Genomic DNA, 101,396 nt, shown 5'->3' on the forward strand with positions numbered 1-101,396 from the left:
AGACTAACCTCCGTCCACCCTCCAGACAAACGTAGTAGTCCAATGTCATTAAAATTACCTTGACATTTTAAGCCTATAATATAGCATATGGCAGGACATCTGGGCTTTGTAATGGGAAAACAAATACAGGACAAAGCCCAGATGTCCTGCTAACAGAAATGTTTGTAGTTTAGAAAATAAATATGAAGTAAAGCAAAATACAGAGTTGAAAAAGATCCTTTTTATTAGATCCGTGCCACACACACACTAGTGAAAAATAATGCTCCTACAAAAAAATTCTACTTTTCCTCACAATATTCATAAATAAAATAACTTCAAGTACTCTGACTCAGGTACAAAACACTGCTCAAGATGCCACCAGTAGGCCAAACAGTGGTTATTACCAGGGTTGGGATCAATTCCATTTCAATTCCAGTCAATTTAGAAAGGAAACCAAATTCCAATTCCAAATTTTCTTTGTTGAAAAGCATTGAAGAGAATTGGAATTTCAGTGTACTTCCTGATATCGCATGGAATTGACCCCTACCCTGGTTATTACAAAATGTTCTCGTGTCCTTGGGTCTGTGGCAAGGCAAATAGAGATAAATGCTTTTATGAAAGGTACTGTGCATCACAATGCATTCTATACTGATGATAGGATGTCAGAATTCGAGGCCCACGAGGGTTAACATTTCGTATACTGGCGCACATACACACGCACACGCACACACACACACACACACACACACATACAAAACCAAAGGATTGAAATAATATCCTCCAGAAACTTTTGAGAGGGCAGGCACTACCAAGATTGAGGAGACCACAGTGTTTGCAGAGGATATACGGTACAGGCAACATACATGTATTTATCACTTTAAGACTGAAATGAAACACTACAATCATTCTAAGGCATAAACAATATCCGGTGTCTTGTAACAGTACTGTATGTACACATCATACATTTTACCATCAAGACTTAATATTAACATTAATGAACAGTATCTACAGATGTGCCATTGTTGCCTCACTGTCTAGGTTATGTTAGCGATGCAAACATACATTGAAACGCAGCATTACAGTATTACCGTCATGAATCTTGTGGCGTCCTGGAGGCACAGAGCAGTGTAAACAATTCTTTTTTTTTTTCTTCTTGGCTTTTGTTTTATGTTCGCAAAACATTCCGTAAGATTTTTTGTTGTTGTTTTAAAGCAGTTTTTCTTCCTTTTCTTAGAAAATGAAAAGCATTTCCACTGATAAATAATTGGCAAAATTAAATACATTCACTGTAATATTATATGTACAGTTAGTTGGAAAGCTTTTGTTCCCAGTTACAGCTCTGATGGTGGTGGATTCAGTGTGGCTTCTTCTAGGAAATGGTATTGCACTTTAAAAACACCCACCCCTTTTGTCTGAAACTCTTTGGGTGCATTTCCTTTCTCTTACACAACTATTATTGTACTGTACATCACGTAGCATTACAGTTGTAAATGAATGAAGATTCCCTGGTTGCTGACAGAGAGACTTGAACCTTAGGTCTTGAAGACAGTCTTCAGACCAATACTGTCACTCCTGCTTGTGAGTGTAAAGTGGTTACTGCTGGTCCCATACAGTATAGTGAGGAGAAAGTAGTTCAAACTAGCCTAGTTGGTTTGTTTTAACAGCTCAGTCCATCTCTTCTCAAAAAACCTCCTCATGTTGTGTCCTGCTCGCCCAATGTCCGAATTATCTTCATTAAACTTTTCACAGTTATCAAACACCAAGTTGACGTCGATGATAAACGTCTCCAGGTTCAAGTACCTGTAAATTGAGACGCATGGCATTTCAATTACGACATTTCTGAGATACAGTCCCGCAGGGGGAAAACAATGTGAACAAAAGCATGAAAAGGAAAGCCATAATCTTTGCAAATGGCCTAATGTTTACGTATAATACAGGTATCAGAATGAAATGAATAAGACAAATTGTTTTTCAAGCTAATGGTACGGTACATACTGGCTGTTAACGAGTTTCTCTCGGATAGTGGAGAAGTCCATGGGTTTCCTGATGACTTTCTTGTAGCCGGGGACAGATTTGGGGTTGACAGGGTTCAGGAAGGGCCAGGCATCCTGGTGAACCTCCAGCTCAGCCAGTAGCACCCTGTGGAGTCAACCAAGAGATGACCCTCACATTAACTACAGTATGCACGGGGATGCATCAGACACTGCAGCAGCTAGTGTATGTTACCGCGAGTGCCAGTCTGTTTGTGCTATCATGCCAACTCCCTGTCACCCATTGTCATGTTTCGCTTGACAATGACGGCAATGGAGTCGGCAAGAGCACAGACAGATGTGGGACCAGCGTAAGTGTCGCCCGTGTCACTTCCGGGGGTCAATAGTATTATAATAAGGCTGAACCCCCAGTCATAATGTACCTGCACAAGTTCAGATCCTTATCGTCGTCTCTGGCCGACGTCGCCGTCTTAGCCTTCTTCCCACAGACAGGACTAGTACTGTCCTGTTTGGACTGGTTTGTGGCTGGGCTCTCCTCTCCTAGGCTCTTCCTCTTTTTGGGCTCTTTGCTCCATTTCTTTGGAGTGCTGCTGCTGGTGCTGGCAGCATCGTCCTCGGAGACGTCTGCGCTGGCTACGGACGACAGTGTCCTGCTCCGTTTTACCTCGGTGCTTCTCTTCCCTCCTCCGGCGGCTCCCGCTCGGCTCTGCTGCTTCTTATTCTCGGGGGATTGACCGCTCGCCTGAATGACACAAAATATGCTGAGTGGAGGCGTCTTGCATTCGCCGAGGATCACACTTCTCGTTGTGAATTGGATGAATTGGACTTTTGATTTTGGTGTATTTTTATCCCATTTCGTTTAGGAGTTTTTGGGAGTAGGATAAACCCTTGTGATAAGACGTCGCATTTTGAAGGGGGCACCTCGTTTTGAAGTACTTAAACGCCTACGGTAAGATTTCTTACACTGGAAGCCTGAGGTTGGATAAATTCCTACATTAAGGAGACCCTCTATTTTCTCTGTTCTGTGAATTGTAAGTAGGGCTACCTGCAACTGAAGGCTAAAGTTACTGTACCTTCGATATGCAAGCAGGACAAAACCAGTCACCGTCAGGTATTGTGGTGATCTTGGGTTTATGGCAGTACGTGTGGCAGCCTTTGTCACAGCCATCACAGAGTAAGAGCAGTTCCTCATTATCCCCCTTTCGACACAACTGGCAGTACTGCAGAGTAACACACCAGCATGCACTGTCAAACCGGGTGCTCTCTGAGGAAATACTTCACATCTAGGGCAACATTTTCCCCTCGCAAAAAAACCCAACTGTCCTATGAACTAACACATTCTAAATAACACCAGGATTTCCTTAAATAAAAGGCATGTCAAGTTTGACAGAAATAAAGGACAGGCTGATGGTAGTACAGAGCTTCGTTACTGTAAATAGAGCTATTGCATTGTGTGTGGCATACCTCTTATGTATCGCACTAACTATACTGACCATAAATATAAACGCAACGTGTAAAGTGTTGGTCCCATGTTTCATGAGCTGAAATAAAAGGTCCCAGAAATGTTCTCATACCCTCAAAAAGTATATTTCTCTAAACTTTTGTGCACAAATTTGTTAACATTCGTGTTAGTGAGCATTTGAGCCTGTCAAGATAATCCATCCAACTGACCGGTGTGGCATAACAAGAAGCTGATAAAACAGCATGAACATTACACAGATGCACCTTGTGCTGGGGGACATTAAAAGGCGACTAAAATGTGCAGTTTTGTCACGCAACACAATGCCACAGATGTTTCAAGTTTTGAGGGAGCATTCAATTGGCGTGCTGATTGCAGGAATGTCCACCAGAGCTGTTGCCAGAGATTCAATGTTAATTTCTCTACCATAAGCCGCCTCCAACATCGTTTTAGAGAATTTGAATTTGGAGGGGAGTCTGAGGTGTATATCTGTCTGTAATGAAGCCCTTTTGCGGGGAAAAACAAATTCTGATTGGCTGGGCCTGGCTCCCCAGTGGGTGGGCCTATGCCCTCCCAGGCACACCCATGGCTGTGCCCCTGCACAGTCAGTTGAAATCCATAGATTAGGGCCAAATTAATTTATTTGAAATGACTGACTTCCTTATATGAACTGTAACTCAGCAAAATCTCTGAAATTGCTGCATGTTGCGTTTATATTTTTGTTCAGTATAAATCTCTGGTTAAACTTAAGTTCCTCCTGACAAAAAGTTTAAGAAAAATCTGATTATAATTTCATTTACAGTGCGTTAGTTTACAGTGCAGGTGGCCTTTTGCGAGAGGAAAATGTAGCTCAAAGCCTTTTAGAGAAGCTCTCGGAGACATTAATAACAGACAGACAGTCGTACCACTTTCATGATCGATCTCTCCCATGCGATGGACTTCTGGAGCTGCTGGATGCAGAGAGCCAGCTGGGCAGCGCTGCGGACCTCGCCCACGGCCTTGCGCCACACCTTCATGCCCGGGGCCAGCCCCTCTTCCCCCCTGAGACAGGAAACGGCACCATGGTCAGAACCAGCCACTCACATCATCACATAGAACAGTCAACGACAAGAATCAAGCTCACCAACCAACAGCAGTGCACAGAAAGCCAGACGAGTGCAAGAGTGTTTGGTTAGAGCAGCCCGTTGTAACAGATACTGCACAAGACTCCACCTGGTGACTGACATGCCTCATAGTTCCATTCAGGAGGCCTGTGTGCAAACTGCCGTAGTGAGACAATGAGCTAACATAGAACCACGATTGCCAGTGTTACGCACCATGCAGAGCCACAGTACAGACACTACTGTGAGAGACATCACAAAGGAACCAAAACCACGACGCACACAGTAGCAACGAGAGAAGAGGAAGAAACAGGCACCGAAGACACCGAAAATAACGAAATAGGCTCCAGTGAAGCAGAGGGAAGCACAAAGTAGTGTTCAAAATGGGAATCTGGATGGACCTACCCTTCACCATCAACATTATGGGATGGTGCGGGAGCAGGGACAGTGACCGTACCCAGCACATTATCCAGTTTGACCTGAACGGTGGTACTTAAGGGGCTCTTCAGGTACCTTCGCTCGATGTTCCTCTCCAGCTCGGCCAGCCGTGTTACAGCTATATCTAGCGGGTTGTTGACGTGCCGCACCAGGCTGTTGTCGCCACTGGCCCTCTCCTTCTCCCCTGCAGGCTGCTCCTCCCCGGCTGGAAGCAGCTTAGTGAAGGGCTTGTGTTCATGGTAGACCAGGTCCCCTCGCTCTGACTGGGGCTCCGCATACATCCAACTCTGGGAGGAGAAGAGGAGAAAAAACGACAGTGGTGAAATCAAAAGCTTTCGTTAACGTTGTATGTGGTATACAGTATACTCAGCATTGTCTTTTTTCATTGCCGACTGGATACAGTGCTATAGATGGATACGGAGTAGAAGAGCATTACTCTACCTTGACCTGGAGGCTGGCCGAGGTGACCTTCCTCTCCAGCTCCTCCACCTGCTGCAGCACAGCAATGTCCATCTCCATGGCCTGCTCCTCCACACACCAGCTCTCCACTGTCTCCTCGCTCACCCCGTTCTCCTCCAGCTCAGACTCATCAATCACCACCACTGGAGAGAGGGAGGAATCAACTCACATTTTTTCCCCCCCCTAAAACTAAGTTTACTACAATTATTGTATCTTAGTATGTACTGTGAAGTTTGGGAAGGATATTTTCTAATAGGGAGGTAGTGTTTCTCATTGTATTTGCCTAGCTCTGTAGAAGAACTAATAGCTAGAACTTAATGCATGCAGATGATCTTCAGTTTAGAACAGGGATGGGCAACTTTTATGGGGGTGGGGGCCACAAAAAATCTGAACTCATCATGAGGGGCCGTAGTGTGTACTCCCATCCATACCCACACATGCAGTCAGAGCCGGCCCTAGCTTTTTGGGGGCCCTAAGTAACATTCTGCGGCCCCCCTCAACAGCAGAGATAAATAAATGACATTTTACAATTCATTTCCTGCAATTCTACACATTTTGCCATGGGGTGTAGAGAAAATGTTGCAGTTAAAGCACTTTTGCTGCAGTTTGACACATTTTACCATGGGCGGAGAGAAGATTTTGCAATTTTATAACTTATTTACAACCACATTTCAAAAATTGCACCTTGTGCATTCTACTACTCTAACTCTCAACAGTAAGTTGAGACCCCGACTGAGTCCCCCCCCCAAAAAAAGGGGGGGTCGCGGGCCATGGCCCACCAGTTGCCCATCCCTGGTCAGAGCATAATTGGCATCAAAGCTACACAATGAATATTCAAAACTGTCAGACAGCATCATTCAACCACGCCAACATGGTGTAAATGATGGTAACCCAAAGGACTGGTGGTAAAGACCATGTTAACTCTGACTGACATGATGCATCTAAACAATCCACTCTCTCCCTGCAGTGGGTTGACATTTCCGTGTAACAAGGGGACATTTTAAGCAGAGGTCATGTTGCCTACCACATCAGTAAAGGTCAGATTTAAAGAGTCACAAGAGATATTGGATGTGTCTGTAGTGGCACCCTATTCCCTATATAGTGCACTACTTTTGACCAGAGCCCTATGGGCCAAGTTAATTAGGGACACCACACCGTTCACGATAATTGTTTGCTCCTACAGACGGTGTGGTCGTGGCTTGCTGTATAAAGCAGACAGGCATCGAGGCATTCAATTACTGTTCGATTGAACGTTAGAATGGGCAAAACGAGTGACCCAAGCGACTGAGCGTGGTATGATCGTCGGTGCCAGCCGGCCACCTGGGCTCTTCACGCACAACAGTGTCTAGGGTTTACCGAGAATGGTGCGACATCCAGTCAGCGGCAGTCCTGTCGGCGAAAACACCTAGATAGGAGAGGTCGAAGGAGTGGCAAGAATCGTGCAAGCTAACAGGCGGGCCACAAACAGGCAAATAATGGCGCAGTACAACAGTGGTGTGCAGAACTGCATCTTGGAAAGTACAACTCGTTGATCATTGTCATGGATGGGCTATTGCAGCAGACAACCACACCGGGTTCCACTCCTATCAGCTAAAAACAAGAAGCGGCTCCAGTGGGCAGCTATCATCAACACTGGACAGTTGAGGAGTGGAAAAGGATTTGGCGTAAGCAGCATGAGTCCATGGCCCCATCCTGCCTGGTGTCAATGGTACAGGCTGGTGGCGTAATGGTGTGGGGAATGTTTTCCTAGCACACGTTACGTCCCTTGATGACAATTCAGCAATGTTTTACTGTCCCAAAGAAATTCAGGCTGTTCTGGAGGCAAAGAGGGGTCTCACCCGGTACCAGATAAACTGGTCACTATAGGGAATAGAGTTCCATTTCGGAATGAAACGATGTCTTTATTATATTTTATCAAGCCTGCCGAGGAGATCTAGAGGACAAGGGGATCCACTCACCATCTCTGTTCTTGGCGCAGGCCTGGGCAATGTACTCCATGTGTTTCTGGATCTGTTTCTGCAGGGCTTTCTCTCTGATACCTCTGCTGTGCAAGGCCTTGACCAGGCTCCTCAACTCCTCCATGTCTGCCACTCTCCACCAGCCTGACAGCATCTCTACATGAACACACACAACAACATGTCAGTAAAGGACAAACCAGTACGTGCTGACTAACGGATAAAAGCAGTGGGTGGCCATCCTATCGGCCATCATTTTCTGTTCATTTCCAGGCAATTTTTTTCAATAAAAAACAGAGCTATATATATATATATATATATATATATATAATTATTACAGTGAGGGGAAAAAGTATTTGATCCCCCTGCTGATTTTGTACGTTTGCCCACTGACAAAGAAATGATCAGTCTATAATTTTAATGGTAGGTTTATTTGAACAATGAGAGACAGAATAACAACAAAAAACGCATGTCAAAAATGTTATAAAATGATTTGCATTTTAATGAGGGTAATAAGTATTTGACCCCTCTGCGAAACATGACTTAGTACTTGGTGGCAAAACCCTTGTTGGCAATCACAGAGGTCAGACGTTTCTTGTAGTTGGCCACCAGGTTGCACACATCTCAGGAGGGAGTTTGTCCCACTCCTCTTTGCAGTTCTTCTCCAAGTCATTAAGGTTTCGAGGCTGACGTTTGGCAACTCGAACCTTTAGCTCCCTCCACAGATTTTCTATGGGATTAAGGTCTGGAGACTGGCTAGGCCACTCCAGGACCTTAATGTGCTTCTTCTTGAGCCACTCCTTTGTTCCCTTGGCCGTGTGGAATACCCATCCACGACCCATTTTCAATGCCCTGGCTGAGGGAAGGAGGTTCTTACCCATGATTTGACGGTACATGGCCCCGTCCATCGTCCCTTTGATGCGGTGAAGTTGTCCTGTCCCCTTAGCAGAAAAACACCCCCAAAGCATAATGTTTCCACCTCCGTGTTTGACGGTGGGGATGGTGTTCTTGGGGTCATAGGCAGCGTTCCTCCTCCTCCTCCAAACACGGCGAGTTGAGTTGATGCCAAATAGCTCCATTTTGGTCTCATCTGACCACAACACTTTCACACAGTTTTCCTCTGAATCATTCAGATGTTCATTGGCAAACTTCAGACGGGCATGTATATGTGCTTTCTTGAGCAGGGGGACCTTGCGGGCGCTGCAGGATTTCAGTCCTTCACGGCGTAGTGTGTTACTAATTGTTTTCTTGGTGACTATGGTCCCAGCTGCCTTGAGATCATTGACAAGATCCCCCCGTATAGTTCTGGGCTGATTCCTCACCATTCTCATGATCATTGCAACTCCATGAGGTGAGATCTTGCATGGAGCCCCAGGCCGAGGGAGATTGACAGTTCTTTTGTGTTTCTTCTATTTGCGAATAATCGCACCAACTGTGGTCACCTTCTCACCAAGCTGCTTGGCATGGTCTTGTAGCCCATTCCAGCCTTGTGTAGGTCTACAATCTTGTCCCTGACATCCTTGGAGAGCTCTTTGGTCTTGGCCATGGTGGAGAGTTAGGAATCTGATTGATTGATTGCTTCTGTGGACAGGTGTCTTTTATACAGGTAACAAGCTGAGATTAGGAGCACTCCCTTTAAGAGTGTGCTCCTAATCTCAGCTCGTTACCTGTATAAAAGACACCTGGAACCAGAAATCTTTGATTGAGAGGGGGTCAAATACTTATTTCCCTCATTAAAATGCAAATCAATGTTTTCTGGATTTTTTGGTTGTTATTCTGTCTCTCACTGTTCAAATAAATCTACAATTAAAATTATAGATTGATCATTTCTTTGTCAGTGGGCAAACATACAAAATCAGCAGGGGATCAAATACTTTTTTCCCTCACTGTATGTATGTATGTATGTATGTATGTATGTATGTATGTATGTATGTATGTATGTATGTATGTATGTATGTATACATATACACACATACACATATACACACATACATATACACACACACACGTAATAAAATGTGGAAATTCATTGCAGCCACTTCAAATCCTCCTCAGAGCTTGAATGTGTTGTGTCATTCTAGTCTCCCCATCTTTCCTAGCAGCAGTGGGAAGTGTGCCATGCTCACCCTCTGGGATGGGTAGTGGGTCGGGGTAGTCTTGGGTCTTGGCCACCTCCACCACAGTGGGCGGGGCAGAGGGGGGCTTCTCTCCGGCGGGGACTGGCGACTTACTCTTGCTGCTGGAGAGGCTGGCTGCTGCCAGCAAGGGGTTGCCATTACCTTCCACATGGTGGTAGGCAGCGCTCAACATAGAGGGTGGAAGAAGACTGGCAGAGAAGGGCAGGGTGGGGCTCATCATGCCACCGGGCCAGCCACAGAATGGCAGACCCATCATATGGACCCCCGACTTCACCTGCTGGGAGGACGGAGGAGGTCATGAAGAAGAATACTCAGACAGTGGTGAGCAAGAATGTTATGCGGCAGAACTTAGTTCCCTGACAACTAGCACAAATGCGGTCTATAAACCTATAGTAAAGCATCAGAGACTCAGACTGAATTGGCAAAACGTCAAAAGACTACCTGACAGTAGCAAGATGTCTTGGTCGTATTCCACACCATGTTAACATTAATCCTAGATGATCAGCGATGGAGATAACATGCACCTACCTGGAGAGCTGATAAAGAGAAGTTATTGATCCCGGTGGTGGGGCTGGCTGAGGTGGTGGCTGGGGGATTAGGGGACAGGGAGGTGGGGGATTTGGGCCTGGTAGTGGAGGAGGACTGGGGGGAGAAGGCCGGAGGGGTGGTGGTGGAAGACTCGTCACAGGGGGAGCGGGGCAGCAGGCTGAACCAGTGGCCACTCTTCTCCGTCAGCACCCTTAACAGCTGGTCGTTGGGCTGGAGCTGCTGCTGCTGTTGGGAGCTGGAGGACATCTTCCCTGGGCTGCTGTTGCCGCTGAGGTAGGGCGGGCTGAAGAGAGCTGTGGAAGGCTCCGCTTTCACCTCCAGGCACAGCGGAGAGGGAGCTGCACAGGGGCTGCTGGGTAGTGTAGTCTGAGTGGTGGGGTGGATAGGGGAGGACACTGTGGTGGACACTTTGACAGGACTACAGCTCTGACTGTGGTTGTCCGAATCCGGGGACATCTTGGCCACCTCTAGGAGTTTGCTGAGTTTGGAGAAGGAGCCGGGCTTCTGGAGGAAGAGGTTGAGGGAGTGTTTGTCTGGCGTGGCCATGTCCCCGTCAGTGCTCCCCTCTAGGCTGGACACCCCTGGCCTCCCCTCCACCTCTGGCCTCCTTTCCACCTCCTCCTCCTTCACGTGGACCAGCTCTGTGCTCCTCAGTCTCTCCCTCTCAAGCTCCTCTGCTCCTGGTAAAGACACTTCTATCAATATCCACAGCATCACAGTAAACCAGATCCCTACATAGTGCATTTACATGGCCATGTGCTTCCTGACTAGACTTAAGCAATCTGAAGGCAGGTCACAGGAAAAAGAAGCTTAACTGTTAGCCTGAACTATAATGTCGCAACAGTGAGTAACAAGTGCGGTGCCCGTATCTTATGCCAGTGTTTTGAGTGTTACCTTTGCCAGTCTCCATGCCCTCCACAAAGATGCCCCCGCACTGTGGCAGCACCCAGTAACGGCGCTTGTAGCGGTCCTGGCCGAACATCATGGAGCGCAACGAGTGGGACGACTCAAACAGCTTCCGTCTGATCTGACTCTGTTGCTAGAGAGAGAAAGCACAAAGTATCAAAACACGGAGGCCTGTTCTGCCCGGAAACGGACCCTCGTAAAAAAAAAAAAAAAAACGGCCCTCTGATCCTATTGGTTATCAAAATCCCTTTACCTTGGTTAATTTGTCGATCTGTTTCTCCAGCTCCTCTACACTGGCTGTCTGGTCCCCGTCATCCTGGATGGAAAGATCACATTCAATCGACTCCAGAGGGGAGGCTGACATTTACAACACACAAACAGTGACTTACGCTGTGTCCCAAATGGCACCCTATTTTCCTACGTAGTGCACGACTATTTACCGGGGCCCATGGGGAACAGGGTACAATTTCGGACACAGCCATTGTCATTTGGGTCAGCAGATAGGTCCTGTGGAAAGGTGACGGAACCAACCTCCTCCTCGCAGGTTTCCACTTTCTTCCCCTTCTTCCCTCTCTCCTCCTCCTCCTCCTCCTCGTCTTCATCCCCCTGGTCCTCGCTATCCTCGTCATCATCCTCGTCCTCCTCGCTGTCCCCTCCTTTCCTCTTGCGCTTGCGCCCGGGGTTGGGTGTACCCAGGGACTGTGTCTCCTCTCCTCCCACACCGCTGTCCTTCTTCCCCGTCTTCTTGGCATGGATGGTCCTCAACCTGGAACAAGACAACAAGCAGGAGGGTGTGGGCGGCAAAATGTTTTCCTAAGCTACTATATAAAAAAAATGTGAAAAGCTTAAAGGACGGAACACATTCAAATCAACATAATACACTTTACAAAAAAACTAGTCTATTACAATTGCTTTTACTCTTCACTGTACACCATTGTATCCCATTAGTAAATACAGGTCCATTATTGCATGTAAACACAGCCCTCTGTCGAGTGCTCCTTGAGATGAGGCGGGCACTCACTTGCGAAGCGTGCCCTCGATGACCCACTTGTCCCTTCTCAGGTTGGTCATGTGATCGATGTTCTTGTCGATCTCGCTGTGAAGAAGCACCGATTTCAGTCAAGTCAGCCATGATTAAAATCATGCTAATATGAATAACTTTCCAAAGTGAGGAGAGGTGAGGTAAGGCTTTGGTTGCAGTTTTACTTGAGCAACAGGGCTGTATTTCAAAGCATTGCAACTTCTGTCACATGCGTTTAACTCCGATACAGGCAGTCACTTGAAAAGGGTTTCGGGTTTGACGCAACACAATGAAACGCTCCGTGACAAAACAGCTCTTTCTTTTGATATTGGTAGTAGAACATTAAAAATGTAAGTCCCAATGAATAAAACAGGACTACATACAGCAAAACCAGCAAAAATAAAATTTCAAAAGATCAATCAAAACATGCATCAATCCGTTTAATAAATCTGTGCTCAGAATAACTTAATCATTTTCGTGTGGACCCTGAACAACATAATCAACAAATGAGTTCCCCACATTGCAAGCCTAAAGCACTTGATTTAACTTGTCATTTCATCATTTGTCTAAATAACAGAACTGATCAGTGTCGTGATCTAGATAGCAGGCCAGACTGCTGTGACTAGCGTTCGGTGTACTCTCACCTGACCACACTCTTACTGCAGGACAGCTCGTTGACCAGGAAGGCCAGGACGGAGGCCTTCTGTGCGGGTGTGTGGGCTTGGAAGGCCTTGGTCTTCAGACTGGCGGTAACCTCCGCCAGCTCGGTCTGCAGCTCCGTCTCGCCACGGTGGGCCTCCATGTAGATCTGTAGCGCCTCCGACACGTTGTCCTGGTTAATACCCACGTTAGCCAGGTGGTCCCCCAGGGCTGTCTTGGTCTGGGGGGGGGGGACAGTGAAATATATTTTCTAAGGTATTTTCAAGTTTGATTGACAGGTTTAGGATAGATATGTAGATATCAGAGAGAGGGATACTGCAGAGATGGTGAGTGGCGGAACATGGGGATCGAACCGCTGTACTACCACTAGACCAGCCCCTGGCACAGTTAGAGGGTACTACATGCTTCTCTCTTCAGGGATACATTTTCCCTAAACGTCGACCGAGGCTCCATAATAGGCGACAGTCAGCTGGGTTCCTTGAAGAAATCATGGCAAGCCACATAAAAGCGTGACTAAGCCCTGTAGATTAGCAGAGAGAGAAATTGCTTTGGGAATGAATTCTACATTTGGGGGTTCTAACTGTGGAAGCTGTATTAAGAGCTTCAAAACACTGATACCCTCTGAAACAGATAAGCCCCTTCATTTAGCCTCACAGAGCCAGAGATATTGATAATGCCCCACTTGTGTGTTCTGATTAGAGTAGGGCTTCTCGTCTTTAGTTCTGCAGTGTTGTGAGCTCTCTGAGCTGTGGTTACTGAATACAGCACCGCGTATGAAGACAGATGTTAATATACTGTACAGCTGCTGCGTGGATGTGCCTTGCAGTGTGTCTGAATGTGCAATAAGAATGTGTGTGTATGTCTTATGCTGTGATTGCTCTCACCCGGTGTCCTGGGGGCAGTCCTGGGTCACACACCACAGCAGAGAGCATGCGCACCAGCAGGTCCTGGACCTGTCCCATGCTGTCTCCCAGGTTGAGCAGGCCCTCCTGCAGCACGCTCAGGTTGGGGACATGGGCGTTCACGTCGAAGCCCAGCACCTTCCCAAAGCTCCGCAGGAACTGCATCACCATCAGGCAGTCAGAGAAGCTGCTTCCCGGTAGAAACAGGCCGGGAATACGCGATAACTCCGGGAGAAGCTGGGAAAATATTAAAATGACACATACTTACATATAACTACGGTAGTGTGAAGTGCACCGGTCGTTATTTCAAAATGTCAAAAGTAGTGAAGAGTGCCATTTTACAGAAAATTCTTGAGACAAAACCAACTCTGTGACCTTGTGGTTAGAGGGATATTGGAGGGTTGGGAGTTCAATCCCTGGCCGAGTCATACCAAAGACTGTTAAAATGGGACCTGATGCGTCTCAGCATTAAGGAGATTGGGAGTAAGGCCCTGTGATGGACTAGTGTCCTGTCCAGGGGGTGTACTTGTTCATCAAGCTGCCTCACGCTACAGAAACAGGAGACGGTCTCCTAGAGCAGGAGATGTTCTGGCTCACACAAGCTAAGGCTTGTTCAAGGCTACTGACTTAAGAAAAAAATGGGGAAAAAGCTTTTAATGCTGCAAATTGCGCTCGACTCGTACGGCGTGAGGTTTAGTGAGAGCCCTATTGAGAGAGAGTGTTGACGTGATGTTTGATATACAGTAGAGTAGAAAATGGATCCTCCTGGAGTTGGTTATCCAGGGGGTTCAGTGCTCTGTCTGTCTGGTGGAAATCCGGAGGCAGCGCCACTCCGAAATCCTCTGGTCAGTGTCATGACACTAGCTGCCACTTGATGGCAGTATTCTAACCTGTCTGTGCTCACGTCACCTTCGTGTAATCCAATATGGATTATCCTGTAATGTCATCAGTAAAATGAGGCTTGTAGCAGAGATGTAGCCAGAGGCAATGCCATGCATACATGTATTTTATGCTTTAAAAGCACTGGTGTAATCCATAAGACGATCATCATACGTATTCAAATAACAGACAAATGTGTGATTAAATGTGGGCAACATGAGCAATTTCTGGGTATGATGTCAAAGTCTTAATACAAATTCGTCCCCAGATCTCGCTTTCAGCTGGGGAACTAAATTGTGATCGTCTATGTATAGTGAATACCTTGTGATCTGCTAAGCACATGTCTTCATTTGGCTTCTTCAGCTCCTTGGCAATTTCCAGTTCCAGTCTTCTAAGCTCCAATTTCCGCTCCTTGTTTAACCGTTTCTCATCCTTCTTCTCCTGCTTTAAGCGCTCCCGCTCCTAAGGTCCAAATTACAGACCAAGTTAACAGTGCATGCTATTGGCACCGCTGCAGACAATCGTGTTAGGGATTATGTCATTACAATTCAGCCCAACACTAGGCCTTCCCTTGCTTTATAAATTGCCGCACTTTCGCAGCAGATTTCTTGGGGCCCGATTCTCTCTTTTATTCACACTCCATATAGTTCAAAAGATGAGTTGAAGCAGGAAATGTGGAGAGGAGGCAGTAACCATAAGCCTGCTGTAACAACTTGACAGAGAAGTGGTCGAGTTGGGAATCACGCACCTCTGCTTTCTTACGGGCGTCCATGGTCTTCATCAGCATCATGTGCTGCCTCCGCCTCTCCCTCTCCTGACAGAACACACACACGCACGCACGCGCGCACACGCACGCACACACGCACACACACAGCCTCAACACAGAGGGACACTTCATATAGACATCAAACACAACAGTTTACCATGATGATATGTATATAGTAGGACACATAGACAACAGATATAAGTATGGCCATCGTTGTGAACATTACAGCAGCAGTTTAGAGGGCAATATAATGACAACCAAAAAGCTAAAAAGGGTAAAGCAAACGGGTATGAGGGCGGTATCAACAGAAAGCGTAAGCTTGAAGTTAAGAGTCGGCTTGAATGCGTTTGAGTATGCTGGCAATAAGAAAAGTGCTGGTAATTCAACCATCGCGTCTAAGAACGAAACAGGCAGCATTGTACTGTACTGTACTGTGTTATAAAGTTGCTATGGTTTGTCATTCTTTATTGACTGGTGAGAAGCTAAACAAAATACCTTCTTATATCAGAATGCAAATAAGATAATACCGAAAGCAAGTTACCCTCACAAATACAGTCATGGATTCAATTGGAGATTGAATTTATCTTAGGCCCGTACTGAGGGCCCTCCTGTTCAGTATGACATGGATTTAAAGCAATGCCATATTGCCTCTCTTTAGCCTACTGTAACCTATGACAAGTAGGTTTGTGTGCAAAGGCAGAACTGAAATCTCAAATATGGAACGACAAAACGATGAATGAAAATGGTTTCGTGAGGTTGGTGATTTAAACTGATGTCAACAAGCAGGAGAAAAGCCGGCGATGGACGGGTCTGTTTGGTCAGGTGGCAAAATGGAAAATTGCAACATACACTACATTGACTTTTACGACTGGATTTCAAGCGTTTCCATTTACTGGAAAACAAAAACACTGGATGTCAAGTCTTTAGGACAATGAGAGTGAGCGTGCATGGCTCCCCTTAATGTAAATCTGAAAGAGTCAAGAAAGTCTTGACTATTTGTGCAGATATCCGTTTTTTTTTCAGCCAACAGAGTAAGACATACGCAACGCACTTTGCTCAAAAGCCATGCAGAAGAATGCAGTATGACGGCAGCCGGCGCTACACTGTATGCATTGCTATGACAACCATATCACAACCAAATCACAACCAATATCACGATGCGGTGTTAGATGTACAAAAATAAACATACCCATACCATATCTAGTCTATGCCTCTCCAACTCCTGGGAGAAAGAGTTGGCAAAGTATTATGAAACAGAAATCACAGGCTCATATAAACCAAGTTAAACCAAGTTCCTATAAGAAGCCCATCTCCTCCTCCCCCCCAATCCAGGAAGAGTGACAAGCTAGGGTCATCAAAACTGAAATTAACAAAGCGATATGGAGAATTAAACAGGGAACTGTCAAGTAGTTATATGAAAAACAATGACCCTTTTCTAAAAAGATTCCAGTAGAATTGAAAGTGGAAATGGGCATCATGTGGTGCAGGAGAGCGATGCCTACCTGGTGCTTCAAAATGACTGCCTGCTGCCTTCTCATCTCCTTCTCCTTTAAAGGGGAAAAGATAAACAACATTGAAAATCCAAACATACCCCTCATTTCCATCATCAAAAAAAAAAGCAAAAAAAAAAGCAGCTGACAAACGGATGAGGTTTCTCTGATTTATTCGACAGGAAGTTCAAATCCCTCACTAATCTGATTGACAGACGGGCATAAAGAGCCCGGGCAGGTTGGATCTAATGTGAAATGGAAATGCCATAGCCATTTCTAGACACGCGCAGGAAGCAGAGACAGAATGCACTGTCCTTTATGACACTGATTAACATGGAAAAGGTCTGCTCTGGGTGTCAAGGAGATTTCCCTAAACCCGGAGAAGCAGTCCCTTGGAGGCAATGAGGTGCGAGGAGGAGATTGGGAATCGGGAGGAGAGAGGTTGTATGACTCGAGGCAAACAGTGGGAGGAGGAGTGGGCCACAAATTAATGGTTGATTCTTTTAACAGGACATCTAAACTAACCTTGTTTCGTTTCTCAGCCTCCATTATTTTGGCATTTGCCGCTTCTTCCGTCTTTTTCCTTTTAGTCTGTGCGTGCAAAACAGGTCTACAGGTCATGCAACAGAACAACCTTGACAGCTTCAACACTTCGTGCAACAGCACATGTGCTATACGTCGATAGGCAGTATATAAATACAGTAGGCAGACAGAAATACACAGATAAATCCTTTTGAGCTCGTGTATGATTAGGCTTAGCGCTTGTTCCTACTAGAAGCTAATTGTGATTTCCTGTCAGGTGGAAGGGCTATAGTGTTTCATTGTTTGATTAACTAAAATCAAGACAATTTTCACGAATAACAAACATGCAGGGATAGACATAAAATCTAGATTGTTTTGGTTCTACTAACTACTATAACTAACACTATCAAGGCAGTGAGGTAACTATATGTCCAACATAGATAGAAGGGGCTCAATTCACAGCAGAAAGAGGATGGTATATTTCCCATGTATCCTAAAATTCATCCAGAAATGATATTTTACATGTTTTTCGTATATTGAATAAAACTAGTCCCACTCACAGCATACACTTGCTGGCAATGTCAAGCATAAAATATTGTAATCTTGTGCATTGAGATAATTAATTCCTCCCATTAACACTAAAAAGACAAACTTGTTTTAGTGCTTATAAAATACCAGCAGCCAGTCGGAATAAATTAAGCCAAATTTCACTATGTAATTACAAGCAGAGAGGAATCCTGTTAAAAGAGACTTGCCAACCGTGTCAACTGAAATTTGATTTAGTAAAGCTAAAATACTTTGGTGCTTCTATTAGCGTCGTGCATGGAAAATAGCTGTTTCTCCTCCTCGTGCTAAACTGTTAGCGACTATTGTCTTATAGATGGTATTTTGTGTTGAATCCCATCACGGTCTGAGGAGATTTTATTATTCAATGGCACTTTGTGAAAATCCAATTAAGCATGTAATAGGAGACAACTGAAAAAGTGCAACCACATAATTTAGAAAAAGCCATTGGTTGATTTAGAAAAGTCCTACCAACAGCAAAAAGGGATTTTTCAGTAAAAACGATTTGGACCAACCTCTAGAATCTGCTGCGCTCGGAGCTCCTTCTCCATTTGAATTTGCTGAATGCGCTTGATCTTCTCCTGGTAAAAAGATGGGGGAGATCAAATGAATTAAATCTATAGTCATGCATGTTAGAACAGGGGGCCTGTATAAGTAGTTTTATGGAGATTAAGACAGTATAGCATCTTGAAGGTTAGCATCTTCCCTTTAAAGAAGATTTCAAAGCATTAAACTCTGCTTGGGATCTTTTCACCCTGGAAGAAAACACTCCTGAATGTCATGTGTGTTTGAAGTCTTCCAATCAAAAACACCTTGTGAACAGATGCATCCGAAAATTGAGCTTTTGTAAATGACATGACAATGGCAACTCCCTACCTGCTGCTTTAAAATCTTCACTCGCTCCTTCTGTTTCCGCTTCTCCTCAGCAGCCATGATTGCTGAGAGAGAGAGCGAGAGAGCACATTGAGATTAGGGTTGTACTGTGTGGGGTATAGTGTACTTGCTGTGTTATGGTAGAGAACAGGATGGCTTTGTCACAAGAGCAGCTTTCACAGAACAACAACATTAGTGTACTGTACCTTGTTGTTTCCTGGCTTCCTTGGCTGCTCGTGCCATGGCCTGCTGTTCAAGTTTCCTCATCATCTTGATCTGGGCTGCCTGCCGAGCCATCTCTGCAACAAAAGGAGAGATTTTTTGCATTCATAGTCGTATAGGTTACAGAAGCTTTACAGAAACCTCCGTGATTTTTGCAAGAACTGAACCCACCTTGAGCTTCCAGTTTGCGTAGAAGTTTGGCGTCAGTAGCGCCTGGGAAGTCGGCCTCGCCAACGTTGGGGCGCTGGCCCTTTCTGCGCCTGGAACGGGGGCTCTCGTCACCCGTCCTCTGGTGCTCAGGGTTGGGGGGACGCCCACGCCTCCCCTCCATGGCCAGGATCCGAGGAATCACCTCCTCCTCGGTCAACAAGCTCCACTGCAAACCCTTCGGCAAGAGAGGAGAGGAGAGAGGGAGAAGAGGGGGACAGCCAGTTAGAACCTTCGATATGACAATACTTGATATATATATACACACACACACACACACACACACACACACACACACACACACACACACACACACACACACACACACACACACACACACACACACACACACACACACACACACACACACACACACACACACACACACACACACACACACCTTCCCCTTGACTAAAGAAACCATTTTCAAGCTTCAATTCATACATCGTGGAGTTCTTCTTACTCAGTTGTGGTTACATGTGCTCTATCTTGCAAACTTGACTGCTGACAAGCAAAACATTTGGGGATTGTATCAACAGTGGACTAATGAACAGAATACTAAAAGATAGTGTCTGAGTGGACTATTCCTTTAACTAGCTATTACTTTGTGCACTTGGCCTTGATATGACAATAGAGCAATAGAACTTCCTGTGAATGTAACGTTGACACATGACATACAGTACTTTAGGCTACGGGTGACCCTGCTCTGTGGGTGCAGAGAAAACGGTCAATAGATAGATTAAACAGTCACCTGGGGTCCTTCTCTGGCTTCATAGAAGTCGCCAACCCTTATTTTTGCACTGAAGCTAAAATTATCGCGTGTGATGTCACTTATTCCATTTCTGGACAGATACTACAAAGAAGAACATAAATGAGGCCTTGGTGAGACAGACGTTCAGTTACAGCAACTTCAAATGGTTTTGGGTGTAAATTATGTTTCCTGATCAAAATCTGGAGACAATGAAAAGTGTAAAAAAAAAAAAAAAAAAGGAAACTACTCAATAATGAATATATTATTAAATAACAAATTGTATTTAATAAAATGCATATTTTAAATACTTCAAATTGTATTTGATATGTATTAAATGATACACCTATAAGGATGGATAGAAGAGAGAAAAGACCAGTATAGTAGGAAGGAAGTTCGTGACAGGCGAGGGAAGGTCTTACCTTCATGACATCAGGGTACTGCCGGATCTTCTTCCCACACGGAGCGTAGTACGCCACGTCTCCCTGCAGACGGCCCGTCACATTATGGATACGCGTCTCTCTCTGCCACCTAACATGGAGGGAGGTTTCAGTAGCCCATGTACCGGAACACACTCACATTCATTGGTCGGAGATGGCAATACAGTGCAGGACCCATAAATCATTGCAATCACGTACAACACCGTCAAGTTTTGTTAGGCAGTAAAAGACGAGAGACAAGTGCTGTATAAATTGGACTGTATTGTAGCTATGTATTGTATCTTTGAAAGGTCCATGTATGGAAACTTTAACAGTTATTTGTTTTGCGCTACCACCTTTCACAGTATATTTTAATTTTACATAATCCTCTGTCAGCCAGAGTTGTTAGACTCTCTTTTCCTTTCTGCCAATCCTTCAGCAGATACCTAGATGTTGTTGAGGTCAACTATCTAAACGCGCCCGCTTACAGCTGTGCCCTCTGTACAGCATGACCTGGCAGCCCCATGTGCCCTGTATGACTCCAAAGGTAATCAGACTCTACTGGATGGACATCTGCCAAGCAGAACACCACACTTCTCTCAGTGTCTCTGGTCAGATGCCATCTCCTAACAGAAAAGGCATGGGGAACACGTCCCAAATGGCACCCTACTCAGTGCACAGTGGAGGCTGCTGAGGGGATGCCATAATAATGGCTGGAACAGAACAAATGGAATGGCATCAAACCATGTGTTTGATACCATTCCACTTATGCCGCTCCAGCCATTACCATGAGTCCGTCCTCCCCAATTAAGGTGCCACCAACCTCCTGGGATAGGTCTCTGGTCAAAAGTAGTGGACTATGAACCCTGGTCAAAAGTAGTGTACTATATAGGGAATAGGGAGCCATCTGGGACACAGCCTGGGTCTTCTGCAGAGCAGGGGACTGATATATAGGGCTTGTCACTTCTCTTTCCCCTCAGAACCAGCTGATGAGAAACATCCGTGGGAAATGAAAGACACCCTGATCTGAATGGGGCAGTGCTGGGTTTAGGAGGGGATGGTAGGGCAGGGCTGGGTTTAGGAGGGGATGGTAGGGCAGGGCTGGGTTTAGGAGGGGATGGTAGGGCAGTGCTGGGTTTAGGAGGGGATGGTGGGGCAGTGCTGGGTTTAGGAGGGGATGGTAGGGCAGGGCTGGGTTTAGGAGGGGATGGTGGGGCAGTGCTGGGTTTAGGAGGGGATGGTAGGGCAGGGCTGGGTTTAGGAGGGGATGGTAGGGCAGGGCTGGGTTTAGGAGGGGATGGTGGGGCAGTGCTGGGTTTAGGAGGGGATGGTAGGGCAGTGCTGGGTTTAGGAGGGGATGGTAGGGCAGTGCTGGGTTTAGGAGGGGATGGTAGGGCAGTGCTGGGTTTAGGAGGGGATGGTAGGGCAGTGCTGGGTTTAGGAGGGGATGGTAGGGCAGTGCTGGGTTTAGGAGGGGATGGTAGGGCAGGGCTGGGTTTAGGAGGGGATGGTGGGGCAGTGCTGGGTTTAGGAGGGGATGGTAGGGCAGGGCTGGGTTTAGGAGGGGATGGTGGGGCAGTGCTGGGTTTAGGAGGGGATGGTAGGGCAGGGCTGGGTTTAGGAGGGGATGGTAGGGCAGGGCTGGGTTTAGGAGGGGATGGTAGGGCAGGGCTGGGTTTAGGAGGGGATGGTAGGGCAGGGCTGGGTTTAGGAGGGGATGGTGGGGCAGTGCTGGGTTTAGGAGGGGATGGTGGGGCAGTGCTGGGTTTAGGAGGGGATGGTGGGGCAGTGCTGGGTTTAGGAGGGGATGGTAGGGCAGTTCTGGGTTTAGGAGGGGATGGTAGGGCAGTTCTGGGTTTAGGAGGGGATGGTGGGGCAGGGCTGGGTTTAGGAGGGGATGGTAGGGCAGTGCTGGGTTTAGGAGGGGATGGTGGGGCAGTGCTGGGTTTAGGAGGGGATGGTAGGGCAGTTCTGGGTTTAGGAGGGGATGGTGGGGCAGTGCTGGGTTTAGGAGGGGATGGTAGGGCAGTGCTGGGTTTAGGAGGGGATGGTAGGGCAGGGCTGGGTTTAGGAGGGGATGGTGGGGCAGTGCTGGGTTTAGGAGGGGATGGTGGGGCAGTGCTGGGTTTAGGAGGGGGTGGTAGGGCAGTGCTGGGTTTAGGAGGGGATGGTGGGGCAGTGCTGGGTTTAGGAGGGGATGGTAGGGCAGGGCTGGGTTTAGGAGGGGATGGTGGGGCAGTGCTGGGTTTAGGAGGGGATGGTGGGGCAGTGCTGGGTTTAGGAGGGGGTGGTAGGGCAGTGCTGGGTTTAGGAGGGGGTGGTAGGGCAGTGCTGGGTTTAGGAGGGGATGGTGGGGCAGGGCTGGAGCTGCTAATGTTTCGCGTCTGTATTGAGACTGGATGTAGTTAACCCACGACTATCCCTGCCGCAGCTCCTCACTTCCTGGCAACTAACTGCCTACTATCAGGCCTTGGCTTTGGAGGGAGGGAGGATGTGGTGTGGTTTTCTATGCTCCCTCTAACCACCGTCTTGTTGACAATGTCTCATCACTGCTCTGGAAAAAGGAACCTCACTGATTGGGGATCCACTATGATTTGTCTCCTTTGAGATGAGTTTAGTTATCACCATCCATGTTGTTCGAGGGACAGAGGAAATCAGTACACTATCATATCGTACTAGGGTGGTGCCAAAACTACGCCACCTACTGTACAGTACATGGTACAAGTGACTGTCAGAGTAGTGTGGATTGTGTTATAGCTTACCCAAACTGTAGAGGTGTCCGCAGCTCCCTCTCATCTGTCACTCTTCTTCTCTTCCCTGATCCTGGGAGAGAGAAGGGAGTTATTAGAACGGACAGATCCACTGTGACCTAAGCAAATGCAGAAACCCTGTCGTGTTGCCAGAGGTGCCCTTACTCTAAAATAAGAAAACCCTGCGTCAAATCAGTTGCCCAGGGGGAAACAGTGTCTCAAACTCTACCCAGCATACAATGGGGCCTTCAAGAACATTTCAGACTGTTATGTTCGATTGTTTAATTCAAAGAAACATTCCCCACGGAAAAACCATAGGGTCCTTTTAACCACTGTTGCTTTTAAAAATGGCACATCAATGCAGGATTACTAATAGCTGTCAAATTGATCCCTTTATTGTATGGGACACTTTTAAATGTGCTTTTACAGGCCATGCAATTCAGTACTCATCTTTGAAACAAAAGCAATTTAGGTTAAAAAAAAAAAGAGTCCATATTAACAAAGGAAATGGAAAGACTAACAGTACAGATAGATAGAAATAAAAACGGGACCATAGAGGATCAGCAAGACCAATTTAATATAAAATAAAGCAAACTGGATGGAATATGGGGGAAAATGCCCCAAATATTTGTATTTATTTTGATATTATTCATCCTAATCAGACAGTTTTTTTTACATGGACGATACATTGGAGATAATATAAGACAAGTACTGAAAACAATAGAACACTATGAAAAATCTGGGAAACCAGGTCTGGTATTCATAGCTGACTTTGAAACGGCTTTTGATAAAGTACAACTGGAGTGTATATATACATGCCTGGAATATTTCAATTTTGGAATCTCTTATAAAATTGGTTAAAGTTATGTATAGTAACCCTAGGTGTAAAATAGTAAATAATGGCTACTTCTCAGAAAGTTTTAAACTGTCACGAGGAGTAAAACAAGGTTGTCCACTATCGGAATATCTATTTATTATGGCCATCAAAATGTTAGCTGTTAAAAATCAGATCCAACAATAATATCACGGGGTTAGAAATCCAGGGCTTAAAAACAAAGGTGTCATTGTATGCTGATGATTCATGCTCTCTTTTAAATCCATAATTTGGATCCCTCCACAGCAACATAGAGGATCTAGATAATTTTTCTAACCTCTCTGGATTACAACCAAATTATGATAAGTGTACTATATAATGTATTGGATCACTAAAAAAGACAACTTTTAACATTACCAATAAAATGGTCTGAAAGTGATGTGGACATACTCGGTATATCTCTATGGGGGTGCCACAGGGTTCAATTCTTGGGCCGACTCTTTTCTCTGTATACATCAATGATGTCGCTCTTGCTGCTGGTGAGTCTCTGATCCACCTCTATGCAGACGACACCATTCTGTATACTTCTGGCCCATCTTTGGACACTGTGTTAACTACCCTCCAGACGAGCTTCAATGCCATACAACACTCCTTCCGTGGCCTCCAACTGCTCTTAAATACAAGTAAAACTAAATGCATGCTCTTCAACCGATCGCTGCCTGCACCTGCCCGCCCGTCCAGCATCACTACTCTGGACAGTTCTGACTTAGAATATGTGGACAACTACAAATACCTAGGTGTCTGGTTAGACTGTAAACTCTCCTTCCAGACTCACATAAAACATCTCCAATCCAAAGTTAAATCTAGAATTGGCTTCCTATTTCGCAACAAAGCATCTTTCACTCATGCTGCCAAACATACCCTCGTAAAACTGACCATCATACCATCCTCGACTTCGGAGACGTAATTTACAAAATAGCCTCCAATACCCTACTCAATAAACTGGATGCAGTCTATCACAGTGCCATCCATTTTGTCACCAAAGCCCCATATACTACCCACCACTGCGACCTGTACGCTCTTCTTGGCTGGTCCTCGCTTCATACTCGTCGCCAAACCCACTGGCTCCAGGTCATCTACAAGACCCTGCTAGGTAAAGTTCCCCCTTATCTCAGCTCACTGGTCACCATAGCAGCACCCACCTGTAGCACGCGCTCCAGCAGGTATATCTCTCTGGTCACCCCCAAAGCCAATTCCTCCTTCGGCCGCCTCTCCTTCCAGTTCTCTGCTGCCAATGATTGGAACGAACTATAAAAATCTCTAAAACTGGAAACACTCATCTCCCTCACTAGCTTTAAGCACCAGCTGTCAGAGCAGCTCACAGATTACTGCACCTGTACATAGCCCATCTATAATTTAGCGCAAACAACTACCTCTTCCCTTACTGTATTTATTTATTTTGCTCCTTTGCACCCCATTATTTATATTTCTACTTTGCACTTTCTTCCACTGCAAATCTACCATTCCAGTGTTTTACTTGCTATATTGTATTTACTTCGCCACCATGGCCTTTTTTGCCTTTACCTCCCTTATATCACCTCATTTGCTCACTTTGTATATAGACTTATTTTTCTACTATATTATTGACTATGTTTGTTTTAGTCCATGTGTAACTCTGTGTTGTTGTATGTGTCAAACTGCCTGCTTTATCTTGGCCAGGTCGCAATTGTAAATGAGAACTTGTTCTCAACTTGCCTACCTGGTTAAATAAAGGTGAAATAAAAAATACAAAAATATATACTGCTCAAAAAAATAAAGGGAACACTAAAATAACACATCCTAGATCTGAATGAATGAAATAATCTTATTAAATACTTTTTTCATTACATAGTTGAATGTTCTGACAACAAAATCACACAAAAATAATCAATGGAAATCCAATTTATCAACCCATGGAGGTCTGGATTTGGAGTCACACTCAAAATTAAAGTGGAAAACCACACTACAGGCTGATCCAACTTTGATGTAATGTCCTTAAAACAAGTCAAAATGAGGCTCATTAGTGTGTGTGGCCTCCACGTGCCTGTATGACCTCCCTACAACGCCTGGGCATGCTCCTGATGAGGTGGCGGATGGTCTCCTGAGGGATCTCCTCCCAGACCTGGACTAAAGCATCCGCCAACTCCTGGAAGTCTGTGGTGCAATGTGGCGTTGGTGGATGGAGCGAGACATGATGTCCCAGATGTGCTCAATTGGATTCAGGTCTGGGGAACGGGCGGGCCAGTCCATAGCATCAATGCCTTCCTCTTGCAGGAACTGCTGACACACTCCAGCCACATGAGGTCTAGCATCGTCTTGCATTAGGAGGAACCCAGGGCCAACCGCACCAGCATATGGTCTCACAAGGGGTCTGAGGATCTCATCTCGGTACCTAATGGCAGTCAGGCTACCTCTGGCGAGCACATGGAGGGCTGTGCGGCCCCCCAAAGAAATGCCACCCCACACCATGACTGACCCACCGCCAAACCGGTCATGCTGGAGGATGTTGCAGGCAGCAGAACGTTCTCCACGGCGTCTCCAGACTCTGTCACGTCTGTCACGTGCTCAGTGTGAACCTGCTTTCATCTGTGAAGAACACAGGGCGCCAGTGGCGAATTTGCCAATCTTGGTGTTCTCTGGCAAGGCTCTGGCAGTGCTCCTCCTGCTCCTCCTTGCACAAAGGCGGAGGTAGCGGTCCTGCTGCTGGGTTGTTGCCCTCCTACGGCCTCCTCCACGTCTCCTGATGTACTGGCCTGTCTCCTGGTAGTGCCTCCATGCTCTGGACACTACGCTGACAGACACAGCAAACCTTCTTGCCACAGCTCGCATTGATGTGCCATCCTGGATGAGCTGCACTACCTGAGCCACTTGTGTGGGTTGTAGACTCCGTCTCATGCTATCACAAGACTGAAAGCACCGCCAGCATTCAAAAGTGACCAAAACATCAGCCAGGAAGCATAGGAACTGAGAAGTGGTCTGTGGTCCCCACCTGCAGAACCACTCCTTTATTGGGGGTGTCTTGCTAATTGCCTATAATTTCCACCTGTTGTCAATTCCATTTGCACAACGGCATGTGAAATGTATTGTCAATCAGTGTTGCTTCCTAAGTGGACAGTTTGATTTCACAGAAGTGTGATTGACTTGGAGTTACATTGTGTTGTTTAAGTGTTCCCTTTATTTTTTTGAGCAGTGTAGATACTTTTGTACCGGTTTCCTCCAGCATCTTCACAAGGTCGTTTGCTGTTGTTCTGGGATTGATTTGCACTTTTCGCACCAAAATACGTTAATCTCTAGGAGACAGAACGCGTCTCCTTCCTGAGCGGTATGACGACTTGAGTGTTCCCATGGTGTTCATACTTGCGTACTATTGTTTGTACAGATGAACGTGGTACCGTCAGGCGTTTGGAAATTGCTCCCAAGGATGAACCAGACTTGTGGAGGTCTACAATTCTTTTTCTGAGGTCTTGGCTGATTTCTTTTAATTTTCCCATGATGTCAAACAAAGAGGCACTGAGTTTGAAGGTAGGCCTTGAAATACAGCCACAGGTACACTTCCAATTGACTCAAATGATGTCAATTAGGCTATCAGAAGCTTCTAAAGCCACGACATCATTTTCTGGAATTTTCCAAGCTGTTTAAAGGCACAGTAAACTTAGTGTACGTAAACTTCTGACCCACTGGAATTGTGATACAGTGAATTATAAGTGAAATAATCTCTGTAAACAATTGATAGAAAAATTACTTGTGTCGCACACAAAGTAGCTGTCCTAACCGACTTGCCAAAACTATAGTTTGTTAACAAGAAATTTGTGGAGTGGTTGAAAAACAAGTTTTAATGACTCCAACCTAAGTGTATGTAAACTTCCGACTTCAACTGTAGCTTTTTGGTCACAGGTCCAGGAATTGCAACATTTACCTGGAGCTAACTCTGCAGATAGGACTACTGGGTGATTTGAAAAGTCATAATCAATCTATAATATAATAATACTTTTGGCTCAAATATAAAATATATTTTGATTTGTTTAACACTTTTTGGGTTACTACATGGTCCCATGTGTGTTATTTCGTAGTGTTGATGGGGGCTGAGTCACTGGGGCTGAGGGGCTGAGTCACTGGCTTATTGGTGTTCTTCCATGCCGTCCCTAGGAGGGGTGCGTCACTTGAGTGGGTTGAGTCACTGACGTGGTCTTCCTGTCTGGGTTGGCTTCCCCCCTTGGGTTGTGCCGTGGCGGAGATCTTTGTGGGCTATACTCGGCCTTGTCTCAGGATGTTAAGATGGTGGTTGAAGATATCCCTCTAGTGGTGTGGGGGCTGTGCTTTGGAAAAGTGGGTGGGGTTATATCCTTCCTGTTTGGCCCTGTCCGGGGGTATCGTTGGATGGGGCCACAGTGTCTCCTGACCCCTCCTGTCTCAGCCTCCAGTATTTATGCCGCAGTAGTTTATGTGTCGGGGGGCTAGGGTCAGTCTGTTATATCTGGAGTATTTCTCCTGTCTTATCCGGTGTCCTGTGTGAATTTAAGTATGCTCTCTCTAATTCTCTCTTTCTCTCTCTCGGAGGACCTGAGCCATAGGACCATGCCTCAGGACTACCTGACATGATGACTCCTTGCTGTCCCCAGTCCACCTGGCCGTGCTGCTGCTCCAGTTTCAACTGTTCTGCCTGCGGCTATGGAACCCTGACCTGTTCACCGGATGTGCTACCTGTTCCAGACCTGCTGTTTTCAACTCTCTAGAGACAGCAGGAGCGGTAGAGATACTCTCAATGATCGGCTATGAAAAGCCAACTGACATTTACTCTTGAGGTGCTGACTTGTTGCACCCTCGACAACTGTGATTATTATTATTTGACCATGCTGGTCATTTATGAACATTTTAACATCTTGGCCATGTTCTGTTATAATCTCCACCCGGCACAGCCAGAAGAGGACTGGCCACCCCTCATAGCCTGGTTCCTCTCTAGGTTTCTTCCTAGGTTCTGGCCTTTCTAGGGAGTTTTTCCTAGCCACCATGCTTCTACACCTGCATTGCTTGCTGTTTGGGGTTTTAGGCTGGGTTTCTGTACAGCACTTTGAGATATCAGCTGATGTAAGAAGGGCTATATAAATACATTTGATTTGATTCACTATTATTCTACAATTTAGAAAATAGTAAAAATGAAAGAAAAACCCTGGAATGAGTAGATTGACTGACCTTCATATCTTAAAGTAATGACGGACTGTTGTTTCGTCTTTGCTCATTTATGCTGTTCTTGCCATAATATGGACTCGGTCTTTTACCATATAGGGCTATCATTTGTATACCACCCCTACCTTGTCACAACACAACTGATAGGCTCAAAAGCATTAAGGAAATAAAAGCATTAAGGAAATAAATTCAACAAATGAACAAGGCACACCTGCTAATTGAAATGCATTCCAGGTGACTACTGTACCTCATGAAGCTGATTGACATAATGCCAAGAGTGTGCACAGCTGTCATCAAGGAAAAAGGTGGCTACTTTGAAGAATCTCAAATCTCAAATATATTTTGAGTAGTTTAACACTTGTTTTGCTTACTACATGATTCCATGTGTGTTATTTCATAGTTTTGATGTCTTTACTATTATTCTACAATGTACAAAATAGTAAAAATGAAAGGAAAACCCTGGAATGAGTACTGTAGGTGTGTCCAAACTTTTGACTGGTACTGTATATAATAAAAAATTAAAAGAATTGCTTGTCAAACTGACCGTATCAAAACAGATATCAAGTAATAGAGCTAGGAATGCTTTTTGGGAATGGAATGAAAACGCAAAAGATTGCAGCATTTAGGAAAAAGAGACTCAGGCTACATCCCAAATGGAACTCTATTTCCCATGTAGTGTACTACTGTTGACCGGGCCCATAGGACTCTGGTTAAAAGTACTGCACTACATAGGGAATAGGGTGCCATTTGGAACGGGCCCTCAGACTGCAGTAATCAAGTGGTCTGAGCCAGCCCAGTGTTTTGAGCTGCTACAATAACAGGTTAAACATATGCCAGCCAGGGTAAACTAAAGCCTCAAATGCTTGCTCTGGGTCATCAAAACAATGACGCAAACACTTTTAACCAGAGATCTTATTTTGCTCTGAGAGATTAGCTGAACAATGTTTTCCTGCTGGGGAAAAAACCTGCCTTGTTTCCCCTGAACGGGACTGGACTGGGTGATCTGACTAAGCAAATGGAAGGAGATAACAGTCTGCACTGCCAACAAACAGCTTCAAGGCCCAAGACCAAGTCCTCCCAAATGGCACCCTATCCTCTTTAAAGTGCACTACTTTTGACCAGAATAGGGTGCCATTTGGGACATAAACCATGAGAGTAGTGCACTGGTTAGAGAGCAGAGCAGAGCTGAGATTTCCATTGGTACCTGGTGGAGTGGAGCAGAGAGTGGAGGAGGAGGAGGAGGAGGGGGTGCTGTGGTAGGCCAAGGCCCCAGAGCTGGTCACTATGGCTGGGGTGGGCAGGCCACCGGCTGCCTTGATGACCTGGAGGTTGAGAGGGGAGCAGCTGGCTGAGAGGCCGGAGGAGGTGTTGTTGAGTAGAGAAGAGGAGCCTTTGGTGAGCTTCAGAGGGGTCCTCTCTGCCTCCGGGCCCGCGGTGGTCTCGTTGCGGTCCTTCACGTCGTCCTCAGAGTCATCCGAGTCGCTCTCCACATTACTCTCAGACTCTGCAGGGGACACCAGTGGGAGTGGAGGACTTGATAAGTCATATCTCAATTAACAATAATCTCGCATCAAACCACACATAGGTAGCATCCCAAATGGCACCCTATTCCTTTTATTGTACTGCACTACTGTATGTAGGGAATAGGGTGCTATTTGTGACGCAAGCCATAGACTCTGAAAACCACATGCCGCTTGAAGGAAACTCTTCAGAGTATCTACTGAATCTGTATCTGACGAGGCGATGACGCATTTTAAAGTAACACCAGAATGAAGTGCTGTTCCCCGATTGCGTTACATTAACGTGTTCAACTGACTAACCTGATAGGCTGTCGTCGGAATCCTCCTCATCGTCGTCATCATCTTCATCATCATCGTCCTCTACGGAGTCGTCCGAGTCCTTGCTGTTGGGGATGTCCGACTCTGTGCCCTGGAACAGCTCCACCAGGGACTGCACCAGGTGGGTCTGATGATCCTTACCCTTGTGGAGAGCCTTGTGCTGGGCCTTGCTCTTCCCAGCTCTGTGGGCCAGGCCCGGTGAGGTAGAGGCCATGCCTCCGGAACTGTGCTCCTTGGTCCTAGTGCTCAGGTTGACAGGCATGGAGAAGGACGGGCTGGTGGCAGCCAGGAGAGACTTGTTGTTGGTCCTCCTGCTCTGACTGGTACTACGAGGCTTGGTGATGAGAGCTAGGGGGGCATCCTGCACCGTGCTATGGATCACCCCATTGGGGTGGGGGCCCAGGAAGGAGGTGGCCAGGAACAGGTTGGAGTTATTGGTATGCGGAGAAGGGAGCGTGTGACTGCTCAGGGTCTCTGGAGACAGTTTGGGCGGTGGTAGTGACGAGGATGATGAAGCGGCCATTTTCTTTTTCTTCGGGCTCTTGAACAGATCCTGATGGGTCAGTGGAAGAGGGAAGGCCTGTTTGAAGTGCTCCTGGGAGAGGAATGGTTAAAGGAGAGTAGGGGAGAGAGTAATTATACGAGCCGTCAGTCATTTCCATGAATGCAGATTGTGAATGGAGGTGGTAGTAATAAGGAATGCACTTGTGTTATTGCTCAGTGAGAATGACAATGAGGAAGAGTGTCTCCCCACATGAAGTATATTAAAAACAAGTTTGTGTCGAAAAAGGTATACAATGAACACAAAGCTGTTCGGCACAATCCTTGCTAATTTGTTCTGTTCAGTTTTCCGGGCTTAGCTTTCAACTTCCTTTCTTTGAGATACCTCTACTAAACTCTGGCAGTACTAAAATCCCGTTGCAAAGGTCTTGTTATAGATTGACATGCTATCACCACTGTTCAGATTAACAATAATAATTGAATCCTTTGAAAAAGGAAAAATTTTCCATTTTGATAACAACGGGATAGCAACGGGCTTCCTAAAGCATTACGGAGTTAATTGCGTGTCAGCTTTAGTGAAGTATTTCCAATAAAGCTAACTGCATTGTCACTTTCAGTCGTGTACAGTGCGAGCCGACATGAAGCACAATCAAACCGCTGATAACAGTGCTTAGACGTTTCATTTCCCGTGGAGAGGAACCCAGCTGACCTTTTCAAATCTGCACGTCAGAAACAATGAAAGTCAAAAAGAAAAAAGGGAGCTATTAAATATCCATATCCGAAATTCTAAGGCGTGTTTGGCAACAAAAAAGTATGTCATCAGCATTACTTTGGGGAAAGACTTCAATCGAATAGTCTGCTTTTAATGAGTGGATAACAGACCATTACACACATGTACAAAACCATGAAAAGGCAAATAATTTGCATACAGCAGAACACTAGACTCACCTGTTTCAATTTAAAGTTGTTGATGTGTAACAAGGTTTCATCCAAGAAGGTTCTGCCGCCCGCCTTAATACTGTCAGACAGGGTGGGGAGTTTGGGGGAGGCCGTTTGAGATTTGGGTTTGTGCGAGGGCGAGAGGGTGGGTGGTTTGGGGGAGGAAGACCGAGAGGGAGGCTTGGATGAGGTGGACAGAGACAAGGATTTAGGTGAGGAACTGAGGGGCTTCGGTGAGGAACTGAGGGGCTTGGGTGAGGAGCAGAGGGAGAAGGGCTTGGGAGAGGAAGAGACAGCGTTCGGTTTGGGTGAGGAAGAAAGGGGGTAGGATTTAGGTGAGGAGGAGAGGGAGAAGGGTCTGGTGGGTTGAGGAGAGGATGAGGCCTCCCTGCGTGGTTGTGTGACCAGAGCCAAAGGTTTAATACTGGCCCGCCCTGTGGCCTGGATCACACTGGTGTGTTGCTTCAGTTCTTCCTCCCTGGTCCTGGAGCTCTGGAAGACTAGGGCCATGGACTGGGGCAGCGCTGGGGGCTGTGGTGAGGGATGGAGCGGGTAGTGGAGGGAATGGAGAAAGGCCTCGTCTGGATGTTTCTGAAGCAGAACAGTCCGGCTGTCCCGAGCCTCCTCGCCTTCAGCGGCGCGGGGTTTCTTCTTCTTGCTGTTGGCAGGGCTCTGTGTCAGGCCCTGAGAGAGAGAAGAGGGGGAGGAGGACAGTGTCATGTCAGCTCTGACTCACCCAGCCAACAATGGCAGCCCTGATGGGCAGCAAGGTCGGACACCCAGCACGCCACCCACTAGCAGAGCTGCCTTTGACATTTAACTGAGATTCACATTCATAGAGAGGATCACGGTGTGCTTAGAACAAAGAGGAAAGTGTAACAATTTCAAAACACAAACCACACAGACATGACATGTTAATAAATCTTCTTAAGGCTAGGGGGCAGTATTCGGAAGTTTGGATGACAGAGGTGACTCAGGCCCAGAAGCTAGTATTGGATAGAAAACACTCTTATGTTTCTAAAACTGTTAAAATAATGTCTGTGAGTATAACAGAACTGATTTGGCAGGCGAAACCCCGAGGACAATCCATCCAGGGAAAAAAAATGTTGAGGTCGTTGGATTTTCCAATGCTTTTCTATGGGGAAGCTGAATTATTAGGACCCAGATTGCAGTTCCTATGGCTTCCACTAGATGTCAACAGTTTAGAAATTGTTCAATGTTTGTTTTTTTGTTTTTTATAATTAAGAAGTAGTCATATTCTTTCTAAGTATCACTCAGGTGGACTCTAGTCTTTTGGTGCGCGGGAATGAGAGCGCGCTCCTCGTTTTTCTCCGGTATTGGAAACAGTTTATTCCGTCTTAAATTTGAACGATTATTTACATTTTAGGGTACCTGAGGTTGGATTAGAAATGTTGTTTGAAATGTTTGGACCAAGTTTACAGGTAACTTATTAGATCCTTTGTAGGCATGTTGGGCGAGCTGGAACCGGTGTATTTCTGAATCAAACGCGCCAAATAAACTGACATTTTTGGGATATAAAGAAGGACTTTATCAAACAAAACGACCATTCATTGTGTAACAAACCTTTGGGATTGCAAAAAGATGAAGTTCTTCAAAGGTAAGCGATTTATTTTATCGCTATTTCTGACTTTCGTGATGCATCTGTTTGGTTGGAAAATGTTTTTCATGCTTTTGTATGCGGGGCGCTGTCCTCAGATAATCACATGGTATGCTTTCACTGTAAAGCCTTTTTGAAATCTGACAAAGCGGCTGGATTAACAAGAAGTTAATCTTTAAGCCGATGTATAACACTTGTATTTTTTATGAATGTTTATTATGACTATTTCTGTATTTTGAATTTGGCGCTCTGAAATTTCACCGGATGTTGTCGAGATGGGTCGCTAGCGGAACGCCTGCGCCAGAAAGGTTAAAATAGTGTACGCATGAGTCCACCTACATGGCTACTAAGTTCTAACAAGCCAACACGGACAGTTCGACTGTACAAGTGCCTTAAGTCCCAAAGTTAACGTGACAATGAAACGCACCTTAATCTTCCTCTTTATGCTCTCCTTCGCTGAGTTAGAATCGTCGCTGTCGTTGCTCTGATCGTCGTCATCGTCGTCTAGGTCATCTGACTCACTGCTGTTCAAGCCTTCGCTGGAGATATCAGAGGAGGACCCTGATTCGCTGTCACTGTTGCTGGACGCCTCCACCAGTTTCTTGCCGAGTTTCTTTAAAACGGGGAACAGTGACGGATTCATTTCAGTCAATAAGGTAGCATAATACCATAGCAAACATCTCAGATGTCTCAACCCAACAAACTCATACCAGCTGAGGGGAGTCCAACTCAGTTCAGCCATAAACCCACTGTAGCGCATTCACCCTTTTTGGACTTGTTTTACCTTAATAAGGTCTAATAATTATTAGTTGCCAGATATGCGTTTGGTGTTCACTACTAACTTTCTCTTTCGTTTTCTCCTTCACTTGGTTCATGTCCTGGTGGCTCATGCGGATCTTGCCACTGCCGTTGTTGGTGCCTTTCAGTTTCTCAGTGTTCCCCTGTGTTGAGAACGTAGTGGCGGTGGTGGAGCTTACCCCAGACACAGCGGAGACACTGCTGCCATTCACTGCTCCATTCACTCCTATGGGCAGGACAAAAACACACTGTTAGACAACTATGCATTAGGAACAACCATTTTAGTAGTGAGTAATGGAGAGGACGAGAGTTCTGGAAAATGATGAGTTATCAGAAATTGCCAAAGCACTTATGAATAGGAAAAATCTCATTATATTAGTGAGAGGATCTCCCGGTTAACATATTCAGTGGTGAGACACCCGGCACCTGCTTACAAACTGAATTATGGATTTACATGTCTTCCTATTGCCTCCAAGGTCAATTAAACATATTTGATATTGTACCTGTGCCCATAAGGACATCATTCTCTTTTATGGAGAAAAGTTCCTTGCTTCATTAAATTGCTTGCAGAGTAGGGAAAACATATGGCAGGAGTGTGTGTGTGTGTGTGTGTGTGTGTGTGAGAGAGAGTGCGCGTCCGTCTTTCTGTCCGTCTACCTTTGGCAGTGGCTCGTCCGTTCTTGCTGGGGGTGCGGGCCTGGAAGGGGCTGGGGTCGTGGCTCTGCTGGAGTTGGGGTAGGAAGATGGGCGGGAGCCCCAGGAGATGGGGGAAGAAGGCTGCAGCTCCACGCCCCTGAGCCTCAGCTGCCCGCCACCATTCTGGGGTGTAGAGGGAGAGGGGAGAAAATCCATATGAGACTGATTTCACAGTTATTACAGTTGTTTAATCCATCTCTGTGATGACACTGTTTCAGACAGTCAGGGTTTTTGCTGTTCAACCTTTCTGGTTTCTCTTTGAACAGAGATCTCAGCAGATGACCAGTGCTTTCCACTGACTGATTTCATCCCCTTTTACTGTAAACATGTTAAGAATTTCTAAATTAAAAACAGACTACATGAGCTCATCCCAGAGAATGGCTCCACATTTGAGCTCCATACATGCTGGATATTTCACAGCTGCAAAAACACAGCCTTGCAGAAACCCATTCCTGTTAAAATGGCTAAAAGCAATTCAAAATGGAGCCATTCACGCTTTATGAAGTTGAAAACTACACACTCCTGATTCATTTGTGATTCTAGACTAGCACAACAAAATGTAATGTTTTTTTTTGTTAAGAACATTACAATGTTTAAAAAGTATAGTTACATATTCACATGCTCCATATACTGTCTACTGTTCCTGAAGGCTAACCAAAACTATTTTCCTCTGAGAATGACAGCAAAAAGAAATCATGCAATGCCACAAAACATTTCACTTCAAAAGTGTGATGGTGTCCAATCTTTTTTTCTCTGAGGTCAAGGTGGTCCTGTGAACCTTCCCAATCTATAAACGTCACAGTCTGAATGCTGCCTATTGAACTGATGGACGATACCATAAAGGTAATGCATGCTAGCTGGGCTCTCTGTGGGAGTTGGCTGAGGCTAACCACACATTCTGGGAGCTCCACGAAGGCAGAATGAACTGATCAAATGACTGTGTTGGTGTCCCAAATGGCACCCTATTCCCTATGTAGTGCACTATTTTTGACGAATGGGCCCTGGTCAAAAGCAGTGCACTATATAAGGAATAGGTTGCCATTTGGGATTCACTGTGTGTATTACTGATGCATTTACAGCTTGTAAAATCCCTAACTAAACCACTGATTACTAGATTTAAAAACTTAGGATAGTGTATCCACTTTATAAAGAATGCTACTCAATGCAACCCTACCTGGAAAGGTTCCCATACCTGGAAAGGCTCCTAGCTGGGAGTGAGCAGCCAAGGCAGCAGACATCCCCAAGGACCCCAGGCCTCCAAACTCTGAGTGCCCTGAGCTGGTAGTGTACAGACCAAACGCTGGGTGGTTGAAGATGGGAAAGGCACTTGAGACCGTAGACATGTTGAAATGATGATCGCCCGCCGCCCGAAACAAGTCTCCTAGACGAGAAGTAGGAAGACGACAAATTGAAGTGTGCGTACGATTGAAATCAAATATACATAAGCCATGTAGGTGAAACACCACAGCAAAAGAAGTGTATCCCTATGAAGTCTCCTTAAGGATCGGTTGCAACATCCATCTGGTTGAAAGAGAGAACGTTTTATGTGTTATCAATACAGACGCTGGTTAGTGGGTGTAAAGGAGAAAGACTCCCACGGATTCTGCTTGATCTGTTCAAACACGCTTTAGTAAATATGAGACGTGGTAGTAGGAGGCTGTTGGGATTCTATTCAGAGTGAGATCGTCATGCATGTTTAAAGTGCCTGGGGATATTGCTTGGTGTGATTACGACTATCGCAATAAAAACAAAAATTGCATCATGAACATTTTTGCAGAATCTTGTCAAAATAAAAGTAAAACTGCATATGGTTTTGGTGGGCGAAAAAACCCCGACAAAGTAGGCCTATTTGCAAGGATGTTAATTTCATGTTTGGGTTTTTCCTGTATTTTGAAATTGGCGCAGGACATTTGGTCAGCTGATAATGCAATCCTACGTTTCCTCCTTCATGCACCTGACAGATCACTCCTGCTTCTCCACTACTCTCTGAAGGCTGACAAAATAGAGATACTGTGTGAGATTTTGTGCTTAGAGTGCATCAGTGTGAATGGGACATTTTGGAACATTAGAGTGCTTCTTTCTGATCACTACTTCCCAGGACTCCCGAGAAAACCGTGGCAATTGTTACTGAGTGGACTATTCTAGCAACGACAAAAAACTTAAAAGAAAATGAAATGACTTTAATATTCACACAGTCTATGTCGTGTTGGCGAGACGAGCCACGTTGTCCTCTCTCACAGTCAGATAGACTAGAGAGTACCGAAGTAGCATATTTCATGGAAACTCAAATTAGCGCCACAGCCATGCAAAGAAGCCTGTGCCTGCTGTTCGAACACGCAGTACCATGTGCCAGGCGATGGGCATGAATCAAAAACATGACTGAACACATTTCCTCATTACATTACTAAATCCCTCAAAGAAAAAGAAACTCAACGTACGTCTTAAAATAAAATCTTGACCATTTATTTTAATAATACAAAATCAAAATATTATTAGCCTGTTTATTTTCATATAATATAATGACATACGGGTGAAGACTAAACAAAAAAAGCTCAACTCTTTATATCTTTATATGCACATTTACATATTACTGGTTATAGTTGGCCGAAATTGACCCCCAGAAAATGAACGTGGGGGTCTTGTAACGCTCCATTACTGATCTCTCTTCTCAATTTATGCATTCTACTTCAATCTATATTGAAGCATTTATGGTCTGCCACTGGGTTTGTGACTGGTCTATAAACCCACCTTCCAAGCAGCTCACTTACAATTTACAGGATGTGATTTCAGTTTTCCCATTTTTCATAACAAAAAACAAATACATTTCTCACATACACACACACACACACACACACCATACAAATGAAAGTGCCTATAAATTGAGAATTGTCATCTCCACATTATCTGCGGGTAATTCCTGTCATTTTATTGCCCTAACATTTTAGTATTGTTAAGATAGTAACTGATGTAGGCCTAAATTATGTGGAGATATGTTAGTTAGGCATACACACACACACGTTTGCCATGAAAATGCTAAATATTAGAGTGAGTTCAGTTACTTGCCTGTCAATTCAAATAAACCGACATATACTTTTTGATTGCATCTGTGACCTTAAAAAGAACTGTACCGATTAATTCCCTTATCGTCATCCATTTCACTGCCAGATAAACCTCTTGATTTCAGGTTTTCAATCAAGCCCGTCAGTGGAACAATGTATGAGCTTAAAGACAATTTTCCAATCCATTATCGATTCAAAGCACTATGAAATGAAACACCTTTTCCCCATTTCAACCTAAACAGGTTAGTAATCTCCGAAGCCGATTGAGAATTTGTATCTAAAAATTGCATCGCAACAATCTGAAAAGTACTACGTGAGATAACTGTAATTGAATGAATTAATACCATAAGTATAGCATGCAAGTGTAATTCAATCACAAAGTGTGACGAACACAGGAGACGTAATATCTTTACTTTACTTTGCTTTCCAAAGTGTGTGTGTGTGGGGGGGGGGGATCTCTCAAAAGAACTCAATTCGCTTTATTCTCATAACCGCAACGTGACTTCAGAGGTGCCACTGTGCTTTCGACATTTAATTCCAGCTTTACGTCCAAAATAGCTTATTTCAGAGGAATCTCTAATGGCTTCTTCATTGTAACAGCATGAGAGAAAAACACATTTTTGGCCATTCTTCTCATGAAAGAGAGAAAAATTACAAAAATCACAGTTTGTGAGAAATGTACATTTCATTTTCTGGTCAGGGTAATCTGACTGTTTATGCATCACCGTTGCTCGCCGCATAATGGCTTTGACCACAATTAGTATTCAGAGAATACATATTAAAAGGCAGTGGCAGCAGCACTCTCTGGGTGGCTGACAGACCCGTCAAATCACGACGGACTGAACTGGAGATTGTAAATAGAAATCCAAGAGGGTGCGCAACATTCTTAAACAGAGAGGGTTTTTAATTGTCGGCATTCATTAATTCAACATGTTTTTTGTTTTTTTTTCTACCCAAACAGTCAGGAAATAAAAAAAGTGAGAGACTGGCTAGAAGACGATGCTTTTCTTAATGATCCCTCGTAATTAACGCTCAGGAATGCTCTCTCCTTGTTTCATTTGCAGTCGGAAAATAATCAAATATAACCAGCATCAAAAATATTTGTATTTTGTTTATTTTTGCAACCAGTGTGTTTGCATGTGACGTGATTCATCTGTGCATCAGTGTGTGTGTCTGCGACAGAGAGAGTCTGTACATACCACAGGTGGTGAGAGGGGAGCCCAGGGTGGCAGGGCTGGGGGTGAGACTGCACTTGGAGGAGGGCGTCTTGGCCGAGACAGGGGCAGGGGCTGAGGAGTAGACGGCGGAGGAGACAGTGGAGGAGGTGATGTGCAGGGAGGACGAGGCTGACGATGGGGAGGCCAGCCGCTCTCCAGACTCCATATCTGTCAAACACAATCCAATCAACACACTTACAAAAGGCAAGGGAAGAAAAGAGTAGGGGGGGGGCACTCCCACCACACACCCCACTGAGACTCCCGCCCTCGCAACATGTGAATTACCCCCTGAACAATATCTCTGCTTAGCAAAGGCCACTGGCAAGAGAATATCCTAAACGAACCCACTGAGGCTTTCACTGAGGCAACAAGGAAAATATGGAGAAGTATTTTATCACATATTACGGACACACACACACACACACACACACCATGTGTACATGCGCACGCAGGAGAGAGAGGAGAGAGAAAGAAGACCCTCTTGGGTTTACAGGAGTGTTCACAGCTCATTTATACGAGACGTGAAAACTGGTGCCACTCAAGACTTGATTGTTAACTCGAATGTTAAAACCTTTAACATGGGACAGTTTTCACAGGAATCGTTGAAGTCATTCACAGCTCATGGTGCAGCACACTTTCCTCTAAGGTCTACAGTTAAAACACCGGTGGCTCCATTCCAAATCTTCTCCTACGGTTAGATTTACAGAGAGCTATCATGAAGCCATCTCTACCAATCCCCATGTTGACACAGACCTCAGTGGCGCTGCCCAGCATCCAAATGAAGATGTAGACAGGCCGATTCTTTAGAAGTAGTCTTTCCTGATCACATCACCACCCTATATATCCCAGCTTGTAGAGTATTTATGCCACCGGGGAAAAAAATCTCCCTTTTAACACACGCTTCCAGATTGTTCTTTACAGTCTTAGCTGCTTTGTTATTGTATCATTACACATAAACAATTTTCTATATCTCCCCTGGTGACTGTCCTCTGCAGCGGAGGCAGCTAGGCCTGCTGGTGATTACATCTGGGAGACAAAGCTATCCGCTGAATATCAAGTAACGTCCCTCATCGCCTCCGCCGCGCCGACAACACTGATGAGACGACACAAATGACATGAAAGATACAGCCATGCGCCACTGGGAAAACCACGCCGCAGTGTGTGTTCGTGTGTGTCCATATTCTAAATCAAAAGCCCTAAATCATAAAGAAACAATCTCGCATACCTATTCTTTAAGATAGTACTTTTTATTCCTGAACTGCATGAAGACCGAACAAACGAACGAATGCATTTTAATATAACGGGGCAGAAGGTAGGGCTAAATGATCAAATGAAATATTAAAATGCTCTGAATGAGAAAATACTAGATTGGATTTAAATAAAAGTGTGATTTACACATTTAACACACACACACACACACACTCTTAATCTTTCATAAATGTCTGCCCACTTCTCCATTATATTGTGAAACGTTGCAGAAATGATTTCCTCTTGGGCAATATTCATTTGTGCTGCACAAGACAACGGACGTGTGTCTCAGGGGCTTCACTCTGTCAACAGAAAAACAGTCTCCAGAAATAATCACAGAAACAGGTGTTTCCTTAAACAATCCCGCAAACCTCATTACTTACTAAACATAACATTTGAGGGAATTGAAAACAAAATATGAGAAACAGCCTAATGCACGACGGCGTTTTCTGCGTTTTAAGAGGCCAATCTTTCCTTAAATGCTATTAGAATGGGATTAGCGGTAGAATTAGCTTGATTATATTAGGTGATTAACGTGCGTGTCACAGGGCTGCTGGTATTGTACCTGCTATAGAACCACCTTCAAATGAGAAGCTACATTCATTTGACTTGGGAGTGTGTATGTGCAACCCATCTTGAGCCCCTGACAGCATGGGAGACATGGCAGTACACACGACACACAGATTCCTAACAGCAGGCTGCAGATCCCATCGAAGTAGCCATCTATACTAATGTGAGGAGATGATTTCCAGGAGAAATGGCTCTGTCTGAATCAAAGACACGTTTTGCCGATATCACCCCTTGCACAATGCAGCTGCCTGCCTGGAGTGCCCGCCATGCCGCCAATAAAAAGTAATGCCCCTTCCGTCAGACAAATTGATGTGCTTGTAAAACAGACGCTTTGTTTTTCTTTAGGAAAACAAAAGTGCAAATCCTGCACACCTCCAAATGCCACTGATCACTGGTGTTAGGCCTGGTGTTTACAGTGGGAAATGCCATGAGATCAGTAGGCCTGGTGTTTACTTACAGTGGGAAATGCCATGAGATCATGAGGCCTGGTGTTTACTTACAGTGGGAAATGCCATGAGATCATGAGGCCTGGTGTTTACAGTGGGAAATGCCATGAGATCATTAGGCCTGGTGTTTACAGTGGGAAATGCCATGAGATCATTAGGCCTGGTGTTTACAGTGGGAAATGCCATGAGATCAGTAGGCCTGGTGTTTACAGTGGGAAATGCCATGACATCATTAGGCCTGGTGTTTGTTTACAGTGGGAAATGCCATGACATCATTATGCCTGGTGTTTGTTTACAGTGGGAAATGCCATGAGATCATTAGGCCTGGTGTTTACAGTGGGAAATGCCATGACATCATTAGGCCTGGTGTTTACCTACAGTGGGAAATGCCATGAGATCATTAGGCCTGGTGTTTACAGTGGGAAATGCCATGACATCATTAGGCCTGGTGTTTACCTACAGTGGGAAATGCCATGAGATCATTAGGCCTGGTGTTTACAGTGGGAAATGCCATGAGATCATTAGGCCTGGTGTTTACAGTGGGAAATGCCATGAGATCATTAGGCCTGGTGTTTACAGTGGGAAATGCCATGACATCATTAGGCCTGGTGTTTGTTTACAGTGGGAAATGCCATGAGATCAGTAGGCCTGGTGTTTGTTTACAGTGGGAAATGCCATGACATCATTAGGCCTGGTGTTTACTTACAGTGGGAAATGCCATGACATCATTAGGCCTGGTGTTTGTTTACAGTGGGAAATGCCATGACATCATTAGGCCTGGTGTTTACTTACAGTGGGAAATGCCATGACATCATTAGGCCTGGTGTTTGTTTACAGTGGAAAATGCCATGACATCATTAGGCCTGGTGTTTGTTTACAGTGGGAAATGCCATGACATCATTAGGCCTGGTGTTTGTTTACAGTGGGAAATGCCATGACATCATTAGGCCTGGTGTTTGTTTACAGTGGGAAATGCCATGACATCATTAGGCCTGGTGTTTACTTACAGTGGGAAATGCCATGAGATCAGTAGGCCTGGTGTTTACTTACAGTGGGAAATGCCATGAGATCAGTGGGCCTGGTGTTTACTTACAGTGGGAAATGCCATGAGATCATTAGGCCTGGTGTTTATAGTGGGTAATGCCATGAGATCAGTAGGCCTGGTGTTTATAGTGGGAAATGCCATGAGATCAGTAGGCCTGGTGTTTATAGTGGGAAATGCCATGAGATCAGTAGGCCTGGTGTTTATAGTGGGAAATGCCATGAGATCAGTAGGCCTGGTGTTTATAGTGGGGAATGCCATGAGATCAGTAGGCCTGGTGTTTATAGTGGGTAATGCCATGAGATCAGTAGGCCTGGTGTTTATAGTGGGGAATGACATGAGATCAGTAGGCCTGGTGTTTATAGTGGGAAATGCCATGAGATCAGTAAGCCTGGTGTTTATAGTGGGAAATGCCATGAGATCAGTAGGCCTGGTGTTTATAGTGGGAAATGCCATGAGATCAGTAGGCCTGGTGTTTATAGTGGGAAATGCCATGAGATCAGTAGGCCTGGTGTTTATAGTGGGAAATGCCATGAGATCAGTAGGCCTGGTGTTTATAGTGGGAAATGCCATGAGATCAGTAGGCCTGGTGTTTATAGTGGGTAATGCCATGAGATCAGTAGGCCTGGTGTTTATAGTGGGAAATGCCATGAGATCAGTAGGCCTGGTGTTTATAGTGGGTAATGCCATGAGATCAGTAGGCCTGGTGTTTATAGTGGGAAATGCCATGAGATCAGTAGCACTGGTGTTTATAGTGGGAAATGCCATGAGATCAGTAGGCCTGGTGTTTATAGTGGGAAATGCCATGAGATCAGTAGGCCTGGTGTTTATAGTGGGAAATGCCATGAGATCAGTAGGCCTGGTGTTTATAGTGGGAAATGCCATGAGATCAGTAGGCCTGGTGTTTATAGTGGGAAATGCCATGAGATCAGTAGGCCTGGTGTTTATAGTGGGAAATGCCATGTCATCATTAGGCCTGGTGTTTGTTTACAGTGGGAAATGCCATGTCATCATTAGGCCTGGTGTTTGTTTACAGTGGGAAATGCCATGACATCATTAGGCCTGGTGTTTACTTACAGTGGGAAATGCCATGACATCATTAGGCCTGGTGTTTGTTTACAGTGGGAAATGCCATGACATCATTAGGCCTGGTGTTTACTTACAGTGGGAAATGCCATGAGGTCATTAGGCCTGGTGTTTACTTACAGTGGGAAATGCCATGAGGTCATTAGGCCTGGTGTTTGTTTACAGTGGGAAATGCCATGACATCATTAGGCCTGGTGTTTACTTACAGTGGGAAATGCCATGAGGTCATTAGGCCTGGTGTTTGTTTACAGTGGGAAATGCCATGACATCATTAGGCCTGGTGTTTGTTTACAGTGGGAAATGCCATGACATCATTAGGCCTGGTGTTTACTTACAGTGGGAAATGCCATGAGGTCATTAGGCCTGGTGTTTACTTACAGTGGGAAATGCCATGAGGTCATTAGGCCTGGTGTTTGTTTACAGTGGGAAATGCCATGACATCATTAGGCCTGGTGTTTACTTACAGTGGGAAATGCCATGAGATCAGTAGGCCTGGTGTTTACTTACAGTGGGAAATGCCATGAGATCAGTGGGCCTGGTGTTTACTTACAGTGGGAAATGCCATGAGGTCATTAGGCCTGGTGTTTACTTACAGTGGGAAATGCCATGAGGTCATTAGGCCTGGTGTTTGTTTACAGTGGGAAATGCCATGACATCATTAGGCCTGGTGTTTACTTACAGTGGGAAATGCCATGAGATCAGTAGGCCTGGTGTTTACTTACAGTGGGAAATGCCATGAGATCAGTGGGCCTGGTGTTTACTTACAGTGGGAAATGCCATGAGGTCATTAGGCCTGGTGTTTGTTTACAGTGGGAAATGCCATGACATCATTAGGCCTGGTGTTTACTTACAGTGGGAAATGCCATGAGATCAGTAGGCCTGGTGTTTACTTACAGTGGGAAATGCCATGAGATCAGTAGGCCTGGTGTTTATAGTGGGAAATGCCATGAGGTCATTAGGCCTGGTGTTTATAGTGGGTAATGCCATGAGATCAGTAGGCCTGGTGTTTATAGTGGGAAATGCCATGAGATCAGTAGGCCTGGTGTTTATAGTGGGGAATGCCATGAGATCATTAGGCCTGGTGTTTATAGTGGGTTATGCCATGAGATCAGTAGGCCTGGTGTTTATAGTGGGGAATGCCATGAGATCAGTAGGCCTGGTGTTTATAGTGGGGAATGCCATGAGATCAGTAGGCCTGGTGTTTATAGTGGGAAATGCCATGAGATCAGTAGGCCTGGTGTTTATAGTGGGAAATGCCATGAGATCAGTAGGCCTGGTGTTTATAGTGGGAAATGCCATGAGATCAGTAGGCCTGGTGTTTATAGTGGGAAATGCCATGAGATCAGTAGGCCTGGTGTTTATAGTGGGAAATGCCATGAGATCAGTAGGCCTGGTGTTTATAGTGGGTAATGCCATGAGATCAGTAGGCCTGGTGTTTATAGTGGGAAATGCCATGAGATCAGTAGGCCTGGTGTTTATAGTGGGGAATGCCATGAGATCAGTAGGCCTGGTGTTTATAGTGGGAAATGCCATGAGATCAGTAGGCCTGGTGTTTATAGTGGGAAATGCCATGAGATCAGTAGGCCTGGTGTTTATAGTGGGAAATGCCATGAGATCAGTAGGCCTGGTGTTTATAGTGGGAAATGCCATGAGATCAGTAGGCCTGGTGTTTATAGTGGGAAATGCCATGAGATCAGTAGGCCTGGTGTTTATAGTGGGAAATGCCATGAGAGCAGTAGGCCTGGTGTTTATAGTGGGAAATGCCATGAGATCAGTAGGCCTGGTGTTTATAGTGGGAAATGCCATGAGATCAGTAGGCCTGGTGTTTATAGTGGGAAATGCCATGAGATCAGTAGGCCTGGTGTTTATAGTGGGAAATGCCATGAGATCAGTAGGCCTGGTGTTTATAGTGGGAAATGCCATGAGATCAGTAGGCCTGGTGTTTATAGTGGGAAATGCCATGAGATCAGTAGGCCTGGTGTTTATAGTGGGTAATGCCATGAGATCAGTAGGCCTGGTGTTTATAGTGGGAAATGCCATGAGATCAGTAGGCCTGGTGTTTATAGTGGGAAATGCCATGAGATCAGTAGGCCTGGTGTTTATAGTGGGGAATGCCATGAGATCAGTAGGCCTGGTGTTTATAGTGGGAAATGCCATGAGATCAGTAGGCCTGGTGTTTATAGTGGGAAATGCCATGAGATCAGTAGGCCTGGTGTTTATAGTGGGGAATGCCATGAGATCAGTAGGCCTGGTGTTTATAGTGGGAAATGCCATGAGATCAGTAGGCCTGGTGTTTATAGTGGGAAATGCCATGAGATCAGTAGGCCTGGTGTTTATAGTGGGTAATGCCATGAGATCAGTAGGCCTGGTGTTTATAGTGGGAAATGCCATGTCTATGCTCCCTGTGACCGTGTGTGTTCGTGTGGGTTGTCTTCCTTTCCTCCCAGTGTAGCCAGATTGGTCAGTGTGTCGGTGCGTTGTCCGTTTTACTATCCTCCACCCCGGTGTAACAGATGGCCGATGCCAACAGTGATAAACCCGCTAGAGTCATCAGCATGGATCAGCAGTATTCAGACTGCCGACGGATCGAGCGACAGACACGACGTATTCTCCGGGCTAATGGAAGGTGCGGGGCTGCTAGAGATCGCGAGGCGGAGAGAGGAAGCGTAGAATACAGAATGCCCTGACCCCATTCAAAGTCAGCTAGACAGCTGCAGCATGCTACCTTACTACACTACTAGCCTCTCACTGACTGCTCTCATCATGAACTCGGATTACGGCTCAAGTGGCACCCTATTCCCTATGCAGTGAACTACATTTGACCAGGGCCCTGGTCAAGAGTAGTGCACTATATAGAGAATAGGGTGCCATTTTAGACTAACGCCGTCTGTTTGCTGTATGCCTGTTCCAGTCTAATTACAGCCATGTTGTCTGTCACACCTCAAACACACACACACACACACACACACACACACACACACACACACACACACACACACACACACACACACACACACACACACACACACACACACACACACACACACACACACACACACACACACACACACACACACACACACACACACACACACACACACACACACACACACACACACACACACACACACACACACACACACACACACACACACACACACACACACACACACACACACACACACACACACACACACACACACACAAATATAGGTGAAATAAACAATATGTGATGGAGAAATAGGCCTAACACGCCTGTCCATTAAAATGGCAAATGATAACCGTGGTCGGTGGATACATCGCTTTAATTCTCTCTGACCCTAATGGTGTGATGATTAGCTGCAGCCGCGGACATTGTTTTGCTCGACTCCTGAAGCGTGAGCAGTGTTGGTTGCCAGGTGACACTGGTAACTTCTTTTTACCTACACAAATCACCAGTGGTGTCCACCGCGCCCGCTAAAAACAATTAAGGAGGTTTTTGCTACACTGGACAAATAGCCGGGGCGCTCGGTTTAGCCAGTGTGATTTGCGGCACAGAGGGATGGAAGGGGATGTAAACAGGCAGAAGAGGATGAACCAACCTGCTCAGCGGGTGACCGTGACAGAGAACATTTTTAAAATTGGACAAACACTTTCACCACCAACCTCACTCCCAATCCCCTCTGAGTTCACCCAGCGGAAATGGAGGGCCCAAACGAAGTGCATTATTTCTGGCAGTTTTTTGTTGCATGTCTGCCTGCCCGTGAGGAGAGGTGCTCCCCATGGGGGCTGGTTAATACAGAGGAGGAGGGTCGAAAATGGAAAGTGTCTGAGATCAGCGTGGCTGGTAACATCCTCAGTTCAGCTGAAAATACCAGGAAAGCTCCCCAGAGCATCAAACAGCATGGCAGAGAGACAGACAGACTTCAATTCTGCCTGCCTGTCTGCAACTGTCCTTTTGGCACTGACGCCCACTGTCTACCTGTACAGTGATGAAGTGCTCTGTTTGCCTCGGCCCCGGTCCTCTAATGGGGGAAACTTTCGATTGGGACACATCTGACGGAGTGCGTTGGAGCGAGAGGCACGATGCGCTATGATGAAAGGAATGAGGCGACTTTAAAAAGAGCACCTCTCTCTCTGTCTCGCCTCCCCCCAAACTCTGATAACTAACTCGTCCAATCATTATCAAAAACGGGCCTCTTCATATTTTGGCGAGGGAGGTGATAGAGCTGCCGTGAGAGGATGTAACCGGGGAAAGTGGAAAGAAAAGAAAAAAAACACACAGCATGTTGCACTGGGAATGTTCCAATGCTTCAGCACAGGGCAGTGTGATTTAACCATTAATCTCAGGCAGTGCTTGTAGTGGGCACCTTGTTTACACCACAATGCTGCAAGACAAAGAAAACCCATGCGTTCCTTTGGGTTTTGGTCCAAGATGCAGGCTATACTGTTCGTAATGACAGGGACGTAGCATTACACTTGGTACTGTTTATATGAAAATAAGTCCAAAATGTTAATATCATCCAATGTATGAAAGTGTAATTCAATACAATAAGCTCGTTTATAGAGGACATATTGACAAACCATTTTTTTTGTTTTACTATTGAACGTCAAGCCCTGCATTACTCCGAAGGGAAAGGAAGTACAACAAGTTAGTACTAATTGAGTTCTGGGTGGCAGATGGCAGTGTCGTGTTCGTTCAAATGGACAGCGTCCTTCAGCCTTTCAGACCACTTTGGCTTTGTAACCAGGGGTGTCTGTCCCCTGCTGCCCTGACCCAACGAAACACCTCGCCCAGTACATCAACCTCTGTCTGTCACAGCTAGGCTACATGACGTTTAGTCCTTTACATTCCAAGCTGTAATCACATTTTTTACCTAGTATGCAAGGGCACACGTATCATCCCGCTCCACACGGCAGATCCATCTGTGTTCATAACGCTGGGATAATAATCCATTTGTGTTCATAAGAATGACCCACAAAACACAAAAAGGCAGGGTGTTCGGTCATCATCATTCCTCCGAGCGCTTACATATTTTAGGAGAGGAGACCTTCACGCCAAAGAGTCATTCTGTACGCATCGACTGCCGGAAAACACATATCGAACGCCACCGTGAACAAATGATGAAGGGGTGGTTTGGGAGGCAAATGAACTCTGATAAATGATGTGGAAGTTTAGTGTGACAACTGTTGAAAGAAAACACATTTGTCCATGGCGGCGGCGTTAGCGAGCTAGCGGGGTTCCGAGTGCAGTGGAGCTAGCGGAGGCAGATCCATTTGGAGTGGTCCAGGGGCGGAACGTACAGCACGCAGGGGTCCGCAAACAGGAGTCCCACGTGTTCCATGCAGACTGACATCAATCACACAACACATTCCTGGGCCTGCTGCCTTTTCTGGCCCGTCACCACCAAGCCATCAAATATGGATCCCTGGCCCTGCACATTTTAATTAGACACCGACAGAGGAGGGAGCGAGCGAGAGAGGAAGGAGAAAGGCAGGCGTTCATCAGTTGATCTGCTTTTGCTAGCCATTGAGGCAGGTTGACACCAGACTATGTAGGCCAGTAGGCTAAGTCTCGGGTTGGTGCCTACAAACACACTTACGAAGGGGCCCCATTTGAAGTGCACTAATACGCACCGGTGCTAGAGTCAAACAAGACCATACTATTCCCAATAGTTGTGGAAGCATTTCTTTCAAAACGTTGAATTCTGTGATGAAAAATTATATGTGAGGCGTTACAAAAGATATTGACAATTGCACTACTGCTTCTTTAGGGTTTCAATAGCATGACATGAAAGTGAATTCGGACAGGCCCTTAGTTGACTCTAAAAATGTTGTATTCTATTCCCATTTGAAGATGAACAAGTTAATGTGTTTGATAAGATTAAAGATTCTTTCAGGGGACCCTATTTCAATTTTAGTGGACCCCACATGGGTCCCGGACCCCAAGTTTGGGAACCACTCTACTACTAACCTTTCGCCCTGCTTGCTTACAATTATTTTTTATTTTTTTAACTAGGCAAGTCAGTTAAGAACAAATTCTTATTTACAATGACGGCCTACCTGGGGAACGGGCATAACGACAGATTTTTACCTTGTCAGCTCGGGGATTCAATCTAGCAACCTTTCGGTTACTGGCCCAACGCTCTAACCACTAGGCTACCTGCCGCCCCTAAATGCTTCCTCTCTCTCTGTGTATTGCCTTTGCTTCCTTTACTGCAGCCTGACTCACCACTGTCTGTCTCACTACTCTCTGTAAAGAAATTGTATTTTGTTATGCGAAAGAATAGTAGCTCATCTTTTGATTATAGCTAGCTTAATTTCAGTGGACTGCTCCTGCTGAGGTCAGGCTCCGTTCAACGTTAGCTTCTAACTTTATCCTTCTAGCCAGCTAGTTCTAGCTGGCTACCTGGCTAATAGCCAGAGCCCTTGAGCTACTGTGCTAACTAGACATCCGACTGAAATATCAGCGACTATTAGTTATACTCATTCTCCGAGAAGCAGGTGGGGTTTTGTTTGGGGAATGTCTGTTGACACGGCAGGAGTTGAGGGATTTAAAACAAAATCCTACTGTTAGCGGCATCTTTCTGCCACTTGCCACTATAGGTCTGGGCTGAGGTAGTTTGTTTCACCTCTCAACCTATGTCGTGGGCGGAGTTTCCCATTGGACAGAGTGGTGAATGAATGTGCTGCTAACAAGGCAAATCCGGGGAAGCAAAAGAACATAACGAGCATACATGAATCATTCATGATTCCACTCGTTCAGAGGTAGGCGCGATTAGAACTCAGACGAAAAGCCTTCTGAGCGTTGATCAGCCCTGGGAACACAATAATAAGTGGGTATACGATAACTTACCAAATTAAAAAAAGGTGTGTATACCGCGTTTATGTGCGTTTACCCTGGTTGGGTCTGTGAAAAGCAAAACCCATTCATAAACATCAATATCCTGCCAGGCAGGTTTGAATCTACATTTGCCCGGCATTTTAACTATCAAATGTGACGTTTGGCGGTGACTAATCAGTCAGTTCTGTACCTGCCTGGCTGAGTGACAGTGTGGGTGAAATGAGCCAGCTCGCCTGGCAACCAGAGCGTCAAACGTGAGGAAATACAACTCTGTAGTCTGCCTGGAAATTAATTCGCAAGACCAATAAATTGTTGTAAGACTTTTTCATATTAACATACCTATTTGATCATTTTCTGTTCTCCTCTCATTTTAATGTACTTTTCAAGTACCTACTAGTGAAAAATGTCTGATTTGAAAGATATTCCAGTACTTGAATTTCAGAGTGCCAAATTCAAGTACTTTAAGCACTTTGTGCGAGCCTTGGAATATAGGCTACCTTCCTTTCCATGGTACCTTCCAGAAGGTGATTCCTCCCACAACACAACTGCTTGCATGTGAATTCTTAAATGGATGTATATGTGGTGGCAGGTAGCCTAGCGGTTAAGTGCGTTGAGCAAGTAACCGAAAGATCCGAAAGGTCGCTGGGCCAACTTGGTGAACAAAATCTGCAGATGTGGCCTTTTTTTTTTTTAACCTTTATTTTACTAGGCAAGACAGTTAAGAACAAATTTTTATTTTCAATGACGGCCTAGTTCAGGGGCAGAACGACAGATTTGTACCTTGTCAGCTCGGGGATTCGATCTTGCAACCTTTAGGTTACTAGTCCAACGCTCTAACCACAAGGCTACGCTGCCGCCCCTGAGCAAGGCACTTAACCCTAATTGCTCCAGTAAGTCGCTCTGGATAAATGACTAAAATGTAACTATATTTAGAGAGGCCCATTACAACAATAGCTGGTGCACGTCCCAAATGCAGGGAGGAGAGAGCATGATGGCAACTGGCAAGCCAATGCTTGTTAGAGATAATCACACAGTGTTATTACTGTACATTACATCAATTCCCCATCTCTTCTTTACTCCTAAACCATTTGCTCAACTGTTCCTCTCCCCAGGCTAAGTCACAATGATTATCTGTCGCTGATAAGGGAGAAATGAGAAAATCAGAGTCTAAATGAGGGCCAAGGTGCAACAGTGTTAATGTTCAAGTTCTGTTTAATCAAAAGTAGGAAATGGTACTATGGTGCCGATACACCCTGTGAAGCGATGAGCCTGACATTGTAGATTGAAGTACAGAATGTGTTTAAGATACAAGAAGTGTATTTAGCCAACTAGGCCTATAAGCTATTCATCTAAACGGATTTCTTTCAATCTACATAGTAACAGAGAGATGGAGAGAGAGAGAGAAAGAGAAGGCAATAAAACCACAGGAAGGTAGGGAGGGAGTGTGTGTGAGAGAGGGAGTGAGAGCAAGGGAGAGCGAGAGAGAGCGAGAGAGAGCAAGGGAGAGCGAGAGAGAGCGAGCGAGAGCGAGAGAAGGCAAAGGGAAGAAAAACGACAGGAGGAGAGAAAGACCTTCATCAGTGGTCTCTGATTGGAGCCTTTTCCAGTCATGATGTGCATAATGCAGATGACACGCATGTGAGGCAAGACAAAAAGCAAATGGCTACTGCTTTCAGCCTGGAAAAATGAGTGCCTCTAAAAGCAACAGCCTAATGCGCCATTGTCACCCAAGATGCTGCTCCATCTTTACAGGGCCTGAGGAAAATGCTTTACAAATTAAGCTACACTGAGGCCTCACATTTTGTTACATAAACATACCGTGCTGCATTACATCAAATGTTAAGTGACCCATATTAGGCCTATTGATAGGCTACTCAAAACTGTGCAGGTCTCCCAACTGCAATTTTCTAAGCGAAAAAAAAATTGTGTGGACTATGAAGTTTGACTTGTCTATTAGATTTTCAAAACCAAAAATGTGTTACAACAACCAAAGTATTGGCATTCAAGTCATAACAATGGTGGAAAAAACGACTGGCAAAAAGATACACTTTGCTTTACTAAAATAATATTTCCTGGCTCCAACCAAGTGTTTATGTCGGGGATAAAAAATGAAGTGCGTCTCAGGAAAACAACATTTGCATACAGCTTTAACGTGCAACTTCAATTATTCACAAAAAGCAAAAGGTGTTAACGCATTTGGACCACGACTCATATTCAGAAATACATTCAGCATTTAAAAGCCCTCCGTGTAATATTATGGGGGAGGAGAGTGTATATTTTAACAGGAGAGAAGAGGCTTGAATATAAATAGAACGCAAATCACATTACAGGGGAGGAGACAGAGATACAAATTAAACATGAGACTAGGCTGCTGGTGCAAAGGTTATCCTTCCTTCTACACCGCTGAATAAAACACGTCAGACCCAAGGGCATTTTCCCTCTGCTAATTCTACTGTAATACAGGAACGACATCTTCACTGGCAATATCCCATTAGGTAGAACAACGGTTTAATACATTAAAGGCAAGTTAGAAAATTCCTATATTTTGAACGTACATCGATATTATTAATTTCACATTATTTGTAATCAAGTGGTTTCCAGATTAGGTCCTAGTTCTGCCAGTAGGCTAGGCAGTAGCTTAGGCCCATATCAGCTTTGGCAATGGTGTAGCTCCTTAGGTTGTGAGGTCACGTCTGAAACGCTGCTACTTTCACAAGCTAACAATAGCCTACAACTGCCAGAAACAAATGGGAGGCAAAGTCCAAGGATCCCGCCGGGCTTTTGGGCAAGACGGCGCAATGTCACTGACCTTCATGCGCCGGTACGATCAAATAAAACAACATCTCGTCGCTATTTACAGTTGAAGTCAGAAGTTTACATACACTTAGGTTGGAGTCATTAAAACTAATTTTTCAACCACCCCACAAATTTCTTGTTAACAAACTATAGTTTTGGCAAGTCGGTTAAGACATCTACTTTGTACACGACAAGTAATTTTTCCAACAATTGTTTACACACAGACTATTTCACTTATAATTAACTGTATCACAATTCCAGTGGGTCAGAAGTTTACATACACGAAGTTCACTGTGCCTTTAAACAGCTTGGAAAATTCCAGAAAATGATATCATGGCTTTAGAAGCTTCTGATAGGCTAATTGACATAATTTGAGTCAATTGGAGGTGTACCTGTGGGATGTATTTCAAGGCCTACCTTCAAATTCAGTGCCTCTTTGCTTGACATCATGGGAAAATCAAAAGAAATCAGCCAAGACCTCAGAAGAAAAATTGTGGACCTCCACAAGTCTGGTTCATCCTTGGGAGCAATTTCCAAACGCCTGAAGGTACCAGGTTCATCTGTACAAACAATAGTACGCAAGTATAAACACCATGGGATCACGCAGACGTCATACCGCTCAGGAAGAGACCATTTCTGTCTCCTAGAGATGAATGTACTTTTGTGCGAAAAGTGCAAATCAATCCCAGAACAGCAGCAAAGGACCTTGTGAAGATGCTGGAGGAAACCGGTACAAAAGTATCTATATCCACAGTAAAACGAGTCCTATATCGACATAACCTGAAAGGCCGCTCAGCAAGGAAGAAGCCACTGCTCCAAAACTGCCATAAAAAAGCCAGACTATGACTATTGAAACTGCACATGGGGACAAAGATCATAATTTTTTGGAGAAATGTCCTCAAGTCTGATGAAACACAAATAGAACAGTTTGGCCATAATGTTAGGAGGAAAAAGGGGGAGGCTTGCAAGCCGAAAAACACCATCCCAACCGTGAAGCACGGGGGTGGCAGCATCATGTTGTGGGGGTGCTTTGCTGCAGGAGGGACTGGTGCACTTCACAAAATAGATGGCATCTTGAGGTAGGAAAATTATGTGGATATATTGACGCAACATCAGTCAGGAAGTTAAAGCTTAGTTGCAAATGGGTCTTCCAAATGGACAATGACCTCAAGCATACTTCCAAAGTTGTGGCAAAATGGCTTAAGGACAACAAAGTCAAGGTATTGGAGTGGCCGTCACAAAGCCCTGACCTCAATCCTATAGAAAATGTGTGGGCAGAACTGAAAAAGCATGTGCACGCAAGGAGGCCTACAAACCTGACTCAGTTACACAAGCTCTGTCAGGAGGAATAGGATAAAATTCACCCAGCTTATTGTGGGAAGCTTGTGGAAGGCTACCCGAAACGTTTGACCCAAGTTAAACAATTTAAAGGCAATGCTACCAAATTCTAATTGAGTGTATGTAAACTTCTAACCCACTGGGAATGTGATGAAAGAAATAAAAGCTGAAATAAATCATTCTCTCTACGATTATTCTGACATTTCACATTCTTAAAATAAAATGGTGATCCTAACTGACCTAAGACAGGGAATTCTTACTTGGATTAAATGTCAGGAATTGTGAAAAACTGAGTTTAAATGTATTTGGCTATGGTGTATGCAAACTTCCAACTTCAACTGTATGTACGTACGGAGGGAATGAGAGGGGCAACAAACACCTTTTATGCCAGTTCTCTGACCCTGTCAGGTGCTGGGGCTGAGAGACAAGGTGGGCCAGGATCAAGGTAAACACCAGAGGAAGCCAGGAGCATACACTGTAAATCTCCTATCAGGAGCACTATACATGGGCCTGCGTCCCAAATGGGCTGGGACGGGAGTGGGCTGCCCGATGAAGCAATAAAAAGTGGGCTGCCCGATGAAGCAATAAAAAAAAACAGATCCACAGCAAAGCATCCCGGACGGAGCATTCTTCACTCACGCCTTCCATATATCCACTGGTACAGTCAAAAGGAGAAGGGTGGGCACCAGAAATACTGTGAGGCAATAATACACACTCAACCACTGAAGTGATACGTTCAGTTCACCTCGATGCTAACGCGTGTCAATCTGACTGGGCTCTGTCGGAGCCTTACACAGCGCGTTACAACTATGACTAAACCGAAAAAGTGCAGAGTTGATCAATCTGTGGCATAAACGCAACCTTCAATAGAGGTACATCATGCATTGTCATTGCTCAGAGAAAACAGGTGATATGTAGGACACGCCCATTTCCTAAGACCGTATAAGGTTTAGCCTATTCCTCAGCTTTCTCTTGGAATAGGGCAGTTTTCTCCTCTCCTGTCACCAATCAGTGTATGGGGAAAACACAGGATTACGATTCCAAATCCTGAAACCAAATTCTTGTCCCACAGTGAGACCGGAGAGGCCCTAGAAATTCCAGATAAGACGGAGCATGATTAAGATAACATGGGCGGCAGCAGCGAAGTCGGGACAAGGAGAGGTCAGCAGCCCCGTCACATTCTTCTAGCACAACAGGGAGTTCCACACTCAGGGAGACACTGGCTCGCCCAAGGCCGCCTCTAACACAACATCCAACTATACGAGGTGCTAACTGGTGGACAACTGAGGCCTTGGTTTTGTGAACTTTGTGTCCTACGATGCCAAAAACCTAAGGCTACAGTATCAAGGATGGTAGAAACAATCAGGAATGAGAAGGAGGGTTTAGCAGGGTGAATCAGACAGAGTGCTGTTTCAAGGATTGCAGACATGAGGGCTGGTGTGTAGAGTGCTGTGGCTAGGTGGCTTGTTTGAGAGGTGCAGGCTAGTAATTTGAGAGGCATGTAGGCACTCAGTGAACCTGCAGCAGAGCAGAGCAGAGCCATGGCCCTTGCTTCGGCACAATGGGAAGAAAGGAACCCTGGCTCGTCACAGCACACGACAACCCCCCACTCATCTCCAGCACACCGGCCATTCACCTTAATCTGTCAATCAACCTCACAGCACTATCTCCGCGTGGAAGTAGCTTTTCACACTATAGCTACACACAAAGCAAATTTTTAAAAAAAACTCTGAAGAAGCTAACCAAGCCAAAAGCATAGGCTTATTACTTTACCGAATCCTAAGGGAGAAATAAAAACGTCACGAATAAATAGAAAAATATGACATCAAAAGATATCTGAAAATGAAAAAAAAAATAATAATAATAATACAATTTGAGAAGCCACATGCGGGTTTTTCTTCTAAACACTGGGTGTTGTTGGTCAGCTGACAGACAGTTTCTCACACCGCCATCTTTAAGCCAGTCATGCGGGAAATAAGGCACATCAAGACACACAGCCGAGGAAATAGTCTCAGAAGGTGGCTGCATTGTCATTTCTGCTCTCCGTTTTAAAAGATATTATCGCCCGTGATTAGCATAATCTAATCACTTTTGTGAATTGACTTCTAATTACCAGGAGCACATCTATCCCAAAATGAACCCTTGCGAAGCACACAGCCCGTTGTTCTTTTTACTAATACAAAACGGAGAGCGCATTTTTAAAAAGGCTACCACTACAAAACAACGGATAGAGAAGCATTATGCAAAGGAAAAAAATGTATTCCAATGAAATGGAATATATATTCTGTATGCACATTAAAATCTAGCCTACTGTGTTGTGCTTTTCCCTGTGTCAGTTAAGAGTCTAATATAATCACTTAGCCCTTTCACTGATGGGAATGCAAAGACTGCATGTTGCTCATTATAAAAACGTCTTTCAAGCTGCTTTCTGCATTTTGGAAATTGGTTTAGCCTTCATCTCAACATGCTGCCTAGGCCTATATCATAAATTAAACTCCAGCAATATAGATAGGCCTACCTAGAAAAGAGAACGTGCTTAGCATTAGGGTAGCAATATCTTTAAAGTTGCTTCTATGATTCATCTCCACAACACACACACACACAACAACATTGTATGTAATTATGAAAGAGAACTCTCCTTTCAACCAATATGCCTCTTTGGTCTTTTAGTCTTGAGAAATCATTTGTGTATCATCTCGGTTTTTGAGTGTTGCAGAAATAGTGAGTAATTATCTTGAAGCATATAACCCTGCGTAACCTTAAACTAAACACCTTTCCTTAATGTGAGAAATGTGCATGTATCATCAAGCGGGTAACACTCCAGAGAGCTGTCTGTATCAACAGAAACGGGCCAGAAAAATACCCTGCACAGGAATATTTAATCCCTGCATGAATAGAACAGCCTTAAAGAACACACCGTCTGGTTTGATAGAGCTTGATTAGAATAAAACGCAAAAAATCGCACGGAAAACTCTGATGATCATTACACCTTCTGTAGGCGATCCTGTCAGAACCTTAAATAAAATACACGCGGGTCTGTGAAAGCGCAGGCAGTAGTCCTCCATTCCTATTAGGAATTCTTATTTACAATCCATTACAGCAGAGTATAAAACGGAAATAGAATCACACATGCAACTTTGTTGCGTTGTACTAATAAGTGTACACAGAAACAGATGGGTAAACAAGCAGATACGATTCTCGCCAAACGTCTGAATGGTGTTGCCCAACTGATCTTTCGGATTGGTCACGCCTCAGCCTGTTATCTTGCATCGGGTCAAAGAAATCAAAAGGGAGAAGACTAATAGACAAAACAACTTGGACGCTCAATAAATATGCTAGTGTAGCGACTATTACCACTGTTTTTCATTCCGGAGGAATTCAATTAGGGGGAAAAAGTGGTGTGTGTCCTTATGATGTTTGTGGACAAAGTCACACAATGAAGCAATTTGTATTCAGCTGTGATTAATAAAATGGAGTGTTTCACATTTGGCCTAATTTCTACTTTGTATGAGAGACACTTAAATCCCAATCCCAGGTTAGCCGGGGTTGCCCAGGGCTAAGTGTAAATGACAATTTAGAAGCCTTGAACATCGCAATGTGAACATCTAAAGCGTCTCTGAGAGCAGACATTACCGTTTAAGTAAACACAAAACAAGTAGCCCAAGTATCCCTATACAGCTGGAAGGAGTCAAGGCAAGAGTCAAGACTTTAAAGATGTGCAAATAATAGAACATTAAGCTAATGGGAAATGATGCATTGTGTTCTTGGTGACGGTTTAAATATCTGGATGTAGAGGTTTTTTGAAGTGAGGTTTTTCAATTCGAAATGAACCACCACACTAGTACAACGATCCCATGAAATTCAGGATGATCAAATCAAACCTTTACCACAGATTTTAACTCCATCGTCACCCCACTAATTAGGCTGTGATTTGGCATTCACTATTAAATAGCCCCCCCAAAAACTACTCACACCCCTTGACTTACTCCACATTTTGTTGTGTTACAAAGTGGGACTAAAAAGGATTTAATCGACATGTTTTTGTCAATGATATACACAAAATACTCTAATGTCAAAGTGGAAGAAAATGTAACATTTCGAAAAAAAATTCTATGAAAAATGAAACACGAATATATCTTGAATAGATAAGTATTCAATCGAGGATTTTGCCTGTGCTTAGTTCAATTCTGTATTTTTTTTATCCTGAAAAATTCCCCAAACAATTACAAGCGAACCCATAACATGATGCAGCCACCACTACGCTTGAAAGTATGGAGAGTGGTACTCAGTAATGTGTTGTATTGGATTTTTTCCCACATCTACCAATAGGTGCCTTTCTTTGCGAGGCATTGGAAAACCATGTCCATGCAACTTATTATGCGACTTCTTAAACACATTTTTACTCCTGAACATATTTAGGCTTGCCATAACAAAGGGGTTGAACACTTATTGACTCAAGACATTTCAGCTTTGTATTTTTTTTTATAAAATTTGTAAAAAATATTGAAAAACATAATTCCACTTTGACATTATGTGGTATTGTGTGTAGGCCAGTGACCCAAAAAAATCTGTTTAATCAATTTTAAATTCAGGCTGTAACACAACAAAATGTGTAAAAAGTCAAGGGGTATGAATACTTTCTGAAGGCACCATATGTAAACTGACAGTGGCTAGACAGTCAGGGTGCTTCGCTCTCTCTGCTTAAGAGGAAAACATTGCAAAATGAATACCAGTGAATTATGGCCTAGGCCTATTGTTTGCTTGTATTTTACAGTAAACCTATTACAACAGTAGCAGTTGTGCTAATCTGTTGTCCTGCCACGTCTTCCTGTTCAAGAGCCAATCAGCAGCCTAGTTTGAGGCCACAGACAGGTCGTTTGAGGCCATAGACAGTTGATTACAGTATCCTCTCCTGGCTCAAACAACTGAGCCAGTCCAAGCCATAAAGTGTTTTTTTAGACAAACAAAAGTTGCTGGCAGCTGATACCAAAGATCTCCCAAAAAACGTATGGGAACATTTTTGGCTTCTCTGTCGGCCGAGCCAGAGAGATACTCCCAAAAATGAATAGTACATTATGTGATCTGCCTGAAGACCTCTTACTAGTGTATGAACTCAAATCATAGACCTGGGACCGTATCCACAAATCATCTCAAAGTAGGAGGGCTGATCTAGGATCAGGTCCCAACCTGTCAAATAAAATAAAATGTTGTTGGTCACATACACCCACAATAACATCTGCTAAATATGTGTAGCGAATTGCTTGTGTTCATGGTCATTTCCATGTAAAAGGACCCATGAGCACCAACATGTGAAATGTATAGAAGCGTATGAAATTGGGTGTCAAATGAAATCTAAGAGTCTATATCTTTGAGAAATTAAGGCATATATAAAAACTCAGCAAAAAAGAAACGTCCTCTCACTGTCAACCGCGTTTATTTTCAGCAAACTTAACATGTGTAAATATTTGTATGAACATAAAATTCAACAACAGACAAACTGAACAAGTTCCACAGACATGTGACTAACAGAAATTGAATAATGTGTCCCTGAACAAAAGGGGAGGGGGGGGTGAAAATCAAAAGTAACAGTCAGTTTCTGGTGTGGCCACCAGCTGCATTAAGTACTGCAGTGCATCTCCTCCTCATGGACAGCACCAGATTAGCCAGTTCTTGTGTAAGATGTTACCCCACTCTTCCACCAAGGCACCTGCAAGTTCCCGGACATTTCTGGGGGGAATGGCCCTAGCCCACACCATCCGATCCATCCGGGCTCTTCGCTGGCCATGGCAGAACACTGACATTCTTGTCTTATAGGAAATCACTCACAGAACGAGCAGTATGGCATTGTCATGCTGGAGGGTCATGTCAGGATGAGCCTGCAGGAAGGATACCACATGAGGGAGGAGGATGTCTTCCCTGTAACACACAGCCTTGAGATTGCCTGTAATGACAACAAGCTCAGTCCGATGATGCTGTGACACACCGCCCCAGACCATGACGGACCCTCCACCTCCAAATCGATCCCGCTCCAGAGTACAGGCCTCGGTATAACGCTCATTCCTTCGACAAATAAACGCGAATCCGACCATCACCCCTGGTGAGACAAAACCACGACACGTCAGTAAAGAGCCCTTTTTGCCAGTCCTGTCTGGTCCAGCGACGGTGGGTTTGTGCCCATAGGCGACGTTGTTGCCGGTGATGTCTGGTGAGGACCAGCCTTACAACAGGCCTACAAGCCCTCAGTCCAGCCTCTCTCAGCCTATTGCGGACAGTCTGAGCACTGATGGAGGGATTGTGCGTTCCTTGTGTCACTCGGGCAGTTGTGCCATCCTGTACCTGTCCCGCAGGTGTGATGTTCGGATGTACCGATCCTGTGCAGGTGTTGTTACACGTGGTCTGCCACTGCAATCAGCTGTCCGTCCTGTCTCCCTGTAGCGCTGTCTTAGGCGTCTCACAGTACAGACATTGCAATTTATTTCCCTGGCCACATCTGTAGTCTCATGCCTCCTTGCAGCATGCCTAAGGCACGTTCACGCAGATGAGCAGGGACCCTGGGCATCTTTCTTTTGGTGTTTTTCAGAGACAGTAGAAAGGCCTCTTTAGTGTCCTATGTTTTCATAACCGTGACCTTAATTGCATACCGTCTGTAAGCTGTTAGTGCCTTAACGACCGTTCCATAGGTGCATGTTCATTAATTGTTAATGGTTCATTGAACAAGCATAGGAAACAGTGTTTAAACCCTTTACAATGACGATCTGTGAAGTTATTTGGATTTTTACAAATCATCTTGGAAAGACAGGGTCCTGAAAAAAGGGACTTTTCTTTTTTTGCTGAGTTTACAATTTTTCAACCATTTTCCATCCCAACAATTAGGAATAAGCAAAGGCTTTGATTTCTGGTCAAACAGATGGAAAGGGGGTTTTAGAAACATTCACCAGAAAAGTCAAAAAGGTATTAGAAAAACAAAACACAATAATGTTGAAGTAAAAGACCCCTGCCAACTAATATCATCACGCATTTAGTTTAAGAAACATTGCCTCCGTTATCAAAACCACACATATCTTTAAGATACTTTCTAATTTATCTCCCCATGAGGATAATGAAAGTTCACAGAAGTAACAAGTAAAAAGGTAGACCTATCAATTAGTGTTTTTACTGATACATTTTTTGTCTATGAATTATTAAGTGATTAAAACTCAACATTCCGTTACCAAATCGGTAACGGAATGTCTGCAATTGAATTGGCTACGATGGGAAATCATAGTAGTCACAAAGTAGTCACAAGGTAGTCACAGTTAGGTTCACAGTACAGTACATTAAAGAAATGTAGAGTATTGTTCCGTAGAGTACAGCACCATATACTAGTGTAAAGAAGAGTATAGGTCCTAGTTCAGTACAGTACACAGAGTACACTTGAGTTGAATACACTATAATGTATTGCGTTTAACTCCACTGTACTCTACTGAACTGCACTATACGGTACTCTACTGAACTCTAAGGTTCTGTTCTGTGCTGTACTCTACTGAGCACTACCGTGCTGTAATTTGATGTCCAAACTTGTGAAACATAGACATCTATGATTGGTTCAGATTTGGTCTGGTCTGGTTTTGGGGCAGAGCTCATTAAAATAAATAGTCACCAAATATGCAAAAGGAGGATATTGCATATTTCTCTACCTTTGTGTACCTGTTTAGGATACATCACCATGAAGAGAATGACATTCAGAATTATGTATTTATGTGTAGTACAGATCAAATCCACTTACTGTAGTTCAATAACCAAAATATACTTTTTTTTCAAAGTCAATGTGTCATGTCATAGCTGACACCTCATTCTTTCTGCAGAAGTCGTTGAATCTAAATTCAGAGCAGATATTTAAGAGCTTTTGGAAAACGTGGACACAAAAATCTGCACAGTTGTTCCAGTAAATGTGTTTTTGTAAAAGTGTAAATTCTTAAAAGTAGTCCTTGAGCATAGATTTGGTTTGTTAAACTTTGAATTCAATGGTTTGTGTTTTGCATACATCTCATGCAATTCCGTTACCGTGGAATTGCCTCCATATAATCTTATTAGGATCTTAAAGACAAAACTGATCCTAGATCAACACTCCTACTCTGAGCCGCTTTGTAGATATGGGCCCTGGCCTGCATAGCTACAGATGCCCCAATTTGATTAATCTATATAATTTAGAGAAGGAAAGAGTCAGGGCATGGTCTTGGTGCTACCTCACACCTGTCAAAGACAGATGTTACGTGTAAATCAACTTGAACCTCCAAAACAAAATCACATTTTTTCCCGCTGTAAAGCATCAGAGACAGCTGAACTTTATTTTGCAACCAGAGATGTTAAAAGGGAAAGAAAAGCGTTGCTCTTTTTTCAACAAATAGGGGATTCCTCAACACCAAAAGTGGAAATGGGTAATAATAATTTACTCCAGGCCACTCTAAATCTAGATAAAATTAAGTCGAAATTATGATGGACCTATATGTTTTCAACTGCCCTTTTTCTGCCTCGCAAATTGCTTTTGACAAACAAATTGGTCCGGAAAAAAAAAAATACCTGCATGGCCCTCCGCTGAATTTTGTGTGGCCCTCGAGCCTAAACGATTGCCCGCCCCTGCTCAATCACAGACACAAACTTGAACATGAAATATCCTAACAAGTCTATGTCAATAAATAATAACAAACAGTTAGGGCAGTGTTATTAATGCTATGCAGGGCCTATCCATTCAAATAGCTGAGCCAAGCAAATGTTGGTACAAAGACCGATCAGAGGAGATAAGGCAGACTATCATTAACTACCACTGAGAAACACAGAGAACGTGTTCAAGCAACAGCTGAGTGGATCACTGTAGGACTAGTTGCTAACAAAGACAAATGAAATTTGAGAGCAGATTTGGAATAGGGCGCTTTTCCCAGGTTATTTTGACGTGCAAAACAGAAAGCAGAAACGAGGCTGCTGCCGTCACTGCACTGCACTGCACTGCACTTCCTGATCTGAAAAGCAGAGAGGCTGCTGTACACCTTTAAGGCATCATGCCACAGCAAAAAGAAGACACCGAAAATAAAAACACGTTATTATGTGAGCGCTCCAATATCCCGGATTCCATTTGGTCTCCGGGACGAGAGGCAGCGAGTCGTGTGGCGCATGCAACCTCTGTCTGCACTATGGTTCTGGTAGCCATTAAAATGAAAGGTTAATCAGACAGTGGTGTCAGAACCTTACGGGTAATACTATGAACCATTATCATCTGTAGTGAACTTCTCAAGCTTGGTCCCATACGTAGCTGTGTTTTACAATAACATAGGCCCGGTGGTCTGATTATATTTTCCGGTCATGCTGTTCAGGTTCTCAAATAAAATAGACCAATGTCGTATTTCAAAATCCTTTATTCCTTACAGAACAAAAAAAAAAACGAAGTACAAAAGATTGGAGACTGAAAGGGGAAGCAGCAGAGAACAGAGAGTTGATTTTAATATTGCTCCAAAACACCTGAAATTCATAGGAGAGTTAACAGTGAGGCGCGCGTGTGTGCAGCTGTGGCTTTTTACACAGAGTGTATTCAGGGCTGAAAGAGTCACTTGGGATACTCAAGACTATTTTTATTTTGATGAATGTGCAGAGAAAATAACTAATTTCCTGTCTGCCTCTGAGCCATCTTCACACACACACAAAAAAAGAGCTTCTCTCTGCTAAACTAACATTGCCATCATCCCAGTATGCATCTTTCTGGGTCTCAGTGCTCCAATTCATATCCTAGCTAAAATGTGTAGCCTAATATGATTTTCTCTAGTGTTGGACGCTGCTGAACGCTCTACGGCCTTAGAAGGCTATAAATTGTCCATCTTAATATTTCATACGGCAGATCTGAATTCAGCCTTCTTCTAGTCTATAATTCTTTATCCAACATTGTCGAATTCAGCTTTATCAAACTAGAACTCTACAAATGTCAAGGATTCATAAGAATTGGCAAAAATAAATCAATCACAAGGACTTGGTCCTTTGCAAGCAGAGGGACAAAATAAAATAGCCTACTTTAGATCAATAGAACATGACAAACGATGTCTGTAAATCATAAAACACTCACAGCTATACTATACGCCAATAAACCTTTATGTAGTTGCTTGTGAGCAATGCAAATCCAAAAAGCTTGTTTTAACCTTGACAGAGGCATGTTACTAAACCTGTTTAAAGCGGTGCTGCCTGATGGCATAATGACTGGTTTGGCTGTGGACTTGGACTGAGCCCACATCTTTCCCCACATTACAGGATTTCTGAGAATGACGCTACAGTGAGTAGGCTAATCTAGCCCATTCATTTCCACCCAACATCTCTGACTACTTCACTGCTCAGCTCAGCCCAGCCCAGCCACAGCTCTGTAAACAGATAGTCACACGGCTTTCCAGATTAGACCTCTAAAGTGGTCTGGGATTTCTGACATGCATGCTAGGTCTAGGTTATCTCAGGGTAGAGATGGGCATGCTACATGGACACGGGAACACACACAGACGGTACACACACACACAAACGCACACACCCTCTTACTTAGAGTGCACCCAACACTCAACATTCACAGGACACCATCCTGGGGTAAGATGTCGAACTGCGGTGTGCTGACAGAGACTGAAGGGCAGGCTGAAATGAATGAAGTGAATTCTCAGCGGGAGTGGCTCTGGCTGCTCAACACTCATTTGCATGCAAAAACATCAACTGGCACTCGTCTGTAACCTGTGACCACATAAAGCCTCACAATTCCTCTGAAGTCTCACTGCCCTCTGCTTCCCTAACACTCCCCTCCACTATCGGGGCAACACCCCATGTTAACCCTTTCCTTGCCACAGAATCTCAGTGCAGTCAGTCATCACAAGGTAAGGAATATTCATTTCCCAAAGGCTTCCATCTAAATTGGTACAGGCGAGATACTTTAACGTTGTCATAAAGATTTTCCGTCTATGGACAGGCCTAACCATGACAGCAAATGAAACCATAATTAAAATGGGCTAAATTGTGGAGTTGAGTCGACTAGGCCTACCTTAAAACACACATTTTAAGGCCTCCAGAAATTTATGGTGGATGGTGTGAAACAGAGCACCTTGCACACACACAGGAGTCGTGCTAATGGAAACTGCTCATCCACACACCCAGTTCCTGTTACAGCAGGCAAGTAGCACCTCACTAGGCAGTGCCCTCTGTGTGCTGTGTGCAGCAGGGCCTGAAACAGGGGAGGACAGATGCCTGACATCACAGGACAATCTCACCCTTAATACAGAAAGAAAGAAAATAAGTACTCCCTCTTCAGTTCCCGGGTTTCACATCGACAACAATATCTCGAGAGCAAGCGGCACATAGGCATACACCTCTGCACTCATTGGCTAGGCTACACTTAAAATGGGGGCTTTGTATGGCAATATGAAATAGGCCTAGGTAGACTCAATTACTTTGACCACCTGTGCTTAGAAATGCTATTTTTCAAGATGTTTCTTTGCCGTTAAGCTATAGCATTTTCCAAATATGAAGAATTGAATTTCCCGACCGATTTTGAATGGGAACGTGAAACAATCAATTCATAGAGCTCTTGTCAAAAGTAGCGCACATAGGGTGTCATTTGGGATGCGGGTCTACGTCCTCTCATCTATGACAAGCAGTCGTGAGGCCTACTGGTGTGCCCCTCATCAGCTCCATGGCCAATGTGCCCAGACAGTGCTGTTATCATTCTCTCACCAAGGACACGCCACGGCCTTCCCTAAACACCACATTAGCCCAGTCAATACTATTCAGCCCCGTTTTGCTTCTCCAATTGAGATACAACTCAGCTCAGTTAACCTTGAGCAATTGTACAAGGCTTACTGTTGGAGGGGAATTTGGCAGCGAATGAATTTAACAAGGGCGAGTCACTTCTGCACTAGAGCTTTGGTTGATTCCTTTCCAATGTGGGTAAATGGATCTCGATGATATCCATTTCATTAGATTGCTCTTGTGGAGTGAGACAGGAGGAGACAGGAGTCAGCACTGCTGGCTGGCTGGCTGAGTCCGGTCATGCATTTGTAAATGTGAACGTAAAGTGGAGCGGGTCCAGCTAACTGGCAGGTTAATCTGTCTGTGAAAGCTGGGAGCTGAAAAACACCACAGCAGTGGGACAGGACACTGTACTGCATCAGCATTAAACTCACATCAATTTTAAATGCTAGGTTTCACCCCTATTGACAAATCGTTAATATAGGCTAACGTGTATTCTGCCCTACAAAGGCAAAGTGCAGTAACTATGTAAAAAAAAAAAAGTATTATTGTCAAATCTGATTTAAGTATTTTTCTGTCTAGAAAGACAGCAATTGTGGGTACATAAATTCTGAATCTGATCAACTGGCTTGTTCTTGTTTCAGGACTCTCAATACCATATTAATATGATAATATACCTGGCCATTACAACAGATCAAAGATTTCGTGACCAAATTTGTAGTTACTGCACTTTGCCTTTGTAGGGCAGAATTGTACTATACGCTTTAATATTTAAATTTGGCTGAATATCCTACAATTATTCTCTAGTTTTTGACTGTATATATATATATATATATATATATATATATATATATATATATATATATATATGGCTGTAATTCTAAAATAGGATCCTCTCCTGTCACACCCTGACCTTAGAGAGCCTTTCTATTTCTCTATTTGGTCAGGTCAGGGTGTGATTTGGGTGGGCAATCTAGTTCTTATCTTTTTCTTATTTCTTTGTTTGGCCGGGTATGGCTCCCAATCAGAGGCAGCTGTCTATCGTTGTCTCTGATTGGGGATCATACTTAGGCAGCCTTTTCCCCACCTGTGTTTGTGGGTAATTATTATTTCTGTGAGTGTTTTGTGTGCGCCACGGTTGCGTCACGTTCTGTTTCTCCTGTTTGTTTGTGTAAGGTTCACTTCGATTAAAGGATGTGGAATTACATGCACGCTGCACCTTGGCTTATTTATGATAGGGAGTTTGAAGACAGTGATCGTGACATCTGCAGTCTTATTCCAGAAGCCCCATGTCTAGAAGACTAGAAACCAACTACAGTGCCTTCAGAAAGTATTCATACCTCTTGACTTATTCCACAATTTGTTGTGTTACAGACGTAATTGAAAATGGATAAATTATATTTTTTTCCTCACCCATCTACACACAATAACCCATAACTACAAAGTGGGAAAAAAAACGAATTGTGCATTTTTTTATTTTTTATTATTAAACACAGAAATAACTAATTTACATAAGTACTCAAACCACTGAGTCAATATATGTCAGAATTACCTTTGGCAGCGATTACAGCTGTGAGTCTTTCTGGGTAAGTCTAAGAGCTTTGTACACCTGTGATGTACTTTATTTGCACATTATTCTTTAAAAAAATTCTTCAAGACATTTTCAAGTCTTGCCATAGATTTCCAAGCAGATTTAAGTCAAAACTGTAACTAGGCCACTCAGGAACATTCAATGTCATCTTGGTAAGGTAAGCAACTCTAGTGTATATTTGTCCTTGTGTTTCAGGTTATGGTCCTGCTGAAAGGTGAACGTCTCCTAGTGTCTGTTGGAAAGCAGACTGAACCAGGTTTTCCTCTAGAAATTTGCCTGTGCTTAGCTCGATTTTGTTTCTTTTTATCCTAAAAAAATATATATTGTCCTTGCTGATGACAAGCATACACATAACATGATGCAGCCACCACCTTGCTTGAAAATATGAAGAGTGGTACTCAGTGATGTGCTGTGTTGGATTTAACCAAAACATAACTTTTTTTATTCAGGACATATAGTCCCTTTCTTTGCCACATTTTTTGCAGTTTTACTTTTTTGCCTTATTGCAAACAAGATGCATGTTTTGCAGCGGCAAACCAGGGCTATTAAACCTAGGCAATCAGTTGAGAAAAAAGAAAAGCAATAAGTCATATTTTTCATTTATCAAGAAAACAACAAATCACTTAAATGTGCCCAACATTATATCGTGTAGTAGGATCATTCTAGTGCAGATTTTAGTGCAGGATAGGGCGATAAATCAAATGAATGTTTTTGCACAATATTCCAAATCCCTGTTTCGGGTTTTGTCAAGGTTTTGCTATTTTTCGTTTGTATTAGCGTTTGTCTGCTTGTGCTCATCTTGCATTTTTGGTCTTGTCTCTTTCGCTCCTCTGTGCTGTGTGCGCATTTACACCAGATCTGTATCTAATGAAGAGAGATGCACGTCTCCGCCTTAACAATGGGAGTCATCATCCCAAAGGCGGGAAGGCAAGCAAAAACCTATGTCCAAAATAAGCCCATAGAAACATGCTAGCCTTATTTTGGACAGATTTTTGCGAGAGTGACAACTCTTGCTTCGCTTCTTCCTCTATGGTTTACACAGACACACACACCAAGCCCCTCCCCCTGCCTCTCACGCCAACAAAGTTGAGAGATCACGTCTTCCTCTGACAAGCGGATTTAACTTGCTATTTGCATTTGGTCCAACAGAAATTGGTCATACGGAGACCAAAACACATTGAGACATTATTTTACTGTAACAGAGGAGAAGTTACCTTTTCTAACGATACCCTTTTTATGTCTCAACTACTCAAATTGCGCATAGAGCAGACACTACTAAAACGAGAGTATCAATTAACATTGATTCTGGAAGCATTTAAGCCAAAGCATATGATTTTAACATCTGAAGAAAGTGGAAAGGCTAACATGCTTTTCAAACAGTTGGAGACAGACAGAACGGTGTGTTCATAACAATACAACTGTTCAACCTTGTTAGCTTGCAAATAGATCCAAGTTGGCTAAACTTGAAATAGAAAAGATTAGCTGGCTAACCACTAGCATGTGGGCAAGAGAGATTCATGAGACCTCTTAATTTTCTATCACCTAATGCCTGCTACAAGAAGTTAGTCATTATTAGTATTATGAATGGTTGTAGTTGAATTTGTAACAAAAAAAAGTAAATTCTCATAGACTTGAAAGCCTAAATCAGTGATTTTTAGACTTGAAAGCCAGATCAGTGATCATTGAAAACAAAAAAACGCAGATTAAACTATTGTCACGGCTGTTCGAAGGATTGGACCAAAATGCAGCGTGTTCGTAGTTCCACATATTTATTAAACGTGAAACTGAATGCAATACACTTAAATACACAAAAACAACAAACCGTGACGCAGAGAGGACAACACACTACTCAAAAGATAACCCACAAACAATAATGAGTAAAAACCCCTACTTAAATATGATCTCTAATCAGAGGCAATGAGGATCAGCTGCCTCCAATTAGCGATCAACCCCAAACAATCCCAACATAGAAATAGAAAACATAGAACCACCAAAAACACCCCTGTCACGCCCCTGCCCTACTATAGAAAATGACATCTTACTAGGGTCAGGACGTGACAGTACCTCCCCCCCAAAGGTGCAGACTCCGAATGCACAAAAAAAAAACACAAAACACAAAGTGAGGGTAGGGTGGGTGACTAATGTCTATGGCGGCGGCTCTGGTTCCGGGCATAGTACCCCCACCGCCCGCTGATCCCCCCGCTTCTGTATGTCCGGAGGAACCAGACCATGGATCATCGGACCGCCGCCAGAGGCTCTGGGCTGAGGAGCGTCGCCGGAGTGTGGCTTGTACAGCGCCTCATAGTAACGCCGCTCTGCCTTCGCTGCCTCCAGTTCCTCCTTCGGTCGGCGATACTCCCCAGCCTGACTCCAGGGTCCTTCCCCGTCCAAAATCTCCTCCCAAGTCCATTTCACCTGCTGCTCCATTCCACGCTGCTTGGTCCTTTTATGGTGGGTTATTCTGTCACGGCTGTTCGAAGGATTGGACCAAAATGCAGCGTGTTCGTAGTTCCACATATTTATTAAACGTGAAACTGAATGCAATACACTTAAATACTTGAATATACAAAAACAACAAACCGTGACGCAGAGAGGACAACACACTACTCAAAAGATAATAACCCACAAACAATAATGAGGAAAAAAACCTACTTAAATATGATCTCTAATCAGAGGCAATGAGGATCAGCTGCCTCCAATTAGAGATCAACCCCAAACAATCAACATAGAAATAGACAAACTAGAACTTAAACATAGAAATAGAAAACATAGAACAACCAAAAACACCCCCTGTCACGCCCTGCCCTACTATAGAAAATGACATCTTACTAGGGTCAGGACGTGACAACTATTTTGATAATATAATACAATTATTAGTGGGTCTTATGGTTGTGGAAGGCTTATACTTACCCATATGTATAACTTCACAAGTTGCTTACCTCACTATTGTGGACTGTTTGAAATGCAATGGATTTGACCTTTGAATTGTACAACAACGCTTATTTAGAGAAAACATTTTGTTTTTATATTGAGATATATATTTAGTGAATTGGCCAGAAGTATTAAAAAAATATTATTATTATTAGTAGTAGTAGTATTATTAGTATCATTAGTATGATTTTTAGGCCATACTGCAGTAGTAATAGCAATGTTCTTTGATGACAAAATCAAAAACAGGCCTGAGACATGATTCAGGCTGCAGCTCACATGGAGACAACACTGACACATCAACAGCCATGAACAATGTTGTGATAATTGCGTTGTTCAGGCTACTCTATAACCCGTTAGAAATGCATTCATACGGTGGCGTATGAATGCATTTCTAACGGGTTATAGAGTAGCCTGAACAACGCAATTTATATATATGGATGAAAATCCATACACAGAAACAGTTCCAAAAAGACAACAGTCACACTCACACAGTGGCGGAATAAACGGACAAGCCTAACAAATTGAGTCAGAACCATGGACAGTTACTATAAGTCAGAGCAGAGAAAGATGCCGCGGTGCCCCCGCTATTTCAGTACCATGCTGAAACAAAGCGCCAATAGAAACAGTCAAACACAGCATCAAGTAATGTTAAAGAATAAGCAGCCCATTCAAAACTGTGCCATTCACCAGATCATTTGAAAACGAAGTCCATCCTTCAGTCCTTCTTTATGAAATGGGCAATGGCAGGGTCATTTGATTTTATATCCGAGACTTACTTTCTCGATTGCGATCAAAGCCAAGGCTGACACTTGGGCCTGCCTGGTAGTTTTCCTGGAGTAAGTCTTGATCCTTTCAACTGAGGCAGCGGACACGGGAATAGTCAAGACCAGACAGGTAAGCAGATACAGTTGGTACATACCTCTCATTCTGCCTCTTCTGCCGGAGAAAGTGGAGGTCGTCGGCCGGGCTCCGACCCTCAAAGTCAGACATGGAGTACAACACTGAGTTCAGTTTCAAAGATGGACCCATAGCTTTCCTTTAAACTTGAGAATGCAGAATTTTATCGTTGTGCGATATTGTCTCTCAGCACTGCTGCTCGTTAAGCTGAAGGTCTATTCGTGTCCTCACATGTTAGGGCTCCCGAGTGGCGCAGCGGTTTAAGGCACTGCATCTCAGCGCTAGAGGCGTCACTACAGACCCTGGTTCGATTCCAGGCCGTATCACAACCGGCCATGATTTGGAGTCCAATATGGCGGCGCACAATTGGCCCAGCATTGTCCGGGTTAGGGTTTGGCCGGGGTAGGCAGTCATTGTAAATAAGACTTTGTTCTTAACTGACTTGCCTAGTTAAATAAAGGTTAAATAAAAATAAAGTTTTTGAACTCCACCGTAGCTCGCAGCTGTAAAGTTGAGTCTTGGCGGCGCAGAGCTGATTTCGTAACACTGAATATGTCTGTTTTTAACCAGTACGGGCCTAGGTGACGTCTTGTCAGTGCTGAAGATGAGGCAAATCTCAGCAGTACAGCTTCTTGGTTTACTCACACCCAGTGTGAGTAAACCATAGCGCTCATAATTGTTAGCTCTTTCTTCATTGCACCAATGCTGGCAGTGTTGGCCACTGCACAACATTTAACGTCTTGTTGAAAGTTAGTCTTGAAAAGGGTGACGCTAACAAATTAGGCACCACATCCTCCTCGATAACACCTGCTACAGCCACTGTCATTGTTGCGCACACACACACACACACACACACACACACACACACACACACACACACACACACACTTTACTACAAAATCATGGGGAAACTAGGCTATTGCTCAAGGAGTCAGTAGCAACATGCCTAAAAAGGCCCTCAGGGTTCCCCACTGATGTTTTTGAATATTTTAGTTTCACTCTGTCATTTAGGATAGTAACTACAATGTTGTTAATACATCTTCAGTTGTTTTCTCCTATCGCAGCCATTACACTCTAACTGGTTTAGCGTTTCCTTCCTGGGTTAGGAAGGACGCCTGTATCTTTGTCGTGACTGGGTGTATTGATACACCATCCAAAGTGTAATTAATAACTTCAATGTTCAAAGGGATATTCAATGTCTGCTTTTTTTTACCCATCTACCTATAGGTTCCCTTCTTTGCGAGGCATTGGAAAACCTCCCTGGTCTTTGTGGTTGAAATTCCCTGCTCGACTGAGGGACCTTACAGATGATTGTATGTGTGGGGAACTGAGATGAGGTAGTCATTCAAAAATCATGTTAAACACCATTATTGCACACACAGTGAGTCCATGCAACTTATTATGAGACTTGTTAAGCAAATGATTACTCCTGAACTTATTTGGGCTTGCCATAACATAAAGACATTTCAAAAAACATTTCAAAAAACATAATTACACTACGGATATTGTGTGCAGGTCAGTGACACAAAATCTCAATTTAATCTATTTTAAATTCAAGCTGTAACAACAAAATGTGGAAAATGTCAAGGGTGTGAATACTTTCTGAAGGCACTGTACAATGACAGCATCTGTCAACCATTCATTTGTACAACAAATACATATTTGGTGGACTACACGAAAACCATAATATCCTTGCCTGGGAAAACAAGGCCAAATTAGCAAGAGCAACTTAACAACACTCTGCAAATTAGCCGACATCTGGAGTAAATGACAAAAATCCCTCGAATCGTATTAATTGTGACCATGAGGGCAGGCAGGAAAGGGAAGCAACGACGCTTTTTCATTCTTGTCTGAAGGATGCCATCTAAATCCAAACATTTCCTCCTGAATATTCAGGCCAAGTGAATACAATATTCATTTTGCTGCAGGAGAACAGTTGATGCATAACAATGAGAGCGGCTAATGAAATCAACCATCAAGCTGAAATACATACATATTAAACCGGGGTCTCACAGTGTCACTCGCTTTTTTTTCCCCCCATGGCTTGTTCTTTTTCCTCATTTCTTTCCCTGACCTTTCAATATTTTTGTGTCTTTCCTTGAATTCGCTCTCAGCCAAGAATGATTATTGCATTTTAATGACAGTTTTATTCTGGGCATGTACACATAATCTCTGACTGCGTCTCGGAAAGCTTGCATTTTTCTGACCGTATTAAGGTTGTTTTCACAAACAATGCATGAAAAAAAAAATGAAAAAAAAAGGTTAGACAAGAAAATCCATGACTCTAAATATCATAAATTGACTGTGGTTGCCATTCTACTAAACATCTGTTTGTGCCAAAAGAGTGTAGGCTTACTTATGCAATTTACTTCATTTATAAACAGAGTGTTTAGGTCAATTAAAGTAGGCTAATCCATTGCAAAAAAAAGAGTTTATCATAATTGTTCAACAAAACAAATACAGGGAACCTAATTACGAACAGTGTTTCCCCTATGCTTTGGCAAGAAGAAGATGCCTGTGTTGACATTTGATGTCCGTGTAAAGACTTGCATTCACACGTGTATTTAGTCGAGGACGGGACCAAATGGGAGTGAGAGAACCAAAGAACCAAAGCGCTCAACCTCAACAGATTTTTCCTACTGCATCTAGCATTTTGCTAGCTATGTTGGTTGAGAAGGCCTGACGAAAATAACTGTACAGTAGGCTACATTGTAGACAAAACAGGTAGCCTAGTAGTAAGTCATTAAATACAGGTCCCTCTCAGGGCCTCACCCTTACACAGCACCCACAACAATGCCAGTTCAGACTTCATATACAGATATTTCCCTTAAAAATAGCATATTCCTAGTAAACAAAGGGAGGGGTTAACTGATCAAAGTGCGAGGCAGTGGTGGAAGGTCAGCCCCCACCAGCCAGCTGAGAGAGCTGATAGGGAAAACAGCCACCGTACTCCCGAGCTGCCATTCCTCCTCCCTGACAAAGACTCCATCTGCCACTGAGCCATTTGCAGCCTCAGAGTCAGAATATCAATGATTCCCAACCATTCTGCAAGTCTAGCGTTCACCTTGGTATCACCTCTACGCGCGTCTGAGGCGCTGACGTTACAGATCTCTTCTCTGTAGGCAGCAGTGCACTGCAGGCAGCCAGCCCAGCCCAGCCCGGCGCAGAGCAGAGCAGAGCAGAGGCTTCATCCAGTTAAGTGGCATTTATGCAGCTCCTGGAAGGAGAGCATTTTATTAGCATCGATATTATTGGAGCCTTTCTAGATTGGTGTTCCGGGCCCTGAGAGATTTCCAACGTATCTGAATTCACACTCAAATAGTAATAAGAGGGGATTGGGGTCGGGAGGATTTAAATCATGCCAACGTAACGAGAGAGTGGGATGCTTTACCTGCAATTTACAGTGATTTCAGGGAACACCGTCTGTGTGAAAGGATTTTCATTTTGCAGTGCAAAGTGTGTGGTGTGCATTTTACCAGCCCTCTGATGCGGTAAAGAGGTAGAGGGGGGGGGAATCCCCTGGTCTCTGCTGAAGTACCAGTGACAGCATTAAGAGGAAGGCAGGCAGCTGGCCCTAACAACCCAATGATACTAAAGAAAATTCAATTTTCCCCTTCACCATCTGCACACCAAACCACAGAGGCACTTATGACCCTCCTCTGCTTCTATACCTCCCAGTGTAGACCATGCCAGAGCTGTTCCAAGACCCTGTCTTCCCTGACCTCTCACCCCTGAGGGGAAACATTGTGATTAGTTATAGTTTATTGACAACAAATTAGCCTCTGTGGTGGGCGCAGCTGGACCGGAGCTCATCCCTTAGCTTCAAATACCGATTCTGTAATTACTTCCCTCACGTTCTCAGTTATACCTTATACCACTGCTTTTAACAGAGGGGAACGACACACAAATCCAATCATGGCCAGAATGAGGCATGGAAATTCCCTGATGCCCAATTGCCTCAATGGGGCTGTTTCTCATGTCTACTCCTCACGGTCTCCAAGCCCGTCTCAACATGACTCAGAAAAACCACACTGGGCCTTGTACCAAGCACACATTAGTCAAACTAAATGTTTCTACTGGCTTTGTTTCAAGTCGGCGATACCGTTGCCTGGGGGGCTCCTGAAATCAGGCCTTGTGTCTGTGCTGAACAACAGGGAGGATGGAGGGGTGAGGATGAAGAGGGGAGGGGGCCGCGAAACGCCCCGGAATGGTGTGGCTGTGTATGCGGCAGAGGGCTTGAACACTGAACGGGGGGGGCAGTGGGATCTATCTTATCTGACAGCACTTAAAGCAGGCTGTAAGTGACCCCCTCCCTCCAGCCTGATCCCTGTGGAGCACAGCCCCCCTGACCCCAGCTACCCCAGCCAGCAGAGAGACACAAATCCCCTGCCTCCCTCCATCTCCACCCTGGCCCTCCTGCAGTCGTCCTCAGCCTGCCTGCTTTTAAAGCCCACTCATCCACCTAGGCCCGATGGTCTCCAAATGACTCCTGTCCATCTGCAGATGGACGGCTCACTGCGGATTATCCACAATCACTTGGCAAATTGAATGGCAGTGTGCTTCATTAAAAAGGTACATTATTTTCTGCTGTATTTGCCCTTCAGGAGACACAAATATACGGCTCTGTTTGCGCAAACATTAGCAGCGAGGCTCGCATGCGCCACATTCACACAGGGGAGATGAATTAAGCGGTTGACACCCTTTTAATGACACGCGATATCTAAACGTCTCTGCGGAAGATCGCAGGATGAATTCATTCCGGGAACGCATTGAACAAAGTAACAATGCAGCGAGGCCGGATGAGAAGTCACTAAGTTGGACTTCTCCCAATCTCCAAAGTGCATTAAAGCTGCTGGGGATATTGGTCGACCACACCATGGCACATTTGTTGACAATTAGCAAGTTACAAGGTAGCATAAAACAGAGGCGTTCAGTGCCGTATGAGGTTACCAGGCGTGTTGCATGCATAATTCACAAGAGTCTAAAGCGCCACTGATGTGTCCCATAGACGTCGCCTTAGAGAACGGTCGGCACCAGCTCACATTTGTAGCACGGCATCTGGCGTACTGCGTCAGGGATTGCCAAGAGCCTCGTCTACTAGCGGCAAACTCTTTTCAAATCAAATTTTTTAAATCTCATTTTATTGGTCACATACATGTTTTGCGCAGATGTTATTGAGGGGTGTAGCAAAATGCTTCTCACACTAACATCCTTTTCAAGCCTCTTGATATGCTGAGATGTCGAGAGTGCTCACAAACCTAACAGACTTTTTTTCTCCCCTTACAGCTCACTTGCTCAAAGATCACAATGAATCTAAGGGTTTATTCTTAATATGAAGTGAGGTTTAACTGAATGAATGGCCTAGGTTAAAATGTTGGCATAAGCCACAGTGCGTAACCTAACTGGCATGTGAGCAAACAACACTAAAATCAAAAAGGGGGGGACAAAGTTTGGTTGGAGGAACCCAGCAGTATAATAACAGAGATCTGTAACCCATTAACATTCTGGCTGGAGGACAGGAGACACAGGCAGGGCGTCTGGGGTGGCTGGCTGGTCTGATGCAATCCATTTTGAAGTCCTTGCATCTCGCAGCACGGCCGCCCACTGCTCGTGACCTTTAGGGTTTGGTCTCCTCACCATGGACTTCGCCTGCTATTGACTATCTGGCTGTGTCCCGAATGGTATCCTCTTCCCTTTACAGTGCACTACTGTTTTGACAAGGGCCAATAGGGCTCTGGTCCTTACACAAGGAATAGGGTGCCATTTGGGACATACCCTCAGAGTCATTCAAACACCACGCAGTGGAATGGAGGTGGGGCTCCCTGCTTAAGCGGACTCCTTGGAATGAATACACCTCGCCTTGACTACACTTTCTGATGGCCATGAGCCGTACCTCACGACAGCTCTGTTCTGTCCAGGATGTCTTGAGATCTATGTAGGTTAATAACTGGTGTTGTAGTAGATTGATACCACCTAACAGTATCCCGTGCAGCGTTATGATTCAACTTTGACAGGAATTCTTTCATCACCATCTCTCTCGCCTCATCCTCACCTCTCTCCCCATCCCTTGGCCAAGGGAAGGGAGGAGGAGGAGCGGGGCTGAGGTGCCAGTATTTACTACCACATCATATTACACAGCCCCAGCAATATGTTAGCCACTCAGGCCCGTCACAGAATACACCTCTTTCAAGCCACACTGTTAACTGTAGGAGGACATCAATATTTAAAAAAAGGAGGGATAGAAAAACCCTCCCTCCCCCATCTAACACACCCACAGGGGGCTGTAAAACACCAGTCGATAGGGCCCCCCCCCCTCGCCTCTCCACCTCTCCTGATCTACCCACTTCCCCCTCCCATCTCCTCAGCAGTAAGAGTAGGAGGAGAGGCGGCCTTCTATTTAAACTACAGGTTACTGATGACTTAAAATAAATCCTGGGGAGGTTTCCATTACACACAACCTGGGCAGGATCAGAATCCGGGGTTGATGGGATTCCTCTCCTCATTTCCCGTTGCCATTCCAACTCTGTTTGTCTGGAACGCTGTGGGTGACCTGTCTCCTGGCAGGGTCGCACACAAAGATTCTAACAGGCTTTTTCCTCAGGATCACAAAGTTGCCCGATGCATGTCACCACACTTAGTTTTCAGCATATCGACTCCAGTAGAAAATAACATGTTGCCTATAGTTACTTTGCATTGCCCTTTTACTTTCAACCCTCCACATTGCACATTTGAAATACTGCAGAGAAAGAAAAACAGGTCTGTGACGAACTGTTTTGGATGTAAGTTTCTCCTTGAAGAGTGGAACAGCGAATGTTCCAGATAGAACAACAAGCATTGGCTAGTAGCCCCGAGGTACGACGGGCAGCCAACTGGAAAGGAGAAGTCCAGCGATAACACTGTCCTGCTATCAGTGACACACTAGATACCTGATACCACCTGATCTTTCTCTGACGGTTGAAAAACCAGTTCAGAAACCAATGACTTCCAAAATGCAGATGTATTTACAATAACACCACAGAGGTTTGCGTGATTCCGGCATCGAAGCGCTTCGAGGCGTTACTCGGGAGAGAAAAGTCAGACTGTCTGATAGGAGTGGAGCTGAAGCTTTCAGATCCCTCCTGACATCGTCTTGGGTGCAACACTACACAATTTACAGAGGCAGCCATGCAACTACTGTTCAAAGCTTCTGTATGCAAAGTGACTCACTTTCAAATTCAAAACAAAGTCAAAGGACAGCTCAAACTCTACCAATTACCCCAATTTGGTTGACAGTAATTTATTTTAGAAATAGCCAAAAGTAAAAGAATGCTTCTTTTCATACATGTTATGAAACGTTGACATGCTAATTCTATGCAAGACGGCGAACTAATTAGAAATTCGCAAACTGAAAGCAAAGTGTAATGTAGCACAAACTAATTCCATTAAAGAGGACCTCGTTAAATCTAGGCCTAATTGGAAAAATCTCTAATCCCATACCTAAATAATGCTTTAAATTGAACAGTTCTGCTTAGTCCAGTTAGCCTATCCTTTCATAAACTGATTTCCGGACGCAATAATTACAACGGGGACTTCAAGACACAAACAGTAGGACCACATTGTTTACAGCGGCGATGGGTGATTAGAATGCAGCCAATGTGACCAAACACTTACTGTTCGAGAGGATCCTCAGCTCTGTGACATCACGGCTCTGCAAACTGAAAAAGAAGAAGACAACAGTCAGCTTAATTGCTTTATTTTATTGATTTATTCATTCACCACAATTCCTGCCTGAAACTCCATTAAAATAAAATAAAAATGCTAATTTGGATGGGCTTAGGGCCTGGAGGGGGGGGGGGGGGGGTATACCTTATGCATTCAAACGTCGGCTGGGAATCAAAGCCCTGCCGCTGCAGCATGGTCATATGACAGAGCAAACAAAACAAAAGACGGGTGTATTTCAAACACGACAACAAAATTCAACTAAAATTGGAAAACAGCACTTGCGTAAGCGCTTCCAAACACTTCTGGCGAGCCAGCAAATGTCTATTATTGTCATTACACGTTTCCATCGGTGTTTGTTTCAATTGGAACGTGAAGTAAACGAAGACTGCGTCGGTTTAACACCCGGTGTCAGCAGCAGACTTAAGCGCACATGATTTACAGCCTTGACGCATCACTCAAATTCCCCTAATCCACAATGCAACCTGTCTACAGGACAACCGCGGGATCACACGGAGCCAAGGGAAACAGACAAGACTTGTGTTCATACTACAACAGACGATTATAGCAGCACAAACAATGAATGACAGCAAAAGGCCCAACATCAATGTTAGCGATCACGTCAATGTTATGACAATGATTGTCATCATTTAAAAAGACTCAGTCTGTTTCTTATATTAGACTAATTTAATTTCAACATAAAAATGAAGAGGTGATGAACAACAAAGGCTTTCTATACTAATCTTTCAGTGCTCCAGGAGTAGCCTACAAATCACAACAAACTACTTTGATTAAGTTGGCAAGTATGGACACAGATCCCTAGGCCTGGCCTAGCTAGGATTCATCTGAACCTAGGCCTGTGCCATATTACCTCAAACAACATGTCATTCTCCTCTCGGTGCACTTGATCAGGGCCAACTGTTGCTTTCTGGACAATCCTCTCAGTGAGCCGTTGGTGAGTACTGAGCGAGGTAAACAGGATGCTGTTAAAACTGCACTTGTGCCTTTTCAGCTCAGGAGGCAATTTGCTCTGACTGCTGCTGCTGTGGATGCTATGCCATTTCCCTATCCTAGCAGATGCTTCACTCAAAATGGCTTCAAGCTAATTATGGGTATCTTAGGAGTGTGCCTCCACCTTCATTCACTCAAAGGATGGGTATCATTCACACACTAATTAGAGAAACATGCCTCCTCCTGCTACGGCTTGGTAACAAATCCATCCGGATTCACCCTTTGTCGATGGAGGACACATTCGGAGGACGACGATGTTCTCTTTTCGCTTCCTGTTTAGCATAACCTACCAGTACCTAACAGCATCTCAGGTTACACACAATAAAGCCTAGGCGAGTAGTAAGGTTTGACGGCCTGTAAACTCAGCGAAGAGAATAGTCATTGCGCCAAACCAAGTCAACCCATTAGTCGTCCATCTACAGGGAAGTTTATGGAGATTAAAAGCAGATGGGAAGAAAAAAAAACATGTTGAAAAAGTCATGTTGACCCGTAGCCTATGAGAAAAACATAGGCTAACGACTTGTCCTAGGCTTAAGTGGTCTTGAATCATACTTTGTGGACAATGACCGATCGGACTAAGGAATGCATAGGCATTGGATGGACTACAGTACCGGTTAAGAAAACCAAACAAATCTTGAATAAATGGGCTACAGGCCAAAACTGAGGCCCTTGCAAAAGGTTTAAACAATGTATGAGCAGACTAAAGAATGCTTATTCATAGAGTAAGTGGGTCATTCCATGTCATTTCAGAAAGCCATGACAACCCACCATGTCAGATTGTTCTGAAATACTCTCTGTAGTTAGAAACAGATAAGATTAGCATTCCTGAAACATTTTGTTGAAATTTAATCTCTTAGAAATTAAGCTAATTGATTGCACCCAAATTAGCAATTTTTCATTTATAGGATACATTTAGTCTTCAATAAATATAGTACATGATGTAACAATGATTAAGACATGAGGAATCCAGTAAAATTGTCAATAGTCACCCACGGACCCCCAAGCCAATCCCACCCCAACAACCATTATGCAGATTCAGTTCTCTATGTTTGACATGTTAAAGATGCGGTTTGGAGTAATCTTTTTTCTTCTTCTGTTCAGAGAAATTTGTCATTGAAGTCGCTTGCATTATTTTCCATAAATTAGTGTGAAAGTACCAAGTTTTGCCCACTGCAGCCACAATAGGTGGTTTGTGGGTGACTCTTGACCATTTTATTATATTCCTCATGTCTTATTCATTGTTAGGTAGAATTATTAAAGGGGGATACCTAGTCAGTTGTACAACTTAATGCATTCAACTGAAATGTGTCTTCCTCATTTTAACCTAACCCCTCTGAATCAGAGAGGTGCAGAGGGCTGCCCTTAAATAGACATCCACGTCTTCGGCGCCCGGGGTACAGTGGGTTAACTGTCTTGCTCAGGGGCAGAACGAAAGATTTTTACCTCGTCAGCTCGGGGATTCGATCCGGTAACCTTTTGGTTACTGGCCCAACGCTCCTACCCGCCAGGCTAATTATGGTCCAAATCTGATGTTAGTGTCACGGTTGTTGTCGGTGAATGAGGACCAAAACGCAGCAGGTACGTGAATGCTCATCTTGATTTTTAATTACTCTCAAAAATGAACATACAAAATAACAAAACACGAAAAACGAACACTCGACAAATAAACAGTCTGGTAAGGCACAAGGCTATACACAGAATAATCACCCACAAATCACACACAAACACACCCTAATATATGGGACTCTCAATCAAAGGCAGATAGACAACACCTGCCTTCAACTGAGAGTCCCAACCCCAATTAACCAAACATAGAAACACACACACCAGACTAACCATAGAATACAAACACATAGACCATCAACCAAAAACCCGGAAATACTAAATCAAACACCCTTTACACAAACACACCACCCCGAACCACATAAAACAAATACCCTCTGCCACGTCCTGACCAAACTACAAAAACAATTAACCTTATACTGGCCAGGACGTGACAGTTAGGTCCAATATTTATTGAAGATTATATGAATCATATAAATTAAAATGGCAAATTTGGGTGCAATCAATTAGCTTAATTTCTCAGAGATCAAATGATATTTTAGCCAAAATAATGTTTCAGGAATGGTCATCTTTCTAACTATAGAAACTATTTCAGAACTATGTGAGACGGTGGGTGTCTAAACCCTCTTTCTTGCGCTTTTTTTAGTTGTAATGAATCCAAGTGGAAACAGATTCTATGGGCCAGCCAGCCACAAATCTTAAGTCATTACACTGTGTAGCAGGGTTGTCACGATACCAGTATGGAGATATACAAGACGTATCATGGCAAGGGAAAAAAAACATGAAGCCAACTGAATTTCTTGAGGAAAACAAGTCCTAGTGGTGGAAAAAAAGCAGCCCAAAGTCATCTAGAATCACATGTTTATTTTCCAAGCTATAGCACACAATATTTTACATACTGTAGGTTTATTTTAAAAAGACCAACGAGTTTAGTCTGCTTTGAGTTTTCCTTTTTTCCATGGAAAATCATGTATCGTAGAATCGCAATACTGGTATAACATTTTATTTGTCACATGCGCAGAATACAACAGGTATTACTGTGAAATGCTTACTTACAAGCCCTTAATTCTATTTAAGAAATGGCATTGTTGTTAAGAAAATATTTACTAAAATAAACTAAAGTTAAAAAAATCTAAATCAAAAAGTAACAAGAAAATTACATAACAATAACGAGGCTATATATAGGGGGGTACCGGCACCGAGTCAATGGGCAGGGGTACAGGTTAGTTGAGAATTTGTAAAGTAACTATGCATAGATAATAAAACAGCGAATAGCAGCAGTGTAAAAAAAAATAAAGGAAAAAAGGGGGGGGGGGTCAATGTAAAGATTCCAGATGGCCATTTGATTAATTGTTCAGCAGTCTTATGGCTTGGGGGTAGAAGCTGTTAAGGAGCCATTTGGTCATAGACTTGGCGCTCTGGTACCACAAGCCGTGCAGTAGCAGAGAGAACAGTCTATGAATTGGGTGACTGGAGTCTCTGACAATTTTTGGGGCCTTCCTCTGACACCGCAAGGAGATCTGGATGCCAGGAAGCTTGGCCCCAGTGATGTACTGGGCTGTACGCACTACCCTCTGTAGCGCATTACGGTCAGATGTCGAGCAGTTGCCATTGCAGGCAGTGATGCAACCGATCAGGATGCTCTCGATGATGCAGCTGTAGAACTTTGAGGATCTGTGGACCCATGCCAAATCTTTTCAGTCTCCTGAGGGGGAAAAGGTGTTGTTGTGCCCTCTTAACGACTGCCTTAGGGAGTTTGGACGATGATAGTTCGTTGGTGATGTGGACACCAAGGAACTTGAAATTCTTGACCCGCTCCACTCCAGCCCCATTGATGTTAATGGGGGCCTGTTCGGCCCTCCTTTCCCTATAGTCCACGATCAGCTCCTTTGATTTCCTCACATTGAGGGAGAGGTTTTTGTCCTGCCTGACCTCCTCCCTATAGGCGGTCTCATCGTTGTAGGTGATCAGGCCTACCACTGTTGTGTCGTCAGCAAACTTGATGATGGAGTTGGAGTCGCGCTTGGCCACGCAGTCGTGGGTGAACAGGGAGTACAGGAGGGGACTAAGCACGTACCCTTGAGGGGCCCCTGTGTTGGGGATCTGCGTGGCAGATGTGTTGTTGCCTACCCTTACCACCTGGGGGCAGCCCGTCAGGAAGTCCAGGATCCAGTTGCAGAGGGAGGTGTTTAGTCTCAGGGCCTTTAGCTTATTAATGAGCTTTGTGGGTACTATGGTGTTGAACACTAAGCTGTAGTCAATGAACAGCATTCTCACGTAGGTATTCCTTTTGTCCAGGTAGGGAAGGGCAGTGTGGAGTGAGATTGAGATTGTGTCATCTGTGGATCTGTTGGGGCGATATGCGAATTGGAGTGGGTCTAGGGTTTCCGGCATGATGGTGTTGATGTCAGCCATGACCAGCCTTTCAAAGCAGGTTAACTTTGCTTTCTTGGGCACAGGGACTATGGTGGTCTGTTTGAAACATGTAGGTATTACAGACTCGGTCCGAGAGAGGTTGAAAATGTCAGTGAAGACACTTGCCAGTTGGTCCGCGCATGCTTTGAGTACGCGTCCTTGTAATCCGTCTGGCCCCACAGCTTTTTGAATGTTGACCTGTTTAAAAAGGTCTTGCTCACGTCAGCTAAGGAGTGCGTGATCACACAGTCATATGGAACAACTGGTGCGCTCATGCTTTCTTCAGTGTTGCTTGCCTCAAAGCGAACATAAAAACGCATTTAGCTTGCCTAGTAGGCTTGAGTCACTGGGCAGCTCACGGTTGGGTTTCCCTTAGTAGTCCGTAATAGTTTCAGCCGTGCCACATCCGACGAGTGTCAGAGTTGGTGTAGTAACATTCAATCTTAGTCCTGTATTGACGCTTTGCCTGTTTGATGGTTCGTCTGAAGGCATAGCAGCATTTCTTATAAGTGTCCGGATTAGTGTCCCGCTCCTTGAAAGCATCAGCTCTAGCCTTTAGCTCGGTGTGAACATTAACTGTAATCTATGGCTTCTGGTTGGGATATGTACGTACAATCACTGTGGGGACGACATCGTCGATGCACTTATTGATGAAACCGGTGACTGAAGTGGTATACCCCTCAATGCCATTGGATGAATCCCGGAACATATTCCAGTCTGTGCAAAACAGTCCTGTAGCGTAGCATTCACATCATCTGACCACTTCTGTATTGGTACTTCCTGCTTTAGTTTTACTTGTAAGCAGGAATCAGGAGGATAGAATTATGGTCAGATTTGCCAAATGGAGGGCGAGGGAGAGATTTGTACGTGTCTCTGTGTGGAGTAAAGTGGTCTAGAGTTTGTTTTTTCACTCTGGATGCACGTGTCATGCTGGTAGAAATGAGGCAAAACAGATTTAAGTTTGCGTGCATTAAGGTCCCCGGCCACTAGCGTCGCTTCTGGATGAGCATTTTCTTGTTTGTTTCTGGCCTTATACAACTCGTTGAGTGTGGTCTTAGTGTCAGCATCGGTTTGTGGTGGTAAATAGACAGCTACAAAGAATATAGATGAGAACTCTCTTGGTAGATACTGTGGTCTCCAGCTTATCATGCGGTATTCTACCTGAGGCGAGCAATTCCTTGAGACTTCTTTTTAATTTTACACATGGCGCACCAGCAGTTGCCAAATACACACACCCTCGCCCCTCGTGTTACCAGACATCGCTGCTCTGTGCAGCCAGTTCTATTAGCCACGTCTCGGTGAAAGATAAGATATTACAGTTTGTAATGTCCCGTTTGTAGGATAGTCTTAATCGTAGATCGTCCAGCTTGTTTTCAAATGATTGCACGTTGGCCACTAATACAGAGGGTAGTGGTGGTTTACCTACTCGTCTGAGAATTCATATGAGGCACCCTGCCATCCTCCCCCTTTTCATCACGCGGATGACAGGGAGTTGGGCCTTATCTCGACAAAGCAGTATATCCTTTGCGTCGGACTCATTCAATTAAAAAGATCTTCGTCCAGTTCAAGGTGAGTAATCCCTGTTTTGATGTCCAGAAGCTCTTTTAAGAGATGGTAGCAGCAACATTATGTACAAAATGAGTTAAACAATGCGAAAAAACAAACAAAATAGCACAGTTGGTTAGGAGCCCCTAAAATCCTACTATGTAGGATGATAAAACCAACAGGCCTGCACAGCTGTAATGTTTTCCACATGCAGAAAAAACGACCAAAGTCATTTCTCACATTTCCACCAGGACAAACCATTCCCTGCCACGCTGGCATACAACATGACCAGAGAGAGAACATGAGAGGTTCTTGAAAACATCCTATTTTATGGTCCTTTGAGACATCATTGGAGGAAATAGGCCTTAAATGATAAACAGTTTAGATCCCTGGTTGTGTGGAGTTCCCAGAACACAATCTCACATCTCAATCAGCAACAGTAGTCCAAAAGTATTCAAATCCACTTGAGGAATGTAGTGATGTTCTGACAAGAGAGTGATGGAGTTTGGTTGCATCCCCGAGTGCCAAAAAAGGGTATTCAGAGAGAAATGTGTTTCCTAAAAGATGCCGGTGTTCCTGTCTGTATGCTTAAATTAGCTCTAAATACTTGGATTACACCAGGGAGCTCTCACACAGGATTTGCCATAGCCTGGAGAAGCAGTTTCCATCCATCTCCACACAACTCGCACGTCAATAACAACCTCAGCAAAGTGCAATGAATACACCGTTTATACCTCACCTAAAACAGACAGGCTCTTCCTGCAACTACATCTGTACCATTTTGTGGTTGGAACATCAGTAGAGGGTGAGGGGAGATAAGCAGATAGTATTTCTCTTTTCTGATGTTTTATCCAGCACTGGAAGCGCAAAATGTCACTCCCTGGCCTCAAATAAAGGTCTTTCCCAGTAGCTCCTTTGAACTGCTGCTTGGGCTGAACCTTCTCATGTTACGGCTAGCTGTCTTTCCATTACATAATTTAAAGAATAGAGACAAGAGCATGAGACTGCCTTGAGAGAAAGCTCAACAACAGCAATGTTGAGTAATAAATAACAGTTATTTTCCAAGAGGTTTGCTTCCCCATCCTAGCTCCGCACAGCTGTGATGGATTACCGAGTTTCACCGTTTAATACGGAGTTCAGTGGGGAAGACCGTTTTGTCTGTCAAACTAAGAGCGTCTTAACGTGTTCGGGTCATTTACCAACCTCAAAACATCTAAACCCTTTTTCACCACCCACTATGGCCTATTTCAAACACTTTCATTCACGATAGGTTCCTACATTTGTTTGTGGTTTTTTAAATGCTTTGAACGTGATATTAATTTGTTTTCAGCATCGTGGTGGAAATTAAGCAGCAATAGGAAAAATGAGGAAGATACTAATAATCACGCCTACTGTAGTGTAGGTCCACGTGAGACACCTCTGTGCTCATACAGATTATTCCTGATAATCCACTCCTTCCAAACTGGGGATCCTTTTAAACCACTCAGCTAAAACAGGGTCCTACACTTGGTGCCATAATTCAATAAAAATAGGTTTATTTACAGTGGGCGACATCCCCTTTCAATCTCACCTCAAATAAGCAGTGTAGGCTATTAACTAAATAACTTGAACAAGTGTTGTCTTAACATGGAAAAGTGTCCGGAAGATTTTTGTAATGTTAGCTAAAAGGGAGTCGCATCGTTCTAAATGCACAAATGTCATCCGTCTTCCCTACTATCATGTGGAGTGGCAGGGTCCCTTTGCCTCCTTCCCCCTCCTCTATCTTGGGAGACACATTAAGCAGAGCTTGAATCAACAAAGCAGAATGTATCCGAGGTTGGTCTCTACTGACCCAAACACACTCGGTAAGGACGGATTCAAAAACATTAACTTCCCCCCCACCCCCCTTTTCGTGTAATTTCATGCAGTGTTCGGTGAAAATTAAATATTTAAAATCGTGGCTGCAGCAGGCTTGCTAGCACAGCTTAAATGGCAAGCCTTTGTGGCAGCAGTGACCAGATTTTAAATGCAGGAAGATCAATAAATTAAAAGGAGCCCTGCTGTGCTGAAGCACAATCTTGGTGTGTGTGAGTGGAATGGGTTAGGCCTATAATAGCCAGTGAAAGTCTGCGCTCATCCTGCAACCATCTGAATTATGAATAGGCTACATGGAGTCTATTCACCAAATCCCAGTGTCCTCTCTGCCTCCACAATTCCAGCAGTTTAAACATGTACTACATGCAATTTCACCTAAGGATACAAATAGCGGTAAGCAGCCAAACAAATAGTCCAAACTATTAGCTTTTCAAACATGGAGTACTTATCACAGCAGGAGACTTCAATCATTGGAGCATCCGTTCTTCAGCTAAGACATTATGAAAAGCATCTCCAGGAGCAGAAAAATAAACCAGGAGGAAACAAGAGGGGGAAGAAAAAAATGTAATCTCCCACTCCCTGACATGTTCCTAATAAACAACCCTCCTCAATAGTTCTCCGGCTCGGCCAATCAGAAAGTGTCAACCCTGACCTACAAAAGGATCACGTCAAACCTTAAAAATGTTTAAAAACATCAATCATGAAAACAAGAGAGGACGTTGAATTATACAGTATTAACCTCTAGGGTTTGCATACAAAGACCTTAGATTTATTGATGCCTGTGTGTTAAGGGCCTCGCCGCGCTGTTCTTTACAGTGAACCGGCTGCCAATTTGATGGACCTCTCAGCCCTCAGCAGGAGTTCAGCGTCTTTGATTAATGAGTGCAAGCTTGTGGAAGAGGGTACGAATGGGAGGGACAGGAGAAAGAAATGGTGTGAAAATGCACAATTGCCAGTCCTTTAATAGGACGGCTGCCATAATTACTGATGGGTCTAGTTCCTCCTTTTAGAAGAGCCAAACACACTTGGACCCCTTTCACAACCCCCACCAAAAGATTGAAAAGAGGCTGACCCCCCCAGTCTTGTTAAAATCCTCACAGTCGACTTCGAGATGGCAATGGTGACTATTCAGAGACACTAAATGACAACAACAAAAAAACACAACAATCTTGTTTAATCCAGATAACCCACGTTGGTGACAAACTTTTTCCCATCTCGCCTGTTTGGAACACCAACCAGAAAAAAATAAAAAAGAAAGAAAGAAACCTTCAGTTTTATCTTGGAAATTCACCTTGAATGACAAACAGCAATAATGTGTATCGCTGTTTCACTTAGACTAGGCCTAGTACAGTGACATATTTTGGATTGACAATTAGGCTAACGTAATATTGTCATCAGAAGCAGGACATCTACCCTAAACAAATATCAATGTTTTACATTCTGGTACAGGCTATATTGTGCTACTTAGGCTAGGCTACATGTTCTCAAGCAGACTAAGGAAAAAACACACACCTCATATCTGCTAATTAGCCTACCAGTTAAACTAACAGGTTGTTGGTAAATTATAATGAATTTACTTTTGTTGTGTGCCTAATAGCCTACCTTAACAATAAGAAGCAAATTATTACACCACATGCAAGGAATAGGCTGTAATTAACCAAGTGGTTGAATGGGTGAAAATAATGATGGAGCTAAAAATACATTTTATTAAATCACACCACTGGGGCTGGTAGCATTTAAACGTGCCGTTTCAAGCAATTCAGCAACCTTGAGAGATAATGCTAAGATTTTCCATCCTTGAAGAACAATACCCTGCGATATTCCAAACATTCAAATGCGCCACTGCTATTTTTATTAATGCTAAAGCTCACATCCGGAGCTGGTGACTTGTTGTGATGCATTATTGTTTCCTCATTCTGAGACTGTTTTCAAGGACACGAGCTCTGAATAAATATGAGGCAAATTCAGTGACCTTCCAGCGTTGTATCTGGTTATTGGTTGATTCATTGGCAGTTGCTGGATGCATTCATAACACATCAAGGTTGTAATCTGATTTATCTTGCATCCTTGGCTGGAATGGCTGCTTGAGCCATTTAAATGATCGACTTTATGGGGAATGATGTCTATTGCCATTTCACTTAGACTGTGTGCAATAGTTCATCAATTAACTATTTACAAAAGACCAATCAATCCCTCTGTAGCACTAGTGGCAAAAGCAATGCAGTGCCAAAGAAAGTTCACAAATGTGACGTGAAATCAATGGCCCCAAACAAACAATCATGTTCCCCATGCAGTGAGTGTGGTGTAAGTGATACTAAAACTTTTTTTTAAACTCAGAAGCTTGTAGTGTTTAAAGCTTGATTCCCAGGTTATTACCTCACTATAAACATGTTTTGCAATACAGTCTTTATTTTTCTTAAAATACGCTTTTGTCAAAATTAGATCTAGGCCTGTTACTAAGTTACTGGCCAAGTCCATTTTAAAATTGACATCCTAATGGAGAAAGGCCGGACACAACCTGTAGACATTATAGGCTAGCTAGATTTACCTTATAGCCTAACAGCCCTGTAGTATTGGATCTGAACAAGCCTCGACAGATGTGTTCTAAATAACAAAGAGCCTAAAGGCCTATTAATAACTTAGGCAATTATGCCTTCAGTTCCATCAATAAGGCAACCATAGGCATATGTAATCAGAGTTTAAACTGTGGCCACATGAGTGTCCTGCACGTCACTGCACGTGTGCATGCGTAAGTGCATGCATGTGCATTTGAGTGTGTGCGCTGGGGGTTTAATTCATTGCCAGTGCCACCGATGGTTTCCTAACATCTCAACGAAGGATCGCAAGTTAAGCATTCCACTGTACTTGTGCATGTGACAAATAAAACTTGAAACTTGTAATGAAGCAGATGTCAAGTCGATTCATCCGAGGGAAGTGGAAGGCATTCCCATAAGAGAAAGCTGTTTGGCTAAACATCTGCTCCTTTACATTTGAGTTATGCTGTGAATATTCAAACAAAGAAATGGGAGGTGGAGCAATTAGCATTTAGAGCAGAGGTATTCTGCTCTCAGAATATTCTATTTTTTTTTGGGGGGGGCAGTTTTAAAAGAATCCCCTGAATGAACCACAGATTGGCAGAGCCAAAGACAAGTAGGTAAGCATATAGCCTATTGTTGGTACAATATCAGGTAACATGTTGGACACTGAAGTGAATAAGACACAAGGTTAGAGTGAAAAACAGGATATGTTAAGTAAATAGGAGCTAGACATAGCCTAAGCCGACATGACAATACCATACATAAGATGTCAGTCTGGACTGTAACTTTGTAGAGCATTAGCCTGCTTAGCCAAAATCAAATGTAATGTCATATAAAACTGATTCCTTGCCCTAACTAATCAACCAAATACTGAAGGCTATTGAAAGTGAAAAATCAGTCCAATAAGTCAAATGTTGAGAACACTTGACTCAACCATCCTGCCACCACTCAAAATGACTAGCCCTATTAGGCAAATGTGTGACTTTGCATTGTTAAAACCTTCACTCCATGAAAAAGGTGGCTTACAAATATGAAATCAATCGCCTCATTTAGTTCAAACGTTACAAAGAATCAGATGTTACCAAAACTTCAGATGACGTCATATCTTGAAACGTTTGATAACTTTTCGGTCATAAGCATTCTGGATCTTTGAAATGAAAAGAGTGGGTGGATTAAATTGCCCAAATGGCGAGTGGCTTGTTGTTAACATCGCAGAAAAATGGTGGATATTGTAATATTACACAAAGGGATACATTTCATCAACTCAGCCAGGCTGCAGCTGCTTTTCTTTATAGGAAGCAACACAAAAGAGGAAAGGCGCTTCGGACGGACCCAAGCAGTGGACTGGCTGAAACTGCTGATTTCCACTGACACCTCCAAACATATTTTTTTTTAAATGATGCTACACCACAAATAAGCAATAACGAACTAATGTTTTATTTGTGGTTTAATAAGGTTTCATCGATGAAGAGCAGACTCTGGCATTATCGGTAAAGAGACACCGACCTCGGGTTGACACTATCCACATGACCTGCAACAATGTTTTAAAACGTTTCAAACTTAACACTTCGAGTGATTATAAACCTAGTTAACACCAAATGTATTTCTCTGTCAAATAGCTAGCGTAAGACTCAGCGGGTTTTTGTTTAAAAAAAAAAAAGGGCTGTTAAGCCGCTTCAGCTACAACACAAAAGACAAGGTTCGCTAGCTAAACAGCAAGCTGACAGCAACCGACTCAGTCTACACCGTAAAAAAAAAAGTGATGGAAATCGACTGTCTCGTCATTAAATTAAGCTTGCCAACTAGATTTACAAATAGTTGCAAAGTAACAAAACCCGAGTGCGGCTATTATTGACACATTTACAAGTGTTTTCATTCTCGACAAGTTCGTATCAAGCTGCACCACTCAGGTTAGGTTACATGAAGAAGAAAAAGAGCAAGCCGCTGGACAGCACTGATAGAACGAGGTGCTAGCGAAGCTAAGCTAAGCTAGCATGCATCCCTATCAAAATGACAAACTGACCGTCGTTATGAATGATAACGTAAGCTAACTTCCACACCACAAAAACCGTAAGGAAACTCACCTTGCGTTCGTGACTTTATGTATACTCCTTCAGTTACTATTCAAAAGAGCCTTAATGTTCCTCTCCTCCGCGTTTTGCGTTGGTTGAAGTCAGTGGCAGGAGATGATAAAGAAGAGAATTGGGCATTAATTGAGTCGTGGTGAGAGTGGGTAAGCTATGTGTGAGTGTGTTAGTTACCAACAGCAGATTGAGGGAGACTCCAGACTTCTCAAGGTTTGTTCAGCTTCACTTCAAGGAACGAAAGTGACGTCAGTTAAAAGCTCCAACAATGCTAACTTTTGTCTGATTAATTAACAATTCAGTGCTATAAATTACTGTAAGCAGATACCAGGCATCTGGTAGGTATTACTTGTTTTGTTTTTTTCATCCTGGAAGCAATCTATGATTGAGATAGCATTTTAACAAGATTAAAAGTGAAATGGACTCTATAAAAGAAAATAACGTTTATTGTGGTAAACTAATAGGATGAATGAGGAATGCAGGTGTGGGGGAAAGAACTGGGAGAAGATCTGGCAGTGTATACACTGTGATTATTTATTTGTACAATAGGTCACTGCAATTATGTAACAAAATGCATAATTAATCAAATAATACGTGAGGAGATTACACATATACACTTTCTTTTCATTTGTGGGGAACAAGTGACTCTTACAATATCTGTTTTTGTCTTAGGATCATAAAATAGGAGATACATGAAAAGGTACTACTTGAAACATTACATACTCACAGATCCCAGTGAATTCTTTGAATATACTGTACCTTTGGTCCTTTGAGTAAGTGACTTGCAGTAATACAACAACTCAAAGAAGTTTTTATGTATTAACACATCTCCTACAGTTGAGCAAAGACTGCCATCTGTGCCTAATTGTGTTTTTTCTTTCTTTGGGCAGACAATCAGCAACAGGCTGAGCAGAGACCTTGTGACCTAGTCTGGGTTAGACAGGGGGTGCATATTATTACATTCAACAAACAACTGAAGAGCAATATGCTGCAAATTCTCTCCCAGAAACTGGGAAAATGTAGATAGTTTATGTAGATAGGCCTACTGTGCAATAAATCAATCAATTGACAGGTGGAAAGGTAGAACAAAAAAATAATATTGTGTTTGTGATTCAATTTAGTACTTATCAGGAACTATTTTAGATTTTAGATTTGAAAAAATAAACCCGAATGTATTTTAACGCTATTATGAGACATATAGGCTACATATAATCACCCAAACCTTTAATTCAATTGTTGATATGTTGCTTTTACACAGATGGCAACACATTACTCAGAGAAAGCAGAAATTATCAGCGAATGCTTTGTGTTTGAATGTTCAAGTGAGCAAAATGCTTTTGAATTAAGGGAACTGTGGCTTTTTCTTAAGCAAATTGTACATCCACTGGAGGTAATTGGAGACAGTAATTAAGAAACAAAGTACTCTTGAATTAAAGATGTGGGGGGAAAAAAATCCTTATTCAGCATTGTGAATTTAAAACAGGTTTATTTGCTTGTTCACCATCCCTTGTGCTCATTGATTTTCTTCCCCTTCCTCTGAGTCAATTTCGACACTGCATTCAGACGGCCTGAAACGGATGAATCAAGCTTGCCTGAATCGACAGAGATGGTGAGAGAGAAAAAAATAATTTGATGATTTTGTCACTGGAACAGCGGGATGCTGGGATTTTAATTGTATTGGAGAATCGTCATTAGGGATAGCGAGTGATGAAAGAGCTCAGAGCTGCATCATTATAAGAGGCTTCACTGGCCAGGCCTTTTTGCATGCAATGAAAATGTCTAGCATTACCTAGGTCATTTGTAACATAATAAGTGCAAGTCCAATGACTGCAATGCAAGCACATGGGGGGTGGGGGGGGGACAAACAGTCTGTCCCCTTATTTGGGACAACATTTTTAAAGAGTCTTGATTAGAAAGTATAATGAGATACCAAAAGACATAGTAAAGATGATGTCTCCGGAGACTGATGGAAAACAAATGAATGTGGTAATTTGGTTTTAATTATTATCAGTCCATGGCAAGCCCAGGAAACCCACCAGCCAGTGTGGCTGGGGCTGTGCTTGCCGTTATTGATTTTTGCCTGACACATTCAAAGAATACAGATTTTAATCATTTCAGTACACAACACCTTATAATTCCAATAAAAAAACAAGAGCCTTCCAGCACCACACATACACTTAATTTAAATGACACAAATTCATCTCTGAGCTAAAAACAGGGTAAATGCAGTCCAAGGTTTCTGTACATAATTACGCTCAGGGTTAATCCGCTTGGCCTCTTTAAAAGCTTAATAGTACAATAAATACAGAACCGTTTTCTACTGTGGACCAACTAATCTAAAGTGAATTAAAACATTTAGTGCTTTACATATTATGGAAATATTGCCCTGCAAAACAGTGTTTTCACATTTTCAAAAGCATGGTCTGTTTTTCATGCAGCAATGGTGTTAACTTCTTTTATCCATAGATATTTTAAATATCACTGGTTTTGTGCTACTTATTAGCTATTTGATGATAGGAACCTCAGGAGAATTACACGACAATAAGGTATATATTGCCCTTTGTTCTCAGCACAAAACAATCCTCTCCAGATAGGTCATGTGGGTTATTGATGACATGCTTGTCTGTCTTGGACCAACACTAATGATAATAATAAAAATAATAATAATAATTTATTACATTTCTATAGCGCTTTTCTGAGAATCTCAAAGCACTTCAAGAGCAAAAAACAAGCAATATGTCATGACAGGTCACTCAATAGAGGCCAAGTCTTTGTAAGCGGCATCCTCCGAAGATTGAGAGGGTCAGTTCATGGCTCAAGCGTAGGGATCTGGTCAGAGGATGGTAAATGATGGCGATGGAGCCTGCTGATGATCTTGTAGAGGGCAAGTCAGGGAACCAGCCTGTCTCTTATAGCCGCTGGACTTCTCCTCTTCCACTCTGTGTAACACCCACTTGGGTGATGCCTCAGTAGCTCTGGGTGCCAGAAAGCTCACCACACAAAGTTCAGAATAGTAGCCAGTCGTCCACTACCAGCCCTCTGCCTCAGCACTGCTGTATTCCTCCGTCTCCCATTCCACTTACGCTTCAGGCGACTCCTAAAATGATGTTAACAGAAGATTAGGAATTGGCAGCCAGGTGAGGCAAAAAAAAGCTGGTACTGTCCAGATACATTTTTCAAACAAAAACATTAGCCAGCTATGTAGCTAGCTAGCCAAGCCAAAAAAAAGTGTTAACCTGTCAGTCAATCTGCAAAAACACCAGATATATGCTACAAAAACTCAATGTTATTGGTACTGTGTCAGATCCCAAAAGATTTGTGAAAATATTAATATAACAACTGGTCTGGTGCAATGCCAGTGGTACCTCAGGTGTGCTTATCAACCCACACGGTGTTGGAAGTTAATTTCAGGGGATATCAGACATTTGTACCAAGGGAAGTAGACCAATCTCTAATTTAAGATAGATGTGCTATTCCTGTTAACTACATATGTATAAATAGAATATTTATTCAGTGAAATGACTTCATCAGATTTTAAACACCACGCCACTGTCTCTGCTTACAGCATGAAGTGTTATGTCGTTATAGCGGCAGGACTGGGATGATAAAAAATTGCATTCAAAATGTCCTAAGTCCTGCACTCCTCAAAAATATTTCTGAAATGCATGTAGCACACATCTTCAAGGCTTTAACATTTGTGTGGTGATTTCAAATAGCTCTTTACCCGGCATTAAAAAGGACATGATTAATCAAGGGAAACATCACCCAGTATGACACAAACATCATCAGGATTAATACAGGAGTGCATTGGTGGAATATTGATAGATTCATACAACATACAAGATCATTGACTAACCTGTCATCTTGACATTGTGAAATTCCACCATGAAAACGTACTCATTTCCCATGTCATTCACATAATAACAAGCATTCCGAGCAAATTATTGACCTAGAAGGAAGAGAGAAATGATCAGGAAATAAAGATCTGGCATGGAATGTGCTATCAAGGAAGCAAAATTAATCTATACATTGATAACGAGCACTTATTAAATATCAGATCACAAGACTTATTTACACAGACTAATTGTGGCTCAGAATAGACTTACTTATAAAATGCCTCTGCAGTGGACGGCCATGTAAATATTGGCCTTTGTTTTCCCTCTGTTAATTGGAGCATGTTCGAGGAAGACAGTGAATGGAGGAGAAACATGAGCCTTCCATAACATGGGAAACAGATGCTCCCCACTTCTGTCTACAGGCACCTCAGTTTGAAAAGGCAAGAGAGGGGGATGAATAGAGAATAATAGAGAAGAGAGTTGAAATCTAATGAAATAACGAGTCTTAAAAGAAAGCTGGATTTGCCTGGGGTAAAACCTGAAACTCTGAGGAAAATAATGGTTTGGGTGACAGCATTGCTTTTCGGTTAGACAACTGTCACGTATTTCAGAGTAGATTATAGTCCGAACACATGAGATTCTGAGATGTATTTCAGGAGTGTTTTACCAGTTGTTAGAGCCTATACAATTACATAAATCATTTTAGAAATTGTAAATACATGTATTGTTATTGGCGATGCATAAACTATTGAACATTTCAGAGTAATTGTTGGAGTATTTGTAGTGAGTTTAGCATCTTTTGTTCACAAAGGAATGCAGCAATACACATATTACTTGATAATTACTTGATAACCCCTGGTGAACAGCAGTGGCTCTGTGCATCCTATTTTCATGCCAACTGTCACTCTGTGTCATATTGTATTTACGTATGCATACCACTGTCCCTTTTAATTAGTCATTTCAGGTCAGTGCAAAACCCATCCTCCTCCAGGCTGTGGCAAGGCAGACGCGTGAATGAAATGCCTTCAGTGTTATTTGATCAAAAATAGGCCATTACAGCCATAATCATAATGGCAACAGCCTCTCTGTAATGTTTGCTCTCCAGAAACAATCCATCTTGGGGTGAAACAGCAACACTTATTTTGGTGAAGAAGCAGAAAACCATGAAGAAACACAAAAGCACAGATCTGTCTGGAAAAAATAAAGGACCATGCTAGACAAGGTAATTATAATGTAAGCAAGTCCCATCATTTTCAAAAAACCTCAAGCGAGGCTTTTTCCTGCCCACATTAACACTACAATTAATTATGATAATCACTTCTGGGCATGAAAACTAACATCTATTTTAGAAAACCTGGCCCTGCACTACATCCTGGAGATAAATATTTATTTTATATTTTATTGTTGAACTTGCATATACAAAACTGTGTGAACTGTGTTTAATTGTGTGACCACTTCTATAATAAATGGTTGAATGTTTGAATTGATCTGGTATTAGTATTGCCACCAAAGAAAGACAAAGCAAATTGAGTCAAATATCTTGTCATATTTATACACTCGCTACAATGGGTTTGTATAAACATTTGAATGTTCTCTCAGCTCCAGACAAACCTGAGCTTAAGCTCATTTTCTTCTGAACACACTCAAACCCATTCTAAAAGCGTCGTTCAAGGTTCCTTTCATGGACAACTGCATTCACAGCAAGCTGCTATTGTATTCCTATCTACTAAATTATGCTTTGTTGCATATTCATGGCTGCCTTGTCCAGAGTGAGGAGGGTGAGACAGACTCTTGGGTCCTGGGAAAATTGGGCTGAACAAGTAGATATGTCACAAAGCATTCCTCTGTGATTACAACACATCTGCTGAAATCCCATCCAGACAGAAGCTCATTTCTAAGCTCTGTCTGAACACTATTTCTAGGTTGTGTTATTGTTGTATGTAACCCCATGGCAAAAAAAAGCTCAGACTCATCTACAAGACACAATGAGTCATGATCAGAACAAGATATACAGAGAATTTTGTAAACATAATATTCTGTTTAAATGTATTTTGTCTGAAGGATATGTGTTCGTAACGTTGAAACATATCCACAGTGCCTCCAGACCAAGAAGTATACAGTTATTTGTGTACATTTCCAAGCGAATAGGCACGAGAGTGCCGAGGAAAATGGCCAATAAACTAAAGGACTGAAATCGACCTTTTCCTAAGAGGTATATAGTGGGAGTCCTGACCTTCACTGGGCCTTGTGTTTCACCTGACCTCATCATTTGTTGTTCTTTGTTGCCATTTCATTGAATAGTTTAATGGATGTCTTCCCACAAAACTGAACTTTCAAACAGAATGAGATATCTATGTTTAATCTACACTACGGCCATACCCTACTCAGTCATGTTTCCACTTTTTCAAACAGTCTGCATGGTGCATTTGAAAAATAAAGCGTTTGAATGTGTTCACTCTGTAGACCACTTATGCTGAAATGGGTTGACTTTTGGGTTTTGTCAGACTTTAAAACCAATCCCGTAACCGTTTTGCTCACAACAGGTGCAAACATGCCATCAATCTGAATAGATAGCAGCCAGGAATATTTATCTTAATCAAATTCCATGTGATATATTAACACTTGATTGTTATCATAATGTATACTTAAATAAATCAAATTATTCTTCCACTAGATTAGACAGTTATCAAGATTTTGTTTACGTAAAAAAAAAAACATACACAATGTGTGATTACCTGAAGGAGTTCATGCAATATGTTTCTTTTGCTGTTCCTGGAGAGAGGCTGGAAATGTGATCTACTGTCCCGCCTAGTGGCCAAGCTCCTACATCACGGGGGATGTCACCTTTTATATTAGGAGTTAACATTCACTACATGGCCAAAAGTATGTGGACACCCCTTCAAATGAATGGATTAGGATATTTCAGCCACACCCGTTGCTGACAGGTATATACAATCTAACACACAGCCATGCAATCTCCATAGACAAACACTGTCAGTAGAATGGCCTTACTGAAGAGCTCAGTGACTTTCAATGTGGCACCGTCATAGGATGCCACCTTTCCAACAAGTCAGTTTGTCAAATTTCTGCCCTGCTAGAGCTGCAACGGTCAACTGTAAGTGCTGGTACTGTGAAGCGGAAACGTCTAGGAGCATCAACGGCTCAGCCACGATGTAGTAGGCCAAACAAGCTTACAGAATGGGACCGCCGAGTGCTGAAGAACGCAACGCGTAAAAATCTTCTGTCCTCATTTGTAACACCCACTACCGATTTCCAAACTGCCTCTGGAAGCAACATCAGCACAGGAACGGTTTGTCGACAGCTTCATGAAATGGGTTTCCATGGCCGAGCAGCTGCACACAAACCTAAGATCACCATGCGCAATGCCAGCGTCGGCTGGAGTGGTGTAAAGCTTGCAGCTATTGGACTCTGGAGCAGGGAAAATGCGTTCTCTGGAGTAATTAATCACGATTCACCATTTGGCAGTCTGACGGACAAATCTGGGTTTGGCAGATACCAGGAGAGCGCTACCTGCCCCAATACATAGTGCCAACTGTAAAGTTTGGTGGAGGAGGAATAATACAATGACATTCTAGATGAATCTGTGCTTCCAACTTTGTGGCGACAATTTGGGGATGGCCCTTTCCTGTTTCAGCATGACAATGCCCCCGTGCACAAAAGCGAGGTCCATACAGAAATGGTTTGTCGAGATCGGTGTGGAATAACTTGACTGGCCTGCACAGAGCCCTGACCTCAACCCCATCGAACACCTTTGGAATGAATTGGAACACCGACTGCGAGCAGGCCTAATCACCCAACGTCAGTGCCCGACCTCACTAATGCTCGTGGCTGAATAGAAGCAAGTCCCCGCAGCAATGTTCCAACATCTAGTGGAAAGCCTTCCCAGAAGAGTGGAGGCTGTTATAGCAGCAAAGGGGTACTAACTCCATATTAATGCCCATGAATTAGGAATGAGATGTTCGACAAGCATACACTACATGACCAAAATAATTTCCTAGTCAGAAAGATGACTTTACCCTGTGAGATAGATGTTATGAATATATAACTGTGTACATCACTAATGTACCCTTACTGGAGGGCTGAATGACCAACATTTACATATTTTCCAGATGGAAGTTGTATTTTCTGAGAGTAAAATATAGCCTAACCCTAAAGAATAGGGAAAAATGTCATCGATTAGTGCACACCGTATCAAAACATGCCAAAACGCTTTGCAACGGAAAAGGAAAGCAAACGTTTCTTATTGGACAAATTGATAGAGCTCTCCGTTAGTTTTTTCCCCCGTTTGGTGCCTAATGAATACAACCCTCTAGTGCTATAGCAGAGCCAGGAAATGTAGTCAGTCGGAGGGTGGGTGTGACATCTCATGCTTGACAGATGACAGTGACTTATAATCTATATGCCTTTAAGGAGTAATTAGACTGTCCTCAATCCGGTGTCCTAATTCATCAGGTCCTTTTTAAATTATGCATTGACAGATGTATATTTAGCTGTAATGTTCTATAACGATCGCAGAAATGGACAGAATAGTGCTGATATGGATGTGGTTGGCATCAATTGTTTGCTTCAGGCTTTGCAAGTGTTGCACTTTGGGGTTAGTTAGGGTTGCAAAATGTGGGGGGGAACCA

The 101,396-nt window shown here is 43.7% G+C and overlaps 1 protein-coding gene across 20 annotated transcripts; it reads right to left on the reverse strand.

The window, feature by feature from the left end:
- Window positions 1-200: 200 nt before the first annotated feature.
- On the reverse strand, window positions 201-93,147 carry LOC106581809 (bromodomain adjacent to zinc finger domain protein 2B). Of its 20 annotated transcripts, XM_014164144.2 has the most exons (39): window positions 92,912-93,147; window positions 79,855-79,898; window positions 75,269-75,421; window positions 39,683-39,868; window positions 36,599-36,805; window positions 35,386-35,547; window positions 34,773-34,954; window positions 34,358-34,543; window positions 32,322-32,996; window positions 30,855-31,467; window positions 30,239-30,538; window positions 23,010-23,070; window positions 20,251-20,359; window positions 19,832-19,933; window positions 19,045-19,258; window positions 18,858-18,950; window positions 18,655-18,716; window positions 18,294-18,359; window positions 17,218-17,283; window positions 16,705-16,749; window positions 16,392-16,424; window positions 15,185-15,250; window positions 14,758-14,898; window positions 13,540-13,794; window positions 12,640-12,875; window positions 11,996-12,070; window positions 11,506-11,740; window positions 11,228-11,290; window positions 10,963-11,107; window positions 10,048-10,748; window positions 9,508-9,796; window positions 7,385-7,540; window positions 5,409-5,569; window positions 4,935-5,254; window positions 4,335-4,470; window positions 3,044-3,190; window positions 2,393-2,712; window positions 1,975-2,118; window positions 201-1,779 (listed from the first exon to the last, which is right to left on the reverse strand). In XM_014164144.2, the coding sequence occupies exons 4-39, from the start codon at window positions 39,864-39,866 to the stop codon at window positions 1,623-1,625; spliced, it is 7,107 nt and encodes a 2,368-aa protein (XP_014019619.2). In that variant the 5' UTR covers window positions 39,867-39,868; window positions 75,269-75,421; window positions 79,855-79,898; window positions 92,912-93,147; the 3' UTR covers window positions 201-1,622. The 20 variants fall into 20 exon arrangements, with proteins under 20 accessions (XP_014019619.2, XP_014019624.2, XP_014019621.2 ...); XM_014164149.2 differs by lacking the exon at window positions 75,269-75,421 and having other exon boundaries at window positions 36,617-36,805; XM_014164146.2 differs by lacking the exon at window positions 75,269-75,421 and having other exon boundaries at window positions 16,398-16,424.
- Window positions 93,148-101,396: the final 8,249 nt, after the last annotated feature.

This window comes from Salmo salar, chromosome ssa21 (genome assembly GCF_905237065.1).
Source record: "Salmo salar chromosome ssa21, Ssal_v3.1, whole genome shotgun sequence".
NCBI lineage: Eukaryota > Metazoa > Chordata > Actinopteri > Salmoniformes > Salmonidae > Salmo > Salmo salar.

Excerpts from the sequence above, each read along its gene's own strand:
- LOC106581809 (XM_014164143.2), bottom strand. The coding sequence starts at position 39,866 with ATGGAGTCTGGAGAGCGGCTGGCCTCCCCATCGTCAGCCTCGTCCTCC. Across the intron at positions 11,108-11,227 it reads AGATCGACAAATTAACCAAG|CAACAGAGTCAGATCAGACG; the intron begins GTAAAGGGATTT and ends TTCTCTCTCTAG. Across the intron at positions 7,541-9,507 it reads CCCACTACCCATCCCAGAGG|AGATGCTGTCAGGCTGGTGG; the intron begins GTGAGCATGGCA and ends GTGTTCATGTAG.